The 144,179-nt window shown below is 40.6% G+C and overlaps 1 protein-coding gene across 7 annotated transcripts; it reads left to right on the forward strand.

Annotated features, from left to right (window-relative positions):
• Positions 1 to 2,949: 2,949 nt before the first annotated feature.
• On the forward strand, positions 2,950 to 114,581 carry LCLAT1 (lysocardiolipin acyltransferase 1). Of its 7 annotated transcripts, XM_038131024.1 has the most exons (9): positions 2,951 to 3,116; positions 3,257 to 3,350; positions 34,613 to 34,733; positions 35,412 to 35,480; positions 40,678 to 40,846; positions 42,997 to 43,195; positions 55,065 to 55,211; positions 63,744 to 63,860; positions 110,457 to 114,581. In XM_038131024.1, exons 3-9 carry the CDS (start codon positions 34,672 to 34,674, stop codon positions 110,963 to 110,965), a joined length of 1,272 nt encoding a protein of 423 aa, XP_037986952.1. In that variant the 5' UTR covers positions 2,951 to 3,116; positions 3,257 to 3,350; positions 34,613 to 34,671; the 3' UTR covers positions 110,966 to 114,581. The 7 variants fall into 7 exon arrangements, with proteins under 7 accessions (XP_037986958.1, XP_037986952.1, XP_037986955.1 ...); XM_038131030.1 differs by lacking the exon at positions 55,065 to 55,211 and having other exon boundaries at positions 2,950 to 3,116; XM_038131027.1 differs by lacking the exons at positions 34,613 to 34,733; positions 35,412 to 35,480 and adding an exon at positions 7,107 to 7,210.
• The last annotated feature ends 29,598 nt before the right edge of the window (positions 114,582 to 144,179 follow it).

Here is a 144,179-nt window from a genome sequence, read left to right on the forward strand (position 1 = left end):
AGGATGCTGTCCATGGAGTAGGAAGGAGACAAAATTTATGCATTGGGGATGGAGATGGGCTGAGTGGCACAGGGAAGCATGTCTGTTGGGAATCAGGCCTTGCTGCTTCCAGCTCTGCCCCCAGGAATTGTTTGTGGCTAAATTAAATCTATATTGTTTTATTTCAAACACGTGGAAAGGTTGACTTCGGCATCAAATGGCATTATTTTTGTGGACGTAAAGCCAGTATCTTAATATTATTTTAACAAAGTCTTCTGAAATGCACATACATTTCCAGTCAGCCGGATTCTTCCTTTTTGCTGAATACTGAACATTCTTTTCTTCCCCTCACTGTTGTCTTTGGCTGTAGAAATTGTACTTTCCACTTTCACAAAAACTGTAGGGGCATTATGAATGCCTGTATTTTTCTTGAGCAGACTTTTTGCTTTCTAACAAAATGCCTACACTAACTCACTTCACACAAGTTCAGCTTTCAGTGTCTGTGTGTAAAGCACAGGGTGCTTATCTACTTTGCCTGTATAGTTGCAACCGAAAATTAAATTTGCCTTTGTATTTTCTGCTAGAGTGCTATGGTGAATGCTTGAAAAGATGTCATGTCCTTCTTCAGTTGCCTGCATGTCAATGTGATAGACAAAGAGATTTATCTCCAAATGGTATAAAATTGCTCTGGGGCTCTTAAGGAAAACAGGAACACCATTACTCATTATTGTTTGTCTTACCAATTTGTTTTCTCCACAGTTTTAAGTAAAATATCTTAACCAAAAGTTTATATAGCGAGGTGTTGGCATTGAAAGGAGTGCTGTATAATGTTTCACATTTTCTAATCAAATTACAAATTTTGATTATCATCTCCTGACAGCACTCTCAGCAAGAAGAAAATGTCATTATTCTTACTACGCTGATAGGAAAGTGAGATGATTTATCCAGGGTCACCCTGGAAGTGGCAGAGAGTGGGCTGCAGTAAGATTCTGGACTACATTTTGGTGCACAGAGTGCCAAAGCTCCTTACTTAGCTACTTAGAAAATCTTTCTCAGTATTTTATTAACCCATTTTAGCCTGTATTTCTTCCATGCAGAGATCTTCCACCCAAGAGGCAATTAGCCGTATGCATTTTTGCCCAGTTTATCAAAAGAGCCATGACTGCCCTTTTGTACAAATACCAAAAGCCACATGTAGACATGACTGCAGTTTCACCCCTCTCACGTTCCTAGACTACACTAGTATAAAAATTTGGGGACAGCTTTCCATTTAGCATTACAGGGTTGCACCAGGAATTTCTGCAGATACTGCAGATGCCATCACTGCCCTGTTTCTGTTTGAAGTGTTGAGGCTGCCCAGGAGCCTGGCCACAGGTCTATGGCTGACAGTTCACAGCACATGTTACCCTTGGGGACATTCTGCTGATGCTATGTCTTTCATGCTAAGTTATTGCTATTTAAAATTCAGCAGTTTGCCTTGCTCTTGTCCTTATTTTCAGGAGGCACCAGTGAGGATTCATTTCACCTGGCTTTAACCATGTCATCAGCCAGAGTGACCTGAAGGGGAGCCATTTCAGCTCCCCATGTGCTGGGCTGTTTTAGTCATCCAGTTTGGGTCAGAATGGGTCACTTTTTGGAGCTGCCTAGAGGAGGGAATCTTGGTGACTAAGTGTGACTAAATGCCTGTTTCCTGGTTAGCACAAGTCAGCTGAGGTGAACTACACAACAAAGAGCCTCCTGACACAAGAGGCAGAGCATTCCAACACAGAGTTGCCTTTATCTCTTCTGCTAAAGCGTTTTGAAGGACTTGGGATGCTATTGTTAATTTTACATAAGACCCGGTCCATTCTGGGTTTGAAATTACACAAGGTCTTTGGGAAGCCCGTTCCAGTGCTTGACTGCTCTAATTTTGAAGAATTCCTTCCTATTAACTAATTGGGATTTCTCCTGCTGCATCATGGGACCAATGCCTCTCATCTGCTTGCTGTGCACCTTGGAGAAGAGTCTGGTGGTAATTTCACAATTACCTTCCACCAGTTTTAGACAACAGCCAAGTCCCCCTTAGTTCCTACTTCGCCAGGCTGAATGAATAAATGAGAGCCCTCAAAAAGGGGTGATGACAGTGGAATTTCCAACATTTTTATTACTTTTAGGAAGAAATTCCCCAAAGGCTCATTCCTCATTTTTTTTTTTTTTTAACATTTCAAGTATTGACCGAATCAATGACTGATTTTCAAGCCCATTAAGGTACTCTCTAAGGCAACAAATTCTCACTGGATCTCACTGGATTGTAGGTGTATCAGGAGAGACAATGTTGTCCTCAAAGCCAGCTGCATTGGGAAAGAAGGATCTCAGAGGGGGAATGGCTATGGGGGGATATATCCCAAAGTGGATATGGGATCAGGTTTTGCCCTGGCATTTGTACTTTGCACGAGTTTTGCAGAGGAACAAGTTCATCTATAGGCGTGGAATTGATGTGGAATCAGAGAGAGAGCCCAGGTTGCTTTGGTCCCCATCCAACAGCTCTTGTCAACTGGGCACGGACTCACTTTGGTTTCACAAAAAAAATAAAACTTTATTTAAAACCTCCTGGAGTTTCCCTTCTCGGACTGGGGGTTTCACCAGGTTTGTTTGCCTTATAAAAACACACATGTGGAAAGACTATAAAGAGGTTAACTCCATCAACAGTGAGCGGTGGCAAAGGCGGTGCAATAAAAACTGAAAATACGGCCTGTTTCGGGGAAAGTTAAGACAAACCATCTCCTCACAGCAGTGGAAATCTTGCCACGGCCGTTTTCCACTACTCTCTCACCGCATTTTGTGACAAATTCCGCAGCTAAACAGTAGTACGGTTTTCCCCTTCGTGCGGCGCAGAGGGGCGGACGAGCCGCTGTCCCTCCGGGGACAGTCCGCAGTCACGCCGCGCCCCGCAGGCCCCGAGCCCCGGCCCGCGCGGTCCCTTTAAGGGGGCCCGGCCGGGAGCGCTGCCATGGCAACGGCGTGACCGCCGTGACCGGAAGTGAGCGGGGTCAGGGGTCGCGGGAACATGGCGGCGGCCCTAGAGCCCACGGGCGGCGGCGGCGGCGCGGCGGCTTCCTGAGCTCCTCCCGCCGCGGCTGGAACGCTGCCCGTTCCAGGTGAGGGAGGGGCGGACGGAGGGGAGGCCGGGCTGCGGTGCCGGGCTGCGGTGCCGCCGGGGCTCCGCAGCTGCTCTGGCCTGGCCTGGCCGGGTCGTTCTCGCCCGCCGGGCTCTTACCCGCCTCCCGTTTGTCCCCAGGCATGGTCGCCGCGCTGTAGGACGGCCGGGAGCCGCGGCGATGGAGGAGAGCGCTTGAGCTTGTCTGCGGAGGCGTTCCGTGTGTGTGAGACGTGTACGGTACCCGAAACCTCGGTTTCAGTGCTGCTGTTTTTGTTGCACCTGGAGGAATAAATAACCGGAGGCGTGTTATAATCTCATCCTTAGTATCTTCCCTTTTGGGGAACAAACTGAGTGTCTTGTTTTGGTTTGTACATACACAGAAGCCAGCCAGGTTTTTTTTTTTTCAGCTGTAACTGGGTGGTTTTCCTTGGTTATTGTGTCTGTTGTCACTTTTCCCGTTAGTATTGGCGTGTGTGCTGCCGTCTGGGCTGGAAGTGCCCTCTGGCAAAGCTAAACTTTGACCTGAATGGTCTCTTGTGCCTGTAGGGTGAGTGCTGCAACAAGGCTCGGGGCTTTGCACAACCGGCCTGTTCAGCACATAGCTGTGGCTGCAAGAAGCTGCACACTAAAAATAAACGCTGGAATTAAACTGGGCGTCCAGCTTCACACTGGTGCTTGTGTGTATTCATTGAAATACAGTTCTTGGTCACTGGACCTCTTTAATCTCTATTTTTGTTAGTGCGTGGAGCGGGCTACACTGATGGGTAGTGTATTTTACTTACTGATTGAAAGCATCACCCTATCTCACTTACTTCATAGCAGCCATGTGTTCTGTCCAAGACACAACCCAGCCTCTGCTTTTGGACCATTGGACTTTTCAGTTGTAGATAGCATGGTAACCTTCTGATGTTTCTCAAGCATGAAATTATTCCACTGTAAAACAGAGATCAATAGATGGATCCCCCTCCATCCTGCTTCTCACTTAACAAATGGGGAAACTAGGATTAAAAAAAAAAAAAAGCCAAAATATGTCTTAAATTGAACACAGAAGTCTAAAATGAGTTGGTTGACTTTGCAATCATGTTTTACAGTATTAGCTCATAGTCTGAATGCAGAGCTGCAGTGGAAGCTGTACCTCAGCAAATCAAGGTACCTTTTACCAGTGTGAATTCATGGTTTGGTCAGTGTGTGGGCTGTAGCTGAAGAGTGTGGTCTCACTCCTTCCCGTGGCTGGCCATGGGTTCTTGTTACTCTCTTTGTAGTGGATTTAGTGGTTGGATGATTTCAGGGACAGTTGATCTAACAGTTTTATGGGGATGGAAGTTATTCCAGTGAGAGCTTGCTCCAATATGAATGAAAGCTGTTTCTCCTTCTGTGCTAATGTAACCCAGCTGTGGGTCAACCATAATGTGAAACTGTACCTCGAGAAACCAAATCTCAAAGTGGTCATTCAGAAAATCAGAACTACACCTCAAACTTCTGAAAAGTTTCGATTTTAAAAAAAGAAAAGTCAGCCATGTGTAGGGAATATGTGGTAAGACTGAAGAGAGTATAAGCCTGTGAAGGAACTTTCTCATCTTCCAAGGGTTTTTTCTCCATTCACTGCTTGCCAAAGTGTTTCTGTGCTGAAAGTGGGAAGTCACTTACAAATCTTTATTTAGACCTCAGGGGCTGGTCCACCATGTGTACTCAGTGAGGCAGAATTTTGAAGGAAAGATATTTTTGTACCCTACTATGAAAGCTGGGCTGAGATTCTGCAGGGAAACCTTGATTCTGATATGGTCCAGCTCCTCAGTGTCAATGAGGAGCTTTGCTTTCGTGGCATTGCCTGCCTTCCCCACAAAAGCAATCTGGAAGGAAGGTTGGAAGTGGAATAAGGTGTCATCTTCACACTCACCTGGGGTTTTAGTGGTGTTAGGATTTGCTGGATCACATAACCCTTTCTCCAGTTGCTCATGTGGGAAACTCTCACATGTTTCATCTGTTCCTGCAGAGTCTCTATTCCTTCAGCAGCTATTTTTAGTAAAGCCAGATTTTTAATCCCTAGGTTCTTAAGCTGAACAGCCATAGGTGCAAATCCTCTTGAGGTTCTGCTGGCTTTCTACCTGTTTCTGTCCAAGAGTTTTCCCCATGGAGTTTATTTCTCTTCATTTTTGTTTGGACAGTCTCATGTATGTTTTCTTTCCTGTCACTTGTCCCATCCTTCAGTGTGCTGCTACCCCTTACTCCTCCCAACTCTGCTTTGCCAAAGCACTTTTTTTTTTTTCTTCCAGCTTCTTGGGATGTGCAGATTCTTAGTCTCAATTTATACTTTCTTCCTACCTCATCATTATTTACAAATAATTGTGTTTTCTGCTGTCCTTCTTTCCTTATTTCATTTTCCTCTTCTCCACTTGCAGTCTTGTTCAAGGCTGTCCCTTCCTTGTTCCCTTGTTTCTTCAGGTCGTGGTGCTGGGAACACACAGACATGAGGCACCGAGCTCCACAGTCTGGTTAAATGTTTTCTTGGCACTGGCCTGAGGAGAGCTGGCATGTTTGTGTCGTGTGTGTGTGTGTGTGGTGCTTGGTCAGCACTTAGGGCTAAGAGAGGGGGAGATGGAACCTTTGGAGAGTTGAATTTTTGGAATGAGTCCCTGCTGACTGTGGGCAAAAGCTCACAGTTTGATTTTACTATTTGTTGCCTTGGCCTCACAAGTAAATTGCTCCTGAAAGACAGTTCTGCATTGTGAATTGTCCTTTTTTTTTGCTATAGCAGGGCACAGTGAGATGTGATAGAGCTATGATAGCAGAATTCTTCAAACATACCCAAAATGCCTCTTCATTTTCCTATTTTTTTCTCTTAGCTGAGCTAGTTTACTTGTGAACTTGACCTTGTTTTGATACAATAAATTTAATTTACATAACTACATTTGTTTGTATTAGAGTTCTTGTATGCTTAGGGGTTAAAAACTGGGAGAGTCTTTACTTGCCAATGCAAAATTAGTAGCTTCACACACTATCCTTTCATGAGTTTGAGGAAATTAATTTGCCTTTAATCTGACAATAGGCTTAAGGTGGTTTCCCCTTGAGAACAGAACTGCTTTTCTTCATTTTGCTTTTCCAAGATTTTGCATGTGTAATACTAAAACTCCCCTGACTCTTGAGGAGCTTGTTTCAGGCATCCTTTGGTGTAAAACCTGCTGTTGATGTTATTTTAGGTATCAAGGGAGCGGGTATTGCTTTCATTCCAGTGTTTCTGAAAGCTATTTCTTAATCTCAGGTGCTTTTTCACTGAGCTTATGATGGTTTTATTGTTTTTAAGGCATCCAGCATCTCTTACTGTTGAGAGAAATTTATCTCTATTTGCTCTTCTCCTTTGATGGCAGCTCCAGAGGTGCCGTGAAGGCTAAATGAAGACTGCCTCATGAGTCTGTATGAAGCAGTTATGTGGATCACCTCACACTGCTGGGAGAAAGAGAATTAATTTTTGCTGAAAAGTTTCTCTGGTCCTTTATAAAATTACTCTTTGAATGATGGTGGTCCTGTGAACTGCTGTGTCCCCAGACATGCTCCTCACCGTTCCTGTGTGTTTTCATATATAAACAACAGATTGTTTTGTACTCCTTTCACCAAATCAGTGAAACAGACTGGGCTGTAGTCAGAAGAGTCAAAAGATAACTGAACACTCAAGGCTTTCAAAGGAGACCCAGAAATAGAACACAATCAAATCATTAATTTTTCTTCCTAAATCAAAGAGAGACAATAAAAGGCAGTGCAGGTACTGACAAGTATATGCCATCATGATTTTGAAACAAGAATGGAGTTACTTTGAATTTCTTGCAATCCTGCTAATTGCATCAAACTGATAATGATTGTTGCAGATCAAGATTTAACTTACTTTTCAAAGTAACTGGAATTTACAATGGTTATACATGAAATGGACAAACACATCTGGGGTGAGCGTGTGATTGTTTAATTTTTGTTTCCTTTTTACTTTTGCATGGTAAAGTGTGATAATGATCCCATGAAGATACGAATGTTAATTATGAAGTAAGAGAACATGTGTTGTATGACCCTTTGAATCTGTTTGAAGACCCTCTCTGGTGTTTGAAGGTAAAAATGTTCCTGTCTTGCTACGTGTGAGAGCTTGGGTGAAATGCCTCCTGATGCAGTTTTAACGGGGATAAAAGGGCTGAGGACCCACTGTTTAGCTTGAGCAGCTCTTGGAGAGACAGAAGCAACAGGGAGAGATTCCAAGCCTTTTTTTTTTCTTCTCCTCAAAGAAAATTCTTGAAGTAATTAATTCCACATCACTTGGTAATTCTGCTCTTAGATTTCATTATGGTTACTCCTATCTAGTGTTGGTATTGATGTTTAACATTGATTTCCTCAGTCTTCACACAAACAGCCTGCATTTGTTCAGATCAAGTATTAGCATTGTGTTTGAATTCAGAAGATAATTGCATATCTTGCAAATTACCCAATGGCTGTTTCATCTTGAAACATTTAGAAATCCATTTCAGTTTCTCATAATTATAATGTTTTAGTCAGACAGCAATCTAAACTTAGGACTGCACTTTGGCAGTGATATGCTTGTTTTTCTAAAATGAGCACAGCTTTTGTGGTTGAATTTTCCTTTCATTTAAGTATAGATTTTAATCATTGTAGGCCAAACTTTTCCAACCATCTTTTAAATTAGCTCAAGCCATATTTTAAAAAGTATGTTCTTCTAATGGGATTTAACTTACATAGAAAAATGTATGCAGAAATTAATGTTTTTAAGCAGATTAATGTTTTTGAACTGTTTTTACAGTTTGTTTATAGACAGCCTCAAATAGTATACTAGTAGTCTCTCTCTAATAAATACCACTGAAAGCACTTCACGCTGTATTTCTGAAATTTGAAAGGTAGCTGTTCAGAAAGAAACTGTAAATTCCGTTCATCAAGCAGCTAAATTACAACATCAAAACACAGTAAAATGCCTCTGTTTTTCCAGACTTCTCTGCAAGCAGTGTGTGAAGTTTTGGAGATTACTGAAGTTTTCATTGGTTGTCTTGTATGTCCTTGGGCAGGGTATAGTTACCATTTTCAATTGGTGAGTTAAAGCTGTAAACAGATGTACAGCAAGTGTAAAGCTCTGGCTACATGATATTCAGCATTTCATATATTCCCACACAGAAGTGGGAAGGAATCTGAATTGCATCTATCAGGTGACTATTACAACCTTCCGAGTTGCTGCTATACATATGCTTGTTTCAGTTTCTAGAAAAGTGCTAGAAAAACCCTCAAGTAAAAAGACCCCCAAAACCGTTACCAATCTTGTGTCACTGTTTTATACCCAAATGCAGAAGAAAAGGTCTTGGCTACACTGAGATTTTTCCAGTTGGCAGAGTGTTCAGAGATCAAGGGAGTCAATCTGTCAGCAGACTTCTCTTCAGATACACCGTTTCTTCTGATCACAGATAGAGTGAATTCCTTTCCATAAGTGTGAGGAGAAATGTAAGAGAATGATGAGTCCTCTGGGTTTCCATTTTGTGTTTTTATATGAGATGTGCTGGTTAGCTTTGATAAACTGTTTCTCTAGTGAAAATAATGTCAAAAAATTCTGTCCTTGTTTGGACATGGAATTGTGAGAAAGCTCATTCAGTTTTTTTAGACGCTTATTTTTATTATGCAGATGCTAGAAGGACTAGATCCTTCTGGTTTTTTAATACCTACAGTAATCAGGCATTTGTTCAGCTGATCAATTCCATTTATTTTCAAGATCATGTTTGTGATCTGCTTGAGTGTAAAGAGCACTGGTTTTGAAAAAGCAGATAGTACTTTAGCAAGAATAAAAAATAATAAATTTAATAATGACTGGTAATGACTTTTTTCTTCTAATATTTGCAGTTTGTGCTATTACCTTAAGATACTTGTATGATGAAGCACTTTTAATTTCAGTCAATGATTTTTTCTCAAAAACTTGACTAACTCTTCCCCAGAATTCTTGTGGTACAGTGGGAATTTCTTAAGCATTCTGTTCACTGAAAAGCAGTTACACGTTTTGTCCTCATTGAGAAACAACTTTTAACTCTTCTGGCATGATAAGCCAGCAGACAGTGTTGACCACATGCTGATCCATGGAAGATATTACTTTTCAAAGTGAGCCAAGCTGCAAATGGGCTTTCAGGCTATGGTCAGAACTTGGAGCTTGTTTCTGTTTCTGCTGTGTAAATTTTTGAGATGAGTATCAGCTGGAGGTGGGGGCCATGTGCTCCAGAGAAGTCATTGCTTGGTTCTTTAACAAAGTCAAGGAAAACTGCAAAAGATTTCTCAAAGAGCAAAACAGGTAAAAAAAAAATACTTACCTGTTAAGTCTCTGCTGGGAACCAGTCCATTTTTTAAACTCTTCACTCATGGAAATCCTCTTTTCTTGAAGAGTCCAACATTTTAGAAAGTGTGAGGTAATACACTCATGCCAAGGTTATTGAGACAACCTATAGTCTGGCAAGGTAAGGCTGATCATTTCCTTTCAGCCTCCTAAACAGACAGTAGCTTTCTTCTGGTCCTCCCTCTTAAGTGTGGAAACACCACTAATCTGTCAATTTACTTAGTGAATTCCTTTAGAAAGAAAACAGTTTTAGCAATTTCTTTTAGGATCTCTTGCCCAGGTCAGTAGATTTGTCCTCTAGACAAGTAAAAAGGATGGGTTGCCCCTCAGTTATTTATGTGTAATTCATCATCAGATAGTGGAATTTCCAGTTAATGTCCTGGGAATTGGCATGCATTTCACATTTGGAAAGAGGGTGTTTGGTTTGTTTGAATCTCTCTTAAATAATTACAGACTGTCTAGGAAGATGGAATGTAGTGTTCTGGTTATGTTTGATCTTTCTAAACTTTGGTGATAGATTGTTTGAGGAAAGGATTGGTCTTACTGCATTTTGTGCTTCCTCCATGAGATAGACAGATTTTGCATTAGAGTTTCCTTAAAAAAATACTTGTGTCTCAATATGATTTACAATAAATGTTTTGCAGACTCATCTATTTCTAACCATTGGAAGTGACAAAGGGTGTGTCTCTCCCAAAATTCTGGCTTTGCTCAGAGTAGTGTGTTCTTTTATTAGGAGCATCAGGTTTAAATTTTCTCTTGAATACCAAGTTTGAAATTAAATCCTTACAGTTATCTGCTATTTTGAGCGTTTGCATGGGTCTACCATTCATTACAGAATGAATACTTCATTAATTTGTCATAAATTATTCTATCTTGAGATGTCAATTTCCAAAATTTACTTACATTTTAATAGAATATTTTAGAAATTATTATTCTGTCTCACAGAGTATTTTTACTTGTGTTGCAGTAAAGGTAGGCATTGTATGTGTTGTATCTCAGTCCCACTATGAAGAAGGAATCCTGGTCTTTTTGGTAAATATTGAGAAGCATTTAGTTTTGCTCCTCTTTTGGATGCAGTGTTAGATGTTGAACAGTGTCAACTCCACTAAGCAATAAAAAACCCCACACTTTCAAACAATGCTTGAATTGAACAGCACATCTCATTTAGATTATGACAGTGGGTAAAAAAGCTGCATATTTATCTTGTCTGCCACCTTAATAGTTTTTGAAAGACAAATGCCTGCAAAGTTGTCAAAGGTCAAACAGCTATTTTTTTGAGTGTGTTCTAATTACAGCAGGCCATCAAAGGACCTTGAGAGATGACTGACCTGCAAAATTGAGACAATGGCTCTGTAGTTATGGAAGTATGAAAATTAAGTTTATGCAGAAGCAAATGTGCCTGAAGTGGTCACAACAGGGATATTGCTAAAATAGTTATTGATAGCACAGGAATGCATATTCTATCTAAAGGGAAAAATAGCTGAAATGATGTGGATTTTGTTGAAGTAATTGTGGTAGGCTGGTCTACTGAAGAACAAATATGATGTGTTACACAGCCCTCCTGTGCAGTAGTTCTCTTTGAAAACATATAATAGCAATTATTTTTAATTGGAAAGAGCCTTATGAAAAGTTTGGAGGATTTAGCAAAGTTTTCTTCTTTCAGTCACATGTTAGCTGGGGTTTCTGATGGTCTGCCTTCTCTCTGTGCCTTTGCAGCTTGGCAGACTTTCACCCTCCTGCAGCAGCACCAGGCCCCTGAAATGGCTGTAGGAAACCCTTCCCCTTTTTAAAGGGAAGCTGTAAGTTATTCCCATGTTGTCTGTGACCCCAAGTTCCTTCAGGTCCTTGTTCATTTTACATGTCATGAGTGACAAATAGAGGTGCTAAATACAGCTGTTCTTTCTTTTTTAACCTTATGGAAGACATCCATAAAAATCTTTTAGGCAAACTGGCATTGCACATATTGTCCAAAGCTTTGTTATCATGAGCTCTGGGCATTCAGCTTGCCTTCAGAACTGAAGGTAGCATTGCTGTGAGCAGAAAGCTAAAATGAGTTTGCATACTAGAAAGAAAGTTTATATTCCTAGTTTCCATGATCTCTCACTATGTATTGAAGTACAAAAGTAGCTGGAAAAGGCATATTTAGGACAGAGTTTTGTGAAGTTTAGAAATACGTGAAATATTTAGAAATACTTCATAAATACAAAATAGGCAAACCTTCAAATTTACGGAAACTGTCTGGTAGCCTTGGATTTCAGTGCAAGATATTCTCTATGAACATAATATTAATGCAGATGATAATGTTTACTAGAAGTCTCACAAAATGGCATATTGGCTAAGTGATGCCCAAAAATGGAAAGTAGTAACTGCAAAATATTGTTGTAAATATAGTTCCACAGGTGGCAGAATATTTTAGAATAAAAATTTTCGTCTGTACAGAAAATTATTTGATCTGTTAGAAAAATAATATTTTAATGGATGCTTACAGCATAACAAGAGGAAAAAGCATTTATGAACAGGTATTTCTTTATCACTTAAAGACTGCTCTTACTGCTGTTGTTCTCCAGCCATTTAGCCAGCCAAAGGTTTACAACCTTTATAGGGAGTGTACCCAATACCTTTGGCCTGAATATCCTGCAAAGATTCCATTTCCCCAGGATTTTTACTTGTGGAACCTTTGTTCTTCTGCATCCAGCTGATACAAGTCTCCCTCTAAAGAACTTGAGTTTTGATGTTAATATGGAGGAGTGGCCCACCCTTAGGAGCTGCATTTACTTCTGTAAGACCTCAGTGTCTGTCCTCCTCCTGAGAAAGATTATGGTGTGCTTTTCTGCTGATTTCAGTGTTTTGAATGATTTTGGAGGGAAGTTATAAGAACTTTCCTTTCTGGTTTGGGAGGTATTTGTTACAGAACTACCAGTCTGTTGTTCTTGAAAGCAATCACCCAGTTAACAACTCTCTCCTAAGCTGAACCTTACTGAGGTCTGTCAGATTTCACCAGACATGGGACTGAGGAGTAGAGCATAAAAGAAAAGTAAATGTTGGAGTGGGATATGGAGAGATGCAGTGTTGTGGGCAAGTATTTTTCCATTTTCCAAATGTTAACCTTCAACCATGTTAATAATATTTCTACAGAAATATTACTCGGCTAATTTAAAGCAAAACTCTAGAACTCTTATATCCCACATGGCATGAAACATTCCTGTTTTTTTTTTTTTCTTGGTGTATTAACTTCTTACACAGAAAGGAAATGAATTTTAGAAAGAATGTTATACATAAACCATTTGAGACATTCTCTGTTAAGGAAATACCATCTGTCAAGAAAGATGCGGCCAATGTTGAGTTATATTAAAAACATTGTAAAGGAAACATTTCTCGAGGAAAAGTGGTTTAATTAAAACATTTTAACTGTTTTTCCTCTGGAAAAAGCTTAGGAAATTTCTATATGAGCATTCTAAATGCAATCATAATAAAAGCGCAATTAATTTTTTCAGAAGGATGTTAGTTTGGATAAGTTGTTCCTTAACGTAGAATAAAGAAGTTTTCTGACTACAATGTAACTAGTAGGAAATAAAGAAAAAGAAAAGACTTAGACTAATTGTTTTATTACCTTCAAATTCTATAGTTTGATTGATTTAATTGATTTTTCTTGATGGACAGAATTTATTTCAAAAGGAAAATAGGTTACATTTTAGGGCTTTCATATTAATGCTTTTATTTGAAAATCAGTTCTTTTATGAGCATTTAATAGCACTAGAAGACATTATTTTGCTTCTGTGGAGGAACAGTGAAGTACTCATAAAAAGGTACCTAGATTAGGCATGAGAAACATTAAATATGATAGGATTTGCTCTTCTTTAACTCAGTTGAGCCTGCTGGTTTAAGAAATTTTACACTGACTATACAGATTTACTCTAATGGCTTGAAATAAAAGCTTCTGCTTTAATTACACTTTGCTCTTTCATCCATTAACCTGTTGGTGCTATCAGACCTACCCTGAAATGTAGCAAATACAGAAACAGTTATGTCTGATACCTTTCTAGCTCCAGTTGTTTGTTTTGGGGTTTTTTTTTTGTTGTTGTTGGTTTTTTTTTGGTTTTTTTTTTTTTAATTTAGCTGAAGAATTTGAAGGGAATGCTTGGAAGTTATGGATTTTGGCCAACTTAAATGCTGAGGTTTTGATTTTTAGGAAAGCATGTATACAGTACATGGGAATGTTGGGTTTAAGATGTCCTACCTTGTCATTGGAGTGTTTTCCTTTCCTTTGTTCCTTGAAAATAATAAAATGGCATTTCTTAAGTTACATGATTGCTATTAGAGATGAGCAGCTGTTATTCTCCCAGATTCTCTTCACAGTAGGCTCATGATCTTAGACTTCATTAAAATACCAACAGAAACATAAGTGACAAGTGATATATGGGCTAAGTTTTTTAATGTCACCCACATCTCCTTATTTGAGTTGACAGGATGTATTTCCATTAACACATTATCTTTTTTTACCCTGTTAAAAACTTGTTGTTTACCATGGCTTGTATTTTAGGAACACCTTAAAGATTTAAAGAATGTGGTCTGTAGAACCCGTTTTACTTGTTGCACATGTTTGATGTATCCTTGACTGAACGAAGAATTGGAGATGATCATCTGAAGGTTTCTGTAGTTAAATGCCACTGAAGACCTGGATTTTACTTTTTGCTTAAGAAGCAAGATATGTAACATTATTAACAGTAACCACTTGTTGTGATCCTTGTATTTGAATAGTAAGGTTCCAAATTAGACATCTATAAAATAAAGAATGCAAAGCTTTCACAGCTGCAGCTGAAGCTGATAACAACTGTGAATTGTACTTGTGATGTACTGCACAGTGACAAATATTCTGAAAAAAAAATTAGTCTGGAAACATTCCAGATTAAGCAGACACAATTCATATGCTGTGTGCTGAGTTATAATATAGGCCTTGAGTTATAAAAATATAAATAGGATCTTTTATGAAAATAAATTACTGAAATACAACACTTTCAGATAGCAGTATAATAAACTTAAGATGGAAGAAAAAGGGGAAAAAAGAGGGTTTTGCCCTAGAATTTTAATATCTAAGCACTCTACTATGGGAAGGGGAAAAAGAAATCCAAAGTAATTTCTCCTTCTTCATCCTGTTGTCAAGGCCTGTGCATTAGATAAGGTGGAGTTCCTGTGTGAAAGAACAAACCAGCCAGGGAGCAACAGTCTTAAATCTGGTCCTTTATAATTTCTCTGTGTTTCATTGTGCAGCTTCAGTATCCCAGTATTCAGTATCAGCACCATTTCTGAGTGGTACTGAACCCCCTCATCTCCACTGTGAATGTAGCAAACTGTACTTACACTGAGGTTGACCCCTTGCTAAATGTCATCTTCTCTCTCCTGTAAATTCCAATGTTGCTGTATCTGACCAAAACACTTTTTGGGTCAAAACTAATCATTATGTGTTCGATTTCCACAGAATCACTTCAGCTGTAGTCTGAGACGATTTTCTGGCAGTCTGTTTTATTGTAGGCAAATGAGATACCTGAGATCAATGCTGACTCCACAGAGAGGTCCCTGGATTGAGTTCCTGAATATAGGATCAAGAGCACCAGAAAAAGAAATCTGTCAGCATTCCAACTTATTTCTACAAAGCCATTTACAATCACAAATGGTCCTGCAGTTTGACTGAATTCTGCTTTATACCTCTCAAATTCTGCTTTATGCCTTAAATCTTGCTTTGGTCCAGAGTGAAGCAGTTCCTTGTCTATTTACATATGCATGATTGAACACACAGGTTATTGTTCCAAGAAGTAGGAGGAAAATAGCCTGTTCTAATTTCTCGACTCACATTCCAAAACTTTCCTCACAGTGACTTGTGAAAATTGTATTGGCCATCCAGGACCACTTCTTCTAGTTTCAGGCTGATAACTCTGCAGTAAAGGTGAAGGATGTTGATTGGGATGCCTTTCTCGCATGGAATTAATACAAAACCTCTGTGCTTTGACTTTTACTGTCTAATTGGTGATAGACAGCTTTCCCTAATTTTTGTTGGCTTTCACAGTGAATTTCATCCTCCTAAAGATGTACTTGAAGTTACTTCATGTAAAGGTACCTTAGTCTTTTATGATATTTAGAAGGAGACAAAGCTGACTTGATGAACTGGCAGACATCTTTGCAATTGATAACTTGGAGAAATGCATTTTGAATGAGGTGTGAAGCTTGGAGTTTTAAATTTATCATACTTTACCTTATTTGGTAATCAGTTCAGTCTTTTTCAGGTTTTGATGGAGGGCACAGTGATTTCCTATATTGGTACATCTATATATACATCTATTGGTACATAACAAATTACAATTAATGCCTTGAATTCCCTCCTAGTGGTAAAGAAAATAATATTCCTCTATGCACTAAGTAAACTTCGATGGCAAAAAGTGTTACCATTTCGAAGTATATATCTGTTATGTGGTCTGCATAATAGAAAGTGACTAAATTATGCTATCAAAATGTGTAACAGCTTTACAGAAATTGCAGGTTGTAGATGTTATTTTATAGGGTATCTTACAGCTCACTTGAGGTGGTTCGTAATGTATAGAAAAACCTACTTTCAGCTTAAAAGAGTCAGTTATGATATCTCTAAATGTTGTTTCCCATTTATATGTTTGATATCTCTATCTGATAGTATGGAAGCTAGAGATAGAAAGTTATAAAGAGAAATTATTTTACTAGATAAAGTGTTATGGGAGAGTTCATATTGAGTCCCTTTAGCTATGTTGTGTTGAACTGCAGCCAGACATTTTGAAATCATTTAAATCCCTAACGTTCCTGAGCAACTGAAGGAGAATCCTGTTCTAATATTCCTTCTAAAAGGGATTATTATTTATTTTTGTTGTAGTTTGATCTAAGAATTTCAATGAAGTATCAGGAAACTATTATATTTTTCCTTACTGACTCATCCACTCAAACCTGATTTGAAGCTTGGAATCTGTTACCAATAAAAAAGACTTACAAATATGCTGTTAGAGGTTTTAGATCACTTTCAATTTTATATTTTCCATAATATATGTAAAATCCCATTTCTTGCTTGCTCTGTTGCCATTAATCTCTTTCTTCTTTGCTACAGTGTTAGTTATTAAAAATTCTGACATCCTAAGAAATGCTCATCACTTAACGTCTCATTTTCTTTGTCTGTTATATCCCTTTTTCATAGTGCAGATTACTGTAAATTGCTCTGGAAGCACTATGAAAGAATAATGGCTTAATATAAATAAGTGTAAAGGAACTTGCAGTTGTTGCTCATGTCTTCTGGTCTGCCTAGGTATTTAGTCCTCTTACCAAATGTGGAGGAAGAAAAGTTGGAAGATCGGTAAACTTAAAAAAAAATAAAATTATGGTTTCCTAAAGTAATTTGAACAGTTTTGATAGGTCATGCTGTGACACAGAACTGCTAGTTTTTTCTCTCACAGCAACATTATCAGCTTTATTATTTGCTTCATGAATCTTAAACTATTTGAAAGAAAGCTGAGGACTGATGAATTTTTAAGTGACTTTATAGTCTCCCTAATTTTGCAGCTAGCAGGGAGGTATTTTCAGACAGAATTTAGTTCCCTGAAAGCTGGCCTTAATTGTTCTGCTCTGAGTTAGGACCAGGACCGAAACTATTATTGTAGTGGCTAAAGTGGAAACCCCCTCATGGTGAATCTGGAGGGCTCTTTGCCTTCTTGTAAAACCCTGTGCAGCAGCTTAGGTGAAACTTTTAACCCTACAGGCTTAACTTCCCAGCTAATCAGGATACTCTATTTCTTCCAGAAATGTTTAGGATTGAGTCCCTGCACAGACACATACTGGATATACAGGAGAGAGTTCAATGAAGGGCCACAAAGATGGTGAGGGGACTGGAGCATCTCAGACACGTGAGGAGGGGGTGGCAGCTGGGGCTGTTCAGCCTGGAGGAGAAAAGATTTGGGGAGGGACATGTTATCAGTGTGTGCAAGCGCCTGAAGGGAGGGTGCAGAGAGGATGGAACAAGGCTCTTCTCTGTGGTGCCCAGTAACAGGGCCAGAGGCAATGGGCACAAACAGAGACACATCAGAAAACACCTTTTTTGACTGGGAGGGTCAGTGAGCGCCAGCACGGGTTGCCCCAAGGTAGTTATGGAGTCTCCCTCACATATTCATAAGCTCACTGGCTGCAGTTGGTCCTGCTTGAGCAGGATAAGACCAGAAGACCTCCAGGGATCCCGTCCAACTTCAGCCATTCTGTGTGGATCTGTTGTTAGCAGGGATATTGTGTCTGTATGAGTTTGAGATGACTCATAGATGATTCTCTTCAAAAGAAAAAGATGTCTTATTAACTCCTGTAAAATTCTCACAGGAAATAACTACTTAGCTTTAAGTAAGCTGCAGAATAAGGGGTGTTATTTGGGAAACAAATTTCCTTTCCACTTTTAAGTCTTGGGAATCATGTGAATTGAAAACAGAAGCTGTAGTTTTAGCTGCTGTTAGAGCAACTGAAATGTACATTTTAACTAAGCCACCCTAGGAAAATAATACTCTTTCCTGAGGGGGCGAAGGACAGAGGCGCTTGCTATGTAGTCTTCCTGTAGGCTGTTTTCCCTCGTGTTAGTGGTCTTGCCCTGTAAGAAAGGAAAGAAGCACTTTAAAACACAGGAAAATGTGGTTGTTGAGCCTCAAAAAAATGAAGTTTCAAGAGTGGTTTTGATGCTATTTACAATCTCTCTCATTCTTGATTTTTGCTTTGATTTTGATAGTGACAGTTTAAAGAAAATTATTTGAAAACCATGGTTTTCCTTTGTTTGTCATTTTTGTCATGCTTCCATTTTGAAAATGCTGGTTTATTTTCATAACTCTAAATTCAGTGACTTCAAAACGTGCCTCTACATTTTAATTGGCCTTCTTGACACATGCTTTGTTGTTAAATGAAACATTTTTATTGGCACAAAGGTATTTGCCCCACCTATTTTCATTTGCTAGTGGTGGGAATGGTAACATTAAAGGCTGTTTAAAATATATGAAGGGAGTTCTGGGGTCATTCCCCACCTGTTGTTTATTTTGGTTTATGCAAGAACAGTGAAAAGTAATCATGTTGGTGAAGCTCTGTCATTTAAGTAGTGCTTTTGGAGACTCATAATTTACACATCAACAGGTTTGGCTTCTTCAAGCAAAACATGGAACTTTTATGTTAGTGAACAGTGAATGCTGGCAAGAAAGGTCACAGCTTTAAAGTAACCTAGAGTACATTGTACTATGTTATGGAACAAAAGACAGTAAATACAGAAAGTCTTTAATTAACTTCTCCTTTTCAAAGTGTCTTGACCTTTATTGAGTTCCTCTAGCTGACATTTTTAGAAGACTTTTAGTATTCCTTTCATTATAAAGGGTTTATTTGTGTATTTGCTCCCACATATTTCATTGTCATCCTCTCTGCCATTCGACTTTCTTTAGTTACAATGGCATCTACATTTCATATCAGGATGGTTTCTGTAGTAGTGGAATGATGTAGTCCTTTTTTGTACAAAATTCTAGAAATGCATTTCTGTGACTAGATGGTATCTTGGTACACAAAAGAAATAGAAAGCAAAATGGAGTGAAAACCAAAAAAATTAACAAAGCTGAAAGCACTTAGGAAAACATTTGAAAGACAGTATAATATATTCATGTTAGGAGTAAGTCATATAGGATTCACATCACATATCTTTCTATTTTTAGTTTTAAAATTATTGGTTGCCATTTCTATTTAAAGATAATGACATATTTAGTCAGACTTAATGCAAGTGAATCATAGTATTGCATTATTATTGTATTAAACAGTGATTGTTGGTTGTGTTTCTTATAGTCCTTATATTTTGGAGGGCAAAAATAACTTTTCAGTGCTCTGGAAGTTGCTCAGACATTTCAGTCTGGGCTGGTGATGAATAAATTATACTCTAAATAAGACAGGCAACAGGAATTCATATTTTTGTTTTCTTCAACCAGCCTTCTCCAGCTGGCCCCTTTCCTTCTCTTTACCCCCTGTGGTTTTAGCCATGCAGGCTGGATAAGATTACAGATACTTGTTTTACAAGGAGTCACTGTAGACTTGGTCTTTTTACATGACTGTTTGTGCTAGTTCTGCTGTCTGAGCTGGTGGCTCCCAGCTGTTCTTTAAAGGGTGTGCCAGGGGTGCCTTTTAGTATGGTTGTGTCCTTCCTTTGCCCAGTTCCATTCCTGGGGTTGCTGCAGGAGAATGAGAACTTCCTCCAACAGTTAAAGGTTGATTAAGTCTGAGTCGCTGGTGCCTTGGACAGCTGGCCAGCCCAACCTGACCTCCCTGGTTTGGAGAGGCAACTTCTCAAGAGCATCCCTTGCTCTGTAATAACCGAAAAAATCCCAAATGTAAGATTTAATCTTCTCCTTACTACTTTCTTCCTGTGTAATACCGTGCTCCCTGCAGCCTTGAAGCTGTTTTACACACTCCACCATTCACAGCTAACAATGCCTCCTAGTAAGGTATTCCATAAAATGGGAACTTTTCCTTTGAATAAGATACAGCATTTAGACTTTAAAGTCACAGGATTTTAGGTGTGGGGCTTCTGGCTGATTATCTGCTACTGGTAGCTGAGTGAACCCGAGGGTGTGATTTGTACCGTTGTTCCTTGAATGGGCAGGTTGTCTGGCTGCTGTCAGTCCTTTTCCTTCATGTATTTGGTACTCAGCAAGAGTGAAGAAGGTTTAAAAATTGCTTGTAGAACAAAAGGATTAGGTCTTTTTATGTAGGAAACAAGAACAGTCTGCTAATGAATGAGTAGTAGTGAGAAGAATGTAAGCCTGAGTATTTCATGGCATAAGATAAACGTTACCAGAGGCTAAGAATAAACTCACCATCTTTGTCTCTTGCAGGCTTTCTTCCTGCACGTTCTTATCGAGGTGTCTGACAAGACACTGTCAGACAGGACAACCAGCCAGCACCACTGCTGATTGTTTGGCAGTTTCTGTGGTTTTCCACTGGTCATTTCTTTGAACATCATACAAGATAACAAAGTTTCCTAGGTCAAGACACTGGAAATATTAATTCTCCATAAATGTTGTTCTGTTCAGCACAAGTCAGATCTGAGTTTATAGAATACTTTCTTTCTTCAGCCTCGGCAATTTTCCAGTTTTCTGAGGGCAAGCAGCCCAGCAAACACTCCTTCAGACTATTCCTCATCTTTCTCCTTTTTCCAGAATGAAAATCCAAAAATCTTGGCAATGGGGGCCAAAATAACAAAAGAAAAGTGGGTGTTGCCTCTTCTTGCTAAGTTTTTTGTAAATGTTTCTCGCCTTCCCTGTCCCAGCATGACAGCAAAACTTCCCAAAAAAATCCACAAAATAAACCAGACTCTTTTTCAACCTCTACTCTAATTCAGAATAGATGCCATAAGAAAAATGCTAGAGAACAAGTACTGTAAAGGGTATATGGTTTATCTGACTGTTAAGGTTTTTATTCCTCACCAGTTAAGGTTGCAGAAAACTCTAGGGCCACTGGTAGGTCCTTGATGATGCTCAGGTGTTATTCTTGTTTCTAGGATATCAATTGGCTTGGTGCCAGTTGCTTTTCTTTTACTTGGTTGAAGGAATCTTAACTGGGGCATGAGTGGATAGATCTGTAGTTTAGGGCAGGCAGGAGTGAAATACTGTTTTAAAGAAGTGGAAAACAAGGGGGTACAAGCTCCAGAGAGTGAGTCTAGGCTAGGTGTTCTCTCCTGCTTGTTTGTTCCTCCTCCAGTGTCAGTGAAATGATTAGAAATAGTAGGGAAGGGGAGGGAGCATGGCAGGCAGTGAGATCCAGGAATTAGTGTTAAGCAGACCAGAGGTAGATTAGAAACCAAGGCTGTGCTGGCAGAATGAGTTCATACAACTGAGGGGGCAAAGAGCACTGCTGGATCAGAACTTAGGACCAAAGGGCAGCAGGAGGGACAGGAAGCAGGTTCTTAGAGCAGTAATCAAGATGTTATCTGTAGCTACAGAATAAATCCTGTTTGGGTTTCTGCTGTACCAGGAGTGTGTGGCAACCTCCATTGATGGAGTTCACAAAGTCAGCTCTTTGGCTTGTGTTGTGCTGGTGGCTGGCTGCAGCTTTTATCTTGAGTCACATGTGCTGCTTTTTCTACAGGTTGTTCTTATTTTAATTGAAATTCTTGCAGCTACAATGAATTTCTTAGTAGGAGAGTTTAAAGAGGTGTTTTCCCCCAAGAGGTGTTTTTATCAACAAACCATCGAAGTTAAATGTGTTCATATGTGTGGTAAGAAAGAATAATTTTTTCACCAGTGGCTTTATTAGAAGAAATTCTGTTTGAATTTATACATTTAAACTGTTGAGATTGCTGCGTTTTGATGTGTCAAAAAGCAAATTGACACAAATTTGCAAAATTGATCTGTGTAATGAAATGGCTGTATGTGAACTGTGCCATGACACATTTAAACAGCTAATAATTGATTCCTTGAAACTATCTCTATGTGTATGAGTCATGGTTGGACTTGTGACCTCCCTAAAATGTTGGGGATTTTTTCAGGATCCTAATTGTGACCCTTCTCCAGGAGTTAAGTATCTATAAAGTATATCCAGGTCAATGACTGTCAAAGTAGAATTCCAAATAAAAGAGAACAGCCATCCAAATTGAGACATAGTCTGGAATCTGAGTACCATGTCTGTGTAGGAAAAGAGCTTCTCAATTTCTGTGCTTTTGCTTCTATTTTGATTGCTAATATAGTTTCTTCTTTTATTTATTTTGGAAAGTGCTAAAGCTAGAAAATCTGATTCACTGAATCTAGGCAATGTCTCATTGGAAGACTCCTGGAAAACCACACTTGTTCAAGAGAAACATGATGTCATTTCAGTAGCAGAATCCTTTTGTGAGCCTCCTGGAAACAAATGTTTTGCATAAGGACTCAATTTTTCTTGTTCTGGATTAATTCAAACAAATTACCCTGCAGACTGTATTTGTGGTAAACTGCTTTTGAGAAAGCCTTTTCTTGGGCCATGTTCAGAGACAAAACTGACTCTGAGTGATGTTTAGAAGCTGCAGAGGTTGTTAGCTTGTGAACAGGTAAATGTATCAAGCAGAGCAGTGTGTTTCAGTCTTTTGAGCAGCTGGGAGGATCAGTGTTCTTTACGACCTTCCAGCAGGTGTTTCCATCTGCTCTACAAACTATTGTGCTCTCCATAAGCAAAGTATGTTGGCCTGGAACAGCAAAGCAGCTTGCTTTTCTTTCTTTAATTAGGTGATGACTTAAGATATTTACAGAGGAAAGAAGATAATTTGCTTATGTAAAGCCAATTTATAATAGGGATGTTGAGGACCCAGCTTTATCTCTTGGAATCTTTTTTCCCCTTCTATATCTGAACATTCCCAAGTTTCTGGTTTCTCTAGTGCAGGAGCAAAGACAGAAGGCTGCCTCTGAATGTCAGGGAGGGACTTAAGATATAAATCCAAATGACCTTATTGGGACTTTGACACATTTGCTTTTCAGCTGATTGAGAACATAGCCATGAGAAGAACGTGCTTGGGAATTTTCCACCTGCCCATTTGACGTAGGAGAAGAAAGAAACCATTCATTTCCTGACAGCATGTCTGAAAACTGGAGATGGAATGGTTATTTAATGTGTTTGGGTTTTGGCAATCTGATTCATAGTTTTTGAATGCTTGTAGTTGCCAGTTCTTGATGCAATGCATTTTTTTATTCCATGAATAAAAAGATGCAGCAGACAAATCTTCAGAGTGTCAGAGCACACAGTGGCCTGTTCTCTGTTTTGTTCTCCCTCTAATAGCAGGAGAAATAAAAGTATTTTGAGGCCTGTCCTCTTCCATCAAGCTTCTGGGAAAGAAAAAAGAAAGGGCGGGGGGGTGGAGAGGGGGAGGAAAACAGCATGGAAAACTTTATGAAATTGCTTATGGGTTTCCTTTTCATGTGAAATTTCCCTGAAATTTTCCCCATGACTCATTTCCTTCTTATTCCTTTTTAAGTCTGTAGTTTGGGCTTTTTTCTTTTTTTATTTCAATTCAAAGACAAGTTGGTAGCTTTTTCCGGCCCAGTGTGATGTTGATTTTGCAATGGTATCTATTTCACATATGAGCATTGCAGTCTATTCTCCATATGGGCAGTTTTCCTCTTGTCTCTAATTTCTCTGCACAGAGCAAAGACAGGAAGCAAGGAATACTCTTCCACAGAAAACAGATATAAATCATGTGTATTGTGTGAGAGAAGAGGTGGTGGGAAGCAGGTTTTTTATTTTAGCAGATGTTTATTGATGCTTGCAAAGGTCCTGTGCTGAAAGAAGGTCAGTGAGGAGTTTGTAATGATTTCATAGCTTCTGGCTTGCAGTTTTCCATTCATGCTGATGTACACTCCCTGCTGGGTATAGAATTTTCTAGAACTCATTCCTTGAAATGTGACCTACCATCTTCTAAGTAATAAAGGCAGCTCTGGATTGAACACTTGTATAATTAACTCCTTTTCCTTGTCCAGTGTGGGAGATGCGGAAGCTTGACAGAATGCTAGTCTTTAACCAAGACATAGTCATTGCTACTCAAAAATAGAACCCAAAAATACTTATATTTACTGTGACTCCATCTAGTCTGACCCAATTCTTGCATATGCTTAAAACACTTCAATCTGACTTCTCTTGCAAGGTAAAAAAATCAATACTCTCAGGGTTCTTGTTGTACTGTTAAGATAATACTTACTTCTTTTATGGAAATGTACACAAAAATGTGTTCCTCTTGTGCAGCTAGTGTTTAGTAAAGCAATTCAGTGCATCTGAAGAATTGTAAACTCTTCAGGACCTTGGCAGTGTTTCTTGGAATATCTGATTCCATAGAAGCTTGTGTGATCAGATCACCAAACTATCTGGGTGCTCCTCACAGTGAGTAAAGGCTACTCCTCTCCCTACCCTCAACCAGGGCTCAGATAGATCAGTGTGAGTATTTAAAAAAATCATGTGATCCCTCTAGTGAAGCAAAATTATTTAAATTCCCAGTCATTAATTTACTGGGAAATAAGGCATACATACTATAAGTAAAACTCTCTGCAGAGATTAGTTAGATTTCTATCTCTACATTGGCAGAGGTCAAAATGATGACACAATGATTTACATAAACACATACTAGTTCTATAACTAACTGTTCCCTTTTTAAAACATAAGCAACCAAATGGAGAACCTTGAAAGAAGAATGTCACTTACTCTTTAATTAGAAATACCTACTCTCCTCTTAGGCAGTACAGTCCTCCTAAATGTTGAAAATTTCATGGTTTAGCATCCTCATCCTTTATGAAAAAAGAGCTTTTTTTTTTTTAGAGAGAAATTAAGTGACTTCTTATCTAGGCCCTTTCTACATCATTAATAGCATAATTTCTTCTAGTTGGACAAATTGCTATGTCTGAAACAAGTTCAGGATACTCAAAAAGAGGTCTCAAGAACAAACTGGAAACTGAAATCCAAAATAAGATTAAAGTAAGTTAATAAAAAATATTGAACTACCCACACATGCCTTCCTATCCCAATATAACTAGAAAAATATCCCCTGCATTAGCTTACAGCTGTTACCTGGTAGGATCTTGCAAATACTAAGAGAAAGTGGCATTTTCCTCAGCTGTGGCAATGCTGTCTTAGCTCCCCTTTCTAAAAGCCAAGTGAGTTTTCCATCCAGGAGTAAATAGCTGTGTTGCAGCTCACTTTCAGTTTTGCATTTCCATGTGTGAAGGGTGAATTCTTATCTTGTTTTGGGGTATCAATACATCTAAACATTGATAGGTGCTCTCTAACTGTTTGTTCAACGAGATTGGAACCCATAGCAAAAGCTTTGTGATCTCATTTTTATGTTCTTGTCTCTGAACATACAAATAAATGTAAGGAGTAGTTGTTGAAAGGCCAAGTTCTTCAAAATTGCTCAGAAAGTCTCTTGTTAAACTAGGAAAACTAAATTTCTGAGCTTGGTCACTATTTATTCTTTTGGATTATGAATAACTTGACTGGAGACTGGCTGATCATGGTATATGATTACTTTTGTCCAGTTTATATAAGTGAAGACTGAAGTTTTGTGGTCAGCTTGCAATTCTCTTTATAGATCAAAATTACCATATGAAAATATGGGGAAACCTTTTTGCAGACCAACTGTTGTTGAATATTGTGGAATGGCATTCCATAAACATTTGATTAAGTGAACTAATGATGTCTCCCGGCCTTTAACTTTGAGAAGGACAACTCCATGATATTTAAAATATCACCTCAATCTAACACAGTTTTTCCAAACTAGTGGCCTTGATTGAAGGATCTTTTGTATGTTCAAATCAGCAGGATCAAACTGAAAGAAAACTGGAGAGGGAGCTAATTTGGAGAAGCAATTAATTTTGCAAACAGGTGGTTTTTTTCGTTACTGAAGTTTGTTAAGATTCTGCACATTTAGTAATTTTTTATATGTGAAGAGGAAAATGGCAATTTTATTGTCACTTTTTATCCATTACATATCTCAGTGAGTCTGATGATCTGGCTCTTGAACTGATCTCCAAAACAGCTTGAAAGGGCTAAATTTCATTACATTCTGAAATTCAGTTTAGAAATCCAAGATGTGTGGGTCTAGGAGATAAGCATGTTCTTGTAAAAAAACCTTTTATTCCTAACAGGAAGCTCTTCCATGGCATCTTGAACCTTTTTCCTTCACCTTCTTTTCTCAGAGGAAAAGCTTGAAAAATCTTTGCTTTCACAGTAATTTGCATTTGGAGGGTCCTCACAAAGATGTGAGGCATTCCTGAGGTTGTCTCTTTAGCTTTTCCTACTGTGATTGCAAATTTTGCCTAGGGGTTCTAAAATATTAACCCCCTGTAGATCAAGCCTTCATGAAAATAAGCTGTATGTATATTTGCTGCTTCACAGGGAGAGAAAGTGCAGTTTTCTTTTGTGAAATTAGATTATAGGATGAGCCTTCTGAATAGAGTGGGATGGGGAATGAGGGAGAGTAATTCCAGTGACCCAACTTAAGGTACTTATGTAAATGCCTAAAATGAAACGAAGGAAATCCTTCTTTGATGGATTGGTACTGGGCTTGGCAAATTCAAAATTGCATAAGGTAGTTTTGATCCAGGATTTTAAAAAGTCTGTACTACTTTGCTGGTAGGAAGCAGAAGGCAGCTAATTTCTTTTCAATTTAATCTTTTCTCAAAGATTTTTAAAAAATAAAACCAACCAAACACTTACTCCAAAACCACAGTAATGTATTGTATTATACATGCAAAAGAGGTGAACGCTGAGTTAGAAGACAATTCTTAAAAGTATATTAATATCTATTTAAACTAAAACACTTGAAGAAATGTGCTCCTTTACATAAGCAGGCCTGGCTGTGGAAGCTGCTTGTGGTTTAATGTTTCATCACAATAATGGCAGCTTATATGTGCTTGCCAAGAGACCATTACTGTTTCTTCTGCTTCTCAGGCTCTTCCAGTGAAATATCTTTAAGGTGAGAAAATGCATATTTAACAGAACCTGTCAGCACTGCCTGTGCAGTGAGAGAGCTTTGTGTGAACTTCTTACCCCATTCCACCAAGCATAATTGCTGATGTTTCAGTGGAGCAAAATTTAATTAAAAAAAAAGGAAAAAAGGATAAAGTAAAAACCAAATAATAGAATTAAATGTGATTTACAAGGAGAGGTTTTAAAAGTGACTTATGTAAATAATAAAATTATTTGATTTAAAATACTGTAGTATTGTATAAGAAGTGTTTTCCATTCTGTAAGAAAATAATGGGAATGCTCATCAGATGTTGTCAGAAAATTAATTGTTCTGTAATAAAACCTTGATGCTTTGAGTTTTTTATTTTTATCCCTTAATGATATTCCATTCAAAGAACCAGCTGTACCTTTACCTCTACATCCTTTGCCTGATGGAAACAAATCAAAGAGCAGCACACACTGGGGCTAATGAGGGCTGCCCTTATGCTGTTTGACCAGTCAGCCTCTTCCAAATAGTGTTCATATGGCTGTGTTACTTCACTGGCTTTGTATACATTGGTTACGTATTTCTCTTTGAAAAAGATGTTAAATTGTCATATCATTAAACTAGTGAAGGTGGAGGAAGGATCTAAGAATGATGGGTTTGATTACTATTGCTAGCTTACCTTCTATAGCAGAAATCCTCAAAGGTGTAATTTTTTTTGTCCCCATTTCTCTATAGCAAAAACCCCCAAACAAACAAAATAAAACTTTGATTGCTTAGTAAGTATGCTAATAATATCTTTATTTAAAACTGAATTTACTGTGTGCATTGACCATAAAACTTTTTAAAATGATGAAGAGGATTGTTTGCATTTCTTCATATTCAGATCTGGGGCAGAGGGAAAGTAAAGACTCAAAGAATAGTTTCATAGGCATTTGTCTTCAATTTATTTTCCTCAATACTCTGTTCTGAAGTTCTCATCAATACATCGAAATTAATAATGGGATTTAATTGCCCAGCAATCCTTGACATCACTTAGTCTGATGATTGATTCCTCTTACGGGCATTGCTTTAATAATACATCTGTTTGATCCCAAAAGAAGAGAGCTTCATAAAGTTGTTGTGAAAGCTTCTTTTCTTACTGTAATGGTTCAATGAAATGTTCAGCTGTGGCTGAATTGGAAAGGAAACACATGCTGTTGTAGCTTGTATCTATGTTGGAAAAAAAAATTTCAGTACAATAAATCTTAGCTGTTGTTGAAAACTCTATGCTCAGCAGGAATCCATGTTTCCTCAAGTTGTTTTCAAATTTTCTCCTTACTGCATTTTCAAAATTCTAAGCAGCTCTACGCCTCCTTCCACGAGTTAGACAGGGATTCTTGGGAAATACGGGCGGTGGAAAACTCAGGCTCATCCTTGCCTGAGTCAGTACATCAATCTTCTGGGTTGTAATTGGTTTCAAATTGTCTTTGTTAGAAGGCATGTTGTATTGCCTTGCTTAACTGGAGTGCAGGGCTTTCCAATAGCTTTAGGCTTCCCCTTTGACACAGTGTGTTCCTTCATTCCCAATGCTGCGTTGTTTTGCCGCTTTCTGTCCTCTCTCCCTGGTTGTTCATCTGCAACAACAGCAGGAGCAGGTGAAAATGATTTGTGTGAGAAGAAAGTTTTGAATGTTAAGCAACTTAATGTAAAATTAATATTTACATGTTTTAGCCTTGAGAAATTATGGTCTTCTTTCTTCTAAGTTATTTGTGTTAGTCCAAGTATATAACTGATACTTTAACTGCCAGGGATTTTTCTCACAGGATATTTGTAGATACCAGTAGAAGTTGCAAAATTTATCTTCTATTTAAACTATGAAAAATGCATTATTTATCTTTAAATAAAACAATAAAATGCTGTGTGCATTTCTAAGGAGAGCTTTTAAGGCCGTCTACATATTAAGAGCTGCCCTCATGGGAACCTGTGCTCCTGTATAAATTCAGATCAAAGTATATACAAGAACTCATATTTAGTGTTAGGACTGGAAGCACTTAGAAGTGTCCACATATGTTCTCCTGTGGATATTGGAGAAATTAACAATCAAAGCTAACTTTTCAGAGATGCCATGCCTCAACCACTGTTCCAGGTGGATCTGCTGAGGGGAGAAGTCAGAACTATGAAGAGCAAGGCCTTGCATGTCACCGAGGTTCTTATTTCACTGCCATTGTGGAGAATTAGGTGTAAAACCCTGCTTAGTAGGAGTTAAGACATAGGAGTGAGTTATCTTCATTTGGTGCCTCCACTAGAGCAGAAATTCCCATACTATTCATTCTGCCCATGAGCTTGGAAAGTGGCATCCCTGCATGTTTTCTTGGGTTTATGCCTTTGGGAAAGACAGCAAGTAGACAAAGCTGCCAGCTAATTAATTCATAACATTTTAGTAGAGGGTTGGAACAATTTTCCTGTGCCTTTTTTGATGAAGATTATGTTAACTACTGTTTCTCTAAATAGTTGCCATGTATTTACTTATGTTAGCATAAATTAATGGCTTTAATAGACTCCAAGTGATCCTGTGTAATTTCAGGTCTTTGATCTTGTGTTGCATCCTTTGCTATCCCTACTCTTGCTCTTGTGTATCAAACTGTGATGGTCTTTCTGGCAACAAAAATATTTCAGAGGTGAACATCTCAGTGTAGGAGAATATAGTTGTTTCTTCGTTGCTCAGATGAAAAATGTCACTTGACTCTGGAACATAAGAATATTTCATAGTCAATGCTCTTACTTTTAGTGCTGGCATTTCTGTGTTTAACTTTGTACCTGTGTTTGTGATGTTTTTTCTTAACTTGAGCATGCCTTGCAGTCATACTTAAGGTGGAGTAATTTTCTTGAGGCTGTTGTGTTTGGATGCAAAGTATCCCAGTAAGTAAAAGCATACTGTCCTTTGATTATTTGCAACTACTCTGGGAGTTTCAGCATCATGTTTACTTTCAGACAACGCAGGCAGAGAAGCCTCAGCCTGATGAGGAAAAGAGGGAAGTGGAATGTCTTAAGCAACTATTTTTGAGAAGTCCATAATTTATAATTTCCCCAATAAAAACATCACTTCCTCGATGCCCATTGCAATGAACTCATTAAAAGCATTTCAAGAGCTGTGGTTACATTTGAGCATTCTTCTACAAATGCATCTGGAAAGATGTGCTTGCTTTCTCACATATATCCTTAGTTAGTTGCCCAGTTACTTACTAATGAGCATGTTTTATACCTTGAAGGTAAGTAAGTTCATGCTTCTATTTCTCTGATATTACTGTGCTAATTAGAAACAGCAAATTCTTTCCAGGAATTCTGTGTTTTTGTATAATCTTTTTCCTGCAAGGTCAGGGCCCTTGCTAAAAGGGAAAATGCACACCAAAATGTGTTCCCACTTGAAAATAACTGAGACAATAGTAGGTCTTCTTGGAAGAGATTCTTGTAGCAAAACAAAAAAGGGAAAAAAATCCTTATAATGAATTGGTAGATCATTAAATCTTTCTGGCCCTAAAGAAAAGTCTAGATAGGGCTGATGTTAAATGTGTTTCATGACTGTAAGAGCTGCTGTGAGAAGATTCTTGATTTAGGTATTTCTGCTAGCATGACCTGCACAGCCAGATTTGAACAGTATCTTCCTTTTTTGGATAAGATTTATCTAGTTCAAAGATTAACTCAATGCATTTCCTCTTAGATTCCTTTTTTATTGTTATTTGATTTAAGGGGGAGAGGGGATACCAATAAATAACCTTTTCTAGACTATTTCTGCCTTGTCACCTGTTTACTTTATCTTCCATATGATAGCTTTGGCGTAGGTCAGGGTATTATTTATCTTTTGGCCTCTCATTATCTAGGTATGTGCTGTGTAGTTTTCTGAATGATCCAAATAAATGGGTTTTTTTTGCTTCAGTGGTCTTTTAAAAGTTGTTCTTTTTGTTTGTTTCTGCTATTGCCTTTCAGCTTTTAAGGCATTTTGTAGCAACATCAGTGGTACTGAGTCAGAGACTGGAAGGCGTTTTACTTGTCTCTAACAATGCCCCAGATGATGTTGGGAAACTCTTTTATCTGTAGCTCTTGCGGGCTTTCCTTCTTTCCCCCTTTTTTCCTAATAGCTCTTGTTAAGCCAAAGCATTGCTCACATGAGTAAAATCTGGTAGTCCTTGAGTAGCTGTAATAGGTTATTTCCCTGTCTGGGTCACTTGCTGTTCTGTAATTATTTCATGGATACTTTGTTCTTGGATTGACTAGCATCTATGTGTCTGCCCAAGGATGTCTGTCTAAAGCCTCTGCAGCTGCCAAATGTGTTTGCAACTGACTTGAAGCTCATTCTTACTGTACATTGACTTGGTTTTTGTGATGGGGAGTGCAGCACCTATTAAACCACTTCTAATTATTTTTATTATCTCCTTTCTGTTCTGGTAACCTTTGTTAGAAACTGAGTTTCTGTTTTAAATGAGGTACTATTTTACATAATAAAAGGCTAAAAAGCTAAAAATCATGGTCTTAGATGTTGCTTTTTTACCCCCTGTTTGTCTTCTGGCAACTTATTAAAGTATTGCATAAGCACTGGCAGATAAACTTCCTTGGTTGTCTCAGCATTGGATTACTTTATTTAGCTTATGCTGGTAATTTGTTTTAGGCTAAAATGACCCTGATAAATTTTCATGCAAAACATTTTGCTACTCATTTGTCAATAGCCCTGAATCCTTTGCATCTAAATGCCAAAAAATTCACAAGAATCAAATGGTCACTCTTATCTTTGTAGGTGTTTGATGGAACAAAGCCATTCAGCTTTAACAAGGAACATGAGTTGCTTTATTGTACTGTACTGATGAGACATTTTCTGGCTTTGAGAGCATTTAAGTCTGAAGAAAAATGTTTTATAGAATCAGATTCAGTAGCCCTGGAAGCAGAGGCAGCATGTTTGCATCAGGCTGCTGCCATGAGAACCCCTCTGAGCCATGGAGCTTTACTAGAAGAAGTATAGGTGGACCAACTTAATTGTGCATCTTCCCAGGCACAGCCTGCATCCATGCACAGCACAATACCCATGGTTTACACTCTGAAATGCTCTGCTAGAAATGGCTTTGAACACCTCAATACACCTGAGGCCCTGGGGACATCCTTTTGGTGTCTTGTCAGAAGAGAAAAGCTTCCCGTTGTAGCTGATGGAAAATGGAAATTACAGAGCTGAAGATGGGGTTAAAGCTACTTGCTTAGCAGTGGTTTGTAATGTAATCTTAAAAATAGCCAGGTAATAGGTATGCTGTTGACTGATCCTACTGGTAAGCTGTGCAGATGAGATGTGAGGGCTGTTGTCAAGAAGACTGAAAAGCACAGAGATCTTCATCTCTGACTGTGGGGTCCCGAAGCAGAAATATTGTTAATTAATAGTGCGACAGTAGTTTGGGAACATGTGGGTTTTGACTATGCTTTGGATATTGATCTACACCAAAATATAGTAGATTGAAAACAGCATTTCATGTCCAGAAATGGAGCAAATGCAAATAAACTCTTTTCTGCTGCTTCTGGTGGGAATGAAACGTTTATACATTTTCTGCAGAACTACTGCATTTTTCTTCTTTTGCTTTGGAGCCTGTCAGGTAACCCATCTATTGTTTGTTCTATGCTTACCTTGGAAAGCAGCCAGCTTGTAAGCACAGCTCACTAGAAAACTACAATTTATGTGACTTTTAAAGTTGTTATAAACTTGTGATACTTGCTGATGTGTAAGTATGCTTCATAGAGCTGTGTACTCCTGACACAAAGGCAGTCCTGCAAAATTTCAAGTTCTCAAATGGAATTTTCCAATTAAACGGCTAGGACATTTTTAACGTTATTTGCAAATGGTTTTTTTTCTTTGATATTTGTCTTGGAAATACATTTTTAAAAGCCTGAGGCAGTTGCAGAGACTCAGAGGCTTGGCAGAGTTATATTCCATTGATAATAGCAATTTATCTTTGTTATTATTGAAAAAAAATAATGACATAAATTTGTCTGTAGGTGCTCTTCTCCAGCTCTCATCTAAGTAATGTTGAGCCAGAATCGCTTACATGGTGGGCAAATGAAGATAAGTGTCTAGTCTTTCTCTTCAGTCATTTAATAGTTCTGAGAGTAGATGAAATCCATAATCTGATCTTGCAACTGATTTTAGGTGGAAACTCACTGGCTTCAGTAAGTTTGTTGTTGGATTTTTAGCATAGGGCCTGCTTAACTTTTGCAGCATGTAATGTGCTACCGAGAAAAAGAATAAAGTAGTTTAGCAATTGTTGTTGCTGTACAGGTGATTACTGTCACTATAAAAGATGATAAAAATCAACAAAGCTGCAGTGGATAAGAAAAACAACCACACTGCAGTATTACCCATCCAGACTCAAATTCATTTGCAGCATACATTATAGCTGGAAAAGGAGGAATTATTTGGGTCAATATATTCTGTTACGAAACTGAGAGAGGTTTTTGTAGAGGATGGCCACAAATACAGAGCTCTCAATGAAACTTTTTCCAAGCTGGGTACCTTGCCTAAGGCGTCTGAAAGTCTGCTTTTACATCCCTCCTCTTTATTTTCAGAATTGCACTCTGAATAGTATGTGTTAGCGTAAGCTGTCATGCTGTTACTGTCCTGGTGATAGCCACTGGTTTTCCCAGGCTACATGAGTTTTCTTAATATGCCTTTCCTGTATTTCTTCAGTTGTTAACCTGATGAGAAAATTCTGTCTTGATGAGGGCAAAAAAAGCCATTTGAAGTTTCTTGGATGTCTCCTTCTCTGAGAGTGATTTTTAGTTCAGTGCCAGTAGCAGAGATTTAAAGATACTCCTGTGAAAATTACTAGTTTTCTGTTTGGGTAACTCTTTTTCAGCATGAAGTCCTTTATTTCTGTTTCCCCACTGAGGATTTTATTGTGAAATAGATACTTCTGAAATGATAAATGTCACCCCTTCCCACCAAGAATAACTCTGAACTAAAGTGTTGGGGTGCTCTTATGCAGGGGAAAAGAAATTGATTTATTGGTTTGTTTGTAACATCTCCAATTACAGAGTGGAATATTATATCTGTTTTTCATAATTTCCACTTGGATTTGTTATCCATCAATGTTGGTCAGCTTTTTGGTCTGTAGACTTCGAAAACCAAAGGACACAGATTTGCCAGCTGTTGACCACAAGTAACTTTTTTGAAAAATAGAGAGGGCCTCAAGCAGACTTACAGCTTTTATATAAAGTACTTAATAAACCCCTAAAATTGACATTGCTCCATGTTTATTGCAAGGTTATGTTGGTTTTTTGTTTGTTTCTTTTATTTAAAGAGGGGTTGGGAGGAATACAGCAGCTGTTTTTCATCTGCCAAACCTATTCTTGATGACTTGTCAGCCAGGGCACTCTATTTATATTGGTTGTTGTTTAATACAGGCTTGTGGGGCCCCAGCAACTTGATGGATAGTGCAGAGCACAGCTCCATGCATGGAAAACCATGAAGAAGGAATTCAGAATTACTAGTGTCTGTGCAATATGCATAACAAAAAAAATGAGCTAGCTTTTTGGAGTAAAAGCTCTTGTGCAGTTCTTCCTACAGCAAATTTGTCAATTCATCTAGATTTTCTGATTATAGTAAGGAATAAAAGCAAGCTACTTTTCCATAAATCATTGTTTCTTTTTTTTTTTTTTTTTTTTTGTTCAGGAAGCAGCTGTAGCTATTTCATGACACCCTCTTAAAAATGATTTCAAATACCTTAGTTCATGCTTTCATTCAAGCTTTATTGGTCTAATGGTTGTCTGGAGCAACAGTGGAAAGAGAACAGGTAAATGAGGGTGAAAAAGCATCAGACTGGTTTGATGTCTGTACCCTGACTGAATTACCTGCTTACAGTGTCTAAAGGCTGTACTGCAAAGAATCTCAGCCAGCATTTTTGCATTTGGGAAGGCACAATTACTTGGAAGAGCAAATTCAATATTCTATTAAGTTTTTTATTGAATTATAATAGTCAGATTAAGTCTTGGCAAATAAAAGACATAATAAATTGTAAGATGCAGTAATAATAATATTTTATTCGTAATATTTATGGAAATTGCTCATTAAGTTTTGTACTTTTTGTATTTTATATATAAGCTAATATCTGCTATACTGTCAAGGGTATGGCTTGTGATGATAATTACCTTTTATTGCCCTATCCTATATTGTTTTATGATGAATGTATCTCTTAAGTTTTTTAAATGCAAGAATTGTATAAAAAGGAAGTTGTTTCAGTGGTCAAGTGCCTGTTTCTTCACGTATTTTTTTGGTGATAGTGATCTGTGCCATATTTGTATGTTCTTTAAAATACTGAAGTGCCCAAGAGAAAGATCAGAAACAAAATATAGTTCATAAAGAGTTCTGTGGAGACTGAGGGAGCTTCCTGCCTGTGTCACGTGGACTTCTGATTAGAGTGGCTATTTCTGCAATTAATAATTCAGCTTCCTTCTGCCATTGCTTCCCCTAGAACCTCTGCTGTTTCTGCAGTTCTTTTAACTGAGGCACGAGTGAGAAGTTACGTGATCAAAGAGACGGGGTGAGTTGTAGATCTGGAAATACAACTGAGACAGTCTGCACAAACTTGCTGCAAGCGAGTTTCTTTTTAAATACAGTGCTACACAGAAAGTAGTTTCTTGCTCTGGGTGCAAGAATTGATAAAGATTTCCTTTGAAATGCTGTTATGGAAGAAAACCATAAAATGCTCAAATAGAAAAGCGTGGTGATTTTGTTGGACTTGAAACGTTCTGCTAGGATGTGTCATTTCCACTGAAACATTGTTTGCTTGGCTGATGTTCAGCACCTGCTCAGACGTCTCATTTGCATCACTATAGCTGGGAAGGGTTGTCAATCTGCCTGCTCTCTTGTCTAGATGATTTTGTTTAGTAACCTAAAAAAACAATAAACAAGTGAAAGTTTGGGTCATTCATTTGCTGGTTCATTTAATGCACACCTAAGTAGTTGGCAAACTTTGTTCCTCTCTTGCCTACTTCCTGGAACTTCAATTCACTGCACCCAGATCAAAGGTTTTAAAAATTGTTGTGAAAATGGTATCTTCTGATTTGGAAATTATGTTTCCAAATGCAAAATTGAACATGGGAGCTGGAATTTACAGTTCATGTGTTTCGCTTGCCCTGTTTGGAGGGCAAGAATGCAGAAGTCAAGTCAGTTTGGAGTTAAGTGCTGGCTTTCTTTGCAGAACTGTTAGAGAAGAGGCTGTCTTTGTGAGTTTCTGCTTGATTTCAATTGAAGATCTTTACCTTTTCTACTGGTAATTGACTGGAAGAAGCATTAAATCTAGTGCCTACTATTTCCCATTCTGGTTTGAAGACTAATGAGCAGTTTTATTGCCCATGCTGTTTGAATGGAAACGTGCTGACCAGTAATTCCCCATTGTTTTATTGGCACTGAAGAGTGTTTCTTTATTTTTTCAATGGTGTAATAAAAACTGATTTGCTCACTTCGTAGTACTAAATGCTTGAAAATTTCTCTCGTTATCAGGCAGCTGGCTCTGTTTGTCAGTATTTTGTCTGTTTGTATTGCTCAGTGCTCTGCTGAGGCTAAAATCTTGTTTTACATTGAGCCTGGAAGATGAATTAACCTGTTTGTACAAGCACTTTGAATTAGCTGGGAGCTGTTAAGGAAATTTGAATCATGTGGTGAGTCTTGACTATGCTGAGACTTCCAGACCCTAAAGTTTAGAACTTTTTTGTTTCTTATCAGATAAACTTATTTTGCATCCTTTGCTCACTTACAAGCCACAGAAGCAGTTGTGAAGAAAAGTTTTGTTGTAGAGAACAGTCTGTTTAAAACCTTTTGAAATCACCATCACAACAAGCTGTGGTTTTTCTGTCATTTCAGTTGTCGTTTTACCTTCAATAAAAGCATTAAATAAAACAAGCAAAATCCAATCACAGGAAGGTACCTTTGCTTTATGTTACTATGCAAACATTTTGTTTGCATAGATTATTGAAATAATTTCATGTAAATATTCTAATAAAAATGAAGTTTATGTAAACTGTTTGGGAAAGTATTTTCTCCCCTTGTAGCCAAGAATTTTTCAAATTAACTGAAATAGAAAGCAAAAATTGTATTTAAAGAATTATTGTTTCCAGTTACCTGGAGACAGAGCATGTTTCCCTTCTGCTATGGCAACAAGAACATGTGAAGTACAGTACCCCAATAACTTGGAGTTCTGCCATGAAATAGATGAAGAACTACAAGCCCAGTATGAGGGTGCTGTCTTTATCACTGTTTGCAGCTTTCAATCTGAATTGTAAAAGAATTTTGACTGTCTTCCCACAGCTCTGACCCACACAGCTAATGGAAAGTGGCTTTAAGATACATAAAGATCATCTTCCATGTTAAATTCAGTGTTGAGGGAGATTGCTGCATTAGAAAGAGAGTTGTCAGCAGCAGTAAGAGAATACTTCTGTACTATGAAAATGCTTGCGTCCTGTTCAGGCTTCCTGTTGAATCCTGTAATTCATTCCTTGGGTGTCTAATCTCTGACATGAGTCAGCTCCAATTTTCTTTGTTTTGAGATTTTTCACATTTGTTTTAGATCATTTTCCAAGTCCTTATTAAGTACTCCTTTTTTGGCTGGTTTTTATCATGTTTCAAGGTTGCAGGCATGTATTTTGCATTGATTTGTAGCTGTTAGTTGTTGAATGCAGGTGTTAGATTTGGGATGGCTGACATATCTTAGAGACAGTTTGTTTCTAAGGTAGGTATTTAAGGACTGAGAAGTGCAAAAGGATGAAAATAGTCAGTTCCCTTCTGTCCTTGGTGGTATGTGTGGAATGGTAAACTGGGTATGACAGCCTGGGTTTGCAGAGCCTGGCCTGACCCAGCTGTGTGCCAGCCCTACATTCTCAACCCTTACAAACTTGGGCACTGCACTCCCAGTTAGATCTGCTGAAACTTTCTCCCTTTCTCTGCTTCATTGTGGTGCAGGTAATTCAGAGACAAAGTCCAAGTCTATCCGTTACTCTAGATAAATGCATGTGTAAAGATATATAATGTGTTATATAGAAGCAATAAGTAAAATGGGATATTTATCACACTAAAAATGTGGCTTTAAGAGTGATAAATGGCATCGATTGAAAACATACCTGGTATCTTTTGTGTTTAGAAATAAACAGCACAGTGTTTAACCCGCTGGAATGCACTGTAACTTATAATATGTGTGTATACAGTGTATACACTGGAATGTAAAAGAAAGTACTGCTTGGTGCTGGTTGAAGAAGGGGAAATTCAGAACTTCCTCAGGTCTTTTCCATAGCTCAGATACTTTCATCTGAAACAAACAAACAAACAAAAAAGTGTTTATGAGGCAGTCTTTCACAGAAAATGCAACAAGATTTTTTTTTTCCTTAAATCTTTGGTTGTGTTTGACAGTTTGAGGGAAGGACCAGTGTAAACTGTGAAAAAGACAGCCCCTAAATAAGTGACCCACATTGCTAGACTCTAAGAGTCTAGAAGGATGACAGAGCAGTGTCTCCTCTCATTAGCTCTGGGGGTACCTGTGTGCAGCAGTCAGGTGTTTGGAACTGGAGCAAGTCCTCCATCCCTGTTGTCTGCCAGCCTTTTGGAGCCACAGCATCTGCCTGGCAAATGTCACTGCGTCTGACTGATGGCTGGGAGAGCCTCACAGAGGACCAGAGCAGCTGGCTAAAGCCTAACAAACTCCTGTTCTGTGTCTGGTAGCAGGTTTTACCTGTCTTAAATGTGTTTCCAGTTGTTTAGATACATTTGCTCCTCAAAAAATGCCTCTTCAGATCAAACACATAGAATTTTAATTCTGTCTGCTGCCTTTTGCAGTAGGTCTCAAATCTTGATGTGAAGAGAATGCTTTTTATTCTGGTCTTGCTGCAGCTAATAATTCTCCCGCAACCCCCCTTTTTGTTGGTTCCTGTTTTTTTCTGGGTTTTTTGTTTTGGGTTGTTTTTGTTTTTTTGTTTTTTTTTTTGTCCTCTTCTGCCTTTATCGTGGACTTCCCCCACAGAGGTTTGCAATAACAAATAGAAAAAGTCCTAACAAAAAGAAAATTTCCTCCAGGTCCTTACTCTTCAAGGATCCCTTAATGTGCCAGAATTGATCCTACTTAGTGCATGCATATGTGCAGACGTGGTTATTTAGTTCCTGGTTTTGGCAGAAAGAGAGAGCTCTGTACTCCAGGATATAAATATTATGTATTTGTTTGAATTCAAATTTCATTTCCAATGCAGCTATCAGCAAACATTTGTATTGAGTGTTACTTGTTTTACTATGCTGCAGAAGCAGAGTTAAATACAGCTTCCTGTATCTTTCTTGCATTAAAAATTTGCTGGCCTCTTGTCTCAGCCTTTCTCCAAATACCATACAGTTTAGGCAATTGTTTAAACCTAGAAGTATATCAAGAATAGAGCTACTTTCTTGTTATTTGTCAAGATGAAGTAGCAGAAGCAAATTTCATCTGCTAGCAACCCTATTGTTGCCATTTCTTGACTGTCAAATACTTTGCTGTGCAAACATCATTGCTGTGGACATTGTACAAAACATGCTTGAGATAAATCATGTATGTTACCATACACAAGGCTTAATGGATTACTTTTCCATTGCTCATTTTAAAATGAAACCCACCAGCTTCCTGTTTTTCTTGTCCTTAAGTCCTGTCTATCTGAGCTCTTAAAATTTCTAAAATAGACTGTCAAAAAAGGAATTCAGTAAAGCGACTAAAAAGTGACTTCTGCTTAACCTTTGGTTTTATAAACAATTGGCTGAGTCCTAAATAGATGAAAACAGTCTATTTTTAGGCCCTAATTTAGAGAATTGATATTTCCACATTTGCTTTGTCATAGCTGGTAGTAGTTGCTAGATTGTGAAAGCTTGTAGCTATTACAAATGCTTGGAGGATTGCTGAGTGATCTGCTATAATGCACTAAGAAGCTCAGTGTACTGTACATTTCAATTTATAATAAGACAGTGTAGCTGATAGCACAGACACTGAAATATTTCAAGTCTAGACTATGCCTTAAAAAACACAGGCTATTGGCTTTTTGTGCAGCAAGTTGGAAAATAACTGATAAGGGCAGTTGAAGTACAGCAGACTTGAAAAAGTGATGAGTTCTCTAAGCCAGGGTGGGTTGGGAGGATTCAGCCACTGCTTGCCTGCCGTGTTGGGATGAAAAGGGAACTGGTGTTTTAAAGGGGTGGTCAGTCTTGCCAGGTTTGAGTGGTTTGTGAGGGAGGTTACACATAGCTGGGGAAGATGAGTTTCTGCAATACTGTGTTTAGTAAGAAGAAATGGGATGGAGAAATAGAAGAGCAAAGTTTCCTGTCTTTAGAAAATGGTAACATTAGTATTTCTCCACGGACAAAGATAATGGCCAAAAAGTTTAATGTCACTGGTGTTCTCTTAATAGCCCTTTTGTACCTTTGGATAATAAAAATAGCTTGCTGAAGGTTTTGAGTGCAGCTACATATTGTAGTAATGGGAGGAAATTATGATGTAGCTGATACTTTTATGGCCCCTTTAATATCCCAATTCACCTTACAAATCACTGTGTTTATAAAGTCCTTCTCTTACTGCTGCTGGGGAAGAAGAACATTTTGGTTGTGTTGACTATTGTCCTGTGTTGTTAGCTGTGGAAAAAAGGAGGAATATTACCTCAGACCGGGCTTGCGGACTTGAAGAATTACATAATTTCTTTCAGTTAGTCTCTGTCTAACGTAATGCCAACCCTGTTTTTCAGAGCCATGGTGTCATGGAAGGGGATGTACTTTGCACTTGCGTTATTCTTGGGAAGTTTCTTTGGAAGTATATTCATGCTGGGCCCTTTTCTGCCTTTGATGTTTATCTCACCAGCCTGGTACCGCTGGATCACCGACTGCATTGTGGCCACTTGGCTCACACTCCCTGTGGTAAGTGGCACATAATCCAGGTCTGGGCAACTGTCCATAATCCCACAATTTAGCTTGCTCACTAACACTTTGGATTTTATTTCAGGGTTCTTAAAGCTATTTATGCTTCTGTCTAAACAGGCCCTTACACACTATCTGTGGACTTTGGGTTTAGCTCAGTATTGTAAACTGTGTGCCTATTTACAGTCCCCCTCTTCTTTCACAGTTTAATTTATATATCAGCTAATGTTGTTTATTCATTTTATGCTTGAAAAGGTCTTTTTTTGACATTTTCATCCAGTGTCAGTCAGATGCAGAGAAGAGTAGGTGAAACTTTAATAAACAGGACAAAGTTTTTTTAAACTGGTAACTTCCTTAATGAGTTGTCTTGTAAACTCTTTCTTTGAACTGTGCTCCAAGTGTTGTATTAGGAAAATTATCCACTGTCTGGTACAGTGTTGTCAACCTTCACCATTCTGTTACTTAATCCTTGTAGAATTTATCCCTTGTAGTTAAATTAGAGATAAATGTTTTCAGGTGAAAAAGAAGAGCTCCCCCTGGAAAGGATGTATTCCTCACGTATCATCAGCTTTACAGCTATATGAATCTGGAAATCAATAACAAAGCTCTTCCCTGAATTGTTCCAAAGGAAAGGCAATGTGAATGGGATCTGTCTCTTCTTCCGTTCTCTAAAAGCCAGGGAACATTGTTCCTCTAGGCCATTAGAGATTTATTTAATTTTGTCTGAAGTGAAATGCCATATTGGTATGCAGAAGTATGTGTCTTGTGGCACAAAGGAAGTTTTATCATTATTGTAGATCAAATAGTTTCTGCTTTTGCTGTTTCTGCCTTGTGTGTTTTAAAGAGGCCTCAGCTTTCTTATTCTAAAACTTTTGTAGTTTTTATCATTACTAAATGCAGTGAAATTAGGAGGGCTGATGTAATCAACAGTAAAGGAAATAGATTGTTATTTCTTGTCATGATGAAATTTAACTGGCTACTGATACTGTCACAAAATAACTCTTTCTCTGTTTGTCTTCAATTTTTTTTATAATTTCAAACTCTCCAAAAGCTAATATCAGTCTTTTCTTTGATTAGTTGCCTGGGCTTTATAATTCTGGGTTATTAAAACTAGTTTGTGGTAACTTTTTCAGTCTAGAAGTTTGATTTTTAGCCCACACTAGAGCTAGACCAAAATAGCTTTAATATCTTCGTGAAAAGGATTCTGTCTTCTGAGAATCTTGGAAATTTAGATTCAGGAAAGGAGTCTCAAAAACATTTTTCATCCAACCATTTTGAGGCTCAGACCTTGTCTGCATTAGGCTTCTGTCCTTACACCCACTGCATTCTTAGTCAGGAGAAGCAGGTTCTTGGTTTGTGTCTCCGAACAATAAAGTGCTCTTGTGCCAGTTGGACTCCAGCAGGGAAACTCTGACCCTGACCTCTGTGATGTAAGAAATTTTCACCTTCCTCACTCTGCTATCACATGTTACTTCCTTTCTAGGAGTCAGCAGGATGGAACAGTGAGGTGGGTCTGAACTGTTTCAGTTTAGTTTGGCTTATATTAGGCACACACAGAGCTGGCAGAAGTATGAACAGAAGTTGTTTTACTTTCTAGAGCTCTGTTTAAATCCCCAGTGTTTGTTCTTTTGTGGTTTTTGGTGAGTTTTATGGTGGTTTTTTGTTTTGTTTTGTTTTTGAGAAAGAATGGGAAAGAGAGGATAAGGAGGTAATTTGAAGGCCTTTTTCTTATGGTGTTTTGCTGGTTTCTTTTTCTGTGCTGACTGGGTTGGACAGTGTGCTGCCACTGACCCTGACCTTAGGGGCAGTAGATGTTTGTGCAGCCAATCTCTCCTTGGATTACCTACCAAGTTATAATCCAGACTGAGTCACTTATATTCCTACGTAATAGCATTCCTGGAAAACCAGGGAAAGGTAAGTTTAATGCAATGATGGGAATAGAGTGCTTTTTAAGAAGTGCTGCTTAATTGTTGCTTCCTCTTCCATTGAACAGCTGTTACTGGAGAAAAGCTGGCTGCTTTATTAGAAAACAGACCAATTGTAATGTGAGCAAATAAGTGAAATTATATAATTCAAATTAATTTTTATTGCTAATGGGGTGATGCTTTTCTTCTGGGAGTAAAGCCGTAATACTGAGATACTATTTCTAGGCCTTGCTGGAAATGGTTTGTGGTGCCAAGGTGGTTGTCACTGGAGATGGATTTGTTCCTGGAGAAAGGAGTGTCATTATCATGAACCATCGCACACGAATGGACTGGATGTTCCTGTGGAACTGCCTGCTGCGATACAGCTACCTCAGACTTGAAAAAATCTGTCTCAAATCCAGTCTCAAAAGCATTCCGGGATTTGGTATGTCACTAAACCCTTTAATTTGAAAGGAAAGTATGTTTAAATTATGTCCAGCACAGTTCATAACCTGCTAAATTACATAGGTTTAAATTCTGTTTCAGTATTAAAAAAAAAAAACAAACCTTGTGTAAAATATGTGGCATGTGGAGTGATTAAACCATAAATCTTGCAGGGGACACCTGGACTAGATGCCTAAGCATTTCTTTTTTAAGATACATGTGCTGCTGTTGCTTGTAGGTAAATATATTTCTGCTTTACATACCAAAAGCATTTTTCAGGATGATGACAAATGATTTTCAGTTTTTTCAAGGTCTCTTTCAGCATTGTGGTTTGGGTGCTATTTCACCCCACATTGCAAATGCTCTCATCAAGCTTCTTTCTTCATTATCCAATGTAAACTATTGTGAAGATTAAAAAAAAAGCTCTCTAGGCAATTGCAAAGTTAATGGTTCATTTTAATAACTAATTTTAAATTGAACTTGGCTATGCAAAATATTCTGTGCAGGATATGAAATCATCAGGATTTATAGTGATGTAGGCTGGAAAGAGATCTGAGCTGCACGTATTCAGAGAAATTGTTTCAGATAGTCCAAAAATTGTTGCACAAATGGTTTCTGAATAAATAGGCAGACTTATCTGAAATAAAAGCATCTCTGCATTTTATTTATCTCTTAGATTTATTTGCTGTTTTATACAAAACTAGCTTGGGCAGGATATGCGTCAACTTTATGATGTCGAAAGAGTAACCTTATTTATGGTTGCCTTTTGTCAGGCCATTTATCTGAACAGATAATTTTGGCAGGATTCCATCCTGAGGAGCTCTCCTACTGTTGCATTGGATTGCATTCACTGTTGCACTGTGTTGCATTCAGCGCTCTTTAACTAACAGCAGCAACAGGGTAATGTGCTTTTATTTCCCTAACATCCTCATATTAAGGTCAATTTTACTTGACAAAGAAAAAAAGTCCCTTTTAACATGACAGGAAATGAGAAAATGCATATTAGGTATCTTCATTATAGAGCAGAGATGTTTTGAAATCTTGGAATCAGCTGTGTATGCCACTTTTTATAGCAATGGTGGAAGATGAAGTCAGGACTAGACTATCCTGGGGAAGATTCATAGATTTCTGTCTTTAAAAGTAACATATGTCTTGTTATTAAAAAACATTTGCATTTGTGCTTATTAATGCCATTAATAAAATTGGAAGGTCAGCTCCAGGAGTTTGGATGCTAAGCTGTGCTTGGTAAAATGCAGTTCCTGAAAGGATTTTAGGAGTCATTTAGAGATTGGGTTTTTTAAAATTTTTTTAAAAATTCAGTTCTCAATTTTCTGCATAAACTGAGCACATCTAATAGATTTGATCAGTGGGCTCAGGCAGATGGATCTGTGTCAGGTCAGTATTAGCAGACCATGATGCCATCTTTGTTCTGATACAGCAGCTTAAGCCACTAACAAAATTCTGGGCTCATCCTCCCCTTTGTGATGTAGAGGTGATACATGCAGACATTTGCTCCTGTTGTTTCCATTGCAGGATGACAATTTCTGGTGGTAGAGCTGACACTTAGGTCTGTAGTGTTATAAACAACTATTTTTATGCCAGATCCCCAAGAATTCTCCACAATACATGAGCTTTGAGGACTTTGGTTGCAATTTTGTGAATTATAGCTTATTTTTCAGTAAACTGTTAATGTTGGGTTATTGATCACAGAAGGGGAGTCCAGCTAAACTGCATCCTTCACTGAAGCCATGATTTGATGTCCTGAAATTCTGAAAGATAAGCTTCTGTTTTATCTTAGTGTATCTAAAAAAGAGGTCTTAAAAATACATGTCTCTGTGTTCAGTCAGGCTGTGGTTTGGGTGGCATTTTCTTGCAAAAATAAATTATTCTGTTTATCTATGTAATTAGGGGATTGTTAGAAAGTGAGACTGTTGGATTAAATGAAGACTTATGGAAAAAGATGAATCTGTATGAAGTTTGTTGGGGCAGGATCACTGCAGAGAATGGTGTCTAAAGAGGAGAACCCTTAATCTCATCAGTGACAGCAGAATTTCTCCCGCTTATTCTCCCACTCAGCCGTGCTGTGTTATATGATAGACCCTTAGTAAGTGTTTATTCAGGTTTTTGGCTTGTTTTAAAGTTGTGTCCTGTGGTTTTTTGCTAAGTATTTTATTTTATGAGCTTGTTAAAGCCAGAAGATCACTTGGAAATCAACCAGACAATTTCAGTGCACTGCATCTGTAATTGATACTTTAGATGTTGATCATTTAAGATATAATATTTGTGGTAATTCAATGAGCTACTTTCATCATGTCTTTCAGTTTTATCTTTTCATATATTTCTATAGATTAGTTGTACATAGATGTATAGGGTTAGGGAAGTTTGATACACTGGCTAAATTGAACTTCTAATAAATGTTAACCTAGTGGTAATCATGCTCTGAGTTTCAGAAATATTTGAGTGACTATACTATATTTCTTTCTGTGTAATTTTTTGTGATCTTTCAAAGGCTTTTATTTTTTTTTAAACAAGCATTAAACATTTAAAATTATGTTTAAGATAAGGTTTGTAGTGCAAACCTTGCATATCCATGTTTCTGAATGCCTTACTGTATTCAGCATAGCACTTCTGTTGTCATAAGTAATTTCCCATTTGGGTGTAAAAATAGGTCTGTAAGACATTATGCTCTTTCCAGTGGCATATATGATAGGTGAAAGGCAAAGCTGGGAATGGAAATAGATCCAGCGTTCTTGTGGCCCCCTTTGTAGGTTAAAAGTGTAAAGGTATCAGATTTAATGAGTCTGTATTACAAGTAAGCCGTTATGTTCTAGTTAATTATAATTAAAATTAGAGTATTCACTATTTCAAGGAGACACATTGAGTCATTTATCTAGTTCTTAAGTTATTAATTCTTTGCATTCCAGTGTATGAAAAAACTTTAAAATTGATTAAAGGTGAGCTTTAAAAAGAAGTCCAAAGAAAAACAGATGGTCCTTTCTTCCTGGAACTGTAGCTTTGGCTTGATGAATTGTGTGCAGTAAAGTTTTCAAAAAGAGATATTACGTTTCAGTAATCTCAATTTCAGAAACATTCTTGCAGCATTTCAGTACATCTTGCCAAAGCTGGCATCTCCAGGGAGCACTGCTCTGCTCTTGGCTGTTGCTGCAGTTTCTCATCTGACATCATCAGAAGCTACTGACACATTCTGCAGTATCAGTTTTCAAGGAGAATTTCTAATGGCATTGACAGTTTCCTGCATGGTCTGACATGATAGAACTTCTCTACAGTACTTGTAATAGATAGGAACAATTAATATTCTCATCTATTCTCAATTAATTAGGAGTAGTTTGGGAAGTGATACAGATTATGGTGTAATCATGTTCAGAATGTGCTGTGGAACACATACTGTTCCAGTAGGTACCAAGGAACATACAAGGTAGTGTGGGATGAGCAGATAATGTCTAGGAGATGGTTTTAATTTTTTTCTGAACTGTTTCATTTGTGGAAGACTTCTTGAGTAAGACTTCACTGGAAATAGGTATGTGTTTTAATGATGGACAGTTTGGTTGGGTTGGATGAGCTTACAGTAATATTTGAATTTTCATGGTTAAATGTGCCTCAACATGTATGTGAAAAATAAATTGAAATTTAGGTTTAATTTGAGTGCTATCAGATACATTTATGGAAAAGTGAGAGAGGGTAACCAGTGGGACTAATGTCAGAGCATGGCTGCCACATGAGATAATATTAATTCTAGTTTTGCTTAGTGCAGATGGAAAAGATAAATACCATCATAATTCAGTGTACAAATGTAAAGTATGCAGGTGTTGCAGGCACCATTAATAGATATATCTTGAAGACTTCCCTGTTTTGAAAAGGCTCACTAAGGCTGCTAAAGGAGGGAATTATAGTTGAAGCAGACTGGACAGAAACAGGTAAGGAAAGGACAAGATGACAAAGAAAAAAGAGAAGAATAAGCAAAGCTGACAAGCCTGGAGTAGTTAGGAGCAGAGATAACTGAGTAACTCTGTCCAGATCTTCATCTCTGGATTCCAGTTATTCTGTGGCTAACATTACTCTTAGAGCAGATTGCAAGATGTTGGAGCTTTTTAGTCGTTGTTTTTCACTCATCTATTCACTCATATGTTGTAGCTCACAAAGGCTCAAGTTAAATGCCAGGAGGGGGGAAAAAAAAGGACGTTTGCTCTATTTCAGCACTGGGCTCAGCCCCACCAATCTTCTACTACACGTCAGTTGATCCATTATAGCTGTCCAAGTGTGTGAGCCTCGCCTGAAGCAAGCTCAAAGTAATTTGAGTCATCTTGTTTTTCAATGAAGCAGGGCAAAACAACTCAAATTATCCTGCCTTTGCCACAGGCTAAGAGCATACACACCGACAGCTATGATGGATCAGCTACCAAGAAGTAAAATATTGTTGTCACTAAGCCTAGAAAATTTTAACACTTAACTCAATTGGAGTATAGCTAAAGCAGTGCGCTGTGGAGGATCTGTACACATTTGTATTGGCATGGAAATGTTTGTGCTGCCACAACTACTTTCATAGGTAGGGATGGAAATGCTTCAGCATAAAGCTTCTTTGCTCTGGCAAAAGCAAATCTATAGCTGGATTTACATTAAAGTTCTTGCCAATAGAGCATATTATTTAAAAAAAATTAAAACTCTAACGTATTTCTGGTATAGTTCCTGTGTCAAGTATCTTACATTAAAATAGGCTGAGAGTTTTGAGGATCTGCAATGTTTTGTCTTCTAGCAATTCAATTATGAGCTGCCAGACTTAATTACCATAGAGTTGCTAACCTATGTGATTTTGAAAGTAGAAGTTGAAAAGTATGCTCTCTAATGGCAAGCACAATTGTTATTCTACCAGCTATTGCTGGTGAAGACTCTCTTGAAGAAGTTTTAAGTGTGAATGAAGGGTCATTACTTTGCAGCAGAAATGCAGCTTAAGTTGGCTGTAACCTTATATGCTTTTTTTTTTCCTTTTGTAGGGAAGAAAAGCTTAGGGGCCTGTTTCCCAACTTGTCTCATCCAGGAAAGGCATAATAGTTTTTTCCCACTCCTGTCTGGGAAAAAAAAATCCCACAACCAAAGCCAACAAGACTGTGTTCCATTAAACTTTCCTTATCCTTTCTATATAATAAGGACTCCATTTGTTCTCTACCCCTTTTCCTCTCCAAAATGCACATCAAAAGTATGAGATCAGATGCTAACTTCTTTCATTCTCCCCATTTTACAAACAATAAGTGATGGAGGGAGAGGTTGTTTTGTCCAAGCTCACAGAACAAATCACAGCAGAATTTTGTTGGCGTGTTTTCCCGACTTGCATTCCTTTGTTGTTACCAGTGGGTGATGCAGCATCTGTACAGCTCAGCTCTTCAGGTTGGGTTCCTTTCATGGTCCCCCTTGGAGGAGATGAAGCATCTGAAGAGGATGCAGGCCTTTGGAAGACGTATTTTATTGTAGAATCTCTCCCAGTTCCTGACTGGCAGTTCAGATGACACATCTGTGGGAGAGTCTCACACTGTTTGGTAGAGCCTGCTTGTTCTTCCTCACAGTCTCACAACTGGAGGTTGTTTTCTGCATGTCTTTGGAGATTTTGGAGTGATGTAGAGCTTTTCTTCAGATATGTATTAGGCAAGACTCATCTTTTTAAACACTTAGGTTTTCATGTGCTGTTTCACTGTATTGATGTATTTTTAAAATGCATCAGAAAAAGCTACTTTCTAGCCATGCCAGAGCCTTTGCTTTAGTTTGCTTTGCTTTTGAGTGATGTTATGTTCTGTTATGTTATTCTGATTTTACACAGTGCAGCAAATCCAAAGTTCAAAATAAAATTTAAGATGCGTACTGTAACCAAAGAGGTTTAATAGTCCATAATGCTATTTATAGCAATTTGTAAGCAGCACTAATATAATGGTAGAGTTAATCATATAATTGTCCATATTCTATAAAAATGGCATAATTTAGGAAATGAAATGAATTTTTGAATATGAAGTGTCCAAATAATATCCTTCCGAACCATGATTCAGGCATTGAATATTGAAAGAATGCTTTCTAAGAAGATGGTATATCTCTGGGTGCTTTATAGACACACATATCTTGCTGCTCCTGTAATGAGTCTTTCCCACATGCTTTTACATGCTCTGTGTTTGTTCCTTGGCTGAGAGATACCAATTCTTAAATGGAATATTCTTTCTAGAAGGGTCCACAGTTATATTTTCACAGGTGAGACATAGGCCACTGTATCTGACTAGGTTGTTGACAACATTGTTGTGCCCTGACAAGGAAATCGTGTGCTGCAAACCTTGTTTGAAGAAGTTTCTAATTGTGTTCCAGTAAACAGTAAGCTAAAGCAGGGGTTTGTACTGGCACATCCTATATTCTTCCTCAAGAGAATGAAGCAGAGCAAAGGAAATGAAGAAAGCGTTAAGACTTGAATGTGACTTCAATGAACATAAAATTTGGAATAGTTTGGGACTGAAACAAATGCATGAGAACTATGGGGAAGTCAAAGATAAAACCAACTAATCAGAGCAAGATCAGAATATTTTTGGTTTTTTTCAGTTACCTTGAAAATCTGTGTTTCTAGCATTGCTGTTTGTTAATTGTTTAGTAGGGGAAAAAAAGGTTGGTCAGGCTTCACATACATTGAAAGAGATGATATTCTGTAGAATGCATGGTAGACTACATATATATATATATATATGTTTGAAATATATAATCTGAATATAAGCTGGACTTGACCATAAAAATAATTTTATAACAAATATTCAGAATCTGTTAGTGCAAGGCAATAGCAAAAGCATGGTGGTTTTTAAATGGGCACCTCACAGATTGAATCAAATTAACAAATAGACTGAATCAGATGATTCACTATAAAACCAAGAACACTACTGTGAATTTGTATTTGTGAATTTTATCTCTTAGTTTATCTTGTAATTTGCTTAAAGAATTCACCCAATCAGATAGTAATTATTCAATTCATTATACTCCTATTAACTAAATTATTGGAAATGAGCATGGTTAAAGAAAACTTGCCAGGAGCAGAGATTGTACTTTACAAGATTGTTTCAAGAAGCATTTTTTTCTTTATTTTTCTAGTTTCTGCTCTCAAACTATTACATTAAATATAAAAAAAAAAATATTCGCTGTGGGCTTTTAGACATAAAACTACCTAGGAAATAGGAACAACAGCAAAATGCCCACTTCTAATTGAATTTGCAGAAATGTGCTTATGAGTCTATACTGATTAAAACTCAATGGTGTATATGCACAGTAACTTTACACCCTGGCTTCCTGTGTGATTGTCTATGAGCCAGCATCTTTTCAGTACCCACAGATCTCTGAAACAGGGGACATTCACAACTGCATACTTGTTGCCCTGTGGTAATTTTATGCAGCAAAACACTTGGAGTAACAAACTGTTAATGGGCCCACTTATTTGTGTATAGTGGCATCATGAGCTTCCGAGTGATTTCCCTTATTAAGCCTGGATGTCTGGTTCTCTGATGCCTCAAAAGCCCTGCTCAGGACCAGACCCCTGTTGAATACAGACACACTGAATAAGGCTTTTATTTTTGACCAAGATAGTGCTATGAAGAAACAGTGAGTAATCCAGTTGGAGAAAAGAGAGGGGATGAATGAATATAATAGCAAACCCCATACTTAGGCCTTTTACCTTCCTACTCGTTTCTGTAATTTTGAATAATTTATTGAATTTGTTTGCAGGGGGTTTAGTATTATTAAGTTGTTTTGTTGCATTGCTACAGGTAACCTACTGTAGATACCATTTTCCTGAGGTGTGTGTGTATGTTTGCTTTCAATATCAGCCATAATATCCCTCTTTGAGATGTGACATTTTGGGGGATATCTGATTTCTGAGGCTGTGTTGATAAAATTGTGATACAAAACCAAGCAAAGGCTTTTTTTTGGCCCAACTCAGCTCTTTCTCACTTTTGTTCATTCTTACATCCATGTTTGGTATCTGCTTACTTCTAAATTACCTTTGCGATGAAAGCACATAAAGGAAATTTCAGCTTTGAGTGTTGTTTACTTCTAAAGGATTTTGGGGTGAGGAAAATAGAAGTGCAGAGTCTTAGAATTTAAAAAGCTTTAGACTTGGAGCTAGCATTTTTAATACAATGCTGCAAATTCTCGACCTGCATAAGCTGTAGTTTGCTTTATCCCCAAGGAAGTAAGGGAATTCTGATGTACAGCACATCTCTCTATTTCAATAGCAGGCTTTTCTTTTTGTGCAAGCACTTTTTTTTTTTTTATGTGCCGAATTACATCCTAATAGGATACATATCATTACTGTGTCTGTGTTCCTAGAGATTTTAAGCTGCTTGTTTATTTTTTCAGCTCTGAAATGTTGATTTAAAGGTCAGTGTGGCTGGCTATTCTCTCTGGAAGGTTTTGCACTGCTGTTTGGCAATTTGGAACAAGAGCTGTACAGTGTGATGCTTTTTGTGTGCCTTTCCAAGCAATGTTAGTCATCCAAAATGTAGGCTCTGATAAGAAGATTATTTTAGCAAAGAAATGGATGTGCATTGTTATGGTTTCTTTAGCTTTGCTGTTTCTCTGCTGTGTTTTTGTCATCAATGATTTCTTAAGAATCTGCAAATCCAAAGGCAACCATTTTTCCCCAGTCAAGTAAATGCTGCCTTTGCTAGGAAAATTCCTGTTGTCCAGGAGCTTTTAGACAACCAGAAATGCTGTGCAAAGAATGCAAAATATATTTAATTCAGTTGAACAATATGTTGACCTAAACTGAATAGCAAGTCTTACTGCAGGCTGCACGTGAGAAGGGACTGCCTTCTGCTGCTTTTTCATAAATGTTACTGATTAGCAAATCTTTCATTCTGCCCACTGATTTACTGAATTCCTCTCATTTCCCCACACATTCCCATTTGGCTCTCACATCATGTCTTGGACGTGTAACATGATGTTTCTGCAGCAGCACAATGCAGATGCACTGGAATGGAAATCAAAGCAAGAGTTGCTTTTGCTTTGCTCAAAGGCAAGCAAAAGTGGGGTTCCCTTATCCACCTGACATCCAACTCTTGCTTATCAAAGCAAGAGTTGCTTTTGCTTTGCTCAAAGGCAAGCAAAAGTGGGGTTCCCTTATCCACCTGACACTGGTGGGGTGGTGAGACACGAGAACAGCAGGCACTGTCCCCACTGGTACATGAACTCGGGCTTTATAGAAATCAGGAATTCACAGGTTTTTTGCCTGGAGGCCTTGAAGCATAAGCAAATGTGGTAATTTCTCCACAGTCATAGATGGTAAAATAGCTTGGCCCAGTGTGCTGTGCTGGGGTAAGTCAGGAGGAAACCTGGGTCCTTTGCTCTTAGTCATCTATCTGTTAGATAATCTCTTCTTTTTTGAACAATCAGGACTGTTTTATCTAATTAGATATACACTTAAAGACAGACACATTCTTCCAGAACACTGGATGTTATTTTTTGGAAAGGTTAGAAAATCAAACCTGTTGTTTATCTTAAAAACTGGATGCCTCCCAACTCCTTTCCCGCTCCTTTTTCCTGACATCGTACTGTCACTACATTACTACTTCTGTTTAATTATTCATAGCTCATATATAACACTACCACTTAGAGCAGGAATGGGAAACTACTGCACTCTATCCTCTGTTTTATGCAGTTTAGTCAGGTAAAGTACAAGTCACCCAGGCAGCATCTTCTGTTGGTAGCTAAAGGTGTTTATAATTGGATGCTCACAGTGCTGTTGAAGAATGATAGCTAGAGTGAGTTTATGTGCAAGTTTTGATATAATTTAAAGCTTTGTGCTGCATGAAGAAGGGTAGGAGAAAGGATGGGATGTGGCAGCTTTTTCCATATTCCCTTTGTTATGGACCCAAATCACTCCTAAGGAGCTGCTGACCTGGGAAGTATCAGCAGGCTTCCTTGGGCACCATTTGGTATGAAAAGATGTCCTCTTTATATAACACTAATGTGGAAATGAAGCCCTGATTAGTTCAATTTCAAATACTAGTGTGGCACCATTTTTGTGCCATGTATTATAACAGTAGGAGGTGATTACATGCCAAAAGATAGCATAGTTAAATTGCATGAGTTATTTTAAAGTTATTGTAAAATATACCTTTATTTTGTTCCTGCAAGCAATTTGTTAAACATGGATAGCCTCTGTTAATAAAGCTGTACTGACACTTCTTGATACTGCTGATGTGGGTGTGTGATAGGTGCATAAATGCACATAAAATGCTGTGGTCAAAGTTGAGTTTCCTTTACAAAGAGTTTTTCACAAATATAGTATGCAAATATGAAAAGATTTGCTGAGACTGCGTTCTGGGCATTTCTTTTCTTAAGTCATATAAGCAGTTCTAGTATTCAGTTATCTGAATATCGCTGATTATCTGGATATCTGAGATGGATTAGGTCCAGATTGCAGATGGCATGTTAGTGTTATTCATGTTTCATCTGTTTAACTGATTTAAATATTAGAAGTATTTACCTCATGATATAGGTCACAAATGTTTAACAATACAATTAATGTTTCTAACTAGTACAGAACAGATAATGCAGCATGTTGATGTATTGTCCAGGCTGACTGACTTACAAAGTTGATGGAAAAATGAGTGACTTTAATAAGTAGCTTTCTAGCATATGGTCCTTATGAGATACTGCTATGAACAGAATATAAAGGAATCCTGTGAAGAGGAGCTGAAATGAAGGTCAAGAATAACATGCTGTAAGTCACCAGCAAAGGAAAAACAGGGTTTGAGAGTGGTGGTGAGCAGAGAGGAGAATGGGCCGCTGTGATGTTTTCTCTTTGATGTTCAGGCTCTCTCTGCAGGTTTTCTGATAAGGTACAAGCTCACCAAGTACAGTGGCAAGGCAGTGTCTTGCTCTTCTGAGCCCTGTTTAGGATGGGAGCATCTCAGGCATATGGTGGGGCTGGAGCCCTGATTTTTAATCCTGCTGTCTGAGCTAATGAACTTGTAATATTATGTGATATGATGTACACTATATACTTGTGCCAAAAAGAGCCAAGAATACTTACTGAAGATAATGGGATGGGACCCCTGAGCTGCAGGCTGAGCAGCAGTTGGACTTGCTTCACTGCCCTACATTGTCAGTTTGATGGCAGGCTGCAAATCTTTGTGTGTATTAATATAAACAAATAGATGTATATATTTTTTTATTCTAAAATCAAGTGTAAAGAAAAGCTGAAAGTGTTTTCTTCTGTGAGTAACAAAAGTTATAAGGAGGTATATGTAATAAAGCCCTCAAAAGAACAGATAGTTTCTGGTTTCAAATGCTTCACCTCAGAGAATCATGGCATTATTTAGGTTGGAAAAGACCTTTAAGATTATCAAGTCTGATCACATCCCTAAGCACTGCATTCCTAAGCAGCACATCTACACAGCTTTTAAATACTCTCAGGGATGGTGACTCAAACACTTCTCTGGTAGCTTGTTCCTAGGGCTAGGTTGACAGCACTTTTGGTTAAGATTTTTTTCCTAGTACCCAATCTAAACCTGGTGCAACTTAAAACCATTTCCTCTTGTCTTGGTGCATGTTACCTGGGAGAAGAGATCAACCCCCACCTTGCTGCAACCTTGTTTCAGGACAGAATTTACCCAGTTCTTGGTCTGGGTACGCATTTTGAGTTTTGAATACATTTATGCATTCTTTTTTTTACCAATTCAAAGCTCTTTTTACAAGGTAACCAAGTGCTCTTAATCAGAGTTGATGACAGGTGGGCAGCAGATTGGGTCTAGCATAATTTATAAAATTCTTTGGAATAACAGATGCTGTGGAAGTATCAGAGTGAAGTGTTGCTGAAGGTGTATTTTTTTAAACTTTAGGCTGGGCGATGCAGGTTGCAGCCTTTGTTTTCATTCAGAGAAAGTGGGAAGATGACAAGAGTCACTTCGAAAAAATGCTGGATTATTTCTGTGACATTCGTGAACCACTACAACTCCTCATCTTTCCAGAGGGAACTGATCTCACAGGTAGGCTCCATTTGTCATATTCTCAGGGGATGTTCAACATGGAAATTCTTTGTTGTTTATGGAAAGAGTTTAAGAAAGTCCAAGGCAGGAGCAAGACTTGGTTCTCATGGGTAGTAGAAATGATAGTAAATGATCAAACAATGTGCTGATTCATGTGAGAGGCACAAACATAGTTCCACTGGGAGACTTTGCCAGTCTTCCTGAAATAACTTACATTGCAAAGCATCTACTGACTGACACTGCTTTTTATTGGTCAGTACTGTACATACACTGCATTAGCAAAAGCAGGTTTCAAGACCTGGAATATATCACTTGCATGCTCCTATTTCCTGAATTACTGTGACAAAATCATTTCATACCAATGAAAGAGGGATTGGAAAGGACTAATGATTCTATTTGATTTCTTGCCTAATGCTTTAAGAGGGGAACATGGAGATAAGTGCTCCTTAGGCCATGTAAGCACTAGAAGCAGTCTGTATCTGCCTCTGTAAGGGAAATAGCTCTGTAAAACAAATGTTGAGGTTATCAAAGGAGTAAATGTAATGAGTTTGACCCCGTAGTATTAATTTTTAACGAAATCTCTACCTTGATACAGGTATCTTATGGCTTTATTAGGAAGCTGTTAATCAATTTTGAAGACAAGTGCCTGTAAAAGAAAATATTGCATGAATGTTCTGTGGTGGTTTGTGCCTCCAGCATGATGCCTGATTTGATAAGTGTTATCTTTAAATAGAAAATGAATTGCAATTAAGCTTCTAACTTGTAGCTGATTTTAAAGATTTTTGCTATACTTGTCATTGCAGATATTCTCAAATCATATTTTATTGCAAAGCCATGTCAGTAAGTAGTAGACATGGTATAAAAATAACTAGCATATGGTGCTATTTTTCCTTCTGTATTCCAAATATTCTTAAAATAGGTATGTGTGTAGTATTCAGATGTTATCACACTGTAGGGAATTATCATCACTTGATCAGCCTTCCTTTAAAGAGGAAAAATTCATTGAAGATTCATGGACTTCTTCACATGACATCTCTTGTTGAATTGGTTATCTTGTATCTAAAGTTAGGAAGAAGGATAGAATTTTCTTCACAAAAAGAATGGTGAGACACTTGGACAGGGTGCGCAGAGAAGCTGTGGTTGCCCCATCTCTGGAAGTGTTCAAGGCCAGGCTGGATGGGGCTCTGAACAACCTGGCCTAGTGGGAGGTGTCCCACCTGGGAGGTGTCCCACCCTGCCCATGGCTGGGGGTTGGAACGAGATGATCTTTAAGGTTCTTTCCAACCCAAACCATTTCAAGATTCTATGAAATTATCTCACTTCAACATTTCTTTTTTTAATTAATGAGGAACTGTTTCCTCCTAGCTCTAAAATATGAGGTACTGACTGTATCTTACTCATGGAGTCAGGAGACATCTCCTTAGAGCGCTCACACTCTCTGAACAGGTGTTTCCATCTGAAGATGTCTGAAAGAATTGGATTGTTTGGAATTTATTCCATAAATTTATGCCTTCTAATCTCTAGAGGAATCTAATATTCCTGAGAGACAACAGATTTTTAAAGAATTGAGGAATCTTTGTATTGGAGCTTTAAAAAAGATTTGGCTGAGGACTGAGACAGCCACTGTGTGTTAACATTTGTGCTGCAGAGTCCAAAAGACAGTGGTGAGGATGCTCCCACCTGAATGTAAAGCTGCTTAAGGAAACACTGGGTTTGCTCTGTGCTGCAGTTACTGATATAAATGACTTAGGCTAAACTTGGGTATGAGCTGTTGATACCCTTCACTGAGAAACTCATAGGAACAAGTTTCTTTATTTAATTAATTTAAAAAAATGTAATTGAATTTCTGAACACAGGTTGTTGACAGATTTTTTTTTCCCTTTGGTAAGACAATTCTGTTGTTCTGATTTCCCTTCTTTATACCCTGTTCTCTTTAACTTCACAAAGCCCAATGGAGATGCACTAACTGTGCTGTTCTGCTGAGGTCACCACAGGTGGGTGTGAGCGGCCCAGGAGGAAGCAGAATGGTGGGAAGGATGGAGTGATGTGTAGGGAAGACAATAGGGTACTGCTGTGCTGGCTTCTGACATGTTAAACTGTCCTGTGTTTGCCGCTCCTTAATTGCCATCAAGTATTGAATGCCACTTGGATACTACATTTGTGCATAAAAGGATGAATAGAGATGGACAAAACCCTGTATTTTTTCCTCTGGAAGTAAATGGCTCTCTCTCTCTGATTGTCTTTGCTGGAAATATTGCTTAATATACATTTTAAAATACTGTAGGAGACAGGAAGAAATCCATTGACAAGCTAATCCTGACCAAGCAGTAAATGTATGCCATATGAGAATGCTAGAACTAATATATGTACCATTTTGAAGAAATTATTTTCAGAGAACTGTTGCGGATATATTAGGACCTGTTGCAACCTCATGTTCCATCCTTTAGAGTAAGAAATAAACTGTTTCTGAACAGAACAGTTGCTCAGAATTGTAGGGAACATTTTGCAAAAGTAGAGGCAGTGACACTTTTTTTTTCTGGCCAAATGGTAAAACTGCTAATTACTTCTGAAAACAAAATTCCTCTGGTGCTTAAAATGAAGAGTAACATTCTACATCAGTGAATAGCAGAATTGCTGTGCAGCTCTGTGCTGCTGTCATTTTTTTATCCTCTCAGTGGCCATGTAGCAATGATAGATTTACTCCTCTTTATAATATCTTCAGGTATTCGAGAATGAGATTTCAAAGAAATGTAAAATAAGACTGTATTTATATATGGGCTACTGCCTGACTTTAAGGTGGTGAAGTACTTTGCTGTGGAAGATGCTACAGAAATAAATTTTAGAAATAGTAATGTCATGAACTCTGAACATTGTATTTGCAGACTGGATTGTATAGAGGCTGAGGTAATAATTACATAATTGTATACTTATTTCTGATAGGTTGGCCATCTTTTCACTGTGGAGTACTTGAAGGTTAAAGCTCAAAGGTATTTTATTGTAATTGTTTAAAAAGAAGCCCTCAGCAGGTAAACATGTAGCCAGACTTTCTGAAGCCCTGAAGAAAACAAATCAACCATGAGTCTCATGCTTCTGGAAAGCTGGAATACAACCCACCATATTGCCTGTTCTTTTGTTTTTCCTGGTGTTCCTTACAAGATTGTAGTAATTCTTCAGAAAGCAATTACAGAAAAAAAAAAAAAAAAAGTTGCTGTGTTGCTCTGCACCTGGTAAAATCTCATTTCCTCTGGATTTGTGTGTGCATCCCTGTACGTGGTCTTTTCTTCATGCCAATGCTCCTTTTCCCGTGTGTTCCCTTCCGTGTGACGTTTCCTCCGCAAAGCTCCTGCCGCTGCCTCAGCTGTGGCTGCCCCGGCCAGTCCTGCGTCACCCGAGGGACTCCGCATGCTGTGCCGAGAGCCCTGGCACACCAACAGCCATGGCCCCTGCCCTGCATTCTCCCTGACTCACATCTCTACTCTCAGAAGCTTGCCTTTACCCAGGTTTTTCTAAAGCTTCTGCTGGGCTGGACTGTCTTTGAATCTCTTGCCCCGTATAAACTGTGTTTGCAGGGGCAATAGCTTCAAAAGTTAAGGGGAACAAACAGGTGGACAGAGTGTGATTGCACAGAGCTTTTTTCCTTGAGGAACAACTAAAAGTCAAGTAGGAAAGCTTGCTGAAGTTTGGATTTTGGCAGGAGTGATGTGATGTGGATGGCAGAAGGTAACAATGAACTGCAGTTGGATTTTTAACTTTGCTGGTAAATGTGATGTGCTTTGGTAGCGCAAAGAAAATATTGATCAGAAGTACTGAAAGGGGTTACTCTAATGTGGAATGGGTTGAAAGTAGCATGAGTATGAAAAATTGCTTCATTTTTTCTCAAGGTATTAACTGTGAGCCAATAAAGCTTTATCATTTCTATGCAAACCTCTAATGGGTAAATGAGGATTTTATTTTTTATCCAATTTGAGAGACTTTGGAGTACTCATTTACTCTTTCACTGTCTGGCACTAATATAATTTGAGAGTACTTGAAGTCATAGAAGAACACGCATGTTTTTATCCGTGCGTTTTTATCACAAGTGAAATTAAAGGAAAAGGTAGTACTTAACATCAAATTTCAGCTCACAAACTAAAACTATCATTTTACTAAAACAAAAATTAATTTGTTCATTTTATGCGCATCTTTTCAGGAGCAAAAACTATTTAACGTCTTGAAAATCTGTAACTCAAATATCAAGAAAATGTGTTAGCAACACTCCTTCCTTCAGTTGCTTTAAATGAAATTTTGAAGTTTAGTGCTTCTAGAAAATGATGATTTTGAGCTTCTCCAGTAATTTTAGATTGTGGCAAATGGGATTTGGAAAAAATATGATCAACTTTTTTACCAAAGGTGGCATGCAAGCACAAAAAAGTTTGGCCAGAAGCCTTAAATTCTTATATTTTTGTGTAGTTTGATAGTTGCTCTGCAGAAGACTCAAATAAACTCTTAAGACTCTTTGACTCTAAAGACTCAAACTGGATGGTTGTACCTGTTGCCACCCCAAAGAACATGCTCTGAGAGCCTGCATGCATTAGCTGAAGGAGACAGGGGAGGAGAGGCAAGTTGGTGTGAGATCTGAGGAGACAGGGCATGAAGCAGCCCTGGAAATGTCCCACATCACCCTTAGTTGATAAACTGGTGCTTTCCATAAAAATAAGTTATTCTCCTTATTATTTTTTAACAGCAAATAGAACCAATGGGTTAAAATACTTCTAATAGGAATGAGATGAACAAAAACTTGGGGACTAAATTTGCTTTGACTTAAATACAGTGTAAGAAAGAAAATACTTGTTCCTAGAAAGCAACACTTGCTCAACTTTTCAGAGGGTTTGGTGATAGGGGACATTACCTTTAGCCAACCAAATGATGTGAGTGGCCTTTTGAGACTGAGGTAAACTGAGTACATTTCTAGGCCCTGTTTCAAGTGCTGCTTGATGCTATTTGTGTTGGTAGTTTGAAAGAAAAGAACATATGTTTCCTCTTTTTGAGGAAGTTTTTAGGCATCTTTCAGTTTTTTTTTTATTATTCCACCTAAGACTGTTATAAACTTGCCTATGGAACAATAAGACATCTGCATAAGTTTTGCTGCACGGACAATGTAGCCTGGTCTATTGATTATGGGATTTTAAAGAGGCATTGGTTGTGTGAATTCCCTCAAGCTGCTGAGGATATAAAAATGGGTTTCTAATTTCCTGGATCGGTTTTCTAACCTCTAGATTTCATAGAATGGGGAGCATTGGATGTTCTGCCTTTTGTTGGCTCTGGTTCTGAGCAGCAGAACTTGCTCTGAATCTCCCCCCAAAAGTTTGGGCACTGGTGTCTGGCACAAAGATCCCAATCAGCAGTGGGCACCAAGGTCCTTAGATTGGATGACATGGCTGTCAGAACATTTAGTCATAAGTAATAAAAGAGCAAGAAACAGGGTTTTTTTCCAATGTCAAGATTACAGAAGGGGGAGGAAGGGCATCATTCCTACTTTTTTTTTGTGTTGTGGAGGCTTATGCTACCCTTGCTTTCAGTATATTATCAAAGCACGTTGACCTTTCTGACTTGCTGTAATAAATAATGTTTAATGCACTAAGACCTATGGCTCTATAGTTGTTAGGAAGGGGAGAGGGAGATGATTTTTCCAGATGACAATGATCGTTGTATTAGCTGGGAGCATTATTCTAGTTGTAAAATCCCATTACACTAGAGTCATGCAAAAGGGGAGGGGACCAGTCTCTGTTACATAAAACTTAGAGTCCAGAGGCAAGACAGGCACAAATGTCAGGAAATAGCTGAATAGTGTTGGCCAGTGTGCTGATGTCCAGCTGTTCACACATTTCAGAAAGGCAGTGTAGTAAAGGGAAATTTGGAAGATGTTTTGCAGATGTTTACAGTGAGTTCTTGCCAAGTACAGGGAGGTACACTTAGAGGAAGTTTGAAGATGATTACTTCAAGGTGATGGGCACTGGAGGTCTCAGATTTTTCTTGCACCATCAGTTGGGATTTACTCAGAGAACATAAGTGCCCTTTCACTCCTTGCTTATCTTTGGTGCAAGTAGGAGGGTTTTGCAAACACTAAGGAGCATTTTCATGCTCCCTCTGAAGCAAAGTGCTAGTGAGCAGATACACAGATAGTTCTTCTGAGTGCTCATTAACTGTGTGCACTTTGAGGTGCTTAAAACTTAGAATTTTTTTTAGACTGCTTAACTTTATGTAGATGTATATAGCACTTGTGTCTCAAAGCTCTGATTGACTTGATTTGCGGATTGCAAATTTTCTGAAGTGAAACCCAATTTGGATATGCTGAAAATGAAGAATATGATGCTTCTGTCCTTTGGAAACAGCAGTACAATACCTTAAGAACTTTTGTGATAAATAAATATGAAACGCTTTACTTGAACCATTCCGGAATCTGGAAAGGAACTCTTGATTTTGGTATTCTTTATAGGAACACACTTGGTCATCAATGTCATTTCTTAGAAAATAGTTTTAGTTCTTGAGCTAATAATGGTGCACCTAAGAGGTAGAACCTGCTTTTTTTTGAGGAGCATTTAATGATTACCAGATTACTGTTCCCTCTTCAGCCGTTCCAAGTCTGGCTCATGGCTCCCTTTGCAAGTTTTGCCATTGCAGTGGGAGTCTGCAAGGCAAGTCCCCTTTGCTGATTCAGAATAGTCATTTGCAGTATTGAATGGAGTAGCAGTTGAGCAGACAAAAATAGATACTCTGACCATGTGGTTAAAGACATTATGTATGTCCAAGAGAAGATAAATTGAAGTTACGTAGCCAAGTGTAATTTTAGTATTTCACACATTCCATAATTTTAGCAATGCTTTTTGAAGCTGTAATATTTTTCAAGTATTTGTATGTTTTGACAATTTGGCAAGAATTAAATCTTTGGATCCTCTTTGCTGAATCACTTGCTTGGCTACTGTGCAACAGCTTTCCTGTCCTCCAAATCACATGGTCAGGAGATCTGTGCAGTGCATCTTAGGGCTTGCACGTATGAAAAGCAGCACTCTCAGGCATGGAAACAGTAGGTCACAAGGAAAAAATATTTAGTATGGTGATAGGTTATAGCATTTATTAATTGGTTGACAAACCTTTAGGAGGGGCACCAGCATTTTTGAGAAATAAAGAGGCCATATAATTTAGGGATAAAAGAAAGATGGGGGAATATTTCATTGCAGCAAAAAGGAAATCTCTCACTGCTATTGATTTGTTCACTTGTGCTATTGTGCTTTTACAAGAAAAATTAGGAGGATTGTAAAAGGAAGAATTTATCTCTAAGTATCACTTCTGTTAAATGATTAAACAGCTATATGTTTTCCATTACTTTATCTCCCATCTCTGTTAAGCTTAACTGTGGACCCTTAAAAAAGAATTTTTTGCTTTAAAAATAAAATAGATTGCTTAAGCAGTGATTTTGTTCCATACATCTGTTGCTGGGATTTTGTCTTTCAAGCACTTGTAAAACTTTATGAGTTATTAAATAAGTTATTTGCTCAAATTGATTTTTGCCATGTTGCCAAGGGAACACTGCATATGTCCATTGCCTTTTGGCCCCAGGGGAAGCACAGCAGGACCCACAGTAAAGAACTGGGTGTAGCCAGCAAAGTCCATTTGGCTGTTGACTGAGGCTGCTTGGAAGGGCCTCCTGCACATCACAGGAGAACAAATTGCCTCCTCTCCACTTGTCTCCAGAAAGTTTTTGCTTTGGTGTCCTTGTCTTCCTTGCTTAGTGGGCTCTCTTAGCAACGAGCTCTGGAAGGCCTTTGGGTTCTCATGAGAGTTGTTTTGATTAGCAGAGGTTTGAAACATGTTTGTCATGGGGTTCAGCCATGGCGCTTTCCAGCTGCCTTGCGCGTACTCTGTGTACAAGTGGCAGGCATGTGTTGTGGCACTGAGGTGCTCGGTCAAAAAGTTAAAATGGGGAACTATGTGCAGCACAGGTTGATGAATAAAACATGGCGAGCTCAGAATGAAGATGTAAAATACAATTTTAAGCTATTAGATTAACTGCTTTCCTCTTTTTAATATTTTCTTTCTGAAATTAGTGTAATGTGGTTAAACACTGACTTCAAGGTATCTCTGTTCATAATATCAAACCTACATTACTCTATGTTGTGCCTTTTGAGTTTAAAAAAAAACAACCTTGAAACACAATTGAGCCAATTAATAAATTTTACTGTAGAGTGGGTATTGAAGTGTACAGAGAACTATTAACAGACTATTAATTTATAAATTTCAGATTGCATTTGATAAAGTATGAAAGATGTGTTGATGATTTGCTAAAATTAAATGAGAGGGTAAAAAGGCTTTTCTTGCAATCCACATGGCTCTTCCTCATACCATGGTATGGCCAACTGAAAGCACACTTGTGTCTGCCTCCACATCCGTACTGTGTGAACTGCTGTTGTATCATTCCTGTCGTGTAATCATTCCATTTAATCCGTGGTCTGCATGCACAGTAACACAAAGTGCTGCTTCTCCTTCTCTCCTCAGACAATACCAAAGCCCGCAGTAATGAATTTGCTGAGAAGAACGGACTGAAAAAATACGAGTACGTCTTACACCCGCGAACGACCGGATTCACCTTTGTGGTTGAGCGTCTAAGGGAAGGTAATCCTGCTCTGTCCTTGTTTTTCCTTTAGAATGATTGTAACATGGAGAGATTTGAGAGACTTGATAACAGACACTGATATCATCAGGAGGTATACAGGGAATGAAAGCAACGTTTGTGTTGTTTAGTTTTAAATATTTTAGCTTGTTTAGCAGTCTTACATCAGAAAATCAGTGGAAAAAAATCTCAAGAAAGTTCAGCCTGTACCGTCTTCAACCCCAAGTGGGTGGTTGACCCTGAACACACAGGCATGTATGTCACTGCCCTCTCTGAAAAGGCTTCTGGGTTTAATTCTGAGAACTGAGTAAATGAATTGTTATGTTAAATGGACAAGGGGAATGCACAGCAGCATGGAAATGCAGCAAGTCAGCTGCCCAGTGCTGCCAGATGTTTTGGGTGATGGTGATTAAGAGAAGCTGTGTGAAATACAAGTTGTGCTGCTTGGCAGGGTGGTGGGCAAGAGAATGTGTGATACTTTTTACCCAGAAGTGGTTTTCCATCCCAATATTAATCTAGGGGTTAGGGTTGAGTCCCTTTTATCAAGAGAACAGAGTATGAAGACGTGATTGTTACACTGAGATGTCTGGGAGTTGTTTTGGGAATGGGCACTTTGAGGAGGTTTGAGGCCATCAGGATGTAACCTTTAAATGGCGCAGATGTGGCAGGGATTCAGATACAGATGAGTGAATATCTGCAGGATATATGGTTGAAGAAAATAAACATGTACAGTAGATATGAAGCGACTTTTTTATAGGCAGGTTCTTCAGGGAAAAGCAATTCTAGATCTTTAACACATGCTGGTTATTTTGACTGCCAGAAGAAGAAGTTTGAGATTATTAAAAAGAATAGGGGCTTTCTGGTAGGTTTTTTTGCTAGCTGGAATCTTTGCTTGGATTTTTGAAGCAGACCTGGCTTGCATTTTACCTGCTTCCTTCTAAGCAGATACCCTAAAATCACTGCAAGCACTTTGGAATTTTGTCCAGCTGGACAATTCCATTTATCTATTTGACCCTATTAGTATTACACATTCACAGCTGGACACATTAGATTTTCATCTCTCTTGAATGTTTATTGCCTAATTTGCTGTAGTAAAAAAATTTGCCACATATACAGTCTCAAAAGCTTGCTTTACTTAAAACTTCACAGCACTAAGTTAACCTAGTGCATAACAGTATTTCAAACCTGGAATAAATTTTCAGCTAAAGAAATGTTTTCCACTTGAAATATTAAGAACTTTAAAAAATTTCTGTGTTTACTTCAGGAGGAAGCTTTGTGGTATACAGTAATTTTCTAATTTTATAAAAATGTTTTTCTCTTCCATTGCTCTGTGAGCAGTCTTTGCAAATTAGATGGTTGGGCTATAAAAAGGAAAATATTTGAGGCTGATTAACTGATTTTATGCAGTAGAAAGCTGGGGGAAAAATAATAATAGTCCAGCTTTTGAAGTGGTTTTACATCTCCTTTTTATTTAAGGCAGGCAAATATTGTTTGAAATATTAATGTCCTTTTTGTGTTAAATTTACTAGATATTGGATACTTTGATAGGCATTGTAAGCTATATATATTATAACTCTATGCTATTATGTAGTAAATTGTGTGTGAGAAGGTAGTTCAAGTAGCATTTTAAAGTACTTGGTTATTACTTGTTAATTTAAGAATTGGTTTTCAACTGCTTCCAAGTGTGTGAAATGGGGACCATTTGTGTTGAGAAGTTTGGGGTTTTTTATATATGTATCTATATATACAACCCAACTGTAGTTGCTAGACTTTAAATTATTTCATCATATTATATAAATGTGCAAATCTATATCTATATCTTTTCATCTGTACAATATAGATATCAAGGTTGATATTCAGATGCTGATGGCCCAGTTGGTACTTGGTGTTATTGTGCAGCTCTGGTTTGAGTTATAACTTAAACTGATAGAATACTTTCTTACAATTCTAATTTATGATACTAGCAGTAGTAACTAAAACCAGGACTGTCAAGGGATATAGTGTTAACCTGAGTCTCCATTTCTGAATTGTCTTAATGGTACAATCATAGTAATAATCATAAAACCAGATTTATTTTCTTTTTTTACTCCTCATACCTGCAGGCACAAAGCAGTGTCTGTGACTTCAGCATGCAGGAGGGAGCGGTGGGGTTTTTAACATCATGTTTATGTCTTTGAAAGTACTTTTGTGCATAGATGACAACCTTACTGCCCTATAGCTCTCCTGTGAATACATTTTGGCTTGTGGCTGTTTTCCATTCCTGAGGCTCAAGTGTCTTTTCTTCAGGCCTGAGTACATTATTTTGCTCTAAAAATAGGTTGATGAAAAGAGGGGAAAAATGTAATTAGAAGTTTAACTGCTTTTCAAATGTTGAAGAAACTAATTTAATTTGGCAAGAAGCCTGATTAATATGCATCACAAGCTGTAGCATGAAAGAATTACCTGTTATTATATAAAAATGACTATTAGTGACCCTTCTGAATAGGAAATGAAGAATCAGGTGAAAATAACCTTCAATAAAATTTTGCCGGTGTCTGTGCAAAGCAGTTTGTTCCTGGACAAAGCACTGTCTGCACTCTGCCAGCATAAACTGAGCACTTACCTGGTTTTTGCTTTCCATAGGTGGCAAAAAGCACTCAAACTCCTCTGGCTGGCTTCTCTTTCTTATAGGGTCATTATTTCAACTATTTGGTGTCTTTGGCCCATAGATGTTGTGGTGATGGTTTCTAAGTCACTGCTGAGATTATGGGAGCTCAGAAAAAAAAGATCTATATGATGTCCACCAAAAAACAATAAAAGTTGTTTAGGTAGTACATCTCCTTGGCTTTTGAGTAGTACCTGTTCTTTCCCCATTCTGGTTCATCTAAGTGGTAGCTCTTCTCCCCTGATCTGTCTCTTCTAAACAGAAACCCACATAGAAGCTGACTGGTTTTTCTTTTCATTATGCTCAAGTGCCAAAACAGTGAAAATATTGTTTTATTTTTAATTGTTGTCTTCTTATTCATAGAAACCATAGAATCACCCAAGAGTTGACACAGACTATGAATGTGCTTTAGATGTATAATTAATAATATATATATATACTCAAGAGAATAAGGACTTCAGCTGTTGCTAGTTTTCGTGCAAGAGATACCTGGTTGGTTGACTATTGATGGAAAGCTAAGAGAAATAAAATAGGTGATTTGCTTCTTTCTAATTCTGTTCAGTTGATCAAGTGAATCATTTGTCTTGTCTGAGCTGTAAGGTATCCTGATTTCAATCAGCACCTGGTAAAAAACTACTAGATATTTTTGCTCTATTTCTTTGGGAGCAAAGATGAGCCTTTTTTGAAAGACAGAGTAAGAACATGTGAATGTGCAACAGAAAGTGAATTCCAGGCTCCAAAATGAGGATTGATCATTACTTTTTTTAGTTAATCCCTCTCTTTAGTCATCACCTAAAGTCATATTGAATCCTTTTTTTTAAGCCTGAAATTTTGAGTAGATGTTATGTGTGGAGTAATTTTTGGCAGAACTTGGATTAATGTAACTCATCTCCTTTTACAAAATGTGGGACTTTGAAAAGGGCTAAAATGTGAAGGTATTTAAATAAGACTTTTATAAAATCATGCCATTAACAATGTTAACTGAAAACATTTGTAGTTTATATAATGTTCTTGAAGATCCACTTTGTGAGATCCTTCTGTAAGAGGTCAGGAGGTTACTCAGAAATGACGTACAGGTTTTCAGACCTGTTGGTATTTTGTAAATTTTTTTCTGAAGTGCCAAATGACATTTAAAGTTCAGCTGACTTGAATGCTCAGTTTCAAAGAGATGGAAAATAATACTGGTTTGATTTGATTCAATATTGTCTGAATTCATTGAATTACATATATTATCTTGGCATAATATCTGTAATTGTAGCCAAATAGTCTGTCAAGAGAAAATAGCTGTTTACGAATGTTTTCTTAAAATTGCTTCATGGCTTTTAAACATCTTCTCAGAACTAAATAAACAGTAAGTGTTAAGACAGAGCTAACACTTTAAGGCATCATTAGAAGATTATTCATGCTTTTGTAGACAGTCATTTCTGCCAACATTAAATTCAAACTGACCTCTTTTTGACACTTCCTGTACAGCCATCAACAGTCTTTAATAGCTGGATACATTGGACTGGATGTTCCCATTGGGGGGTTTATATTTTACTGGTTGTACAGTATAATGACTAGTCAGAATTAGTTGTCTTATTATAGTATTTTAGCTTTGAATTTATTTCTGGTTCATAATTAGCCAACTGAAAAAAATATTGCAGATAACATCTGCCAACTGCAGGATCCCAAAATAAACAAAGATACAAATTTAACATGCTTGCCTTCATTGCACATTCTTACTGATGGAAAGAAACTGTGATTCTCATCCTTTTTCCATGATTGGTTCAGAATTTTAAGTTTTGCCCTAAAATTAGTGTTTATACACACACATTGAAAGCTAATCTGTATCTTCTAATGTTCATACCTGGGTTTTACAGTTGCTTCAGTAATTACATGCAGGTATTCAGCCTGCTTCATTGCTAGGGCAGGAGAGTTTTCTTTAGGTGTTCAATCCAGGTTATCTCTATATAAAAACAGTAAGTGCTTTAATCCTGAGATGTTTAGTGACGATTATGTAGATTCGGCAGTAGTGTAGATTCACATATTCTGGGAGTTAGAGTATCCAGATATGCATATTTATATACTGAACTCTTCATGGCATTTGTTTGGATTCTGGCGCAATTTGCTTACACGGCACTTTTGAGCTAATAATGTAGGGAGAAGTTTGTGATTTGCAGATCGGTGTAGAAGGCAGTCAATAGGAGATGATGATTAACAGTTCTTGAAAGCTGACACACGGTTTGGCTCTCCTTTGCTGAGGTGGGAAGTAGCCAGGGTTAAGCAGCGGGTCTTTGTGAGCAGTGCCCGGACATCCTTGCTGTGCACCAAGAATATTTATTAATGGAACCCTTCAGCTTGAAGTAGCCAGAGTTTATGAACTCTCAGAGCTTTTTTCTTACTCCGACTTTGAAAGAGAGGCAGGAGGTTGCTTGTGCAAGTTGATGAAACGTCAGTGGGAAATGCTACCAGGAGACTGCCAAGGGCTTGTCTGCTGGTGTTGATGACACTTATGTCCAGAGCACCTACAGCTTACAAGACAGGTGCCATTCGTTCTTTCAAACATCAATCAATGTAATACCAATTTCTAAGTGTGTTACATTTTTAAAGAGAAAATTGATGCAAGTGTGAAAATCAGGTTACTCATTGACTGAAATGTTCAGGCTGTGGTAAGAGGGGTGTATGAATGAATAAATGTACATGTTAAATAAACTGCTTTTTATTTTGATTACATAGTTTCTTTCCTCTTCACATATATATTGGGTGAGGCATGTGGGTCTCAATCACAGAAGTATCTGCTGAATTACCTGCAGAGGTTATATGTGCTCAAACAGAGTTATGTTGCAGGACTGCAGCAGTTTCCAGGTTTGTGCATAATTTGTCTTGTGTGTTACAAAGCTATAGGACATAGAAAGGCCCCACATCAAATGACAGAAAAGGTTAGATTTGTTGTTTCAACGAAATTTAGCCTCTCTCTTTGTGACTGAACAGATTTCTGACTCCTAGAATTATATGCTGGGCCACTGCCAAAATTTCAGTGGGTTTTGGCAAGGCCAGAGCTTGCACACTGACCAGCACTGCCATCTCTCAGAGCAGTTCTTGCCTGTTTGTGTTGGTTGCTCATTTGTATAAACTAAAACCAGTCTGGTTTTGAATAAGAAAACATAAGTGTCCACATCAGTCTTGGCTTTGAGTCCTCAATCAACTAATTTCACCCATATGTCCATCAGATTTGCAGAGATTAAACAGCAGCTCTAAACCATCATTCCTTAATGCAAGGAAATTCTTTCTTCACAATTTCTTTTTCCTCTGTGCATGTGTTCCTCCCAGAGTCATGTTATGAAGTAGACTGATACTCTGAAATTACTGAGCTATTGTGAAAGAGCTTTGAGCAAGTTTTTAGCTGAAAATGCAGTATTAGAGCTTCACTGACTGCTGTAATTGATCTGCTTTTATGAGAATTGGATCCTGTGCATTAAATAGCATAGCCTTTGATACAGAAATATCAGTATGTAAATTGGAGCTTGCAAACTTTTTATGCCTTTTGTGTGTCAGTAAAAAATTCATAACATTAGTTATACAAAAAAAAAGCAGGGACCTGGTTCAAAAGCACACTTTTATCACTGGGCATGTCTGTGAAATTCAGCAAAGCAGAAAATCGGATGCAGGCTGTTGTGCTTTATTGCAAATGCTGACAGTTGTCTCTGTACTCTGGAACATGGGAAAGGGCAGCTCGACTTTTTTCCAGAATCATGTTAACCGCTGATGATTACCATGTCTTGCAAACATCTGCGTGTGTTGGCTGTGATGTACTTCTCAGAATGAGCACCAGCTTTCTGTTAGATATTTTCTGGCCTTTGGTACACGTTGAAGTTTCTGTTTCTCTTCTTTCATGTCCTTCTGGAGCAACATTCTACGCTGCTCGCCCCACCTCTGTGGAAAACAGTCCATTGTTTCATTCCTCCTGGGAAGGATTTGCTTTTTCCAAACCACTCTTTTCTGTCAGCCCCCATCCCTTCCCCTTTCCAGCCCCCACTGCTATTGAGAAGGGAGCAGAGCCTTTCAGTGGAGGGTTTATGGTGTAAGAATCGCTGCCCCTTTAGTGTTTGCAGGGTGACATGTTTGAGTCACCACACATCTGTGGTGTTCATCGGAAATATTTCAGGTTTTACGTTCTCGAGCCTCTCAACGTCCACCTACTGCAGTAATTCCCTTGCAGTCTCTCACGTGTGAGTCATGGCTTGTGACAAGCAGATACACCATGCAGTGGATCATTTTCCATTTACCTCCTCACAGGTTATTAATAGTTGCAGTGGTAACCATACTAAAAACTTATCATTTGCCAGCAGTTACCCCACAGTGGTATTAGAGGTTTCCACTGTTTTCCCTTGACTCAGAATACACAGTATCTGTGGTAACGATGTGGTAATGTTTGGCGAGTGTGGACTTTTTTAATTGCTTCAACTGGAGGCCTGGAACGATGCTAGCTCATCAGATTGCATATGTAAAAATGAAGCTTGGCCACCGATGAGTTCAGGAAAAATGATTTTTTAGGAAAAACTAGAATTATTTTCTTCAGAATTATGAAAATGTTCCTGGTCTTTGATTTTGATCTAATGTTTATTTCCTCTTGAAGATATTTTTAAAAAAGGTTTTTCTAGTAGTTAATGTTCTTTGACTAGGTGATGGACCAGGAGTGTGAGTAACAAGGTGTATCTGCTGGTCTAGACTGGGTCAGCATCTCTCTGGCTGTGTGTTTTGAAAGGTCGTTCATCAATTTGAGTGTTTTGAGTACTGTGCTTTATGGTGGTTTTTAAAGACTTAGGACAGACAATAGGTGAGCCTGAGGTAAAGTACAAGTTCATTAATTACTGCTCATTCTTGTCAGCCAATGATCCAAGAATTTTCAGGTGATGATGGTTGGATTGGTAGCATATTTAATTATTGCTGAAGTTGAAATTAATTCCTAAAAGCAGAGGAATAGTATTGGCATCTATTTGTTTCACATGCTATTACCACATGCTTTACGCAGCTTACCCGTTTCTCAGCTTGGCTTATTAGTAAGGCAGATAATTGCTTCAAGCAGTCTTGAGTAGAGAAGAACCTAAACATACTTTTTCCATAGTCTCTTTTTCTTTTTTGTTTTTTAACTGCTTTAGTTTCTGTTAGGAGATGACATTTCCTGATGTGTTTTATTAGAAAAATAGCAGCATCTACAGGCTGAATAGACTAATCCCAAATCAAGAGTACTATTGTACAGGAGATTCTCAGTCATTTTTTTGATTCTCCAGTCTTCCACTTTTTGCAGATGCTAGCTGTTTTTATTTCCAGCTGCATTAAGGTTGCTGCAAATGTGTTTTGTGTATTCTTGATAACCACTTTTCTGTATGAGTAATTACTGGCAGGGGAGAAGGTCCATGGAGTATCCTTTCAGTTACTGGAAATGTTGGAATCCTCAAACTGTTCGGATATAGCCTCCAAATCTGTAAGATAGTAATAAAGCTTTCAATCTCATCTACTTGCAAGATATGCTGCTTATGTATCATTAAACCTTAAGTAGTTTTTTTCTTTCATTCCTTTCTGCTGCTGCAGCTTCAGCTCTCCTTCCCTTTGCCCTCCTCCCAGTCCCCTGCCACTCTGTTCAGGATATAAAAAATGAGCCCAGCATCAGACTTTTCCGAGCTGACTCAGATCCCTGAGTTTAGCAGTCGTTTGCAAAGGATGTGCTCCAGAGATGTTTGAGCAGTGCCACAGCCATGAATCCTGGATGTTGCTATGGGACTGATACTGAAAAACGAAAAACATCAGGGGGCAGAGGAGCTTGGGAAAAATTGTAGTCGAGCATAAATGCTTTTTAAAATAGATTTTTATCAAAACATAAACTTCAGCATAAATTCAACTGTACACCTCATTCATCACTTTATATCTAAACTGAAATATTCCTGTCTTTGGGACTTATTTTGTCAACCTTTTTCTGAACTGCAGGATTTTGGAGGGCAGGAAGTAAGATCTTGGCTCTCTGTGTTCTCACTAAATGTTGGTGGGATATAGGAAGGATTTCCCTTTACTGCCTGTGTGCCATGCCAGTAATTTGAAGTGCAACATGCAGTAAGTGTTATAATGAAGTATATTACAGCTATATGGTTTGAATATATTTTCCCATAAATTCATTTATTTGTAGAATGATTACCAATTAAGAGTTGGAGAACCGTTTTAATACACATTTGAGTCAGTAGTGTCTCTCTCTAATTCTATTTCATACCATTAAAAACAAATAATATCTTAAAATAAGCATCTCTGAAATGCCTATCATATATATTTAGACTTATGCAAAACTGTCTTTTTGTTTGCATAGATAGTCATTGTTGCCCTTGCCGTGCAGCAATAAAAATAAATGCTCTTGATCATTATTAAATTATTCCAGAAGCAGGGACCTTAACACAGCTTCTCCTGATCACTAGTCCTCAACTGCTTTGCTCTGAAAGGAGCCAGCCTGACCTGGAGGCCTGATGGATTCTGGCATGGCAGACAGTAAGGACATCTATTAGGAGAAAAGAGGAGCATGCACAATAAATAAAAAGAAGAGAGGCATTTTCAAAATGCTTCAGAGACTTTGGAATTTGTGAGCAATGACACGTTTGCGTTGCCTTGAGGTTGCTATGGGTACTGGTGTTTAAAAGCCAAACACAGAGGGCAGGCCTTAGGGACATAAGTCCCATTTAAGATCCTGTAAGAATGAGTGTTCTTTTAAATTTACTTGGATGCTTTTGAAAAATCATCCCTCAAAAGCATTCTTTGTCTAAGTGCTCTGTAGGTTCATCCTGTCAGCAGCACCATTGTGATTTAACCAGTTGACTTCTGCCTTCACTTATCCAAAAAGCATTCCTTCCAATGGACCTGAAAGCTCCCTGCCATCCTTTATCAGCCCTTTGCTTGCCTGCTTTTGTAGCTTGTATCAGAGAATTAAATGGAACATATGCTCAGCAATTCTGTGGCTCCTTCTTTCCTCCCTGTAGCTCACACCTCATCTGTGAGGCCTGTGTCTTTTTGAGGCAGGGATTTTGTTTTGGTGTGTCTGAAACACCCATCTCACTGGTGTATAAGCGTTGTTGGAACAGGTAGCAGTTAAGCCACAGCTGTCTCAAACAGTGCACTCTGCATGCCCACAGCATTGCAAATATTTAATAAACCTGTTAATAATACATTCCAAACCATAGAGGCTGTGGAGATTCATCAGGGTTTATGCTACCTGTGGTGCTGACAAATTCAGTTGACATTACACGCTGAGACACACATGTAAGCATGCACTCAATGTTCAAACATATACACAATTTCTGATTTATAATAGCAGTGTTGTACGTTAGGATAGAATATTTTCAAAGGATTATTCTCCTCCGTGAAGGGATAAATTCTCTTGACTTTCAGTCTTGTGCCTTTCCATTTTCTGGCACATGTAATCAACCAGCAGCATATTCTTTTTCATGTCTTCTTGTTAGAACAGTAGTGGACAGAACAGAATCCATTAAAACTGAACAGCCAAAATGCTGATAGAATATAATGTGCCTGTGACTTAAATGGTGGGGCTTTTTCTTGTAAGGTGTGGTATACTGTGTGCATACAGAACTGTGTGTATGTACATAAAGGATTTTTGGTGGCAGATTTCCATCTTTCTTGGAAAACTGTCTAGGATGAGAATCATATTCTAAAAAAACCTATTAATACAATTACAGAAAACAAATCTTACTTAGCCTTTGTGAATTTATGCAAAAGGATCTATGCCCCATGATTTTTTACAAGCAAAATGGTTCTACTTTGCCCCTCCCTCTCAGCTGACTGAAAGCACCGTGGGCAGACCAGGGCTGCTTTACACTCAAGCAGAAGAGATTGTTGTTCAGAATGAGTTGCACTGGCCTCTTGCTGAAGGCCCATTGCTGCCTCTGAGCTGGGTGGAGGGAGGAACTCGATTAAGTAGGTACACATTGCTTGGAAATTGTTCAAGCCTCTGCTGTCAAGGATGCCCTGTCCCGATCTACAAGTGAAACGGCTTCACAGGGCACTGCTTCTTTTTAAAGTAACACTGGAGGAAAGTGTCAAGCATTCAGATTGTGTAACTAAATACTGAGAAATGGGAATTTCAGGAAGGGAGATTGAATGCAGCCCTCTTGTGGTGTTCACTTTGGAACAAGAGAACAAATGTGTTTTGCCAGTTTGGTATTTTCTTTGCTTAGAATGACAAGCTTCTAACAATGTATTTCATGCTTTTTCATTTCAAACTATAGTAAAAAAAAGTCAGAATGGAGAGCTTTTGCTGACAGGCCTTTGAAGCTGATCTGCTGTCTGAGAAGCTATGAAAAGATAAAGAAGATTCCAGAATCCATAACATTGTCTGGAAAAGCCCAAGAGCTGTGAACCTGAGGAAATGCGGTTTCTTCCTAGGAGAGAGGTGGAATTTGGGAGTATTTCGTCATAACTCCTGAAATGTTGCCTTCATTTTCAAATATTCTATAGTAACTCTTTTACAGCTGTTATTTCAACATTGTTTTCTCAAAATATTTTGCTATCCAGAAACACATTCCTAAGATATTTTCATTATTTTAGTGGAAGAGTTGTGGCAAATATGAAAGGATGGAAGTAGTGGAGATAGATGAAAGAAATTAGAGGCTTGAAGATCCTTTTTTTCAGAGCAGTACATGCATCCACATCTTGTAAATACAATAAGGGGGTTTATGCCCATGAATAATCCAGACTACGCTTTGGAAAACAGTGGTCTGTCAAAGAGATACTTGCACGTGGTTACATAATAGGCATCTAGCTCTCAGATTTTATTCTCTTAAAGAAAAATGAAGGACAAAACGCCCCAAAACAAAGAAATAAAAGACCACACAAAAGCTTTTCTGATTTTCAAGTGATATATTTCTTTGTTAACTTTCATGACAATATTTTACTTCTGCTTTATGGAGCAGAAATGTCACATTGGTTTTTCTTCCTTGGAATTTGCTATGCATACCTGATGTAGAAAAAAATCAAAAGCTGTCTTGAAAAGGAGCACCAGCATAGTTTTAATCCCAGAAGTATGACACTTCACAATAATCATTCTCTAAAAAATACTAAACACACTAAGGAACCAATTATAAATGAATAGGAACATGAACAGTATGCTGGTCAGGCTTTTGTCACAAAATAAACAAAGTCTGTTGAGACCTGCTTGTAAAATATATTTTGTCTGCTACTTTGCACACACTGTAGCTAAAATGGAAAATTCTGTAGAGCCGAATGATAGCACTAAGTGAATTGGCATTTGCAATTAGTTTTCCAGTGGTTTGGCAGTATTAATAATGCAGCAGAAGGACAGGATATCCTTCAACTAAGTCAGTATGAAAAAAGGTTTTCATTAGCATTACAATGAACTTTGAGAACCAGGTATTCTTATTCATGGGAAATAAGGTTTGGGGAAGCAAATTGTGTATTTGAAAATGTTGGGTGAATTTTGAAGCATATCTAAATGTGACTATTAACAGAAAATGGTTTTAGAATAGTGAAGGATAAAGTGTCTTTCTCAGGCTGTTATTATAATTCATAAGATATTATTTTCGGCTGTGTTTATTATACAAAAGAATGTTCAGAACCAGATAAATACACTAGGGAGCCTAGTTAAATAGGAATAAACCAAAGGAGTTACTTAAAGTTACAAGAGAAACAAAATGCTGACATAGATGAGATGATAAATATTTTTTCTGTTGTTTTTCCATAATACTCTACTTTGGTCAAAACCAAAGAGCAGTAACTAATATATTTGCATATTTGTGGTTCAAATTTACATGAAGATCTCAGACATTCTGATTTATCAACCAAGGTAAAATGAGATTGAAGTAATCTGGTCCAGAGGAGCAGATTCTTATCAGCACAACCTTGGCACTGAAATAGATTAACGGAAGCCATCTGATGCAAGTTGCTGACAAGGAAGGGGTAGAAGAGGGAGCAGAGTGCCTTTATGTAACTGATGTCACCACAGGCCACTTGAGTTTGTCACAATGGTCAAATTAGTCTAGCCTTAATACCAGTGTACAATTCTGCTAAAATGGAGCTGCCTTTCTAGCAGCCTACAGCAGCTTTGGAATTTGGTGCTTTTGCCAGTGTACCCCATCCTGAACGGCAGCATGCTTAGATTTTAGCCTGATGGCCAGCTACCTCTTTATCAGCTAGTAAGATCTTTTAGGTGAATTACAATGTATGCTATTACACAATAGCTCAGGGTCATCCAAATCCTTAATCTTTTCCACATACTTGGTTAGAACACTAGCAGAGTTTTTAGGAAGGCTCTCTTCCTACACTTCCCTGCTATAAACACTCCAAATACACTTCCATGTAATACTTTTAAGTCATTGTGGGTCTGTCCTCTGCGTGTCCTGATGACCTCCCTCAGATAGGCCTACAAGGGTGACCTAAGTGGCATCACAGTTCTACAGAAGACTGTTCATTCTTCAGTGTTCCTTCTCTCTTACACCACCTGTTTTTTTTCTGTCTTCATCTGAGAGCAAAGGGAGGAAACTCTCAAGTTCAAGACAATTAAGAAATCTCAACCATTCCTGATTTTGGTTATTGGACATTTCTTCTTTCTTCTCTTTGCACCCACCACCATATTTTTGCTCTGGAACTGACTACGGTGCAATTAATTGCTGGTAATTTCTGCGTGTTTTGCTCAGCTTGTTGTCTTGAAAGAAGCCATAATTTGGATAGGCCCCTCTCTCAAACATGAAAAACATGATGCTTTGCTAATTTTCTTCAAGAAAGTCACTCCAGATCAGGCATTTGTCAGAAAGACCCTTCTGTAGCCTCTGTGAGACTTCTGCTCTGCATATGTCCATCCAAGGCAGCCCTGGTTGTGCTGGTGCCTTGAAGTTGCCCAGTACAATAATGTTTTAATCCAGCATACAGTGGACAGAATTTCTTGCCACACAACAGACACTTGTGATAGCAAACTTTCCAACTCAACACTGCTGAGATGTAGTTGGTTTCTTTTTTTTGTTGTTGTTCATTGTAAATAATGCACCCCATAGATGACATTCTGAGTGAAATTCAATGAGCTCTCCCTATGAGCAGTCATGATCAGTATAGTCCCCCAACCAGCTGGTCAGTGCCAAAGGAATTTGCTTCCAGGGGATGTTGAACTGCTTGAGTGATCTTATCTATCAGATTGGAAGGCAGATCCATGTTGAAAAAAGCTCCCAGAGGATGTGTGAGTAAAACTCAGTGAGTACCAGAACTTCAGTGATGCTCTGGGCAGGAGGCAAAGACTTGGCGGGGAGGTGTCCAGCTGTAGCTTTGCCGTAAATTTTTGACTGGCCTTAAAAATAAATGCCTGGAACACCAAATCTGGAAAGGAATAGAGATTAAGCCTCTGCTAGCAAACAAACAGCATGTAGTCACCTTGGTAAGTCTAGGTGAAATTTGGTGCAAAGTGTCCAGACCAGGAAGAGCAGATGTGAGTGGAACCTAATCCCAGAACTGAAAACTGTTTTAGGTATCTTAAGAGGGAAGGAAATGGCAAAGTTGTTTTTGTCAAACCTGTGTCCAGCTATTCCAATACCTTGTTATTGCCCAGTCTTAGTGTACTATCAAAATACAAACATTTTTAATGTTTTGGTTTGTTGGGGTTTTTTTGGTTTTTTTTTTTTTTTTTTTTTTAAATATAGCAGTTCTGTCTTATCTAGTCATTATCTAGAAATTCCTTTCCAGAAATTTCAGTGGATTTTAGCACATGGTTGCATTAAGATAATTTTAGGTGTCTGTTTTGGCCACCAGATCTTTGCAGAATCCCTCCCTTGTGGAAGTTAGGAGAAAATTTCATACTGACTGTACTAGAAAGGCGGTTACATGTGTTCTTGTATGTGACAAAAAATAATGTATAATGTTTATACACAGCAATTTTTAAAATCCCAGTGTGTCAAACAGGTATTTATGTATTTATTCTAAATTTCATTGAGGCTTTCTCTGCATATCTTGTATGTCAGTATGTTGGGATAGGTAGAATGACTTTGAGAAGGGGCAGTACAAAGGAGGGGAGAGCTTTAAATGTGTGTTTGAACTCAGTTGAGTGAAACTGAAATGTGCATCTCCTTTAAATGTAAAACATCAGAAAAAAAGGAATCAAAACACAGAAGAGGTGAAGATGAGGGGAAATTGCTACTCATCTATTGAATGGAAACTTGATGTTAAATAAGATCTTCTTATGTTTCACCGTTTGAAACACAGTAAGAGTTCCAGGAACTAATTACCTAGCAATGGATGATGACATGGAAATATATTAAATATACATAGATAGCTAACCATGAATACTTGATGCATGCAAAAGAAGAGTCTAGTTAATTTTTATGTAAATTAAGCAACTTTGAAAGTGGCAATATAATAAGCAACAACACTGTTTTGCATTTGAATAGAACAAAGCAGCAAATTCACACTTGAAATAGAGCCTTTCTTCTTAAACTGTCTTTTCCTGGGTAGGTATCTTAATGTCTGCTTTATTCATGGTAAAAAACCCTGTGGTCCTCATAGGTAAAATCTTGTCCAGAAACAATCAGACAATTTAGACTTTTAAAAGCTAATTTAATTCTTTGGTGGGTTTCATGACTGTGTTCTCTCTTATAATGATGAAAGGGGTTCATGTTGAATCAATGTGATAAGAAAGCATAGTTAATGCTAAGATTGTATAAGGATTAGCTTATTTCCAAAACTTTGTGGAAGTAATGAAAAGGGGTGCTCCCTCCCAAGGAGGTGTGTTGTGAGACTGGTCTGGCAGAGGTGGAGATGCTCTGAGGGTGGGCTCACGCTGCTTCCTTGGGGAACAGCTTCAACAAATTCAGCTCAAGCCTGTTACCTGAAAGAAAGAAAATTCACCTGTGGTGACTGAGTGGAGAATAAAAACTGAGGAGCATTGAAAAAGTTCAAAAAGAAGATGCATTTGTCTTCAGCCTTCTACTGCAGGTTGCTTGATAGATTGCAATGTTTTTAGTGACTTCATGCATGGTTTATTTATGGTCCTCATATTACTTCAGTTCAGAGTTGTCCATGGATACACAAAAAGTTCAGGTGTAGATGTATATACCTTTTAAAACTCTCTTGGAGCTGTTAGTCAGCTCTTTGAGAGTCAGGGAGGAAGGTATTAAAGCCATTATTAAATGTATTTTTATTAATATGTACTGGTAAACAAACTTCAAGCCCTGTGAAAGAACAGCTGCCTTTAGCACGTTTCAGTGGTAAGCATATGGCTATTCAAGTTTGCAATACAAATCCCAAGGCATTTAGATCAGTGACTGTCAAATAGTTTGTCATGACAGAGAGTTCAGCTTGAAGCTGCAAATTTGGTGCTATTCCTTCTTTCTAATCTACTGTACAATTTGATTAGTTGAACCACCACACAGCTTCCTGTAAGACAGGAGCCCTTCATCAGCAAATAAACTGCCAGAGGCATGCAGGGCACAGTGTTTTACCTCTGTGTTATACAGTGGTGTATATTATAAAGGTTTGAATAACTTTGGAAGGACTGAGGAAAAGTGTTTGTATTAGGGATAATTAACAACATTAAAAGCATCATCTGAGTTCATATTGTAATGGCCAAAATAAAAATAATCTCTTATTGCAAGCAGCTTACATGTGCAAAGATTGTGGGTGAGGCTTTACAACTGAACTGAAAATCAAAATGACAAAATTCTAATTTTTTTCCTTAGCTTGTTTCCAAATCTACAACTTTCACATGGATTTGAAGTCTAAAATAAATAAATATTTTTATTTATATATGTCTGAGAAACAGAATCAGAAGAATCACAGTGAATTAGCTTTATAGGTGCTAATGAACACTGGTTTGATGCATGGAAAGTGCTAAGAATTGATCATTGACATTATAAAATGTGAGACTTCCTGAACAGATAGGTTTGGGCTTTGAATTTAAAAGCTGGTGCAAAACTGAATATTTGAAGGTCTAACGTATTCTTTAGGACTGAGGCCAGATTTCTTTAACATGTTTCTGCATCCAGTATCATTAAATCTTACAAGATTATTTTATTTCATTAGTTTCAGAACTGGTAATTTTAATTGGATGAAACCAACAATGGAAGCAAAATTAAAAAGAGAGAGAGAAAAAAAAAGTACAGCATTTGGAAAATTTGACACTCAGAAGTTGACAAACATCATAAAGCTATTTGTGGAATCTTAATTTGGCTTTCTTACATGTATATATGAGATGATTTGGTCTTTAGATAAATGATTGCATGCCATTCTCTCCACACACACATCCTCTGCCTCATTGAGCACTCACTCAAGGAGCAATTTTTAAATATTTTGTTTTCCTCTCCTCTTCAGTGTGTGGCCCTGGGGCTTACATGCTGCATTATTCAAACTCTTCTCTGAAAACAGATTTTCTATGTAAGCATCACTGCTGCTTGCTGCTCTAGTGCTAGAGTACATCCTGATTTTGAAAGAATTTATTTTCACAATGCCTGTATTTCTCATGTGTGTGGGAAATGGAGTGTGCAGCAAGACTAAGGTCAGGTCTGCTGTGTGGTTTCAGCCACCTGTGGTTTTGTTTTCCAGCCAGGGTGCTTTCCATGCCCGTGCAGCTCAGCCTGCTCAGCAGCGCTGCAAAACTGACCCCAGAAACGTCCACTTAGCCCAGCCAGAAGATGAGAAATTCAAGTCTGTTTATATAAAAGGCAGAAATAGCATGCAGTTTTCTTGGGTTTTATTTAGCATGAAGAGTAGTTTGAGGCTCAGCTGCCTAAAGTTGAACTTGTCCTGTTTTGTTTTTTTTTTCCCTCCCCCCTTCCTCTCTTTTGTTTGTTGCAGACCTTTATGCAGCAGATGAAGCAAAGCTCCTACATTCAGCTGTTAGACAGCCCTGATTCACTGGAGGTTCAGATCCTGGGGCAAAGTAGTATATCATCACAGAACTGAAGATAATATCCATTATATAGGCAGAGGCAACCTTAGATCTGGCATTTCCCTAGATCTGAGAAATGAACTTTACAACCTAGTGTTCTTCACTACTGATGTTTTCAAACACTAAATCAGCTGCCGATCACACAACAGATACTGCCGCCATCCCTCCACAGGCTGGGTCTCTACTTTGGCTGCCAAATTCCCTTCAAGAGTTGTTAAATAGTTGTCCCCTTTGTATTTGAATCAGATGGCTTCCTTCCCCGTGCTGCATGGGTGGTCACATGCAGGAGCCACAAGGGGATGGGGATACAGCATGGTCCTTTACTCAGAGGGAATCGTGCATGAATTAAGGACCAGAAGTAGAGAATACTCAGTAAGGACAGATTCTTTTTAAATTTCAGCTGTAAACTCTACAAAATGTTTGCTGAGCATGTGCAAAATTAAGATTCTTCAAAGGCTCGTAGTTGTTGGCCAAATTTGGGATGTTTTCTTGAAAGTTGGCAAAAGGCATATTACTGACACAAATACCATCTCCTGCCAAACTTCAAGTCCTGGCTCCAAGGCTTGGGGATGTTATTCCCTTCCAAAGAACAAACCATCTGAAATTCCTTGTGACTTTTTAAGTAACAAAAACATTTTTTCCATAGCCTCAGTCTTTGATATAGCTGAATTGCTTTAACTGAGATTGTGGTGCTCCTTCTTCCCTTAAAAAAAAATAAAAGAAGGAATCTGAGTCTGAAAGAGCCTGGAAATTTAAACCACTTCAGTCCGAGAGGTTTAAACTTGTTGTTACACATAGCAATTACAGTAGGTTCTTGTAATGAAAGAGTTGGGAAATTGTAACGTGGAGGTACTAAGCCTGCTTTATAGTAAAAGAAATTGGCTGTTGTCATCTGAGTTGTTTCATACTAACATAAAATTTGTGTTCAAGAACTCTTCTTTTTAGATGAAATAGCCCAATCTGGACTGGACAGTCTGTTCTACTTCAATTTTTGCTTGGCTGGGAGAATGTATGCTATGTTGGCTTTGCCACTGTGCAGACCTGGCCCAGCCATCTAAGGCTGGTTTGTTAGGGTATCGTCTTGCAATAGGAAACATCTTTTTGTGACAAGAATGTGAAGAATTTTGTTACTAATAGCATCTTGCCCTTTATGGGTAAAGTTATTTTGCTGCCTTCCAAGTTGAATCCAGCTCTCATTGCTTTTCTGCCTTACTGTTGCAAGTCTGGGCTGAATTAGTTCAGCTCTCTTGAAATACAGATGAATTTGTCACTGTACATCCAGTCAAGTATTTACACTTCTTTTAGCTGGAATGTGTGGATTTGCACTTGGAAGCTCAGGTTTTTATTTCCCAGCTAAAGTTTAGTAAAGATAAACCAGGAAGCCATTTGTAAGTTGCTTTGCTTCTCAACAAGTTACACAACTGGGGTGGAGGGGATGGGGGGATTATTAATCCACCCAAAAGCTTTGTAACCAACTGTGTAGTTTTATGTGCACGTAAACCAGCGACTGCCGCTGGGGAAAAATACAGGAAAAGGATTGTTTTACAACAGGAGAATTTTTCTTATATGATTCACCATCTGGCCTGCAAATCCTGATGTCATAGCAGTGATTGTAGGGGGAAGGAGCAAACCTACAATGCCACAGCCAGAGAGCAAGGGAGGTGGTTGAAGCTGTTTCATTTTGATGGCAGTGGAGAATGCCACCTCAAGTGCTGCAGCTTCATCTAAAACAGCAGGGCAGTCAGACCAGCTGGCAAAAGAAATCATTGATTCTTTCATGCATGAATAGGCACATGACTCAATTTGATACATGTGAAAAGACCATGGGGTATTGAACTGTTTTACTTTTATGGGGGGTGGGCGCATGATGAGTCCAGTTCTCTGCAAAACCTCCTCTTCACACTCATGTGTTTGCTGGACTACAGAATAAATGGGTAAATCTGGTACATTTGCCATTTTCTGGGATACTGTTCTTCTCCAGTTGACTGTCATCTCATGAAATTTAGTATTTGCTGTCTCCTCTTGTATATGAGCAGAGGTTGCTGAGAATTCAATGCTTTATTTCTATGGAACAAGGAAAAAACACTAATTCATTTGAAGTCAGCTTGATATTAGGTGTCGACATTGCTGGGTTTAAATTTCTCGTATCTTGTTGATACAGATGAATCAAAAACATAACCCACAGCTATTAACAAGTCTAAATCCTTCTAATACTCTCTGGTCAATCTGTTATTATCTCAAGCTCTTCAAGCCCCTTGTTGGGTTCCAAAAAACAGCAAATCTCAGAGACATAGAAAGGTTTGGGTTGGAAAGGACTTTAAAAATCATCTTGTTCCATTCGCTGCTATGGGCAGGGCCACTTTCCACTAGACCAGCTTGCTCAAAACCCCACCCAACCTGGCAAAGCAATTCATTATAAATATTTAACAAGGAACAGTTAAACATTTTTGTTTTCTGGAATATATTTTAGGTTGTGGGATTCTTTTGATATTTTAATTTTTTTTAAAAGCTTAAAAAACCACTGTGCTTGGTATAAAATAATTTGGTAATACTGGTAGTCTCTATATTCAGATTCGTCTCTCTTCGAAAATGAATGTTAGAAATACCAAAAGATAAAAGATATTTACTGGAGTTTATAGGGCTTAATCACTTGTTTTTGCTTAATTTATGCTCTTTCTTATACAAATACTGCAGCTATTGTTTGTTTTAATTCCTGCTTTGCTTTTTAAACAACAGGAGTCAACAAAAAAAACTAAATGTTCCACTAAATGTGGCTATTATCTTGTATTTAAAGCTAATTAATCTGAAATTATAAGCCAGCAGTGGCATGTGTGTTGTAATGATCCTAATAAAGAAATGGTTTTGATAAAATCATGACATGGCCTGCTCTACTTCATATGAGATATGATCATTCTAAAATCAGCAAATATCCTCCTCACTGCAGACAAACAAACAAAAACCCTTAGACAGAACAAAACAACTTTTTGTACTTCATGAGCTTGCTTGGTAGCCTTAGCAGCAGTTGCAATTTTAGTGGTTTTACAAGAGGTTGCATAATTTAAGTTTAACACTTGAGTACTTCAAAAGGAGCTGTAAAAGCTGAAGCTCTGGGTGCAGCCAACTTTAGGGTAACAATGGGAGCAACCTATCTGCAGGCACAGCCTTAGGAGTAAATGCCTTTCTTCCTGACCATCCTAAGAGTTTAAACTAAGCAGGAATATTTTCAGAAGATAGTTTTAGAGATTTGAAGAGTAATTACATGTATCTAATGCAAAATCTGTCACCCGTGGTGACAGTTATTCTGGCAATTTAAGACATCGTTCATTTTGTGCTTACTGCTGTAGCTTCTCTGAGAACATCTGATGAATTGAAACTCCTAAGGAAATATGCAGACAGTTGTAATAAGTGAATATAAAAACAAATGTGTTTTTTGAAGGACACCAAAATACAGGCTAAGTCATGCTTGTAAAACAGTGATAACCTATTTTCTCCTCTGAATTTCCAAGAACAAGAGACACTTTCTTGTTTTTCTTTCTTGGCTAGAGGTTGAAATTCAAAGCCTCAGCCGCAGAAGGGTTTCCTTAAAACAGTGTCTTTAAATGTCCATTAATCTATCAGTGGTTTTGATACAGTTTCTTACATGAAGATTTGTTTGGGAACCTGACTTTTTGCCAGTTTCAGTTCTATTTAGTCTCCTGTCCTCTTTTCTCTCTCTTGTTTTCCTGAAAAGGGAACATATGTGTCGGTTGAGTTAAAGCTTCCATTTGGTGGTTTCTTGAATTAGGCCTTGCTTCCCCTGCCCTCCCACTCCACCCAGCATTTTCCTCATGACTCAGGGTAATTTGTAGGTATTAAAAGTATTGGGAGCTACAGATTGTCCCTTTGCTACTACTGATTTTCTTCCAGGAATTATTTTAAACTGTAACGGAGCACATCTGTGAGGCCCTCTGCAAATTGTGCCCGAGTCTCCACCTCTTAGTAACTAACATAAAGTCTGGCTTGTTTGGGTCATGTTGCTCTGTTTTGTTGGGTGGTTTTTTGTTTTTTTTTTAATATATAGTTCTTTCTTCATTCCAGTATAGTTTAAAATGCTGAACCAAGGAATTCACAGTCAAAATAAAAAGAATATCAGGCAGAACACTGTGAAGGGGCGGTATAGCAGCAAGTCTCCCATGCTCCCTTTGAAGACTTCAGGAAACAGAGCCCTGTCCACTGAAATTGTTGTTGAAAGGATGGGGTTTGAGAAGGCATTGTAGTGCAGTGGCCAAGGTCTTTTAAAAGAAAGAAAAATGAAGTAAGTCATATCCAAACTCCTTCAGCAGCTGCTTTGGGAAGAGATACAAGAAACAAAGAAATTGTGTAGTAACCAGCCTATCTAGGAATCACCCAGAGATGGAAATGCTCTGGGTCTACCACCTAGATCATTGCTGGTTTACTACAGAGAAAAACATGGGTTTGTACATGTTATAAATCTGTGTCTAGCAAAATTTACTTTTGTGAGCTGTGGCGGTGGGCAGACAGACTAAAAGGACACATTCTGCAGCTCTGTAGTTCATGTACCAGGTGTGTGAGAAAATGGCTGAGCTTAAAAATTGAGGTTTTCAGTAAGAGGTGCAAAATATCTTATCAGATGCTATCAAAACTCTTAATGAGATTCTGCTCCTTCAAGTATGGGAGCCTTGTGAAATGTTGGTTCTTCCATCACTAATTACAACCCTGTAGCAAAAATGACATATCTGGATTTTTGTGTGTGTGTCTGTAGTTATTACCCTATTGTTTTGTAACCTTAAATGGGATTTAAGTTTTCATGTATTGTCTGGTTTTATTCAGTCTTAATTCCTTTGAGTTTAGGTTTTTGGAGGGTTCCAGTTATTGATGCATTGAAGACTATCATGGACAGAGGTTACCAAAAAAGGGTGTGACTTGGGAGTGGAGTAAATTTAGCACATCCACATTTTATTAAATTTATGACTCATAAAATGCTCAATATTTCACAGAATAGCCAACTGACCCTCATTTTGCTTGTGCTGATGGATGTCCTGAAGTTTTGCCAAATAGTTTTGGAATTATATCCTCCAGAAAATGTTATTGCCTATTAAAAGCTTGAATGTGACCTTTTCTCCTTTCTCTTTTCTCTGACCTCTTTCTCTGGACAGATGCCATATTGAAATTCTTCTTTTCCCTCTTTCTGTCCATTTGGCAGAAGGATTCCACCTCCTGCACACCCTCTGTTGTGTTTTAGTAGATGTGAAAATGGACATTTTTGCATGCAGCATCATCTTCAGAGTGACATCTGTCTTTGTATATTGTCTTTGTTTCTGCATCTGGACAATCTGATACATTTAGACAGGATATTTGTAATAAGACTCAGCTCTTCAGTGAAAAACTGCTTAATTGTTAAGAGGGTTTTTTTTTGTTTAATCTTGTTATGAAATGTTCCTTTTTGTTTTCTGGGTGGTTTTTTCCATACAGCTGTTGATACTGTAAACTGCACATTTGCAGGGACACATGTGTCTGCAGCGTATGAAGCTGTCGGCTTCTTAGTAGTTTTTCCTGTTTATGGACTGGAGAACATTTCAGATGGAGAGGAGCAGCTGGAGGGAGAGCAATGTCAGCATTCCCTACTGGGATTTTGATCACACTAAATTCTGTTAATAAAATTCAGGGTCTATATATCAACATAGAATAACTTGGAAATGTTATATAAACATTTTCCACTGAGGACTAAGGGTCTGTGAGATGCAACTTAAAAGGTATTATCTTTCTTTAAATCTTTTCAATTCAGAACTGTAAAAAAGCCAAGGTTTTCCTAGCTTCACTAGCAGATTTTAAAAAACAAAGATTTAGGAGTCCTTTTTGGTAAATGTTACAGGTAATACTTTTAATCATGAGCTAAGTCAAATCTATGAAAATAACCTTTAGTGCTGGTTTTAAAAATTACAGCACTAAAGATAGGTGGGCTTACAGCAAACTCTGTAGGTCGGGATATGCAGATGTACTTTCCAGAATGACTGTGTGCACTCACCTGATCTTTGTCCTGTTACAGCAACTGTGTGTGCAAACAGAGAGAGACCTGGGGTCTGTGTTCCTCCTTTTAAACTCTGTGTCCGAGGAAATCAAATAATGTATGTGAGGAGAGAATAACACATTATATAATGCTCTGCTTCTCTTACTCTCTGCCTAAGCAGGCTCATTTGGCCACTTCATGGCTTCCCCTGCCTGCACGAATGTGGTTTGTGGATTGCAGGAAATAAGGAGAAATGAAAGAGCTGGCACAGGGAAAATTAATAAGTGTACGCAGAGGGGTTGTAAACTGTTCAAGGCACTGGTGGCCGTGCATATGAATAAACAGGTACAAGAGGTGAAAGGGGCTTCCTTAAATTTTAGATCCTAGTATAGCAATTTCATTTGTGGTCAAGGAATTGCACAAACACACAGGGCAAGTTATGCACATCTGATTTCAGGACTGTTAGTGCATTAGGTTTCTGAAAATAAAAATAAAGCAATTTATATGAAACTCAAACAGCGTTCCTTATGTAATTCATCTTCTGCAGGCATCTTCTTTCTTTCAAACATGTTGAAACACAATATATTTTTATTAGTTACCCTGTCAACTAAAAAAAACCAGGCCTGATTTCTATTTCATCGTGTTTTTCCTCCAAATGTATTTTGCACATTTTGTTAAATGCTGTCAGTAGTCACTTTCTGTCCAATTTGAATAATTTTTTACTCTAAAAGCACAGGAATAAAAACCTTCAACTTGCTTTTTTTTAAGACATGTAGATAAACAGATACAGCTGCATATATATATATATATATATATATATATATATTTATATATTTATATATATATATTTATATGTAGTTTTCCAGATGAGCAGTTCATATTTTTAACAGTAAATTTTAAAAACTCTAGTTGCATTCCTTTTTAGGCTAATTTAGTAAGGTTTGGTATATGAAAATATATTTACAGAATGCTAAAGTAGGTTACAATAATCTTTGCATTTCTCTCAAAACCAAAATTGGCCATCTTTTTGTTAGTACCTGGCTTGGGGTCTTTTTCACACAAAGGATATCCAGGGCTATAATGTGGTTGAGGAATGCAGATTTTTACCTCAACATATGCAATGCAATCATCCTCAATTCAGAATGGCTGCATAATTTTTTCCAAATAGCCTGTCTCCTTTCTATTTTGGAGTGGAATATAAAAATATCTTTTCTGAAACCTTGGTTGATCTCCTCTCTGAATGTATGAGGTTAACATTTAATTGCAATTCTGTGCATGAAGCCAGAAGTGAACATAGCATTTAGTTGTGTGATCTTGTTTCCACTTGAGAAAGGGAAAAGTACAAACTCAAGTTCTGTTTGAGTGAGGCATCCTTAAACTGTCAAATACTTCAGTTAAGCAACAGGAGAAAGTGAATCTACTGCACTTAGAAGCTAATTTTCAGAAGCAGGCAGTGAAACCTCATAGAAACCATTTAAAAACCTGAACCAAGCTTTTCAGCAACCAGTCTGGGTAATTTTAAATATAAATTATGTGTTCTGTCCTAGTAAGAGCCTCCCTGGAACCACAGGATTGTTTTGAAATTCATCCATAAAGCTGAAAGTTGTTGTAATGAATTGCATCTTAATAATGTTCTGCAGGTTCCAACCAGGACCCAAAGTTTTGATTCATATCTGCCAAGCACAGAGAACACATGATAAACAGACAAGAAGATACTGATTCTCCCTGGAAGAAAATTGTTTCCATGCAGAACTTTGGTCATTTTGCACATGGTGGGAGCATTCCCAAAAAGCAGCATGAAGCATCCTTGAACTTTAACACTTTGGACATCACTTTTTGGTGGGTGGAGGAGCAGGGACTGAGGTAATCCATGTGCAGGGGTGCCAGTAATGTGCCTGCCATGCAGTTTTTGGCAGATTACCTATACAGGGGTGAGTCACGTAATTTACAATAAAGAATCCTAGGTGTAATTGAGGATGGAAATTCTAGATGCATTTCATAAAGGCAGAAAATAAAATTAGACAGGTTTAAGCATGTGTGTTTCTTGTACATATTGTGTGTGGAAAAAATACTCCTGTCTCCTAAAGCATTGTAAATTCCAAGTGTTAGGCACACAGGCTACAGTCTGGTTTTGAGAAAATGCATTAACCATCACTTTATGGCTACTTTTTCATACCTGTAACAAAAGTCACAGTGGAGAATGCCTGTATGTTGTTCAGGCTTGTCTTTTCCATGCCAGTCTGCTGGCAAATCTCTTTGTCTGAAACAGGTTTTTTGCAGAAGTTTACTCAGAGTTTTATTGCTGTATAGGTGCGTTCAGGCCTCACATGGTTTCTTATAAACAACCCTAGGTGGGATTTGGTTACTGTTTCTGTCTCTGCAGTTAATTTTTGGTCAAGCACTTTGCCATTTGGAAAGCAGTATAAACTCAAGGAAGCAAGACTGAAGGACTAGGCAAAGCAGGGTTTGTTTTCTTTCTTTTTTTCGTTTTGTTTTTAAACATGGTTACTCATTTTCAACAGTGCTTTCTGTAGCAGAAGTAATTATGTTGCATCAAGCGTTAGCACTGTTTGATCTGTCAGTTTACAAGTGTATGTATTAAGCCTTCAGTAGGAATTCTTACGTTGAAACTGAAAAGCACTGAAAGGCAGAAATGCATTGTTTACTAAGACAATATCAGCTCAATATGTCATAGAGGAAGCTTTAAGCATCTTGCAGTGTAAAAAGGAATATATGTGTCTTGTCAGTTCCCCATCAGTTAAGATCAAGAGCTGGGTGACTGATGGGAGGCAGGAAGCATCTTGTAAACATTGCTGTATTGAAACGTAGGACCTCAGTTTGGGAAAGAAAGAAAGAAAACGACCCCCAAACCTAAAATTATAAATTTAATTCAGTCCTGGCTTTTTTTTTTCTGCTGGTGGAGGAGAAGAAAAAAAAACCACAAAGCCTAAGAAACTATTCCACTTGTTTTTCTGTTTGCACTTTAATTTTACTTTTAAGATGGAATCTGTTACATTCCAATATCCAGGAGTTCAGGGCAATGCATCTGGAGGCAGTGGCATAGCTCAGTCTTCATTCCATTCTTCTCGTGAGGCACTGCTGTTTTGAGTATCTCCTATTGACAACAAGAACCTTTTTATTAGTGTGAATGTGTCAGAGCTGATCACTGACTGATGTCACAGGGTGATATTTTAATATGGATTTCTTCCTCCCTGAAAGTTTTGACTTCAGGAATACGCAGTAACTTTTGCTCTTCTAGATAAATGAATGCATAAGGACACTGTGAGAGGGATTAAAAAGTGCTAAACTCCGCAGTTTCTTGACAACTTGAGTCCATCATTGCTGTTTTCTTCTCACCTAGTTTGGAGATGTTTGTGATAAAGCACATGAGGCAGGTACCTGTTCTGTAATGCAGTCTCTCTTTTGTTTTGCCAGTGGTGAAGGGATTGGGTTGTGAGCAGCAGCGATGTGAGTGTTTGTCTGCAGGGATGGAGTGAGTGCCTACACCTCTGGAGGGAGGAGGGAGGGTGTGCCTCTCACTTCTGATGGAGTTTGTAGCTTGGAGGTCCTCTTGGGCCCTTCAGCATTTCAGAAAAGGAACAGCTGTGGTTCCATGCCTTTGTTTTTCCATCTGTTGCTAGCCAGGAATTTGTGAACATCCTTCTCGGATGTGGATCTTGCTGAGGTTATTCATGTCTTTGTCACCTCCCAGGCTGAAATACTGCAATCCATACTTGGAGTAAATGTTCCTAAGTCTCCCCAGCATTTAGTGTGGTGTGTACAAAGCAGTGGCATACTTCCTAAGAGGTTTAATCAGCATGGGCTTGATTTTTTCAGATAGCTTTGAGCCCTTTAGCTCTGTGATGAATTTGCTGAAAGCTGCAGGTGTGTTGTATCTCTGAAAATCAGGTCTTGGGAACACACTGAGCTCATGTCTGTTACTCTCCTCTGGCTACCTAACTTGTTCCAGATGCTCCTTCTAGGCAATAGCAACTAATAGAGGAAAATGCTACTCTAGGCAATGGGAGAATAATGAAGAAAAAATGTCCCAACCCTTGGCCCAGAATTCATATGAATTGCAGAAGGACGCTGTGTTCTGTGTAATCTTGTTTTTGCATCTTACCAACAGATGTCAGCTGCAGGTTTAGTCTTCTGCCACGAGAAGACAAGCCTGGACCCACATCTTAGACAGGTGGGGGAAACAGCATTTACCCTCTTTGGTGGATAAAGGAAGGAGTTTCTAATAGGAGAACATACTGTTCCTATAGCATCCAGCCTGATGAACTTCCCTGGCTCCACAGGCTAGCAGTAGGAATACCTGTGGCCCACTTGTATCCGTAGTCAGGAGTTCAGATTCCTCAGCAGCCCCAGTACAGCTCTTCAGCAGGTCTGGCTTCTGCTGACTCTAAGTGCTGAAAGGACTCAGTGCAGGGTCTGGTGAAGCAAAGGGAGCATCCAGTGTGGGGCAGAAGACAGCAAGATAACTCCTTTCCAAGATGGGATATTACTGGATTGGTTATCACCTGCATCTCAAGAATAAAAGTGGCTTTAAACCTCCTTTTGGAGGGAAAGGTGTTTGCTGTCAGACTGAACAGGCTACACTTCTGGTTTGGTAGCATACTGAGCATTCATGTTCCTCTCTGGCCCCCAGTCCAGGACAGTCGTCTCAACAATTAAAGGAGCGCAAGCAGCGGATCAGAAGATCCGTATTCAAGGTGCTCCCTTGAGGGGGCAGAGAGCAGTCCTGAGTTCAGATGTGTTTATTTGCCTGTGAGAACATGGGTCGTTGTGCTGATGATGCATGAGCATCCCCCATACGTGTCTGTGTCTGCCAGCTGTACCTCCTGCTCCCAGCAGTCCCTTTCCCTTTCCTATTGCAGGGCATGGAGCACATTACATGAAGTCCTTCCACACAGTCTCTCGGTGCCTCATACCCAGTAAGATCACAGAATCACAGAATGGTTTGGGTTGGAAGGGACCTTAAAGATCATCTTGTTCCAACCCCCTGCCAGGGACAGGGACACTTCCCACTAGACCAGGTTGCTCAGAGCCCCATCCATCCTGGCAGGGATGGTGCATCCTCAGCTTCTCTGGGCAACCTGTGCCAGTGCTTCACCACCCTCACAGTAAAGAATTTCTTCCTAGTACCTAACTTAAACCTACCCTCTTTCAGTTTAAAACATTCTTCCTTGTGCCACTACATGACCTTATAAAAAGGCCCTCACCAGCTTTCTTGGAGATCTCAAGATCTCAAACAGGAAGAAATTTCTGGAAATTTCCACCTTCACAGGCAGGAAGATTGTTTGGCCATGCTGTAGGGGTTAGGGGTAGCTTAGCCGTGGTATGACTCTTACATTACCAGTAGGGCTGTTTTTTAAATCTAGTTACAGAGTCCTTAAATGTAATCCATGTACAACAGTCCTTGCTACCATGGGGAAGAGGGGAAAAAAAGAAGAAAAATAAAAAGGAAAAAAAAATTAGGAATGTAAATATACATATTGTATCCAGAGATGCCTCTTGCCTGAAGAGCTGATGTCTATAAAAGGCTTACAGGCAGTCTGCTAAGAGTAGTAAATATTAGTGGTCCCATCTTACAGAGAAACAAGAGGCTTTCCTGTGCAGTTTTTAAAGGAGCAAGGAGCTGTTGATGGCCTACCTTTATTCTTGCTATGAGCCTAAAACTATGTATGTTGTAATGGACAAAATAGAGAATATCTAAAATAAATCCCCTCATAGCTCTTCTTCAGCTCTAGATTACAGAGGAGAGCTGAGTTGGAAGGCAAGTCAATTTCTTGTCTGTGTTTCTCTAGCCCTGCTCCAGTCTCTACTGCTGATCGATTATAACAGCAGTAGCAGATTGCATGTCAGGACATCTTTGGAAGTGAGAAATTAGAACTGTTGAAGACAGCTTCACAGATGTGTCAACCCAGGAATTAAGTGAGAATTAGACCTAAATAATATGTGTGGTCTTAAGAACTGGCTTTGGGTTAGGTTTTTTATTTATTTTTTGATATGGTGTCAAGGGGTTAAAAGTGAAACAGTACTAAACTATTCACAGGATTTCACAGAAATTGTGAGGGTATGTCCCCAGCAAAATGATTGTCTTGTTCTCTAGGTCGAAATACAGTGTTTAAAGAAAAACCAGTGTCATTTCATTCCTCTAATAAAAAATAATGAAAAATATTTATACACATCTATTGACTATGGATAGTGAAGACAGAAAATTAAACGCAGTGCTCTCAATGGCATTTAGGAACATAGAATTTATGATGTGCTACAGTTCCTTGTATATTGTGTTTATTGTGTTTCACAATATATGGTGGTCTCACATTTCCATCAGTGTGTCTTAATGCCTGACATGCCTCTGGTGCCAAAACATGTCACTGTGGGTTACCCACAGGCTATGCTGGATTTACAATTTCCTATTTCACCTTCGTAAGTAGAATGTTTTCTGTGCCTGGATAGATAAATGAGCACATCTTGCAATAAAAATTTTATATGGGAATTCCTGGAGCAACCAGCACAAAAGCTGTAGCATGCTATACAATTAATGATAAGACTTGGGCTTTCCATTTGTGTTGAATTGTGAAAGGAAGACTGAAATCCCTTTTCTTAACATAAAATATTTAAAATCAAGCATTTATTATGCCTAGATTTGATAAGGCTACTTACCAGCCTAGACATGTTTGCACACAGCAGTATCTTCTCATTTAAATTCAATCACAGTCACAAAACAAGGCTGGCTTAGACTAGCTGAAGATATAAACTTCATTTTCATCTCATTAGGCCACCTGGAAGCAACAATCAGTGAGTAGTCCTGACGTCAATGGTCTTTCTACTTCATTAAAATGTTAATTTCATGGCTTTAATTCCCTTTGTAAAACGTGCTGCTGCAGGACACTGTATGCAGATTTATTCTGAAGCAGACAAATCTGCATGCCATATTCCTTTTTAGTGCCTCAGGTTCCTTTGGATTTTTATTTTTAGCCATCCCTATTTTTATAAGCTGCTGTGAAAAGATGATCACCATAACAACCAAAAAGTAAATATTTTCTTAAAACAGCCCTTTGAGAATGTATACTTAAGAGTCAGGAATTCAGGGCATCATGCATTTAGTGGTATTTTGCTCTGCTGTTCCCTGTTCCCTTTTTCAGTCTTTAAAAATGAGACAGGTATTGTTACTGGCTAACATTTTCAGACCATGGATCATGAAGGGAAAACAATGTGTGGTAAATCAGAAGCAGCTACGTAGATCAGCTGTAGCATCAACATTTGTAGTTGAGGTCCTGCTTATGACAGAACAAAATGATGGTCTTCTCAATTTTGTAATCCTTCCTTGATAATAAGTGCTTCCTTAGCATTTAGTCATCTTCATCTTGCTTTAGGGGATACATTTCTGGTTGTGTACTTCAAATTTGTACGTCACAGTTTGAGTTCAACTGTTGGCAGTAGATGTGTGTCTTCAGTGCAGGCAAACAAGAGAAGGTAATTGTTCATCTGGTCTTTTCCCCTTTTATTGCATGCAGTTCTTTTTAAGAGTACAAGCACTCTTGGGTATTTTTCAAAGTGCTGTGTAAATGATTATTGTGTGTTAGTGTGCCTGTGGCATCTCTAGATGGATGAGCTGTTTGCTCCTGCTGCAGATGGTCAATCCAAACCTCAGGGCCTGGGCTTCTCAGGACCCATGGGTGGTGGAGCTGCCTGGCTCAGGAGTGCCCTGCTCAGCCAGAGGGCTCTGATGGCACACTTGGGGCTGGGCTGTTGACAACACTCAGCAGCACAGTTCTCCTGCTCTCCCCTGGCTGATCCTGTCAGTTTAGGAGCTGTACAAATCCCACTGAGGCATGTGGTACTAGGGCCCTTCTGTGCAGGACCTTGGACAATGTATAGGGTCTGCCTGGTGTTAACCTGCCTGGAGAGGACAAGGACCACCAGGTCCCAATACAGCAAATTAGGGAGGGCATCCTTGCTAAGCACTGGACACATCTGAAGTTTTCCCTCTGAGCGTCTCTGTGGGTTTTCCCTGCTGCTTGCCCCGGGAGGGTATTCCTGATAAGTAACTAAGAACAGGTAGTTAATTTGGCCTCCTGCCTACCCTGAGACAGCCAGGAGAGCAGTGGAGATGTAGCTTTATCAGTCTACTACTGTGTACATCTCTGCTACTTCTCTGAAGATGTGTAGCACAGGGAGCAATATAGAAATGCATGCTGCAATTGTAACTGAGAAGTAGCCAAAATGGCTTCAAAGGTGGGAATAAAGTTAGCGTTCCAGACTTCTATAAGTTTCCTATTTCAGATTAAGTAAGATAATTTACCAGCGAGTCTAAAAACATGTTGGTACCTAATTTTTCACTCTTAGTGTCGAGGGAGAAGTTTTTTGAAAGTCAGTGAAGACAGATGGACAGTAGCCAATTCATTTCCATCTTGGGTCTCTTGCCTACAATGTTATTTCATCACAGGCAGTGCCATAACTCAATGTACTAGTCAATTTAAAATGCCAAAATGTGCCAGGGTTTTACTCTATGGATAGAATTATTCATTCATGTCTGCAGTTGGTGAGTGGAGTGATACTATGACGACTTCCCGGATCACAGACTGATCTAGAAAAATATTCCATTTGTAACCTGAGACATGAGCTGTTACTGCAGCAGTGTACTCACTCTTCTAACACTGTGTTTTGACTTGTCCTACAAAATCTCTTATAAGCTAATAAAAAAAATTTATCACTTTGGTGTGCAGGCCACTTAAACATGAGTTACCACAGATGTCTGGACAGTTGTCATCAGATGGTCAAATGAATTTTGTTGTAGCCTGGATATTTAAAATGCTGTTTCTATGATAGAGCAACACAGTTGATGTTGCTGTCATCACTTTAAGAACTCATGACTTTGGATTGACATGGCATTGGGAGAATAAAAATAAGAGGTCTTACTGTTTGGTTTGCATTTCTTTTGTCTCAGAAACTAAGTGTGTGTAGTTCCAGAGATATTTGTGCTATAATTGCTTATTGTTTGGTGTGTTTATTTGTTTTAGTGCTCCTGGAAGCAGGGCAGATGGAAGAGTTGGTGGGAGGTAGTTTGTGTCACCATTGCTTAGGCAGCTAATATACTGAGTGGTGGACTGTAGGTTTCAGCATGCCATGCATTCCATGTTTCAAAAAGTATATCAAAGCTACTGAAGTTCTCTTTGGCTTGTGTTTGCCCAAAGAACGAAAGATTTGTCCAAAGAGAGAAAGGTTTCAACCAAAATTACCTCTTAGAGCTAAACTGTCTTTGCTCAGCCAAGCTACACTGGATTTTTCATTACCCACCCCATTATTTATTTTTGGAAGACTAACTGGCAGTTTGTCATTCAGCAGCTCTTGAAAAGCCTGACTCTTCCTCAGAAGAGAGATTATGCTCTTCAGATAAACTTCAACTCTCTCATCACCTTTGTTGACCTGCCATGTGACCCAATGGCAACTTCTTTGTTCCTGTTTGTAAGGACAGCCTTTTCCCTTCCCACTGGGATGGAACATGGGAGACATCCATTTGCACCTGACTGGTGAAGACATCGTGCTGTACCACAGCAGAGCCTTCCTGCAGGCAATTGAGAGTTTTACATCAGCCCATGGCTGGGTCTCTTCCTTGGCTCTCATTCCTCCAGAGCAGAGATGTTGGTGTGTTCAGTGGTGTCCAGGAGGTCTCTTGTCCTCTCCCTCCTGTCTGAAGCCCTCCGCAGCTGTTTGTGTCCATAGGCCAAATATGAGTGGGAATAGCAGACTTCCCCTGAAGGCTGTGCAGATGGTGTGTAGCTTGTCCATGGGCACTGAGGCAGAATTTAGCAAGGCTAAATGTTGTTTGCAGTGAACAGGGTTATGTTCAGGAGCACTTGAGGGAAAATAGCAATGTTCTGCAGAGAAACATGGAGTTTTCTGGGATGTCCTCCCAGTGTGAGTGTTTCCCATCTGTTTGCTGTTCTGTACACCTTTGGATCTCCCAGTGGAGGAAGCTGTGGAATGAAGATTTTTGTGATGCCTTCTGTGCTTTCAGTGGTAAGCCTTAGGGGAGCAACATGCAGGTGAAATGATTGTTCGGGTGGTTTTGAGGGAAACTGTTTCTGAACTCAACTGTGTTAGGTGTAGCAAAGAGTATTAGTGGAAAACATTGCTCAGAAGGATTTTCTGTTGTGACACACAGTTTCTCCTTTTAATTAAGCGTTGTCCTTTCCATGCACTGTGTGAAATTTAGGGGGCTACATTTTTCCTTGAGTTAAAATATTTAAGGAAAACAATTGTGTACTGACAACAATGGGCTTTTTAAATTGCAGGCCATTTGTTTCTGTAATTCCTATGAAATAAATTCAACTGCCTAAGTTGATTCTATTCATTGTGGTTTAGTTATGTACATACTCATATTTGTGTTAAAAAGCAATGTTAAAAACATTAGTGATGAGTGCTTTCAGAGCTTTCTAGCATGCAGTGCCAATGGAGTTAAATGTTCCACTGGAGTTCAGAAATGGAAGTTTATAGCAGATGTTTTTAGGAAACCAATTTTAGACTTCTGTTCAAAGATGCCTCTACAAGAAGGATTTACCACATTTCTCATCTGTGACTTCAGCTGCCAGCATGGGTTTGCCTTCTGATCAGTATAAAAATCAGACCACTGCTGTACTCATCTTTAATACGAAGGTGCAGAGCACAGTGCCTTGAGCAGAGAAGCACATTGGGTCAGTGTTGGGCCATTGCATACTGGGATAAATGGCCTCTCTCAGTCTTGTTCTTGTGACATTGAAACCAGATCTGAAGATGCACCACTGGCCTGTATCTGACTCTTTCGCTGTCCTTGCAAAAGGAATTCAGTTTTTACTTCTCTGGCTGGCAGACTGACAGCACCACACATGTGGAAGTACAAGACGGGTGCCCAAAATTCACCTTCCGTCTCAGCACAGGAATGACTATCCAGGCACTCCCAGCAGTCTTTGTTCCTTTTCATTCAAGGAATTGACTTCAGTGTAATTCTTCCAAGCATCTCTATGAATAGCAGTAGTTGGGAAAAAACATTAGCAAATTGTTTTATCACTGGAAACAGATATTTTTGTTGCTGTGCATTTAAAATTGCTGCAATCCCTCATGCATCTGTAAGGCCATGGTGTACTGTGTTTTCACACATCCTGTGGTATGGAGCATCCCTTTATCTTTTCTGTGGCATTATCATGACAGTTTCTGTTGGTACAGCCATTCTCACATCACCATAACTGAGCTGAGAGAATTGTTCAGTGCTTCCAGCAGTCACTGTCAGAGGAAGCTCATTTGCTCCTGGACTTCCCTATGTCTGTTTTCTGCAGGGTACCGCTGGGTAGAGGAGCACTTCCTTCAGTTTTCCTACCATTTCACCAGTGAAGGGAAGAAACACTGTTTGCTCTGACACTCTAGAAATGTGCTGCAGGATAAACAGCTCATGTCCTTCACCTTGGCTTGAGTGAAGGGAGGAGTAGCAACTAGCCCAGTGTTCTGTGGGGACCGCCATGCTAGTGCCACCAGGATGCCATCAGGATGATGTTGGGTTTTGCAAGAAGAGTGGATTGGGCAGCTTTTTTTTTTTTTTTTTAGAAAAAAAAAATAGGAGACATTCAGTTATGTTCCATGGGTACCTGTAAGGCCATCCCTTCTTAAAGAAATGCATCCTGATCAGGAACAGTCAGTCCTGCAGTCAGTTCCTACAGGTGGGAAGGGCTGGAGGGGTCTGCACTGGTTTTCCTTTCTCCTTCCATAGTAGCTGGGAGGGTGCTTGTGTTATGTGAGGCTTCTCTGCATGAGGAGGATCCAAAGGCCATTGGACTCCTCAATGTTATGGCTCATTTCCATCAGAGGAGCTCCACCAAGTAGCTACAATGGGGTTTGGGTCTGATCCTGTGTCATGAGGGAGGAAAGAAACTATATAATCATTATCCTCTTTAGAAAGTTTAATCACAGCCTGCGGAGGGATGGCAGTGTTTTATCTGACAAATATGTCACTGTCTTTCATCAGTTGATTATAATCATCTTGGAAGTTCCAGTGTGTCTGTTTTTCCCACTTCTTTTTTTGCTATCGTGTTTTGTTTAACTTTCCCTAATGAGCCCAGTGAAAAGCAATTGTTCTAAATAAATCATGTGCGCTACAAAGCAGTATATCACAATTAGGTTTCCATTATACTTTAATTAGGCATTCCATTATTAAATTGATGTCTTTGGCTTCTTCCAGGTCTCAGACTAATCCTGAAACAAATTCCTCTTTGTGGATAAATATTAGTCAGTCGTAATTAAAGAGTATTCATTGGCGTTGCGGCTTTTCATTAAATCCCTTTCTGATTAAGATGGCTCCCCCAAGTACTGGGCTGATTAAATTTAACAAGATTTGTTCACTTCTGTGTATCATGGTCTGGTGGAAACTGTTTTAGCACCAGGGGATTGGGAGCTATAAGTTCATATCTTGGTGCAGGTAGCCATGGGTCTAAATGCCTGTTTTGTGTTGTGCTGTAGACTCTTGTTTCAGGGGGCTCTATGGTTTGTGTGGTCAGCCAGCAGTGGAAAAAAAACATGGAAATTGAATTAGCAGCATTAGAGTTGAATTTCAAAGGGCTAAGTTACATCTAGAGGGTTACAATAAAGAAGGGAAGAATAAAGTATGTTAGAGACTGTGTTTTCTTGACTCTTTCATGACGAGGGCTTTGCTGCTGAGTTGAAACCTGAGTGCTTTTCTACCCCAAACCGTTTTCTCTCCCTGAGATGTGTAGATGAGCTCATTTCTATGTAAATGTGCCTCAGCTGAAAATTCAGATAATAAAACAGATGCTCCTGACAGAAGTTCTTCTAACAGCAGAGAATGAAATGTTTTCCGAGCAAAATCCTTGTCCTGGGTTTCAAAATCAAGGTTAAACTGAAGCTTTGATACGGCTTTAGTGTATGTATCCATTGGAGAGAGCTTATAAGCATCACTATTTTCTGTGTGCCGAAATTATGCCTCTCGTGGGGCTGCTGGTGCTGTTCTGCATTCCTCCTGCTTTGTACACAGAAATGAAAACAAACCACTGTGACCAAGAATGGCAATAGCACTAATCGGTGAGGCGTGCAAGAGATCGGCTCAGGACATCTGCAAAAGCACTCCATACAAATATTTGAGGTGGCATCTAGCAGGTGTTTTTTTCAATATCCAGTTCATACTCTATTTTTGGTTCAGGGTACGTTTCCATTTAGTGTTTTGGTTTGGGATGGGCCGTATTTGTAATATCAAATATCTCAAAATGCATTTTCAGTTTCATGTATCCCAAATGTAATAGTACTGGATATATCATCCAGCCAGTCTGTCATATTGCATGGAATCAGAGTCGCCCCAATTCCTGATTGCTCTTCCTGGGGCTGCTGAAGGCTGAGAGCGATGCCTGGGACGGTCTGAAGGGGCAGGGTTGGAGGCAGCGTCAGGTCAGTGCACAGCTGAAGAGTTCTCTCTAGCGGTTGGTTGTGGGTAGTGAGGACAGACAGCAAAGTGCATTGAATTGAGGAAAGGGTACTCATCTGTAGCGACTGGAAAAGGGAGAAACACAGAGTAAGGTAAGGAAAGGAAGCTGACCTTTATATCTGAATTATAGAAAAGAAGAGTTGTTATGTGCTAGAAGCCAAGAATAAAATGTCTTTTCTCTAACAGCCATCATTTATTTTCTTATTGCTACTGTTGCAGTACAGTGGTGGATGGTGTTATGCTATTCATAGCGCCATCCTTCCACTAGCCTGAAGTGAGGGCTGATGGACAGCAAGAATCCTTGGCATTTCCGAGGAGATGGGGTGCACTTTGATCTGTTGATTATCAAGCAAGAACTGCCACAGCTGTTTCCTCCTGAGTATCTGTGGTGAATTAGTTTCCTCTACTCACAGTGACTCACACTGATTTTGTAGTGACTTTACCAAAGACAAGGCTCAAAATAAGTTGCAATCTCAGTCTGCAGGTTGGGCAAAATGTTTATTTAGGGCAATGATTAAAAATTATGAGAAAATTCCTACTTTACATGCTGACAAATCCTAAAAGTATAGAAAAGAGATAGAAGCATTTGAAAAGAGTATGAGCAAGGGTTTTGGAAGAATTGAGGGAATTAAATAACATCTAATAAGAGGAGCAGGGAGATTGGGAGTAATAATAAGAGGTATAACCTCTTGAACCCTTGTATTTTAATTGGCATCCCAAAAGCCTTTGTATGCTGTTGTACTACAGCATGGCAGTTTATACACACTGCTACTGCTTGCATCTTTAAAAATATACCACTTTTCTTCTACAAAAATTCCAGGGTTTAAGCCAGCTCCATTGTTTACCTAGCAGTAACATCCTGCAATGTTGAGCATCATTGGTATGACAGTTGTGTATGTAAACTGTTCCAGAGCATTTTGCTTTACTGTTAACTCACTGAGACCAGTCAGAAATGGCAGTGGAAATTGCAGATACAACAGCTGGATTCTGGTAGAACTGGATTACCTCAAATAGGAATGTGTTTTCTGTTGTAGAGATTGATGCTTAGTTTCGTCTGCATTGGAGAGAGATTGTCCATTCAAGTAGACAGCAAAGAAATGTACATTTATACAGGGGTGGATTATTTCTTTCCCAGATTCTCAGTTAGGATTTGAAATGCCCAACAAGTGACAGAAAAATTAGGTGAATAGTCTGTTATTTTATAGATAAAAATAAGCTCTATATGTCTGTGTATGATTTATTTTTAAGAGTATCTGGTGTCTTATTTTTGCTTAATTGTAATGATACTTAGCTTTCCAGAAATACCTGTATGACTAGTTTAGCATTTCTTAAAAATAAAAATAACTCAGCCATTTCCTAATTTTGGTACATTTGCCTGCCTAGCAAGACATCTTATTGTAACATGGTAGAGTACACATGATGTTTTTTGAAAAGATTTCACTGAAGTGTAGCAGATTATCTTCATTTCAAGCAGAATTGTGATTCTCGTCTGAGCTGGTTGGCTGTTTGCCAGGAAATGCATGTTTGAGCTCAGAGGAGTTGGAAAGTTGCATACCAGTGTGTCAGTGTCTTTCTGTTACATAAAACATCATTTTTCTGTTTGAAAAACCAGTGGTGTCCTATAAGCCTAGAAACAGCAATGTCTTCTACCTAACTTGTAACATACCTGTGAAAACCAAATCCCATATGTGTGTGTCAAGAAGACTTGTAGCAGGGGAGGTTGGGAGAGAGCAGATATGCAGGCGAGGGAATAAACATGGCATGTTTGTTATCTGGATTTGATAAATATAGTTTGGGAATGATAGAGTAAAGAGTGGTGAGTCAGTTTTGCCTGGTCATCTCCAGTGACTGAAAATAACTTGTTATTCCAACCCTTTTATCCCTTCATTCCTTTCTCTCCACATATTTTTATGTTTTATTTATAGCTCGACCAGCTTTTCCTTTGCAATTTGTAAAATAACCCTTTAGAGTCAGAGAGGGAAGACTGAGGAGCAGCAGCTCCTGGGCAGTCTTGTGGATAGAGCCACTGGATCATTCCCTGTTGCCGTGGCTGGATCCCCCCTTTCCCGTGCACATCCTTCCTTCATCTGCACGGAGATTCATTCCTCTTTTAACAGGCAGCCTTGGTTCCTGAAGTCAATAATGGGTTTGTGTTGACAGAAGCCACGTGAGATGTTTCAAACCAGCTGGCTGTGACTTTGACAGCAGCAGGGTCAGAGGCCCTTAAGTCTGGAGAGGTGGTAAGGCTGAGTTTTATCACTGAAACCTTAGTGGAGGCTGTAAGCTGTCCTGAAACACATGAAATCCACCAGCACGACCCATATTTGCATGTATCTTGTAAAGCACAGCTGTGTAAACAATGCTTGCAATAATTCCTAGTTAAATCTTCTGTGTTTTGCTTCAATTCCCGTGCCCAGCATTTTTGTCCAGTTTAATCCACAAACTAAGGATCAGTTTAGCACTTGATACATCTTAACGTGCAGATCAGGATAAGATACTTCTTGACCTGCTCTTAGGTCAAGAGTACTTAACACAGTACTGACTTCTTATAGCATAACTGGACTACTCCATATTAAACCATCTGATTTGGTCTGGAGAGGAGGAAGGGAGCTGACAGGATTAACTGCAGTCCTCCTAATTAATTTATCGATGGAGAGGGCAAGGGGAGAGATGTGTTCAAGCAATAAATGTGAATCATAAAATCGTAGAATGGTTTGGGTTGGAAGGGACCTTAAAGATCATTGGGTTCTAAGCCCTCTGCCATGGGCAGGGACACCTTCCTAGATCAGGTTTCTCCAGTCCCCATCCAGCCTGGCCTTGAACACTTCAAGTGTTAGGGCATCCGCAGCTTCATTGGGCCAATGTGAGCCAGTGCCTCACCACCCCCACAGTAAGAAATTTCTTCTTAGTATCTAATCTAACCCTACCCTCCTTCACTTTAAAGCTTTAAAGCCATTCTTTTTTGTCCTGTCACTACATATCTTGTAAAAAATGCCTCTCCAGCTCTCTTGTAGCCCCCCATAGCTATTGGAAGGTGCTCTAAGGTCTCCACAGGGCTCTTCTCCAGGCTGAACAACCCCAACTCTTTCAGCCTATCTGTAGCAGAGATGTTCCAGCACTCTGAGCATCTTCGTGGCCTCTGCTGGCCTTAGTCCAACAGGCCCATGTCTTTCTAATGCTGGGGATCCCAGAACTGGATGCAGCACTCCAGGTGGGGTCTCACTAGAGCGGAGCAGAGGGAGAGAAACCCCTCCCTGGACATGCTGGTCACACTGCTTGGGCTGCAGCCCAGGATGGAGCTGGTTGAGCCAATTAGCAGACACCAGCCTGAGGTGCAAGAATCTCAGGCCCTGTCACAGGTAAGAGTGGAAAAACAAGAAGCAAGTAGAAATGTTAGTACTAGATGCCTGTGTATGGACTTAGTGAGGCCATTTTGGAAAATTGTACTGGTTCCTGCACCCCTGCTTTGAAAAGTATATTGAAATACTGGAAGAGATTCAGAGAGCTACTGAAGGGGTTTGAGCTTTAAAAGCCATGTTTCATATTGAGATCTCAGCAATTAAATAGGTTTAGTTTGTTCAGGAGCAACTTCTGAGGTTTACAGATCATACCACCACTTACCTCTGTGAGCAGACAGGTTTCTAATTTAGCCAAGTTACGTGGTCAGGAAGTAGAAGTACAAAAATAATGCACACAGACACATGCACACCCCCCTGATTAATTAGGGGAACTGCTTGTCTCATGGTAAAAGCTTTAGGGCAGTGCGGGCTGCCTGTCTCACCACATCCCATGGCAGAACCAAAAGCATTCTGCATAAACTCCTGTGTCATTTGGGAGATCAGATTAGATGATGATAACATTCCAGTCTGGTCTTAGAATAATTAAATGAGGTACTTAGAGAGATTTCAAAGTCAAATTGGATCTCCTTCCCCACCACCACCACCCTCTCAGCAGCTTCAGTTAGTGGTATTGTTTACATATTAATGAGATGTAGCATCAGGCTGCAAAACTTTGTGATTTAAATGTATTTAGCAGCAGAATTAAGCACATGTAACGGTTGCTGATAGCCATGAGGATGTCCTTACATCTCTTGGTCTTTGTACTATCTGAGCTGGAGGTACCTGGTATGGGATCCCAGTAGTCCTCTATTTCTGTATGCAGCACCCAGAGCACATTTCCTTCCTGCTGGGTAGCAGAAAGCAGACAGAGCTGTCCTTTCCCCTGGCTCCCACCCTCAGGGACCAGAGGTGCAGTGTCCTTAACTCCTTAGTGTCAGCAAATGGAAGGGCTCCCTCTCTCCTTGTATCACAATGCCAGTGGAAAATCAGATAGGTATAGAAATAATTGGTATGCAGGATCGCTCTTCTCTGTTAATCAAAGCAGCATTATCATTCTGTCTTTTTTTTTGTTTGCTTATTTGATTGCTACACTTACACAAAAAAGATTTCTAATAACTACTGAGTTGAAAGTGATTTAGATTAACCCCAGCTGACACTGCTGCTTTAAAGAGGGCTGCCTGAAGTTTTAAAACCTCACAAGCATGATACTTCCCAGGAGGAACTATAAATCCTTGAAGCTGCTCCCTCCTGATACTGTGTTCTCAAAGAAAAATCACTCAAATCTCGTGAGCCAAGACAGTAATATTTCCCAGTAAGCAGTTTTAGATGGCTTTTGTTTTAATGTCCAAAAGTCTATCTGTGTTTAAGGCTAACATAAAATATTCAGATATTGTATAACCTGACAAGTTTTCTTCTACTCGTTTCCATCTTTTCTTTGATTATCTTGCTGATCAGTTTATTTACAGAAGTGCCAAGCCTCCTCCTATCGGGTTTCCTAAGGAAATGTAAATAGGGTGGAGGATATTAAGGCATGGGTGGGTGAGCAACAGCCAGTGTTTAATGGAAACCTAGAAATTCATGAAATATCTGGAGCTGTGCAATGAAGGGGCAGGTTATGTCACTTTGCAACAGAAAGCAGTTATATTGAGCTGGGAGGTAGGATGGACAAGGGCCTCACATATAGGTCCCACTTTCAACAGAGCAGCTTAATTTAAGAATGAATATTCTGTTGTGAGAGCATCTCCATGTGCCTTTCCCTGTGATGGCTCAGCAGCTCATCAGCTGCTGTTCTGTGATGTACCCTGGTTAAGAATAGCATCTGGATCAGAGCAGGGAAAGAGCCAGTGTAATCCTTGTGAGGTGTAATGGAATGTCAATGTAGGACCAAAGTAGGACAAATTAGGGCTGCTGAGATCCTTGGTAGGGATGGAAATGGGTAATAGCCACCCCTGTTAATGCCAAGGAGACTTGAATTCACCTTTGAGGCTGCTGAGAGTCTGAGCAGTTCATTGCATGGATTTGCCTTGAGGCCATGCTCTTTTTTAGCTCACTGGTGATCATTTTGGCTTTCAGAGCTCCTGTTCTGAGTCATTATTTTGGCCCTGGTTTGTACAGATCCCTTTGTCTCAAAGTGAGCTTGCTCAGCATCGCTGGGTAGGAGCAAGCAAGTGTCCTTGTGGTTGGTGTGAGTCAGAACTGAGGAACAGACTGTGCTTGAGCTCCCAAGCAAAGTTCTGGCACAGGGAATGGGTCCATCCGTCCATCCATCCATCCATCCATCCATCCATCCATCCATCAATCCATCCATCCATCCATCCATCCAGGACCAGGGGCTTGGTCTATCCCACTTACTTGGGATTGTGCTGTAGGGCTGAGCTTCACCTCTGGTAGTTGTCTCCAATTGCAGCTGCACTGCAATATTCTCTTTGTGAATGTGTTTGAAGGAAGCTGAAAATCATTTAATCCTGCCTTTTGCATTCAAGCTGGGTTTTTTCCCCTGGAATTAGTAAGAGGCTCTTGGATGTAAAGTTTTATGATAAGTGATGAGATAAAAGATGCTGGCTGGCTGTGTCAGTGTATAGTGCACATGTATTGTGTGTGAGCATATTGGGAATGTGTGCTCAGGTTTGCTGGGGCAGGGAGTTGCAGAAACTGAGCTGTATGGGGCTACCAGATGCTGCAGGATAAAAATTCTGATTGAACAACTGGTACAGTGAAAGAAAACGTCCTCATTTTTCCTTGGAAGTGTTTTTTTAAAAAACGTGTCTTTCTCTGATGCTGGTGTTCTGGTCCTGAGCCTGGTCAAGTTCTCCCTGTGCCACCTCTGAGTCCAGTGCCCAAAGCAACCAGCTGTGCATTGTAATTGCCTGAAGTAATGTCGTGTATCAACAGAGATGGAATATAAATAACTTTGATTGGGCACAGAAAGTTCAGTAAGTTGAAGAATAGTGCTTTTGAGGCATTTTGTCATCCCAAAATGGAGACTGCCACATGGATTAATCATCATCTGCATGTTGTGCAGTTTACAGCCACTTAACAATAGTTAGAAATAAACTTTATATTCACTCCTGAGCACTGCAGTAAGCTTTCCTTTTTCTGAGGTGCTCTTATAAAACATAGGACAAAATATCATTCTTGGGTTCAAAGGATACATAGTTCTACTACTGCAGGAAGAAAGTCATGGAACTGTATAGCTACTGAAATTGGTGTTTCTCTTTGTCCTGAGGAGCTGGGCTACCTGCCTGACATTTTAGCCTAAATAGCAGTTTCTTAGCTTAATTAGATTTCAGATGCAAATCTCTGAACATTATTTGATTTCCTTTGACCTTCATTCCTTCCTCATGGGGTCATGGATACTCACAGGATAAAGACAATCCCTCAGATGTCACTGAAAATATTGCAAGAAGTGTTTTGTCCTCCTTAGCTTCTCTGAGTTGTGAACAGATATGTTTGCTTACTTTTTTTTTGACCCACCAGAGACGTAGAATGATGTGGTTTCCCATGAGGAATTTTTTTTTCAAAACAAGCAGAAACAGGTTGTTGAAGCAGGTCTTTAAATTCAGATGGAAAAAACATCCTTAAGTCAGTGACTGTCCTGTGTCTTCACTTCTGATCACTTGATTTTCTAGTTGACTGGCAGTTTGCTATGGATCTGAAACACATGTTGTTAGATATCTCCAGATTGCAGAGACAACAGCCTAACTTCACAGGGAAAGAGACAGTAAAGATGCACAAAGGATGCAAGTTAACAGAGCTGCCTGATTAAACATAGCCTAAGGGAATTTTGTCCCTTTCTCATGAATGATCTACCTTTGTCTGCTGTGGTGACTTTTCTTCCTTTTAGCAGATTGTCTTGTAGCTTGCCTTGCCAGGGAAGTAAAGCTTCAGGCTGCCATTTGTGTGGAGCTATTAAATATGGATGACCCAAGCAAGGGGCCTCTTGCATATGAAACCTGGTATTCTGGTCTTTTCTCTTTCTGATATTTCTGCTTTTTTAGATATGCTAAATATACCTTTGAAGTTTCTTTTCTTCTTGTATAAAATACACTTTCATAGGTGAACCTTGCAGCCTGGAATTAGCAGATACTGGTTCCAGGTGGACATATAGAGCAGGCCACGTAATCATTCTTTGCCTCCATTTCCTCATGTGTAATGTCGAAACAGTAACATCCTCCCTCCTCTGTGCAGCTCTTTCAGCTTTCTTTGGGGTGACTAACTAAGGAGCCATAATGTAGTCTTGACCTTCTGCAGTCTGGTGGGAAGCCCTGCTGGAAGGTATCTTGTCTGGGGAGGCTATGGATCCATAGGCAAGGAGTAGAGGCTTTCCTGTTTCTGATCAGGAATTCATGGGGAGAAATACACCTGCATGCTAGAGACATCAGACCAGCCATGTGAGTGCAGGGAGTCCTGCCAGTCCTGCTTGCACAGAGTCAGAAAATCTGTGTCTTAAGCAGATCAGATGATTTATTACCTGTGGTCTGTATGCCAGTGGCCCTTAAGTGTAAAGCCTTGATTTTTCAAGTAGTTCATGTAGTTGGCAGACTGATAGGTTAGCTGCCCAGACATGAATGACTGCAAGATGTGCAAGAAACTTACCTGGCCAAAAACTCATTTATACAAGTCTTTTTTGACGCAAAGATATCAGGAAGGCTGGACTTTTCTAGCCTCCCTTTTGGGGTAAAGTGTGTAGGTTTTATGTTCCACTAGACCTGGGGAGCTATGGAGGATCAGAAGGAAGGAGATTGTAAGAGATGGAAAGCCCTTGGAGGTTTATGTAACAGTCCTTCCTCTGGTTGGGCCAGGAAGTAAGGGATGGATGTCTGTTCTGCAGGATCACTGTAAATCTGATGGTAGAAATATTTGGAACAGGGTAGTTAAAATGCAAGCTGCTCTCAAAACTAAAACGTTTTGTGCCAAGGTGCAACAGGCTGGCAGCTATTTCCCTTTGTAAGGGCTGAGTTTCTAAGACGTGATCAATTTTGGCATCTCTTGGAAAGAGATCTGGTAGCTTTTACCTGTGCAGAGCACAGGGATTGTCTGCTCAGTTCAGAGGTGATCCCAGAGCTAGACAAAAGATGAAATATTGAGTTTTGCTCTGATAGACCTCCAAGGAGCCATATAAATCTCTTTAAAACCCCAAGTAACCTACCACAAAACTGTCCAAGAGAGATTGCTTCAAGACAGCACAGTTATAAAATACTCTGAAAGGCTGAATAGGGTTTTTCCCCCTCTTGTGATATTTGGAGTTGAACTTTAGATACATCATTTTGAACATGGCCTTTTAAAGTTACTTTCTATTCTGGCCCTGTCATTTTTAGGGCTGTAAAGGAAACAAAAATGCCAGGGAAGGAGAGGAAATGAAAATGAAGAGTGGGGCTAAAGAGTAGGTTTTGATCATCTTTGCAAGAAGTGGCATCATCTGTGAGAACAAAAGTCTTCAATTGCTGCAACTGGAGACAGCTTTTAGTCTCCAATTCTATTTTGCCCAGAGCCAGCCAGCCAAATAAAAACAGCAACATAAATCACTGCTGGCAGAACTTAGCAGTTATGCAACGTCCAGTGCACTACATGCCTATTTTTAGATCAGTTTTACACTAGCAGAATTTACTTTATGAAATCTAAAAAGAATGTCTGTTCAGAGGCTAGGGGATAAAGACAGTATTTAGAAAGTGCAAAATGTAAAAACACTTAGTACAGGGATGCTCTAGCAAGCCCTGCTTTGGCAATACTGATATCCTTTCAAAAATGTTGGCTCAATCAGGCATGCTAATGAAGACTAGGGGTTTTTTTCATCAATAGCCCCTTGAATTTCTAAAGTGCAATTGCTGTTTGAATGGTTAGCTGTGCTCCCTTTACCCAAATGGCTGAACATCAGACTCACATACAGCTCTTGTTATCCAAGACCAGATGTGCCTCTTCTCTCCTTTACATTTGACTTAATTCTCTTACTATTGTAATTCTGCATTAGTTTGTACTGTGTATAATCATGTTCCCAAAGCTTTTTGTTCAGATTCAGAACAGGCAATGATTGGGAAAAGTTTGACCTTTCATCCTTTAGATATTTTAGCAGATGAAACACAGTCTGCATAGTTAATGTATCTCTGGGATTTCTGGGATTTCTGCCATAATTTTGACAGTTTTCAATCATGTCTTGAAGCAGATTAGTATTCTGACTGTTGCATCATCTGTATTGATCTTTTTCCCCCAAACCTTTCTTCTAGGTGACAACCTCGATGCCATCCATGACATAACTGTGGCGTACCCCCAAAACATTCCTCAGACAGAGAAGCACCTTTTGAAAGGAAACTTCCCAAAGGAGATTCACTTCCACGTCCAGAGATACCCCATAGAGACAGTGCCCACTTCCAAGGAGGAGCTGCAGCTTTGGTGCCGGCAGCGCTGGGAAGAGAAGGAGGAGCGACTGCGACACTTCTACGAAGGTGGAAGAAGCTTCAGTGCAGCTGGACAAAGCCTTGTCCCGCCCTGTAAATCCGAGCTCAGGGTCCTGGCGGTGAAGTGCGCCTCGCTCCTCTACTGGACAGTGTTCCCGCTGGGAATGCTGGCGCTGCTCTACCTGTACAGCTTTGCACAGTGGTACTTTGCAGCCATGATCGTCTTTTTTGTTGTGCAGCAAAAGATATTTGGTGGGCTGGAACTCATTGAACTCGCTTGCCATCAGTATTTTAAAAAGCAACAGAAATTTCACGACACGAAAGTAAAAATCAATTAGTTCTGGGGTAGAGGAAGGGTGGTTTTGGGATGCCCTGCAAATTTTATGCACAGGGAACAATTTTTGCATGAGAAGTGTCTTTTACTATCGCCATCGTTAGACATTTGCACATGATTCTGTGAAGAGAAAGAAAAATGTTAGTTATTGCTACACGTGAAAATGGTAGTTTTTAATCTCTGAATGTAATTTTGACATTGCTCTCACAAGCAGCTAGCAACTGCATTCTGCTGTCATTAAGAAACAAATTGCTGGATTATTGAACAATCATAAGGACATTAATAAATGTGACATGCACTGAAGTTTCATGTAGAAACCCAAACAGTTCAGCAAAGAGAGGCAGATGTATGATTTCTTTAGAGTCACGTTGGTGTGAAGTAAGCACCGAACTTGGAAAACTGTAAGTTTTGATGGTAGATGAAAGTTGAAGGAGTTGTTCTGTTTCTTTTTTCTATTTCAAATACTCAAACTTATTTTGTAGTAATATTTTTTGCATAAGCTTTTCCAAACACTACTGAACCTACCAACTATTCAACTATTCTGGCTTGGTCACTCAGGAGGATTTTCAAGCCTTGCAGTCTTGTGTCATACTACAGAAAGCAGTACAGTGCTCACTCGGCCTCCATTAAAGTGTTTGCTGATTATTTAATAGACCTGTGCAGCTAAGTTTTTATCTCTCACTGTTTCATACTTTTCTAGTCTCCCTGTTAGCTGTGGGAGACTTGGTCCTACTGTAGTATGCAGAGCTGCATGATAGGGGAGCTGGCTTTTTTATTGGTTTATTGGTATTTTTTTCTCACAGAGGCAAAAATATCTGTTTGTCTCTGAGTAACTGGAAAATGTTTTTAAAAAAGGCTTCCTTGTATCCTTGTAGACATTCTTAGGTTGAAAACATTTTATTTAGTTTTCAGAGTAGGCAAGATAGCTTTTTTCTTTTTTTAAATTTTTGTAGTAATAATTTTGTTTTTCACATTGCTTCCTTTGGCATTTCACGTGTCCATGTACATAAGCAGGAAGACTGCTTGTTCCTTGCATGTCAGACAGACTTGTTGAAATGCAACGGTTCTCTCCTTGGTGGCACAAGAGATGGGTTTGAGTTTTGGACTTAGCACAGGGAAGAGCTGCATCTTCCCTTTGCATACTGGCTTTGTTTCCTGATGACATCATTACTTTTTCAACGTCCTTCGCAACTTTTGGTACTTTCCCTTATTTTCATGACATTCAGAAAACCTGAAGGCCTAAACTCAGACAAGGCACTCTGAAGTGCATCCCTTGTCATATATAGTAAAAGTAATGTTCATGCTCACCTAGAAAAAGACAAAAACATTGCCAGCACTTCGGAGATACTTCAGGTCTTCGGGTTAAATTATTTTGCAACCTCCAAAACTTTAGACAACTTGAACAATTGTATTGCTGCAAAACCTTCCTGACTTACTAAATATTTATTTTTTATTGCATGAGGGCTTGTTTAAGCTGGACCCAGATGGCTTGGCTCCGTTTGTTGAATGGCGTTGCCGTGAAATGTGGAAGTCCAGAGTGCAAAATGTACCTCGTACTGTGCTGCGTATCTCAAGTGTTGGGCTGGCATGGTGGACACACCTGTTTGCTTCTAAATTACAACACTAAGCATGTTGTCTAATGTGTTTGTTTTAAAGACCATTTTTGGACAAATCACCAGCCTCTATTCAACTGTCCCTTGCACAGGGATAAGTCTTTTTTAATCTGTGCTTATAATAACTAATTGTTTATTACGCGGAAAGTACTTGAAGCCATCTGGTTTACTCCAAATTTTTTAATCCCTTTTTTCTTAAAAATAAATAAAGGTAGGTTTATATTTAGGGTTATATTGCTTAATGATTTTTTCATGTTTGTATTTGTGTACCTGACAACTGGTGTTGCACTGTCATGAGTGGAAGGAGGTCTTTTTTTAAAGCAGTTCTGTGATATCACAGGCATGGTTGCAGCTTCAACTTCCATAGCCTGTCTTCTCTTCAGCCAATACCCTGCACATTCAGGTAACCCACTGCAAGGGAAAACCTAAAAACCTCATTTGTGGTTAATGCAGAGGAGACCTAAAAGGCTTCTTCCAGTCTGTCCTGAGCCACGGCTGCGCTTTCATACCAGGAGTAACCATAGCCAGCCTACTCCAATAGCCTTAACATCATCTTCAGGAATGACTTCAGATGACAGGTTCCATGTGTTGGTGACATAAAATACCAGCTACGCTTTTCTCAGTCGTTCAGAGAACTTTGTGGTGTCACCAGATGTACCAGGAACACCAGTGTGAGTCTTGGTCATGGCACAGTTCAGGATTTATGTCTCTGTGTAATTAAATTTGGGCTCTGAAAATGAAGTCAATGAAATCCATCGTTGACCCTTACAAGGGATTTCCTCCCAGCTGGAGCCAAACATGTAACCTACTGTAATATGGTAAAAACACCCTGCAAAATCTGTAATTCATCTTCCTCCCTTATGTGTTTGGATCAAAGAGAAAGAATAATCTGCTTTTCAGCTGGTAATGTCACGTTTGCAATGCCCAGCTCCATGGTGCAGAGTGTGGTAAGTGAAGAATCCTCCATGTGTTTGATGTAGATGTTTAGATTATGTGCATCATTTTTCAGGTCAATTAGAAATGCAGGATGGGGAAAATGTTGAATAAAAACTAAATGTTTTGTGAATGGAGAAGCTTTTTTGTTTAAAAAGTGATTAAGGAACTGGGGGAAGATTTTTCTGTGAATGCTTTTTTCCCCTCTGGTGAAAATGTAGCTTTTTAATGAAAAGGTTCTGATATACAGATTTCTTGGAGATTGTTCCTACCCTGTCTCCCTTTTCAAAGATCACAAAGTTGGCATTTAAGGACGTGGTTTAGTGGTGGACTTGGCAGTGCTGGGTTTACAGTTGGACTCGGTGATCTTTTCTCTCCTAAATCATTCTGTGATTCTGTGCTGGGTGAATCACTTGGAAATTTTTTCAGTGCTGGGATAAAGGTGCTGGTATTCCAGGAATCCCGTAGCCCTCTTCCATGGGCCCTGGATTGGCACTGGGTCTCATCTCACTCAGTAGCAGGTTTGTCCCAGTTCACCTTCCCTTGTAGTCCCAGCAGCTGCCCCTCTGAGCTCTGTCTGCAGGGCCTGCAGGTCTTGCTGGGTCTTGCATCCATTGTCTGGGATCAATGCTGTGCTTTAAGGATGCTGCTCCCCTTTGCTCAATCAAATGTTTCCTCATCAGCATTAGGGGGTTTCTTTCTCTCTGCTCTGAATAGAAGCTTGAAATCCTGCCATCTCTGTGTGTCACCAGGCTCAACTGGGAAGGAGGATGTCAGACCAAGACATTTTTCTCTTGACTTCAAAGCTGCAAGGCCCAGAGCTGATTTGTAAGGTGTTGTCTTGATCATTGGACATGTAGTTCCTAGTTTTGTGCGTTGCATCAATCGGTGTTGTTTAAAAAAGATCTGTGTTTTGATAACTTGATTTTATATGTGCACTGTGTGAAAGAAAACACCAGGACACTACAAACCTACAGAAAGCCTTAGTTTTCAGATTTCACTGATGATATTATTAGAATGTTTTAACCATGTACCAGTTACTCTACAGCAACAATAAAGACCTAAAGCATTGCATGTGTTTAATTTTGCTGTTTTCCTTTTACTGAACCTGTAAGGAACAAACCTTGTCTCCAATAATATGGCTGGCTGGCTTGGGCAGACTGGTGTCTGTTTCCATGCTTGACTCATGGATTGTGGCTGTTGAGGGAGGAGAGCCCCCCATCTCTCCAGGGGAGGCTGGGAAGGGGTGTCTGGCTCTACCCTCCCTTCCAGTTTCTTCATGTAAAGAAGGCACGGAAACCTTTGAGTGTGCAAGAATGACAGCTCAGCTTCAGCCTTGCTGTGCTGCTCAACCAGGACTGCTGAAGAATAACTTGTCTTAGGTAGTGATAGGTGGGTAAATCCTCCATTTGAGCTGTATTCTGTTATCTCCCATGTAATTACTGACACAAGAAACCATCTATGGCAAGGTTCACATTCTTAGAGGGCCTTTCTTTAATGTAACTTCAGGTCACAGGCCCCTTGATTTCTCTCTCCATTGCTTGTGTGCTAATCTGGTGTGGAGGCACAAGGGCTGTGTTTCTCAGCTCCTCATTACCCAAAGAGAATAGCCTGGCTGTGCTGGCCCGAGGGAAATTCCCACGTCTCCAGCAGGTATCCTGTGGCAGAAAGAAGAAACAGAGACTGGTAGCAGTTTCTGCAGCTGGAAATAATATTTGGCCATGTCTGTATATGCTCAGAGCATTCAAAGCCTTTCCCCAAAGTCAAAATGAGTGGCTTGTCACTCTAGAAAGGAGGCTGTGTCTTCCTCTTGGTTTCCTCACAAATATGGAATAAAAAAATGTATTCCTCTGTCTTACCTGTCCTTACAGACAACATCAATAATGGAGGCCAAAGATTATTTCACCCTCCAGCTGTCCCAAACCCCTCCTTTGCAGCTCCATATAATGGGGGAAAATGGTCTTATTTCCTGAGGAAATAAGAACTTTGAATCACACTGCAAATGATCTCAACCAGACACTGCTCCTGGGAGCAGGGAGCACGGTCTGTGCTTATAACATGGCTGGGTTACTGTCACCCTGGAGGGTTTGGGCTGAGGTATGTGAGGGAGAGAGTTTGCCTCTGTCCTTGCTGGGCCAGCAGTTTTACCAGGCGCTGATAACAGGCCGCGAGTCTTTAAGTAGATGTCTTTTTCTGCTACACTAGGGCCTCCAGGTGGTTTGTCATCCCCTTTTCTGGAGGTCTTGTCTAGGAGGACTGTTTCTCAGGTGGGCGTTGCTGCTCTCAGTAGAAGATGGGAGAGTGTTTGCTGCATCTGAGTTGCTTCATGCTGGGCTGCATGAGAGAGGCAGATGTGCAGGTGCAGGTAAGTGTAATGGTTTTGGTGGTCAGCAGCCTCTTCCCTGCGTTTCTCTCTCCATCTTGCTTGTCTGTGGGAGCAGATGAGGGCCCCTTCCCCCCAGCTTCAGGGTTCTATGCCCACAGCTTCAGGGAGCAGAGAAGCACCTTCAGCTTTATCACAGAGAAGAGCTAAAGGGGCTCAGGCCTCAGTATTGCATCCCTGGGACAGGTGGCAGAGGAGGATGAGCTGCTGCATGGTGTGAGAGCACGAGGAGATGCTGCGGGACAAGCAGGAGGCACGGCTTTCTGCAGAGGCGTAACCTGGCGCTCACATCGCTGCTGGGTCTTGCCCTCTGCTCCCCTGCACTATTTCTTCCCCTTCCTTCAAGTCTTGCTCTGCTCTTTGAACAGCTGGGTGTCCAGTCAGACAGGGGAAGGGATGTAGATTAACATTGAACCCAAAGAGGAGGGAAATGTTTGGGATAACAGGATAGAGGTGCTAGGGAAGGTGTTGGCTCCTGCCAATGCCTGGGTGCAGCTGTTGGGAGCATGTCATCTATCTTACAGGCTGAAGGGAAAGGTTTGTATTAAAATACTTGCTTACTTAGATGTCTTTTGAGAAAGTGAGGAGAGAAAGAACATCCACCATAGGGTGGTTCCCAGCAGGACCATTGGACTGCCCTAGGAGTCTCTCTGTTCTTACCTGTCAGGCTGTCCACTGATATTGGAGTTGTCTGTGTGTTCCTGTAGCTACTCAGGGTGCTGTCTCCTCTCTGTGCCCACATTTCTCACTTGATGTCCGGTACTTAAAGATATGTAAATGGCTCCTCCTGCTTCTTTTGCTGGCAATTGTGCAAGACCCTGAGTTCTTTAAGGATAGAATAATCCTTCACTGTCGGTAAGATTCCCACTGACAGCTGGGAAGCTACCCACCTTTACAGGGAAGCTTGCAAAATCACTTGTAACAGTGCTGCCTTATGCAATCCATGTTTTGCCTGGCAGCCAGGTGCTTCCTCACCTTCCTGGTAAGGAGCTGCCTCATCATCCCCCTCCCCACTGGCACAGTTAGTTTCCCTTCCTGATTATCCACTGAAATTATTCAAGTGGAGTTGTTCTGCCTGCTGGTAGGTCCCGAGGTTTGCTTCCTACAGCTTTGCACCCCCTGCCAGTGCTGCTCAAAGAGCTCTCTGAAACTCAGCTCTGAACTCACTTCATTCAAGTACCCTTTTTATAGCTACCTAAGCAAAGGTCCTCACTTTCCCAGGGCTTTTCTTGGTGTTTTGTGATGGGCACAAATGATCAGTCAGTGGGTTGGTCTCAAGGTCACAGCGGGGAAACCTTCCAGCACTTGATGATCAGACAAACATGCACAGTCCTGGACATGGGCAGGTCAGGATCTGAAATTATGCTGCTTCTCACACACCTTAACACCAATCCCTGCAGGAGCAAAACCAGCATTTAAAGGAAATGAGCTAAACCTCTCTTGACAGCAAACAAAACTTTTGCGATTCCTTTCTTCCTCTATGCCTTCCTTCTCCTCTCTCCCTCCCAGGAGTAAGAGATGAGAAGGTTTTGGGACACCCTCTGTTGCTTGAAGCAGGAGAATAATGATCCTGGAGCCACTGTCCTGCATGGATCAGGCTGTGCTGGCCAAGTTCACAAGGCAGGAGTTGAGGACTGCTTGACACTGCAGGCTCCTTGCACCTGTCTGTCCCTGGAGAGCCACACAAGGAGAGAGGGACTGGGCCCATTCCCCCCCACACTGGGCTCTGGTGTGGGCACCTGCCAGCTCATTCATCTGCACGAAGAATGTGAGATCCTCATGGCCAACACAAGGACAAAGGGACATGGAGCATCATCCCACAGGATCCCAGAGCTTCAGCCAGCAGCTGGGAAGCCAGAGAGAAGCACCGGGGAAAGGATCTGCTGACCAGCAGCCCTCAGGTGGCCTTGGTGCTCTTATCGGAGATGCTGTGAGTCATGTGGGCCAAGCGTAGGGACAGAGCACAGGCACCCTCACTGCAAGCCAGGGCTGTGTCTGGCACCAGGCTCTAACACTCCCCTGTGGGTTTGGCGCTGCTAGTCCATTTGGGACAGGTATTATTCCTGGTCCCTGAGACCTTGGCTGGGATAAGGGCAGGACAGTGCAGGATAATGGCAGCAAATGCCACATTGCCAGCAGCAGTGAGGGCTGACACAGGTATTCCACCTACAGCAACCCAGGGGCCTGCCTGGGCCTGTCCCTACCGTGTGCTCAGCACGCCCACCTCCCCAGGAGTTCATCCTGCTGATTTGGTGGGGTTTTGTCTGACACAGCTGGGAGCTGATGTTCAGCTGTGACCTCTGCTCTCTCACAGTTCCTGCTCCTGCACCACGTGAAGGATGTTGTGTGGTCTCAGAACATGGGGTGCCTCAGCCTTCAGGCCCAGCCTGGCTTTAAATTAAGGTGTTGAAGCTCTCGGAATAGTCTGGTCTCCTTCTCTACTCCCACACTGGGATGAGGACCAGGGGCAGGGCAGCTGGCTCAGGCCTCCCTGGTCCATCACAGGGCTCTTGGAGCAGGGCAAGGGCAAGCCTGATCCTGTGGTCACTCTGTGGCCAAGTGTCACATCCAGTGGACATCTCCAGCCTCTCTCTCTGTGCTCCTCTAGAGGTTTTGCTTTCTGCCTGCTCTGGGGAAAGGGAGATTCTTTTCCGGGAGCCTCTGAAAAGCAGCACAACGAGATGTTTTATGCACAATCGCAGCAAGGTGTTCAGGTCTGCCTCCTCACAACATGTGAAGGTTAAAGGCAGGCTCTCAGCTTTCCACTGCTAATGACAGAAAGTGCTTTGTGAGTGAGAGAGAGCATAATTAGAGATTAATGAGAAAGGAGCCTGTGGTTTTATTACCCGTTGGACCTCAGTCCCATGGATGAACAAGAGAGGTTGCATTAGCTGCTTCCTGCTGAGTCCTTCCAGCAGGAAAGTCCTTAGCAGACTTTCTGCATCATTTAAGGACAGGAGGTAGAGGACAGCACTGCAGGCAAGGAGTGCTGGGGCTTGGTGTCCTCTGCTGCAGGCTGGGACAGGCCCCAGATCTGTGGCCCCACAGGGGGACTGTGGACCTAGGGGCAAAGGCCTTGGGCTCTACTGCTGGCTCTGCCACTGCCCAGTGGCATGTGTCACACACCTCCTGCATCCCAGGTGGGTCGGCAGGACTGAGACATCTCCTCAGGTGATGCCCAGTGGCAGCCACAGCATGTCAGGGGAGGCACAGTCGGGGTACAAAACAGAGCATATCCCACCACTTTGGGATGAGCCTTCTGCCCTGCTTCAGCTTGAATCCAACAGTGAGGGAAGCTGGAAGAGACCAGACAGGAATAAAACCAGAGAGGTTAAACACCTGATCTTGAATTCGCTTCATCATTCCTAGCCATTGCATAAAAGCTATTAAAGTTATTACAGGACATGCTGGATGCTGGCACAGCAGGAACAACAAATATAAGTAGAGTGGTCCTTGTCATAAATATCACTCAAGCTGTCCTGACAGCCCTCTGCCATCCTGACGCTGCTCGCAGACGGCCTGGCTGAGCGGTGCCAAACCATGGGTGCAGCTGATGGGAACAGCTCCTTCTCTCTAAATGATACAAAGGCTTGCATCCTCAAGGAAAGAAACCTCCTGCTGTGGGGCAGACTTGCTTTCCCTGGGTCCTTTCTACAGGGATCTTGCTGCAAGCGCCACAGGGAACCAGAGGCCAGGATTTGAAAACCATGGCACAAAAAGAAATCATCCCACTTGTGCATACATTTGTCAAGTCTATTAATGTGCTTCACACTGTACTTTGAATGCTCTTTTTAATGATTACTCTGCATTTTGCCACTCAGCCATTGCAGTCACATCTAAGTCCTAAAATTATCAGACATTCATCTTGTAAAATCACAGCCTGACTCCCCTGATATCTCACTCTGTGATACCAAGGCATCTTTATTGCCAAGCACACAGACTTTTCAAGCCTGACACAGCACACAGGTAGGTGCTTTTGCTGCTCTGGTGCCTTTTCCAGTGGCAGACCATTGCACCACCTTGATATAAAGTCCTCTGGTTACCCCTTGTCTGCCAAATGCTCTGACACATCCAGTTAGGAAACAAAGCCAACTTTTAGCTCAGTGTCTCCAAATCCTAATCCACCCACTCTACCGTCTCCCCGAGCAGAGGGGAGAATTAGAAAGGGGGGCCTTGCCCCCCACACCAGCAGTGATGAGCAGACCGGAGAGCAGAGAGGTTGCCCTGAACCTGAACTGCTTCCAGGGCCATCGACCCTCACTGAGTCAGTCGTTAAGAGGATGCAGCAGGAAGTCATTGCAAACAGAAGACAATGGAAATAAAATGAAGAGCGAGGCACCCATTCACACCCTGGCGGAGGCATTTCTGTTCCCTGCCTGCCCGCAAGGAGGAGGGGTGCTGCTTATTAGACAGGTTATGTAATTGAAGTGGTCTATATTTATCAGGAGAGCATGGCGTACACACCTCGAGGGTCAGAAAGCCCAGCAGTTTGGAGAACATTAGCTCCCCTAATGAATCAGCAGGGAGAAGGACCTAAAAATATGACTCGGCTGCAGAAGGACATCATCGGGTGGCTGGGGGAGCCAAGGTCAGGAGGCCCTGATGTGCCTTTCAGCTTTGGCTGGAGTGGTGATGCTGTGCTCAGATGGTCATTGCCTCAGAAAAGGCAAAATCCACTTGTGCTAAACTCCTTTCAAACTTTGGCTGTGGTGTTGGGTGTTGAGCTGTGCCTAAAGGGGAAGGGAGACCTCCCAATCCACGCCATAACCACTGTATTGTAAAGTCAGCCTCCTTTTTGCATCATTTTCCCTCTGAGCCTGAAACCTCAACACTCGTGGGATCTATCCTCCTTTTTAGGGCATAGAACCACTATAAATGGTGGGTTTCCTTCAGGGTCAGGGTAGTCCTTGGCTGGTCCCAGACATGGAGGCTGGTTTGTACTCCCTGTGCTGAGTCCTGCTATGGGGGCTGGTCAGACATGAGCTTTGTGCCTGCACCTCAGCACTGGGGAAACTTAGGGCAGGTTCTTCTTCATCATGCTTGGTGCCCAGCCTTTGGGAGCAGCTGTGCCACCCCACAGTCCCCCAGCTGTCATCACAGTGGGAAGCTGCAGCACATCAGCAGTGGCCCACAGTCATCCTGCATCAGACTGGAGACACTGAGGTGAGCCGGCAGCTGGAGGGGTGCTCCTGCTGCTTTGCATGGATGGAGATGTTAGTGAGAGTTATTTATATTCCATAGAAACTGGAGAGGGTGGAAGGAAATAACAGATAGCCTTTGTTTTCTTAGTTTCTGCTATTTTAAGTGAATTTGTTTGCCTGTGGTGCCAGGGAGATCAGCTCAGTGCCCTGGTTTACTCAGGGCGTTGGCAAACAGTGGCCATATACCTCATGCTGTGTTTGTGTAGTGTCCACACTGTCATTTACCTTTATAAGATCCTGAGTACTGTGCCCTGGACCAAATTCTGCCTTCTTGTAGATGGGTTGGTGGACCTGTCTGCCCAGGGCAGAGAGCAGAGCCTGGACACTCAGTCTGTTCCCTGAGACTGGCCATGGCCCCAGTGGCCGTGCTTTCCTGCCACATCCCCAGTAATTTTTTGGTTCTTGGCTTCACATGATTCAGATGAGTTCTGAACCCTGCCTATCATTTGGTAACACGGAAACTATAGAGGGGTAGATTTACCCCTCTATATAATTTATATCATTACATTGATGTATCAAAGCTGCTTAGTGACCCATCGCAGCCAGGGCTGATGTCCCTCTCAGTGGGGTTTGCAGAGCAATGGTACTTGATTCAAATGCTGCACTCCCAGGGGCTCCCTCTCATCCACCTGGAGCCTCCATGCTTTGTTATGGTTTGGAAAAGCTCGGTCGGAAAGCCCTCTCTTGATGGTATTTTTGTGTGATTCTGAAGAAGAGCTCTCCCCATGGAAGTCAGGGTGAAGGTTACCTACAGGAGCAGTACAGCTTCCCAACTCCTCCAGCTGGTGTAAAGCAAGCCTTGAGAGGAGGATCCTGCTGAGCTCTGAGGAGCAGCAGCGTCTTGGGGGCAGTACAGGAAGAGGTCAGAGAGAAGAGCTCAGGGGACAGAGGAACGCAGGCGGGTGCCGTCGCTGTGTCGGTGCTCCATGTGCAGCTCTGCAGTCAGGCACAAGGTGGGATCCTGTTCTCCATGTCTGGAGATGCTGGCAACCCTGATGGCAAGCACAGGCCCCTGGAGAAGGACCAGGAGGTGAGCACCAGTGGTCACATGTGTGCTGTGGGCCCTGGGCACTGGTAAGGCATTCATCTGTGTTGTGCATAGTCTCAGTCCTTTGTTCAGTGTAAAACTTTGCTGTGTTTAACATAAACCACAGGAGGATGTTCTCCCATCACACTCTTACTTGTCTGTGGGGTGTCTGTGGTCACTGCAAAGCCCACCCCTGCTACTGGGTCAGTCCTCCTGGGCTCTCACTTGGTCAAGCACCGGGGTGCCACCTCCTCTCTGTTCCCAGCAAAGTCACTGTCAGAGGCTCAGGGACCCAACCCACCACCAGCACTGGCCAGCATCCCTGGCCTATCTGGGATCAGGCTCTGTCCCACAGCAAACAAGGAAGAGGACTGATTCAAACATAGCTGTGGGGCTGGTCTGCCCACTGCATATTTCCTGAGCAAGGTAATTTATTTGGAAGAGTTGGTCTTGGCAGAGGTGTTTGATTACATTTCTCTGCTCCTGTCCATCCTCTCTGCTGATAATTCAGCTGCCACAGCAGCTCCCCCTTCCCTGGCCCCACATCTCCTGGACAGGCTCACAAGGCACATCCTTCTCCTGCAGTGGCTGCCCAAATTGCTTTTTTATTTTTAAACCCTGGGAGACAAAAGCCTTACCTTTATCATTTGCCTGCGGTCCCAGCAGCTCCACATATCCTCATTAAATAACCACTGATCATCAAGTGAATCTGACAGGCCCCAAAAGCAAGGGAGATCCAGATGTCTGGTGTGCCCACGGCTGGTCCCAGCTCCCTGTGGCTGCAAAATATGGGGTTTCTCTTCCTTGGGGGTGGGGAGAAGGGCTGTCAGGAGCCCAAAGGAATGGAGAACTTGTGCCTTTCCACTGCAATGTGAGGGCAGGTGGCTGCAAGGACTGAGTTTATCCCAGCCCTGCCAGAATTTATACAGACAAACAATAATAATGTTTCTTTACAGGGAGCCGTTGAGATGGAAAAGTGGCAAGCTGGATTATGGCCTGTGCAATTTCATATTCCTCTTCCGAGACACAATTTAAATAATCCTTTTTTCATAAATTATTTTTAATCTCTGTAGCACAGACCCTGAGGGAGGATGTCGCCAGAGCAGGAGGACTACCAGCCATTGGCCAGCTGAGTGTGAGGAGGTGGGTGTCCATGGGACGATTTGGGTGCCAACCGGACCCCCAGAAAGAGAAGATTTGAAGGGAGGGATGGATCATGCAGGGATATTGATGCAGCTCTTTGTCCAGGGCAAACCTCAGTCTGATTTGTCCTTAAATGCCCACATTTCAGAAGTGTTTGGACCCGATGTGTGAAGCTTGTGTTTTGGCTGGGATTAGCTTCCAGGTGTCTTTTCCAGCCACCAGTCTTGCTATAGTGTCTCCCAGAGGAAAGGCCACTTTGCATTTTGGGAGAGATTATGCCAAGATTAGTACATGCACAGAGGGAGTCCAGATGTGAAACATTCTGATGAACTCAGTGATGGGAAATCAGGAATCACACATGAGAGAGGTGACAGGAGAAAACGTGGTCAGTGGTGGCTGTTTAGGGCCAGGAGTCTGCTTTCTGGAACAGGCTACAGCTGGGCCTGCAGCAAATTTACAGCTTGACAAGAATGCTCAGGAGCCCCTGCTGGGGTTTGCTTCACCCTGAGACAGGCACCAGCTGACACATAAATGAACTGGATTTTTCTCCCAGCTTTCACAAAGGCTGGTGCTGGGCTCTGTAATTGCACAAAGTTTTAGTACAGCTCCTGTCTCGACTATGTATCTTCAGGCATCACTAATTAAATTGAATTTACTGGGATGACAAGTGTTTCTCTCTTCTCAGCCACAGATGTTGTAACTGCAGCTCAGGCTCCAGCACAGCCTGTTTGGACCTGCTGCAGGACCCTCAGGCTTCTCTGGCTCAGGGCTACTGCCTGGGTGCCTCTCCCAGTGTGAAAACCAAGGGGCAGACTGGGCATCAGCCCAGGATGGTTTTTATTTCTGCAAATAACTCAGATGGCCACAGATCTGTCTGTAGGTCCTTTGTCCTCCTCTCCGTGCCCAGTGGGGAGAGTTAATAATAGATGTTGGATGCTGCAGGAAGATGCAGAATTTAAATGAATTCTCCTTCCTTCTCAGTAATAAAAATGTTTCTCCCCTAAGAGCCCCTTGATTAATTGATCCGGCAATTGACAAATCAAGCATGGGAACACATAAAATCCAATAGAAAGGGATGAAAATAGCATTATGTACCATCTGATGCAGTCAGCAATGTCACGCAACCAAATGACGGCAGAAAACTGGGGCCTTGGGCTGGAGGAGCCTTCATTAAGATGTGGCATGGGTATTATTAAGTAAAAGAACATTGATTTGGTTTGAAAGATTTGGCCATCCATATTGAATATAATCTCTGTAATGTGAACTCGGGAGTCGCTTTAAATGTCAGCGTCACTTGACTACATCTGCTCGCTGGGGCTGCTGCTCCAAAATGAAGATGGAAACTTCATTCTCCATCACCCATTGTGCCCCGTTAGTAGCTTGATAGGCTGTGCCCAGGCGGAGGAACATCAGCACATGGGTTCCCCACAGGGAATATGGGTGTGCCAGAAAGGCCCGTGCATCTAAAGCATATGTGACTGTAACAAAACAAGTTATTTACTGAGGTAGAAGCAGCCAACACACAGGATATTTCAAAGCCAAAAATCACTTTAAACTCTGGGCTTTCATGTGAGACTTGAACACCTGGCTAAATTCTCGGCAGCAATTAACCCATGTAGCTCTAATCAAAGTCCTTGGAAGCTGAACTCCCTATCCCAAGCCCAATCTGACAAATTCTGATAAAGACTTTTCTTTTGTCACACAGATGTCCAGATCCAGCAACAGCAATGCCCTCTCAGGGCTGCCATAGGTTCGTGTGGGCTCACTGGAGAAGTGGCACTTGCTGATCTTCCCACAGCTCATCAGAGAAGCAGATGCCTCAAGACTGGGGAAAAGCACCATGGAACTCACAGCCCTGCCGCACACCTGATACCAGGGTCCTTACCCAGGTGAGTGTTTCCACAGAAAAATGGTGCACAGTACCACTGGTCCCAGCTGGGAGCATGGACACGGTCCCAGAAAGCCATGAATCTCACATCTCCCAAACCTCAGAGGAGTTGGGGACATCCCAACTGTCCCTGGGCCGCAGTGTTGGAAGGAGGTGAGGAGGATCTCTGATGTGGCCATGAAGTCAAAACACAGTAGTGGCTGGTAGGAGTGCACTTTGCTGGCTGCCAGGGCATCTGCGGTCAGAACTCCAGCCCAGCACATGCAGAAGACTTTCACTGTCACAGACAGAGAAGATTCTATGACAGGAGGGACCATGGGCTTGAAAGCACCTGGGAAAGCATTAGTAGGACCAAGGGAAGATTGGAGACTTTGGATGCAGTTATTCCTGTCTCCCACAGGTCCAGTGGGCACAGAGAAGGCAGTGGTGTGACGAGCAGGTGCCTGAGCACATGGGCTGCATGGCTCTGCTAAAGGAGCTTGACAAAAGGCATCAAAACAGTTTCCTTGAGAATCAGAAGTGTCCAGACACACAGCTGAAGGCACCAAGCCACTTGACTGTAATGGAGTCAATTTTCTCCTTCAAAGTGCAGCATATAAACCTTTTTATAGCCATGCACCAGCAGAGCTATTTTTATTCCCTGCCAGCTGTTGAAAGCCATTTCTGTGGCTCCCTCTCCATGCTCTTGCCCACCATCCCACAGTCACCATTTCATTGCCCACTTGAGCACTTGGGACCTGAATGACAAAGAAACAGAAAGTTATCACTCCACTCTGGCACTGCTTTGGGGCCAGGAGGGAATTCTGTATGGGTGGGGGCTGGCAGGAGATGGGGAGGGTGGGCAGTGGCAGCAGTCATGTGTGGCAGGGCTCTCCCCATGTCCCTCCATCAGGAGGTCTGCTCCGTGCATCGCTTGTGGTTGTGGGGCCACAGCAACAATGACCCGAGCCTTAGTGTGGTGAGGAGAAAAAAAGCAGGGTCCAAGGGAAAAGCAGGCACACTGATAGAAGAAGACCCTTTGGAGGCCCAGAAAATGTCTCTGGTGCCAAGCTCCTCAACACCATCCTGCTGGAGATTGTAGGGTTTGTGATTATGAACCCTTGTGGTTCTGCCCTAATTTTATTCTTCTCCCTAGAGCCTCTTTTCAGGTAATGGGCTGTGCAAACCTTTGCTTTGACCAGTTTCTACCTGGCCTGGTGTGGGAGCAAAACAAACTTTCCCATAGGCCCGTTGACTATTTTTCCATCCCTCTTGTGACTGTGAAACAAGAAATGAGATAAAAGCACTCTCAAGATCACCCTGGGCAAAGCCCAGGTTGTCCTAAGGTAACTCTGAATTAACTGTTAGGCTTGAAACAAACGGGGCTTTCCGCCATGTCTTTTGTCACAGCAACTGCAAAGAAGGAGCAGCATTACCTTTCCCTATGGAAAAGGACAGGGTCACCTGCCTGTGACCTGTGTCACCACAACTGTGACTCTATGGATCAAGGGTAGAGCTCAACATTTGGGGCACAGATGAGGCACAAACTCTTGCCTCCCCTCTCAATCAGTCCCATGGGGTGTCCGAAGGATATACAAACACAACCTCTCTTTGGAAAAGAAAAAAGGAAAAAAAAAAAAAGAGGAGAAGAAGAAGGAGAAGGAGAAGATGGAAAGAAAATAGATTTGTGTTGGTTGGGTGAATCCAGTCATTTTGAAAAGCTGCAGAGCACAAAGGTGAAAACATACATGGAAAGCAAAATACAGGAGCTTTTGTGTGCTCCCAGCAATTTTCCTTCCCTTCACTGAGAAAGGAGCTGCCTGGATGTGTGGTGGTACAATCTGCTCTTTCAAATGGCTGAGTCAAATACCAGCTAAATTACAAAGAGTTGTACAGAAACATGAAGGACACATAATGACAATATTTTGTCATTCCTCCCTCAGATGGATGTGGAAAATGGGAAAGAGAAAAAATAATTACATTAGGGTTCAGATAGGATTTTGATAGCAGTTATTAAATGAAATGTAAAGGTTATTTTCAAACCCAGACCCTGGATGCTGCTCCAAGCATGAACAGACTGGCAAATGATCTGAATTTTTCCATTTTCTTGATATTGTTCCTATGGATGTGTTTACCACATAGTCTGGCATTGAAAACTTAATTTTAAAAAAAAGGAAAGGTACAAGCATTTTGCTGGGTACCCAGGCAAAACACATACTGGCAGAGCAAGGGCTGGATTTGATATTTCATTGCCAGGACACCTTGCTCTGGGATAAGAGCAGCAATGAGCAGGATTTGGATTCAGACTATATGAAACAGAATATTCTGTTTCTGCTCTCAGTGCTTCAGTTTTTCAACCCTGAGTACAACCTGCAGCAGATACTTGGTATTCAGAGAAGGAAATGTGCCTGGTATTGTCCAAACCTGGCTGAAAAGCCTCTGTATTGCTGCCTGTTGACTTTGATGAGTTGCTCATGGGCACAGGCAGCCAGAGCAGGCAGGAGGCTGGCAGGGCTTCTGGAGACATCCAGGCAGCCTTCACACCTGAATTCATAGGAAGCTCCTGCATGTCCTGTTTCTGGTTTTTAATCTGGCCAAGTTTACATTGGATTCCGCTGTGCCTAGGTCCTGTCTGAGAAAAGGAAAAAAAAGGGCTTCTTGTTGCTTAAACCAGAAAAGTCAGTCTTGAAATCAGTCCACCAGCCCTAGTGAGGTGATTGACATTGCAGAGAGGACCATCAGCCCAACCACATGACTTTCTCCCTTGTATCCCAATGTGCAGAGAGCACTTCCCACAGTCTTCAACACCAACTGCCCCTTCTTCCATCACACTGGGCTGCACTCTTATTTTTGGACAGCTCCTCAGAGGGACTTGGTTCAGATCCTCCTCTCCAGCTGTGTTTTTATCTTCTCCCTCTCTGCCATTATGTTTTATCTGTCAGAGCTGGTCCCATGTCACCTCTGAATTACTCACCTGACAGCTTGAGGTCATCTGTCATTTCATCTGCCTGGTGGAATCAAATCCCAGTTGTGATCTCTCCAGTGTTTTTGGGGCCAGAACTGACTATTGCACCAGCCTGGCAGGATTTTCCTCTCTAAAACATTTCCATAATCTGCAGTGCTTGAGGCACTGGCAGCTGATGCTGGTTTTTGCAAATGAGCAGTGGTTCCCGTGGCAGAAGACGAGAGTGGAGCAGGGCAGTAAAGGTGATTGATGGCCACAGTAGTTATTTTCCATAGTGGGGCAGGGACTGTGTTTGGTATCATCCCTTTTCGCTTGATGCAATGTGGTTGTTGGTGTTGGCTTTTGCTGATCTGTGGTCTCAATATTGAAGCCTGATTAACAATGTGCCTGTTTTCCTTTTCTTCTCTTCAAAGCCTTTTCTTCCCTTCCCATTTCTGAGGAGCTCAACATTGCAGGATCATAGAATCATGCAATGGTTTGGGTTGGAAGTGTCCTTAAGGATCCCAAGCCGTATCTAGACAGTGACACCAAGCTGAGGTTACCTATACAAGCTCCTGCTTGCCCATCCTTCCTGGGTAAGTGAGGCATCCTGTGGCATTCCAGTTAACTTTAACATTGTCTCCATGTTATTTTTGGTGCTATTCATCAAGCACAGTTGTAGTCATACTATATTGCTGTGGAGCCTGGGAAGCAGCATGTGCTGTCAGTGACACACCAGCAGCTCCCTCCCTTCCCAGATGGGGTATTTAGGTATTTACCCTCCCTTACGAGCTTCCCCTGGCTGCTGCCATTCCCTGGCAAGTGGTGAGGGTAGAAGGATGCTGCCACCTCCCCCAGAGTGGGTTGCCCATCTGCATGCTGTGCGTGGCTGTCACAGATGTCAGACATGGCATCATCTGAGAAACGCCAGAGGAAAATGCTGAACCACAAAGTATTAAGAGAAAAAGGTTAAAGACCTCTCCCAGCAGCCCTGCGTGCCTTGCCCGAGTGAGAGACTGACTGCTGCACCCCCCGCCCACCGCGCTGCCGAGCTCCTGCTTGATCCCACATTTTTCTCTCCCGGAATGTGCGCAGGGAGGGCTGGCTGCACTCCTAGGAGCTGTGCGCTGAATGATGATGAAGTGGCATCGTCATGGCAACACGTGCAGATTTCCTGGTCGCGTAGCAACCTGATGCAGGCTGATGTAAGCTGTGCGCTGGCTTCCTCTGCTGGCTGCACTCCTCCGATGTGTCTGGGAGATTTGTGGTGGCTTTAGATGGGGTTTGTCATCGGTTGGACGTGCCATGACATCAGAATGATGAGGATGTTGTTCTGTGTGTGCACAGAGGGGAAGGGATGGAGATTATCTCCTTTGAGAGCCCTCATTCCGGGCGCTGTCTTGCTCAGGGGCACTAATGTGCACAGCTTGTTTTTAGAGGCTTGATAGTACTTAATTTTGCACTTACTGTAACTGCTTTATGTAATACAGACTTGAGGAGACACAAAGTTGCCTTTAAGTGATTTTGTCTCAAGCTATCCCTCTTGATTTTTGCATTAGTCTTCTCAAAGGTACAATATTTTTGGGCATGAAGCAGCTGTAAACAGGTCTGATTTTTTCACAGTGTGACAGCACATCAGAGCTGTAAGGGAAAGCTGTAAGCCTGATTTTTGTGCAGACCAGGTACCTGCAGAGCTGACTGACCCATTAGTTGTTTCACGGGTCATCTGCAGTACAGCAAGACGAAATCCTTGTTCAAAGTCACACTAAATCTCTGTACACAATGTGAAATGGCAAAAGCCTGCAACATCCTTCTGGCTTAAGGGTGTGTTTCTTTATATGGAGCAGAAAAATATCTTTACAGTGATGGGTGTGGCTTCAGTCTCTCCAGTCTCTTCAGCCAAATCAGCATCTGCAGACGCCAGAGGTGTCTGCCAAATGAGTCTCAGTTCAGTGACAGTGAGGACCCAGGCAAGATGCAAGAGGTAGCTCATTAGAAGCTCATCAGTTGCATCAGTTGCCTCCTCGCTTTGGAAAATCGCTTAGGAAAATCTGGTCCTCAGCCTCAGGAAGCAAATAAGCACTTTGACAGCCAGTGGCCTTAGTGGAAGGTGTTAATTCAATTAGCACAAAGTGCTTGGACTTTTGGACAGCTCTGCTCTGCTGCAGATCATAGGGAGGCAGCTCCTGTGAGCCGCAGCACAAAGCAATGAGGGAAATGTGCTTGGAGAGAAGTGTTCAAGGGCCCTACTCCAGTCAGCACATGTGCAAAATAGACAGAACAGGTCTTGTAGGAACAGCAAAGCTCCTCAGACTCCTCCATTGTCCTGGTAAGGGGTGAGAAAGAATCCCAGGTTGACATGGGGAGCTCTGTCTCTGGCATCTCTCCTAAGCTTATGGTGGGTTCTCAGTCGTGTGGACCCCTGTGATGAACATCAGCTGCAATCTCAATCTCAATATTCCCAAACCTATTTGGGAATAAAGAGCAAGAGTAGAAAGCAGGGGAAGCTGAATTAGAGCTGGGAAATCAACATCATTCAGCAAGTCCTTCCAGATCTACTGGACTATCCATTTCTGCCTGCTTAGCCCTTTGTTTGTCCTACATAGATCAATGGAAATGATGAAATACTTCTGGTGAAGGTCCAAGGAGAGAAGCAATGAGAGACAGCCTGAAAGAAGGAAGGGGAAGCAAGCCTTTAATGGGCCAGGATCTGCATTACCAGGGTAACAGAGAGGGAGGGCAGTCCTGGGGGAGGCCAGGAACACCTCAGTCAGCCACTCACCCTTGCTGTGAGAAGCCCTCCTGCTTATAGACCTGTACTTGTATCTTCTTGTGCTCTATGAGCTAAGAAGTGCTCTGTGGGCACTCAGCAAATTATGCCATCCATGCCATCATTCATGAGCAGGCAATGCCCTCAGTGGTTTGGGAGAGGTGGAGTGTAAAGGAAAAAGTCCCCCAGCCCAGTCAGGAAATCCATGCATTTCCCAGTAATTTCAAAATACAAGAAGGGCCAATCATGATAAATAAATAAGTAAATAACATAATAAACAATATACAAAAAATATTGCTGTCAGGTTTCATCAATATGGCACTGCCAATTCTGCAATGAAGTGTTTCAGAAGAGCCAGAAGAGATTTGTTTGCCAGGTTTCTCATCATCATGACCAAAAGATGCAGATAAAGAAATCTGTAAGGAGATTGAGCTGAAGGCTTTATCATCCCAAAGACAGATGGAATTGCTGTATAGAACACTTCTCAAACATGCATGGTTTGGAGACAACAGTCTCCAAACAGCTCTTCCACATGACTGATGGTAGTAAAATGGAATCTGTCACTGTTTGGCTTCAGGCTTTCCACTCAAATCCATGTTTTATACTGTGTTTACTTACAGAAGGAAAAAAAATTACTTCAACAAAGACTTTATTTAATTGCCAGTAAATTGTAGAGAACCTGAAAAATGAGCATACCAAATTGGTGGTGCTTTTCCCCAAGTCACTCGGACGTGTTTTCCCAAGGGCTGATGCAAGACAGGCAGTCAGCCCCAGTGGTCAAACAGGTAACTCTTACCCAGAAGCAGCCCCTTCTGATATCTGCTTTTTTGATATCTTTCAGGGTTTATCATCATACAGAAATTTCCTGCTGTGAAGCCTGTGTTTCTGGAGCAAAAATCAGAAGAGCCTTTCTAGATGCCTTCTTGTCAGACGCTGTGGGAGTGCCAAACTAAACAAAATTACTGTTGTCTTTTAAGACATGTGCCTAGGAGAGACTGTGGAAGGCTTTAAAAAAGCCTCTTCATGTCATAGACCTTGATACCACAGTTCTTCCTCCTCTCATCTCTTGCCCATCACCTCTCTTGCCAACAACTCATAAATGGAGAATCTCTTTCTCACTTTAAAAAAATTTAATTTGTTCTCTTTTCCTTTTAAATATTGAAAACACTGCATTTATTATTTCTTCACCATCCCATCCTGTCCTATTTGGTCAAGTAATTTCTTTGGAGGGATACACCTGGAGCAGTATCTCCAGCTTCACTCACATGGCTGCCCCAGGCCCAAGGCTGTCTGGCTCAGGTCAGAAAACTCAGATTGCTCACATGGGAGCATTTTCTCCCCACTGCAACATTTTTGGCTGAAAACTGACTTCTTGCTGCCAAAGAGGTGACATTTCTGTGAAAAGGCAGCTTTTCCATCAAAACTCTGAAACACCTGGAAACAATGTGGTAGAGGACCTGATAGCTTTGTTATCCCTTGGGAAGTTGTACCGATGCTTATGAATCCCTTGGAGGTGCCTGAACCTGCATCCCTCTGGCAGTAGGAGGTCTATCCCTGCAGCCTTCCTTGCATCCATGCAGCCTTCCTTGCTTCCATGCAGCCCTGGCCACCAGCAGGTCTCCAATGTGAGGCCACCAGGAAGGGTTTGGGTCCTGCCAGGATCCCCCTTGACATCTCCTCTGCCTTCCACCACGGGCCTGCTGCAACCACAGTGTTTGAGGAACATTTGTGGTGAGAACAGGGATGAAGGTCAGTTTTACCAGAGCCATCACGAGGAAGAGCTTGTTGTCTGTCTTAACAGTGCCAAGGTACTGCAGGCATTGCACCAGCAAGGACTGGAATCATAAATTGGTTTGCAAACTGTCTTGATGCCAGCCGCTAGTATTGGACCAATTCTTGCAGGCTACAAGCACAAAAACTCTATATGAAGCTTGGAGAATTTTAGTATTTTTAATATCCTGCACACACAAATTACTCCTTAGGTGGCAAATACCAGCTCATCCTCAGGCTTCTTATCAGGCATAAAACCTGCCCTGGGGAGTGTATCACAAAACTGCTAGAAACTGCAAAGAGGTAAGAAATCTTGACTTGTTTACAGCCCCTCTTCTTCTGGCTGTTGTGTTTGGGTGAATGGTTTATTATCTTCTGCCTAATTGCTTTGATTCTTAGCTCATTCACAGAAAATCTGGGAGCAGCAGCAGTCTGCCTCCCTCCTGGGAGTGGAAATATCAGTGCTGGCAGATGACTTTTGCAGGGCTTTTTTTGAGGGAAGGGAAAAATTGTTCCTTTCATTTTTTGCTTATGAAAGACTGAGAAAAGCCTCTCTGTTTGCAGATTGATCTGTTTGCTTTAGTTTTGTCCCATTTGATTGATTTCCTGGAAATCAGACACAACTAGCTTTGTGGAGGAGCTTCCATGCTCTCAGCATCAAGCTTGTTCAAGAAAAGAGAGAATGCAATCTGGGATAATGGCAGGCAGAGGCTGTTCTTACCTCTGCACTGCCAGGCCACCAGCCCTCACCATCTGTGCTTCCCATTTCCCTCTTGGGAAGGGCAACACATCCTAGAGACAGCCCTGCAGATGTTGTCTGACTCCTTCACACAGTGGCTGAGCTGAGGGCATTAAGGGTATCTGTGTCTCTTTCTACACAGTTTGGGGTTGAAGAAGACATTTGAATTCTTCATTTGTATTTCTTTTTTTCTCTCATAAATACAACATGGGGATTATTCTGGAACTTGGAAGGGAGACACTGCCATTGCTGTTGCTGCTATTATTGATATTGGTAGTGCTACTTGAACACCTCCAGGGATGGGGCATCCACAGCTTCTGTGGGTAGCCTGTTGCAGTGCTTCACCTCCCACAGAGTGAAGAATTTCTTCCTAATATCCAACCTAAACCTACCCTCTTTCAGTTGAAGGACATTCCTCCTTGTCCTGTCACTACATACCCTCGTAAAAAAATCCCTCTCCAGCTTTCTTGTAGGACCCCTCGGCAACTTATTTCTGGATCTTCCCAGCCCTGCCTGCCTCCCTGTCCTGGGAGACTTTGGGCTGCAAAACCCATCTCTGTCCTGGGCCTGTGGGGGCAGGAGAGGGTAGCAGCCCAAGGTCTGCCTTCAGGGCTGGATTCAAGGCTCAGGAGCTGTTTCTATCTGTCCTAGAGGAGAAGGATAGGGCAGGTTTTGGTTACTGCTGATAATGTAAGGCAGGATTTCTGCTTTGCACTCGAGCCTTGCAATTCCTTCTCCTTGCCCTGGAGCAGCCATGAATGTACAGCCACTCAACTCAGCATCTGGAATTTTTCTGAGCAATCCTGTTTTTCACCAGAAGGCTGAGATTTTCAGCCCCACATGTGAAACACAAGTGGGGTAACCACAGGATGGGAGCCTTTTGCAGAGGTGGCCCCAGCTGTTTCCTGTGCTGCTCTCCCCACAGAACGTTGGTGTGAGCTGGGGCTGGCTGTGGGGCAGAGTGGGTTACCAGGCCCCTCCAGCCCCTTGGAGCTGGCTCCTGTCAAGGAGCAAACTGAGGACAAGCAGCAGTGAAGCCACTGAAGCAGAGCACGTCCATGGGAGCTGCAGCCTCCAGGTAAAACACAGCTGGAGCTGGGAAAACAGGAGATGTTGGAAACAGCTAAAGGCACTTGGCAGCCTTTTGACTCCCAGCAGAAATGTTCTGCAATGTTCATAGTGAAAGAGAAAGAAATTATGCAGAAATAGAGAAGGAAATGGTCTGGGCTGCTGCTGAGCAGTGAGTCTGTTGGGGGAATGACTGCCTGGGCCTTTCTGGACAGGTATTGCTGAACTGGTTCCAAAGGGTGGCCTGGGATGGGTGTTGGCAAGATCTCCATCTCCTGGCATCCCTTGCTGTTGGAAAGACCTGCTCACCGTCCAGCATTTCATTACTGTTGGAAAGACCTTTCCATTATTCAACTCAACCATTTCTCCCTTCTTTAACCCAGACAGCACTGGTAAAATCCATTTTTCCTCTCAGGTAATTTTGTGAACACCAGTGGTGGCTGTCACTGTGGATGCTGGCAGCTGTCCCCTGGACATCCCTCTGTCCTCTTGGTTCAGGGACTCGCTCTGAGGTGGCTTTGTGGCAGCTGTCAAGGCTGGACCACGCTGGAGGGGAGAAGACAAAGCAAGAAAAAGAAGTCAAAGCCAAGAAGCAAGAGTGAGGACAAGTGGTAGCAATTTGCCTCCCAAGTTGCTCATTCCAAGCATACTTGAACAGTGCTTTTGCATAATGTGTAGGGCTATATTTGTCCGTGAGACAGAAAGGCAGAGAGAGAGAAAATATTTTTACATTGAAGTCATTCTTGCTCACTTTTTCCTCTAAGAAAATCAGTCCTCTCCAGTTTTTTCAACTCCCTTTCCCTCCACCCTGCCGAGTGAGTTTTGATTCACATGAAAACAGCAGATTCCTGATGTCAGTTTGAAAGAGGTGCTCGGCACTGCCAGGGCAGCCCAAGTTGTAGGTGGTGGTGATATGCGGAAAGCTCAAAGGAAAAGTGAGCTATAAAGTAGGTATGTACTTTCTGCTGGATGCATGTGGGATACCTCCGCAAAGGCATGCGGATCCACCTGCTCTCAGTGTTCTTTTTTATCCCTTAAAATGTTACATATACATTAGGGTTTGCAATACATTTATGCATATTCCTGGCTCCACCTTGTCCCGCTTCTTATGCTAATTAACTTATCAGTCCCTTGTGCCTGTGTACTTGTCTCTGGGGGTCCTCTAGGGGGTCGCAGGGGGATGAAGTAAGTAGTCTTCATCAGACCTGACCTTCTTATCCCATCTTCTTGCACATGCTTTCTGATCCCTTGGTCACAGTCCAAACCATGAGGTTGGTTTGATCTGCTTCGGGGGTCCAGAGGAGCCTTGTGATGTTGGTAGCCTTGTGATGTTGGTAGCCTTGTGATGTTGGTAGCCTTTGTCCTGTTTTGATGAACATCATCCTTCCCTTATCACACATCCTTGCATTCTTCTATGTTGCTCTCGCATGTATACCCCGTCTTCCCTTTACAGGCAGTTATCACAGTAAAATGCAGCAAATATTAAACAATATTTCACCTTAATATCTAATTCTAGTCATGTCTCTTTAATTCCTAACACCATGTCTCAGTCCTCCCTTTTTTATAAGGCAGTAAATTCTTTTACTTAGTACAGAAATTCTTTTTCCCAATCTCTATGATATGTGTCTCTCAATGCCGTGCCATGTACTCAGGATAAAGAGGTTAATATTGCTACTTGTTGCAACATCTTCCAATTTAAGATAAGTATTGCAAGAGATAGTGCTAAACTTATACCAACTAATACCAATAAAACAAAAATGGGGTGACATAGTGTATTTGGAATCCCAGTTGCAGTCAGTGACCATGCAAAAAGTGATTCCCACCAGTTGTGACTTGCATCTTATTTGACCCTTTGCAGGACCCTGTTTGTTTCTTTTGTGTCATGATGAACAGTGATTAAAGTTTTCTTCCAGGCATCTTGGATATCTTTTAGAATTTTGACAAGGTCCTGATGCTTAATTAATTGTCTCACTAAGGTTCATTCCAATAGGTATAGGTAACAACTTGTAATACATTGTGTGGTTAGACCTAATTAGCTGGTGGGACACAACTGGTACTAAATACACCAGGTCACATCCAAAAATCTTAAAATTGCAAATACAAAAGTTAGAATGATTATTACTGAGTCAAGTTACATTATCTTTGTCTATTTCTACAAAAGCACATGAAGTCCTCAGACATACACAGCCCTGACCAATATATACAAGTACAGCTCTTTGACTAGTATCTGGGTGAATCTCGTAGTGACAAATGCTTTGCTCAGTATCAAGATATATGCCTTGAGCATCAATTGTGTTGCTTTCACAAATAAACCCTTGTTGTTCCCAGGTAACACAGGATTCTAGATTCACAGTTTGCCATTTCTCTTCCCCTCTCCATGCTCATGTTCTGTATTCCAAAGGATAGGGCAGTGATCTCTCATGATTTGATGCTAATGCTATAATGGGGTGAATAACATAAACTGTGGCATTGTGTCTAGTGAGTACAAAGGCAGTAGCTGTGTTAGCAATAGAATCATAAGTAAAATTTACCTAAGTCCACCAAGATTGAAATTTCTTTTCAAAATCAGTAGTATTCACCCAGACAGCTTTTCAAATTTCAATTGGAAAGGCTCCTTCACTTCCTTTTCTTATAACTAAGGCAGTTGTTGATTGCAACCATAATTGTGCCTGTATACAGCTAAAAGCCAAAGACATATTTCTCTGAGCCATAGCAAGTACATCTATAATTAATCTAGGCTCTTGGTCCCCTGCTTTTTCCCAACTTAGTAACACCTTTGAAACTTGCCACTGACTGGTTCCCAATGCCAACAAAGATGATTGTAAGCATTGTTTTAGTTTTGTTAGATCACCTGTTGCAGTGGCCAATTTATTCATTAATATTTCTGAATCAATTCCATTTAGAACTCCCAGTCCTGTCCCTAATATTCCAGTCAGATCCCTTTGCATTCTGCCGCTGGTGTGTGCTTGCCTTTGCAACCATGTCGTCCAACCCTCAAACGATGGCTTTAGGGAAGAAGAGCAGGGCGGTTGGACTTAAGAGATGTCAGTTTACATTAGTAATTTAACATGCTCAAGAGACCATTCTGGACTAAACAACAATTGCTGTTGGGCCAATTTCATAAATTTTGGGTTCAAATCTAGGTGCCGTGATTTGGGTTTGGGCTGGAGTGCTGGCTTAGGTTATAACGGGCTCAGTTGTGGCATTTATTTTAAATTTGAAGGAGAGCCCCATAGTATTATGGGTCCAAAGACAAACCACCTCAATGGTCTGTATTAACGTAAAGTTACACCAACAGTCTAATTCACTTGAAAGACTACAAATCTTCCGGTGTTTGTCTGTGGGATTGGTTGAAACATTAATTTGGATTGCTTTCTTATAAGCAGTTCCATTAATCATCTGACATCCTATTTTAATTTCCTCTCCTATAGTCCCTTGAAGTGGCCACAACCTTTGTTTTTGCCATTCTTGCCTTTCATATACTTGGTTTTCATGCACAACCACAGTTGATAAGTTTAAATCCTTTATATTAGAATATTATCCCATGGATCCAGTGTACTGAATAAAAGCCTTGGGATGAAGGCCACTCAGCATTGTCCTGGCTAAAGGTATTTTCTAATTCTTGGATCACAGTTATGATTAAAACAAAAAAAACAAACAAAAAAAATTTCTTTATTAAATTCCTGCAATCTAGATTACTAAACATTCCTAACCCAAATGTACTCATTTTGTTCGAGTGGGTTTTAGTTTCAGTTCATTATCACCTGGTGTTGCCATCCAAGGGGCCTCTGGAGCTTTCTTCACTTGAGAGTGGTGAATCCAGGCATTCTGTTCCTTGATCTTAATTGTGGCGAAAGTGGTGAGAAGTACTTGGAATGGTCCTTCCCACTGCGGCTCTAAGGTTTTCTCTGCAGAAGACTTGACATACACATAATCTCCAGGCTGTATGTCATGCACTGGTCCATCTCGCCCTCTGCTCTGAGTTCCAGCCACATGTTTTTCAATTTTTATGAGTTTTTTACCTAAGGCCATCATATAGGCAGTCAGCCTTTCCTCCCCAATTTGGGTGGACATCCCGTATTGCATAACATGTGGTCTCCCGTAAAGCATTTTAAAGGGGCTCAGCTTTTCTTAATACTGTGTTTAGTCCGAATTCACAGCAATGCTAACAGGAGGGACTGGGGCCAAGGCAAATTAATCTCTTGCCCTAGGTTTGTTGCTTGATCAAATAATTCATTTTCTCAGCTTGGCCACTTGACCGGGGACAGTATGGTATGTGATGTTCCCAACCTATGCCCAGATGCTGACTGATTTCTTGTACAATTTTTGAAATAAAACATGGTCCTCTATCTGAGGATATTGTGGCTGGTAGTCCAAAGCATGGTATTATTTCTTGCAACAGCACCTTGGTTACCTCCTGGGCTTTGGCAGTCCTGGTGGGGAAAGCCTCTGGCCATACTGAAAAGGTATCTGTTAGTACTAACAAATATCGGTACCCCTCTTGTCTTGGTAATTCTGAAAAATCAATTTGCCACTGCTGGCCAGGTCCAGGGCCCTTTCCAATTTGGCCAAGTTTTGGTTTGGGGGTATTCATAGGGTTAGTCTGGAAGCAAAGTTACCACTGCCAGGCCACTTGAGTGATAGTGGCATCTAAGTTCCTGGCGGTGATCTTTCCAATCAAACAATTGTACAAAGTGTCAAATTCCCCAGTGTGTTTTCTGACGTTCCTCTCTTACTAATAGCCATAGCAAATGAGAGGGGATAATCAGATTACCCTCTGCAGTAACAGCCCATCCCTCCTGGTTATACATTCCCTTTTTGAAATAAATAGGGCAGGAGATCTTTCTCCTTTTTAATGCCTTTATTAAAAAGAAATCAGCTCAGGTGGGGAGAATCGACGGGACAGGTCCACGCCGCTGCTGCTCCCAGGAGTGGCACAGAGCAGGAGTATGATTGCAGCTTTGTCTGCTGGTATGCAGGCAGAGCTGGGGACTCCTTTCCTCAAAGGAGCATCAGGAGATCCTTACTATCCAGTCTGCCATTTGAGGTCCTCTTCCTACCTGGCATCCTTTAGGTTAGGGTGAGGGGTAAAAAGGATCTTAACAGACACTGGATTCAGTCGCTCACCTTTAGACATCACTTAGATCCCTTAATTCCATGTTGGCTCATTGTTTTAGGGTTTTTTTGCAGGATTTGGTATGGTGTTTACACCTTTGCACGCTCTGAGGCAACCTGGCCATCCTTTAGCTGCTGCATCCAGCTGCTTAGAGACGTAAGCAACTGCCCTTCTATATGGGCCCAGGTCCTGTGCTAGTATCCCCAGGGCTGTTCCCTGTTTCTCATGGGAGAAGAGAATGAATGGTTTACTCACATCTGGAAGTCCTAGAGCTGGAGCTGGCGTAAGGGCCTTTTCCAGTTGATGAAAGGCCTGTGTGGCTTCTTTTGTCCACTGGAGGTCTCTCTTCCCATTTCCAATGAGCAAACACAGAAGTTTCATGAGTATTCCATAATGATGAATCCATAATCTGCACCAAGCCGCCATGCCTTAAAAGGTCCTTAGTGCCATTATGGTATGAGGTTTTGGGGTTTGGCATATCGATTCTGTGTGCTCTTTCCTCATTGTCCAGCACTGACCTTGTAACCCAGGTAGATCACCTTCTGTTTTACCACCTGAGCCTTTTCCTTTGATACTATGTACCCCTGAAGCCCCAAAACGTTTAAAAGGCTTACCATCCAAGCCACACACCCTTCTTCTGTCGGGGTAGCTATTAGCATATCATCCACATACTGCAACAGTTTCTCTTCTCCTGGTGGAGCTTCCCAGGATTACAAATCCTTTGCAAGTTCTCCCAACAGCGTAGGCAAGTTTTTGAAGCCATATGAGCTGAGTTTTTCATCCACTTTTGGGATTTTCCCTTTCAAATGCAAAAATTTTCTGGCTGGCTTTGTGGAGAGGGAGGCAAAAGAAGGCATCCTTCAAATCTAAAATGGTAAACCAATTTCACTCTGGTGTTAACAAGGTGTACACATTAGCCACCATGGGGTAGAGATCCTCAGTTATCTTATTAACAGCTCATAAATTCTGTACAACTTGATATGACCCATGAAGTTTGCACACAGGCAGGATAGGAGTGTTGAAATCAGATTGGCACTCCTTCAATAACTCCAGCTGTAAGAAATTTTCAATAATTGGGCTAATTCCTTCTCTTTCTTCCTTTCTCAAAGGATACTGTTTAATTCTAACTGGTTGTTTTCTTTCCTTAAGCTTAATTTGTATTGGGGGTGCATTTTTCACTCTCCCTGGTACACTGGAAGCCCATACTCCTGAAAACACTTGGTTCAGTATCTCCTCACTAATTTCCTCTTTAACCTCCATAGCTGTTAATATTAAACTCAACACTTCTACATGCTTTTGCTTATTCACCTCCAGAGTAACCTCCCCATTTTTAAACAAAATGGTTACCTGTATTTTCTCCAGTAAGTCTCTCCCTAGGAGTTACTGTGGGGAGTTGGGCATAATACAGAAACATGTGGATACCCCATTGTTTTCCATATTTATATTTCAGTGGTTTGCAAAAATATGCTATTTCAGATTGGTCAGCTGCCCCCTTTACCCTAACATAATCGTTCCTCACGGGTATCAAATCTTCATTTAAAACTGAAAATGTTGCTCTTGTGTCCACCATGAGTTCCACTTCTTTCCCCTCTTTCCCCAGTTCTATTTTTATAACGAGTGGATCTCCTAGGGTAAGATCCCCTAGTCCCCCTCAGTCATTTTCTGCATGAGCAACCACCACCTCCCTTCTTCGGTTCCCTTTCCCATTTCTTCTCTGTTCAGGGCATTCATTCTTCTGGTGTCTGAATTTTCTGCAAATCGCACACTGATTCCTGTCCAGTCAGGGCGGTCCCTGCCTAGATGGTTCCCATATACACTTTTCTTTCCCTTCTTGTTTTACTATGGCTACTTACTTTCTCATCCCTTGCTTGTATCCTTCTTCTCAATTGCTAAAAACCCTCCATGCCTCATCTAACAAGGCCTCTAAATTCTTTCCTTCTGGTCCCTGGAGCTTCTAAAGTTTTCTTCTGATGTGTCCCACAGACTGCCCTAAAAATAAACTTACTAGCTGCTGTATCCCTACCTCAGATGCAGGATCTAATAGTGTATGGCAGTGTATTGCATCTCTCAGGTGATCTAAAAACTCAGAAGGAGTTTCAAAGGACATCTGTTTAATTGCATACAAAGCTGACCAATTTACAGTTTTGGGGATGGCCTGTTCCATCCCCTTTGCTATCCATTCTTGATACTTTTGTATTTTTACCAATTGCCCTGGTTCATTTGGATTCCAATTTGGATCCTGGAGAGAGAAAACATCCTTGACATCCTCTTGTGTTGTTCTACAAATGTTCTCTGCTAAGTCCCCTGCTGTTTTCAGAACTAACTGTTTTTCTGTCTCTGTTAATGCCTCCAATAATAACTGCAGGTCAGACTAATCTGGGTTGTGTTGCTTTATCATATATCTTAACCTTTTGGCTCTTTCTATTGGATCACTTCTATAGTTCTTGGCAATTCTTTCCCAGCCCTCTAAGTCAATTGCAGAAAAAGGAGTTTCATCTAATATCCTTTGGTTCCTGGATCCTACTGCCTCTCGTATAGGGGCTTGTATTATTTCCCTTGTTTGTTTTCTAGTTCAGGGTACTATGGGACCACTCATGGAAGATTCCACATCATCACTATCACTATCAGGCAATGGGGGATATGATGGTTTTCATAATTCAGATATAAGTGGAGGAGCAGATGGCCCAGCTTGTCTCCCTTCCAAGGGAGCTGAATCTGCTCCTCTCCTTAGTCCCCATTGCTCCTCAGAGGGTGGCCCATATAGGTCCAGTGACTCTTGTTTTTGCGTCTCTGCTTGACAAACCTCATCATGATGTGTGCAGCACTGGTTGATTGAGCACTGCAGCACTGCTTAGGTCTCCCTCTATTAGCTTTGTTTTCTTTTTCAAGGGCTGATACCAGGGGATTAAAGGGAGCTCTAATACCACAATCCCTCTGCCATTCAGTATGATTTCGGAGGGAGAGGAACATGTCCGCATATGAAACTTCACTCCATTTCCCTTCATGCCTGAGGAAAAGCATAAGCTGCAACAAGGAGTTATATTCTAAGGTCCCAGTCTGTGGCCATTTTGCTCCACTTTCCAGTTTGTATAAGGGCCACCACTGTGTGCAGTACTTCACAAATGTGTGTTTGGATTCTGTGCTTCCCAGGCCTGTAATTTCCTTCCAGTGGGCTAAAATACAGCCCAGAGGACTTGCCCTAGGGATTTCTTTACTCTCTCCTGATCCCATTATTTTCTCCTCCTTGTCCTTCCACCTAAATATCTTCTCACACACTCACACAGTCTTTCCCCAATCCTCTTCCCTTACACTCCAAATCTCTGGGACTAAATGAAATCTTCCACAGAAATACTCTAAAATTTCTGGTTCAGGGTCTCCCTGACCCTGCACCCAACACTGGGGACATGCAATGTTCTTCTGTCAGAGGAACAGTACCAGTGCTCTCTGCAATACCTGCTCTTAACCAACACCCACACAACATCTCACCCTTGCCTGCACAAACAGATGATTTCACCCCTCCTGTTCATCTGGATATTCAAATCCTTTGGTGCTGGCTGTTCCAATCTAATGAAACTAATTTCCCTGCAGAAGTCCTATATAGTCTCTCTAAACAAACCCACTGTTTCCCCTTTATCACCCAATTACTCTTGGCAGTTACCAATTCCCAGGAACCAAGTCCAAACCACTGGGAGAAAGGGACTCCTTCCACCCGTCTCACAACGGCTGGGACAACTGCGATCCCACAACCCTCTTGTATGGCTTTGCTCTTTCCTTAAAACACGCTTTATGGCAAACCCTGAAAACAATACTCACAGCAAGCAAAGCCAAACAAACCTTATATACAGTAATTCAAAGGAAACCCTTAAAGAAACAAAACTCCCGGCAAGCAACACCAAACAAGCCCTAAAGACAGCACACAGTAAAAGAAAATATGCAAGGTAGAACACAACAGCGTCCCTTTTGCCGGTGCACACAGCAGTTTGCTGCAATCATAACTTCTGACGCAAGATGACAGTATTACCTCAAAAATACACCACAGCTTCGCTTCGCACCAAAGTGCGGCTCAGGCACAGACACAGCCTAACGCAGCACACGTCCGAACTTTTAAAACTCACACCCACAACCAAAATAGCGGCAACCAAAGAGGAATTCGCTCAGTCCACCCCCAGAACTGCTAGCAGCTGCTTCCCGGTCAGTGAATCCCTTCCCCTGCTGGCCGCACCTCCCACCAATGATTGCTTGCAAGCCCAAACCCACCAGGACCGTTTCTGTGCATTCAGACGTCTCTGAACAGCTTATCAGCGGTCCCTACGGGGGCCCCCTTTTAAAGAGAAATACATAGCGTTTCTCCACTGCTCAGGAGGTCATTGTCTGTCCCCACAGTGAGCGATCCGAGAAGCAGAATCCCTTCCAGGGAAAATCCCAGGGACATGCCTTAGGAAGTCCACAGCTCAGTCAGTCCTACAGCTGGCAGAGAAAATCCCATCTGGGTCACCAAAATGGTATGCAGAAAGACTCTAAAGCTCAAAGACAAAGTGAATTAAAAAGTAGGTATGTTTGGCCAGATGAATGTGGGATACCTCCGCAAAGGCATGCGGATCCACCTGCTCTCAGTGTTCTTTTTTATCCCCTAAAATGTTACAT

This window comes from Motacilla alba, chromosome 3 (genome assembly GCF_015832195.1).
Source record: "Motacilla alba alba isolate MOTALB_02 chromosome 3, Motacilla_alba_V1.0_pri, whole genome shotgun sequence".
NCBI classification, from domain to species: domain Eukaryota; kingdom Metazoa; phylum Chordata; class Aves; order Passeriformes; family Motacillidae; genus Motacilla; species Motacilla alba.

Excerpts from the sequence above, each read along its gene's own strand:
- LCLAT1 (XM_038131024.1), top strand. The coding sequence starts at position 34,672 with ATGCTTTCATTCAAGCTTTATTGGTCTAATGGTTGTCTGGAGCAACAG. Across the intron at positions 34,734-35,411 it reads CAACAGTGGAAAGAGAACAG|AACCTCTGCTGTTTCTGCAG; the intron begins GTAAATGAGGGT and ends TGCTTCCCCTAG. Across the intron at positions 63,861-110,456 it reads GGTTGAGCGTCTAAGGGAAG|GTGACAACCTCGATGCCATC; the intron begins GTAATCCTGCTC and ends CCTTTCTTCTAG.